At 38.6% G+C, this 123,517-nt stretch overlaps 6 protein-coding genes and 1 long non-coding RNA gene across 26 annotated transcripts; 5 read left to right on the top strand and 2 right to left on the bottom strand.

Annotated features, from left to right (window-relative positions):
- The first annotated feature begins 1,797 nt into the window (after positions 1-1,797).
- On the top strand, positions 1,798-20,129 carry SLC25A16 (solute carrier family 25 member 16). 3 transcript variants are annotated; one of them, XM_064464686.1, is made up of 9 exons: positions 1,798-1,995; positions 2,922-3,014; positions 5,280-5,413; positions 7,108-7,171; positions 14,093-14,214; positions 14,741-14,807; positions 15,575-15,737; positions 16,643-16,711; positions 18,537-20,129. In XM_064464686.1, exons 1-9 carry the CDS (start codon positions 1,902-1,904, stop codon positions 18,691-18,693), a joined length of 963 nt encoding a protein of 320 aa, XP_064320756.1. In that variant the 5' UTR covers positions 1,798-1,901; the 3' UTR covers positions 18,694-20,129. The 3 variants fall into 3 exon arrangements, with proteins under 3 accessions (XP_064320756.1, XP_064320757.1, XP_064320758.1); XM_064464687.1 differs by lacking the exon at positions 1,798-1,995 and adding an exon at positions 2,217-2,464; XM_064464688.1 differs by lacking the exons at positions 1,798-1,995; positions 2,922-3,014 and adding an exon at positions 6,113-6,228 and having other exon boundaries at positions 5,308-5,413.
- LOC135315597 (uncharacterized) lies at positions 19,143-23,374 on the bottom strand. Its single transcript, XR_010375076.1, has 3 exons — positions 23,276-23,374; positions 23,073-23,175; positions 19,143-19,212 (listed from the first exon to the last, which is right to left on the bottom strand). It is a non-coding gene; the product is annotated as an uncharacterized LOC135315597 (long non-coding RNA).
- Positions 23,375-23,865: 491 nt separating this feature from the next.
- Positions 23,866-46,318, top strand: DNA2 (DNA replication helicase/nuclease 2). Of its 2 annotated transcripts, XM_064464691.1 has the most exons (21): positions 23,866-24,003; positions 24,783-24,962; positions 25,992-26,175; positions 27,577-27,722; positions 29,279-29,404; positions 30,272-30,491; positions 31,044-31,161; positions 31,467-31,632; positions 32,876-33,070; positions 33,989-34,219; positions 34,690-34,806; positions 34,913-35,022; positions 36,321-36,430; positions 37,429-37,653; positions 38,849-39,042; positions 39,157-39,246; positions 39,338-39,530; positions 43,259-43,348; positions 43,959-44,141; positions 44,269-44,415; positions 45,079-46,318. In XM_064464691.1, the coding sequence occupies exons 1-21, from the start codon at positions 23,993-23,995 to the stop codon at positions 45,133-45,135; spliced, it is 3,093 nt and encodes a 1,030-aa protein (XP_064320761.1). In that variant the 5' UTR covers positions 23,866-23,992; the 3' UTR covers positions 45,136-46,318. The 2 variants fall into 2 exon arrangements, with proteins under 2 accessions (XP_064320761.1, XP_064320760.1); XM_064464690.1 differs by having other exon boundaries at positions 44,269-45,132.
- A 1,575-nt stretch (positions 46,319-47,893) lies between these two features.
- On the top strand, positions 47,894-79,765 carry RUFY2 (RUN and FYVE domain containing 2). 8 transcript variants are annotated; one of them, XR_010375078.1, is made up of 20 exons: positions 47,894-48,065; positions 50,699-50,872; positions 51,369-51,486; positions 52,981-53,082; positions 54,385-54,508; positions 56,737-56,798; positions 57,394-57,459; positions 59,885-59,954; positions 61,164-61,265; positions 62,033-62,149; positions 62,743-62,910; positions 64,410-64,507; positions 68,485-68,604; positions 70,389-70,518; positions 71,094-71,188; positions 72,240-72,288; positions 73,223-73,300; positions 74,142-74,263; positions 76,436-77,110; positions 79,556-79,765. XR_010375078.1 is itself a non-coding variant. In XM_064464692.1 (19 exons), exons 1-19 carry the CDS (start codon positions 47,909-47,911, stop codon positions 75,351-75,353), a joined length of 2,001 nt encoding a protein of 666 aa, XP_064320762.1. In that variant the 5' UTR covers positions 47,894-47,908; the 3' UTR covers positions 75,354-75,846. The 8 variants fall into 8 exon arrangements, 7 of the variants coding, with proteins under 7 accessions (XP_064320762.1, XP_064320766.1, XP_064320764.1 ...); XM_064464692.1 differs by lacking the exons at positions 76,436-77,110; positions 79,556-79,765 and adding an exon at positions 75,305-75,846; XM_064464696.1 differs by lacking the exons at positions 76,436-77,110; positions 79,556-79,765 and adding an exon at positions 75,390-75,846.
- HNRNPH3 (heterogeneous nuclear ribonucleoprotein H3) lies at positions 78,602-85,284 on the bottom strand. Of its 6 annotated transcripts, none has more exons than XM_064464703.1 (10): positions 85,148-85,284; positions 83,649-83,785; positions 82,978-83,116; positions 82,280-82,422; positions 81,739-81,825; positions 81,278-81,396; positions 79,763-79,898; positions 79,434-79,514; positions 79,266-79,352; positions 78,602-78,906 (listed from the first exon to the last, which is right to left on the bottom strand). In XM_064464703.1, the coding sequence occupies exons 2-10, from the start codon at positions 83,764-83,766 to the stop codon at positions 78,830-78,832; spliced, it is 987 nt and encodes a 328-aa protein (XP_064320773.1). In that variant the 5' UTR covers positions 83,767-83,785; positions 85,148-85,284; the 3' UTR covers positions 78,602-78,829. The 6 variants fall into 6 exon arrangements, with proteins under 6 accessions (XP_064320773.1, XP_064320770.1, XP_064320774.1 ...); XM_064464700.1 differs by having other exon boundaries at positions 82,235-82,422; XM_064464704.1 differs by having other exon boundaries at positions 78,602-78,941; positions 82,235-82,422.
- A 27-nt stretch (positions 85,285-85,311) lies between these two features.
- PBLD (phenazine biosynthesis like protein domain containing) lies at positions 85,312-105,944 on the top strand. Of its 5 annotated transcripts, none has more exons than XM_064464707.1 (10): positions 85,444-86,092; positions 87,274-87,405; positions 88,372-88,471; positions 92,600-92,698; positions 93,246-93,355; positions 93,499-93,528; positions 93,865-93,953; positions 95,108-95,286; positions 97,015-97,077; positions 103,352-105,944. In XM_064464707.1, the coding sequence occupies exons 1-10, from the start codon at positions 86,009-86,011 to the stop codon at positions 103,462-103,464; spliced, it is 999 nt and encodes a 332-aa protein (XP_064320777.1). In that variant the 5' UTR covers positions 85,444-86,008; the 3' UTR covers positions 103,465-105,944. The 5 variants fall into 5 exon arrangements, with proteins under 5 accessions (XP_064320780.1, XP_064320779.1, XP_064320777.1 ...); XM_064464708.1 differs by having other exon boundaries at positions 85,445-86,092; positions 87,274-87,375; XM_064464710.1 differs by lacking the exons at positions 85,444-86,092; positions 87,274-87,405 and adding an exon at positions 85,312-85,387.
- Positions 105,945-120,994: 15,050 nt separating this feature from the next.
- On the top strand, positions 120,995-122,381 carry ATOH7 (atonal bHLH transcription factor 7). The gene has a single exon (XM_009513511.2). The coding sequence runs from the start codon at positions 121,792-121,794 to the stop codon at positions 122,245-122,247; it is 456 nt and encodes a 151-aa protein (XP_009511806.2). The 5' UTR covers positions 120,995-121,791; the 3' UTR covers positions 122,248-122,381.
- The last annotated feature ends 1,136 nt before the right edge of the window (positions 122,382-123,517 follow it).

Here is a 123,517-nt window from a genome sequence, read left to right on the forward strand (position 1 = left end):
AGCTCATTGCTGAATTCCTTTGTGTGATTAGTATATCTCTATGAGATGTTCTGTTTAATTTTGCAATGCAAGTCTCTTATTGCTTTCCTAAACAGTATGCGCTCATGGTGCACACTTCCCTAAATTACAAGAGCTAACAAAGAACCTTCCTGAAATGTCTTGCCTGTATCCAAAAGAAGTAACAGCCCATTTATGCAGTTATCAGATTTTTCTAGTTGCAGGTGAAACTCTAGAAATTAGATGACTTTGAGCTGTTAGTGTAGTTGCAACACTTTTCTGTGTGAAATCAGTAAACAAAGTTTCTACAGTAGGAGATTTAAAGCTGTGTGATTGCTGTGGTGGTGGTTGGGAGGCTTTTCCTGAGCAGAATCCCAAAAGAATACAAAGTGGCTGGGGAAAACCACATCAACAGTGACTATGAAGCTTGCTTCAGTAACTCATGGAACAGTTGCTTTTCCATTACAGATGTAAACATCAGAGTGACTTTAACAAAAATTATGAATTTCCCAGGTATATTAAAAGACTGTAAAAAGGCTTGAGAGTTATGTGCTATAAGGGACTTACTCCATATTTTCTGGAAGAAAACTGTCCACATTTGCTATGTATTTTTTTTTATTATTGGAAAAAATGTGTATTGTAACAGCCATTTCCCAAATATATAAATGACATAATGATCAAACAGAGCAAAATAAAAGTTTTCCTAGTGCTGAAGCAAACTGAATTTTAAGGAGTGTAACCTATTAAAGGAAAAAATTAGTAATTTCTGTTGAATGCAGTTTGACACATGCAGGAAGAAACAATGTTCAAGCAAATTTGTTTGGAAATAGGATCATTTTACTTGTGCAAGCACTGAGATCTGTTTGGGTGTTTTCTTCATAGTAGAAGACTGACGTTCATGAAAAAAATAAAAGGGGGGGAGGAATTTTGGTATATGAAATACCTGAAATTCAGGTCAAGATGTATGGGGCAAAAAGGTATATGAGAAATCTATCAGTAATGCCGAAAACTGAGAGAAAAGCTGACAGCATTAACATTCCCACCAGGCATCATGTTTGTTCTCCTTCCTTATACCATGCACCAGCATCCAGAGTGTGGGTTGTGGTTTTTTGTTTTCAAGTTTGAGGGTAAGTGTTTAACTAAGTGCCTCCTGGAAAGCCCTATTCACTATATTCAACAAAGACGTTGCATAAAACCCTAAAAATCTGGGGGAAGAAAAAAAAAAGTGTTGATGGCTGCAGAGATGGTGCTGGGTTTGACCTTCCTCATTCTAAAAAACTGTTTTTTTTGTAGTATCTTCTTCCCTTTCTGATGCATTTTGAAACTCGAATATGAATAAAAATACTTTTTTTTTTTTGCAGATACAAAACTATACTTGTAGACGAAAGAATTATGTTCTAGCGCGAACTTCAAGCAGCTATTTAAACGCTTTAAAAATTCCATGCACTTTACTGTATGGTCTAATGAAAGCTCTTTAGGTTGTGGTTGCGTGCAGCTACAGGTCTGAAAATACCTATGTGCTGGGACGGGGCACCGAAGACCGTTTCGGAGGGCAGCAGGCGGGCCGGGGCGGCGCTCACAGCTCTCGCCGCCAGCGGGGAGGCTCCGCTCAGCCGCCCGCTCCGCTGCGCCCCGCGGGCCGGCCGGCTCGGGACCGAGCAAGGGGTGAGACGCGGCGGCTGCGGGCGGGTTAAGCCGGGCCTTACCCGCGTTCCCGCAGCCTCCGGGGCCGGGCCCGGCTCTGACGCGATCCGCAGGCGCCGCGGCCCGGCCCCTGTCCCGGCGGGGCCGCCCCCAGCTCCGCCCCTGCGCCGCGGCGGGGCCGCCGGCCGGCACCAGGCGCTGCCCGCCCGTTCGCCGGAGGGAGCCGCCGCCGCCTGCCTCGTCCCGCCCTGCCCTGCCCCATGGCTTCCCCGGCGGCGGCGGGGCCCGGCGCCGCGCTGCCCGCGGGCGCGGCGCGACACGACTTCTACTGGCTGCGCTCTTTCATCGCCGGAGGTGGGTGTCCGGGGCGGCCCCCCCCGGCCTGCCGTGCCCGCGCTGGGCGGGCTGAGGCCGGGCTTTGCCGGGGGAGCCGGGCCGGGCCGCGGGGACGGCGCGGCAGAGGAGGTGGTTTCCGTGTAGGTATCCCCGGCCAGACTGCTGCCGCGGGTATCCTCCCCAGGGGCTCGCCGTCCCTTTTTTCTCCCTTTATTTCCCCGCAGTGCTAACGCAGGTGCCCCGCACGTGTGTCAGGGCTGGCGGAGAGCCCCGCGGGGTCGCCAGTTAAACGCTCAAAGAGCCCGAACCCCGTTGGGGTGCTGGGGGAAGGCGGGTTACCCGTGTCCCGAAACTGTTGGGAAGATGAAGGGGGTGCGAAGGCGGGGGGCAGCCTAGCAAACGCAACCCCACGTTATGAACCTCCTAGAGAAAAAGCCTGTTTATTCTTCCTGGAAGGTGTTGCCCCAGCTGGCTGGTTCGCCAGGGGGTAGACGGTGTTCTGCTTAATGGAAGCTCTGGGGTCCGGCCGCGCCGGCTGCGGGGTCTGGCTCCCGAGCAGCGCGGGGCACACGGCGGACACGCAGCCCGCTCCCCTGGGAGAGCGGCTAGGGCAGTTCGCCGCCGTAGGGAAGGGAGAAGCGGGACGGAAAGCTCCAGAGTAACTTTCTGGGAAAGCTGCTGCTGTGACTTCAGGAGCTGAGGGAGACGGCGGCCTGGGTGTTTGTAATCAGGGAAAAGCGGCTTATCCATTTCACTAAGGCTTTGAGGGTTTTGGAACATACTTGCGATAGAGGCTGTTTCCTCATCATCGGGCCTTTTTCCAGTCCCTAACCGAGCTTCTCCCCTATTCCATTTAAAAATACGCTAGAAAAAATCTCTTATGTATCTGCTGACCTAAAGAACTTTTGCATCCCATCACTTTTCCTTTTTCCTCTCTTGGAAAGGTGTTGCAGGATGTTGTGCCAAAACAACTACTGCACCACTGGATCGAGTAAAGATTTTGCTGCAAGCTCATAACCACCATTACAAACATCTAGGTAAGATGGCTGCTGCGTGTCTCATTTTTGGATTTAAATGCAATGTGTATGGTTTGGGTATGTTGATTTTATTCAGTGATGTGCCTGATAAAAAAAGGTGCTAATCGTGCAGAAGGTCGTATCCGTCTGGTCAGTCTCTGTGCCGTGTTTCATGTGTGTTTGAAAAGAAAAACAACACTCCATACGAGTAAGTTGCGGCATGGGTCGATGCGTTAGAGATTGAGACATCAGAATAATCCTCAATAAGGTATGGAAGAGCTCGGCTTGGTCTTCCCCTTACTGAAGCCAGCAGGAGACAGGTAGTCAGAAGTTCAAAGCTTGGATCATTTACGTAAAAACCCTCACCGCTGGTAAGGGCTGCAGCCTGCTGCAGGGATTGCCAGTTTCCAGGGACGGTGGGAATCGGTGCTTTTCAGAGCTTGGTAGCCCCCACAGGGGCTGGTGATTACAAGACAGTGACTGCCAAATCCTGTAAGACTCGCGTACGCTCATGCTCGTAGACAGCAGCGCGGTTGATAGGAACTGAAGCTAGGACTGGATTTGTGCTTGGCCTAAGGTGCGGATGATCTGTTTTGGGCATCTGTGTTGTATCACAGTGAGAGAACAAACTCAGTTGTCAGCATCTTCAGAACCATTCTCTGTGGGGCTGTAACAGTGCCCTCTTGTGCGCAGTACTTGAGGTATTTTATGTCATACGTTCTTGAAATATGTCATAACTTATGTTCTGAAATTTAAGTGTGTTGCAGTTGTCAAGAAAAAGAATAATTTTGAGTTGGTTAAGTTTATGTGTAATGAAACTTTTGAATTTTTAACTAGAGACTAAAGGTAATTATTTTTTTTGTAGGCTGGGAAAATAAATCTTGAAACAAACTTTGAGGGCTATATATTCACTTCGCTGTACCAAAAAGGGAAGCAGAAGTAACATGGCGTTTGGTAATACAGTCACATAAGCATGCACACAAATCTGCAGTCTAAGGATTGAAGGCTTGATTTGACTGATAGTTTAAATCCTGTTTGCTCTGCACAGTGCCATAATTGGCACATAAAAGCTTCTATTCCTCCCTATTTAGGATGTTAGATATGATTCTCATTATTAGAAATGTGTCTGACTTGAACGTGTGGCCTTGTTACACGTAGGCAAAAAAGAAAATGATGCGGATGGGATACCTGTAAGTGCAGAGACCTGATGGATTGGTTCATCAGAGTCCTCACTGAATGCTTTTACTGCCCTTGCTCTGTGGAGTTCATGCCACATGGATCTCAGAGCACGTGTTTTAAGAAATAAGAAGAGTAACTCATCGTTGCAGGGTAGAGAGAAATTCTAATCATGGCATAAGTGTTTTCAGAGGTGTGTAAAAAGTATGACATCTTAAAAATACATTTAATATTGTATTCTTAGAACCTCAGAAACTAATTAATACTTGTTTTATTTAAACTTCAAGTGAAAGTTTGTCAACTACTCTTTTTTTTCTGCCTGAAAGTAAAATAAATGTGTAAGCCCTTTTTAATGTTCAGCTCTTACATTAAGTAGTTGCATATGAATGAAAACTGTTTAACTGTTAGTTTTTTCCTTTAGAAAAAAAATAATAAAAAGGCAATTTGATAGTAATTGTGCGTAACTAATAACATGTTTATAATAGAACTGTAGGTTTTGCCCAAACTTTATGTGATCTTGCATTATTCCCACCTATTAAAAGGGAATAGGATTGCTTCTTGTTGCAAGACCTCTGGGACAGGAAGTGTGAGATGTTTAAGTTGTAAGTAATGAGAGTCTTGACCTTGTTTACTTCATTTCCTCAGTGATGACGTTTAATCTGGAATTTAGCATATACCAATATTATATTGTTTTCCCGTGGTTTTAGATTTTTATGTATTTATTTATTTATTTTGAATTGACCGAATTGCAAGTCAACCAGTTTCCTTCCTTCTGTTGCTAATATTAGCTTCGGTGGCTGGATGGTATTGTCTGCAAGGGTATTACTTGCAGTCCCAGCAAGTCATGGGGTCTAAAATGCATGAATTCAGAAAGAAGGTCGCTGAGTCTGGGAGGTGGGAAAGCTGATAAAACTTAACCCTAAACCTCCTCCTTCTGGTAGTGTTTGGGCATTGAAAGTGGATTTCCCACGCTCCGTAGTTACATGAGCAACATGATCCGGCCTCAGTTCTATGTGTACTTTCTTATTGTCAGTAATATTTGCTTGATTTATTTTTTTTCCTCCCTCCCCCAGTGTAATTGTTCAATACTTCTTTTTGTATTGCTGGCAGGAGTGTTTTCTACATTGTGTGCTGTCCCCAAAAAGGAAGGTTACCTTGGGCTGTATAAAGGAAACGGGGCAATGATGATTAGAATCTTTCCATATGGCGCAATTCAGTTTATGGCATTTGACCAATATAAAAAGGTAGTTGAATTTATTTTGTTTTCCTTTTCTTTTCTGCCTACAATGAATACAGATTCTTTAGGCGATGGAAACTAACACTGAAACTTTTGTGTCGTATTAATTAGCTGCATGTCTTTTCTAAGGTTGCTTGATTTTATCCAAATCTACCCATTAAAAATGTCAGGGCAACAGTGAAACTGTTTGCAGTGTTGCTCAAGGAAAAAAATTCCCACTGATTTTTTAATACCTTTGTATTGCTGAGAATAATACTTTTTTTTTTTTTTAATGAAAGAAAAAGGTCATCTAATGTGTGCTGCTGCTTGAATTGCTGTAAGGTAGCCCTTTGAGAATAATGTAGGAACAAAATGTGAACTGGAACCTCTTTATTTTATTGTGTTGGGATTCTTAGTACTTGAATGGATGGAATAATTTAAACTTGAAAGTCTGTCTGGATTGACTGTTATATTTGAGCTGACAAATGACTACATCAGGCTCTAGATAAAAATTACCTGAAAGATAAAATGCTTATTTCAGGGTCCCGCAGGATTTGTGGATTCCTTTCTGCTCCTACGTGTTTACTCTTTCACAATAAATACATAACAAATCCCTGCAACGTCTTTTGGAGGTCAGGTGTTAGTGTGAACGTGTTTTTAAACATTGCTTGTATGTGGTGAAAAATACAATTTTACTCTTAATGATGAGGAATTCTGTGTTTGAAAGGTCACATTTAGTACCCAGTGAAGTAAATTGAAGAAAGTGAGATTGAAATTGTGATTCCCTTCCCAAAAGAGCAAATTTCCGAAGATTGATACAAAGAAGTAACTGTAATGAATTTTGTATGTTCTGTTTTTGCGATATAATTGTAAATGCTGTCGATCGATGCTTGGTTTATGTTGTGTTGAATAAAAGACTGCATGCCATGCTTTATAATGAAATGATCTATGAATCTGCAAATTTCAAGAAACAATTTAGCATCGTAGCATGTTTTTTAATCTGTTAATTGACAACAAATATTCAAGATGTTTTGCAGGAATGTGTAAAAGGAAAAAACCCCAATTCTTAAAGAAGGGGGATAATGAAATGATCTTCTTTATAGCAGAAGCTGCTTCTTAAATAGTCTCAGTTATTTGATAAAAACCTGGCAACTAATTTCTAACTTCCTTCCAGGATATAATGTAACTTAGGAAGTTCTTGCTCTCAAATGCTTGTCTGAGTTCTCACTAGTCTCCTTTTTTTCTTTTTTTTTTTTAAATCCAGTTAAAGTCTTAAAAATACCTTTATAGCGGTACGTTTCACATGCTGTGCATGGGAGAAAAATTTACTCTTCTCAGATATGTCACTTTTCAACTTTGCTCAGTGTCCTTTGCTCTCTATCATGCAACAAGGATAGCATTCAGTTTGCCTTGGTTGACACACATTAAAGATAACTAAATAAACAATTAATCTAGTTTCTGAAGTAAACAGTACGAATACTGTCAACTAATCGTTCTGCCTTGTTAGCAGAATTTTGGCATTCCTGTTTTTAATAAGAAATTGTTAACAGCAATGTTCAGAAAATTCTTTTCACAGTAATTAAGCGCTCTGGTTTGAATTTGTAGTGTTGTAAACTTCTTGGAAACAGCTACAGAGTTTGCATTAATGTGCTAATAAACTGTGTGATGTAATTCCTTGTATTTTCTGATATACAACTATTGTAAATGTTCCGTATTTTGTAGGTAATAAAGAAGCAACTTGGGATTTCAGGGCATGTGCATCGATTAATGGCTGGATCCATGGCAGGTATAGTTTTGTACTTGGATTTCAGACATCCCTTTTGCTGAAAAGCTAATATTTGTTCAGAGGATGATTTGATGTGTTTTCAGGTCAAAGTGTTGCAAATTTGTGTTCAGCAAAAATACTAGTAAATGGTTAATGTAACAAATAGTTACCGAATGGAAAATGGTTTGTCTAAGAGTATTCTTTAAAACATATTTGTTCAAGCACTGAATTCTGTGCTGTGTTGTAAAGCACAGTTTTTATAGTGTTTATTAGGGCTTCTAAAAAACGAAAAATCCAGCGTCATCAAGATGAAGTAGAAGGATGCAGGTTTTAGTAGAATTGGTTCATGAGCCTGTCTGCCATTGCTGCTGGGTTGAATATGAGTCCTCAGAGAGAGAGAGAACTGCAGCTCCTTAAATGGGTGGATTCTTTGGATTTGCCAGAAACATCTATACTTTTCAACATCCAATGAAGGAATGTCAGGATACTCTTTAGAGCGTACATGTGAATGTTAAAAAACATCATTTAACAATTAGTGCAATAGCAGTAGAAAACCTAGCTTGTAAACTGCCAGTATATAGTATGATTATACATTTCTATTTTCCTCTTGCTAGTCATTCAGCCAAAAGTAGCTAAGAAAAAAAACAGGGTAAGGTAAGTAATAGTGGACTGATTTTTAATCAAGGTGGTTCTTCATGTGCTTGTACTTTGTAAAACAGGCTTAATACTGTTCAGTGACAGTCCTGAAATATTTGTGACATGAATATTTAGCTTCTTTTGGAATAAAAATACTGGTGTTAATACTACCTTTAGTTAAACTAGGAAGACCTTGTGAAAGTATTTTGGCTTTGCATGCCATCAGATGAAAAGGAAAGACAATGAAATTAAACAATTCAAAGATCCTAAAAACTAGCAAAACCCATTTGGCAAGATATGTTCCAGAACTTGACTGGCTTTCTGTCTGAAAGAAGTGGAAAAAACCCCCATAGATTTCCCCCCTTCCCTTTTCCCCCAGCTTTAACTATTCTATAGAACACTTAAATTAATTTTTAGTTTGTTTTTTTTTTCCCTCCAAAAGCTTATTATTAACTTTTTCACGAGCCTTGTCAGAGACCTGGAACCTGACTTGCGAGGCACTGTGAAAACACTGAATAATCAGCTTAACTCTGTCAGTATTGCACATGCTGGAATTCTTTGCGTAGATAGATTAATAGCACCTGCCATAGTTTTAAGCACCTTACTGGTTAAATCTGTTTTGTGTGGTTAGAGCAAGAGAAATAAAATTAATATACAGTACCATCTGGAAACCACAATCAAATTAAATGCTTTGTGTGGTGCATTTAAATACAATATACTCCCTAGTCTGGTATTGATAACCGCAAAACTGAGTAGATGAGTTAGGCTTCGGTGTGCAGTGAAATGAATATAGCAGTCAGTTATAGTAATAGTATCGCATGTGAGTGTCTTACTAGTTGTTTAGTAGGTGGTATTAACTGCTTTTTGGGATATTCATTAGATAAATAAGAGGGGAGGGTTTATAGGGTATGCCAAGAAGATATAGGGGTGGAGGGAGGCGCTAAGAGTGTAGAGTTTGAAATCTGATACATGGATTTAATGGATGGACCACTTGGTGGATAAGGAATTGGCTGGATGGTCACACTCGAGAGTTGCGGTCAATGGCTCAAATGTCCAAGTGGAGACCAGTGACAAGTGGCATTCCTCAGGGGCCGGTATTGGGACCAGCGCCATTTAACAACATCGTCGGCAACATGAACAGTGGGATTGAGTGCACCCTCAGCAAGTTTGCTGATGACACCAAGCTGTGTAGTGTGGTTGAGGGAAGGGATGCCATCCAGAGGGACCTGGAAAAGCTTGAGAGATAGGCCCATGTGAACCTGATGAGGTTCAACAAGGCCAAATGCAAGGTCCTGCACCTGAGTCAGGGCAATCCCAAGCACAAGTACAGGCTAGGAGAAGGGATTGAAAGCAGCCCTGAGGAGAAGGAGTTGGGGGTATTGGTTGATGAGAAGCTCAACATGACCCAGCGATGTGCGCTTGCAGCCCAGAAGGCCAACTGTGTCCTGGGCTGCATCAAAAGAAGCGTGGCCAGCAGGTCGAGGGAGGTGATTCTGCCCGTCTGCTCCGCTCTGGTGAGTCCCCATCTGCAGTACTGCGTTCAGCTCTGGGGCCCCCAACAGAAGGAGGACATGGACCTGTTGGAGCTGGACCTGGAGCATGGACCTGGAGGAGGGCCACGAAGATGACCAGAGGGCTAGAGCATCTCTCCTATGAAGACAGGCTGAGAGAGTTGGGGTTGTTAAGCCTGGAGAAGAGAAAGCTGTGGGGAGACCTTTTTTGCATCCTTCCAGTACCTGAAGGGGGCCTACAAGAAAGCTGGAGAGGGACTTTTTACCAGGGTTTGTAGCGACAGCACAAGGGGTGATGGCTTTAAGCTGAAACAGTAAATTTAGATTAGATATAAGGAAGAAATTCTTCATTCTGAGGGCGGTGAGGGACTGGCACAGCTAGAGAAGCTGTGGATGCCCCATCCCTGGCACTGTTCAAGGCCAGGTTGGTTGAGGCTTTCAGCAACCCCGTCTAGTGGACGGTGTCCCTGCCCATGGCAGGGGGTTGGACTAGATGATCTTTAAGGTCCCTTCCAACAGAAACCATTCTATGATTCTAAGTTCTCCAGACTTGCAAACAAAGTAAGAAAAGACTTTTGAAAGTAATTGGGAATATTTCTTGCTTTAACTCCTGTGGCCTAGGCTGTTGCTGCTCCAATAAGGGATATTATTTTATTTCTTCCAAGTTTAAATGACTAAAGGAGATGGTGTGCTGCATGCACCCCAGTGTTGGTGGAGAGGGGTCTTAACAGTTTCCTGGAATCAGTGTTATGCAGTTTAAAATGGATAGCCCTTGTTTCCCTTTTCTTTTAGTCCCCTCTACACCACCTAGCCACACAGCTAACCGTCGGCTTTCACTTCCCTGTATGCTGCTGATACTTAAATCTTGCTTATGGCAGTGTTTCCAACATTACTAGCAGTCAACAGACCTGAATCAGCTTCAAAGAGGTGGGAAACATTTGAGTATCTTCTGTAACTGAAGAAGAGGATCAAAAGCATATCCACAGAGAAAAACAAGGCAATGAGGATGGGGGTAGTGGAGTGAGAGGAAAGAAAAAACCTATTGTAATGCATATATTTAAGGAGGCCAAGTTAGAGTTACTGTGGAAACTTTAACTCTGAATTTCCTGAGTCTTGTGTGATTCAAATCTCAGCTGTAACACCTCATTAACAGATAAATGGTGTATAACTTCTTTTAAGGAAAGACAGGGCTGGGGAGAAGATAGAGAAATCATAGAGATTAGTGGGGTTTACGAAAGAAAATTATCAAATAACACCTGTATCACAGGATAAATCTTTTTTTAGTTTTCTAATTGAAAAATCTGAATTAAAACATAGAAGCTTGTATTTCCCCCATGCACTTGATTAACTTAGAAATAAAATAAGTCAAAGACGACTAGATGTTATCTAGAATACAATCAAGTTACATGAAACTGATACAGAAGGCATGTTTTTGTTTTTTATCTTTTTACTTTTAGTAAAAAAGTGATTGGAAAATAGTACTAATTTAGGAGGGTACTGCTGTCTCAATTTTAAATAGTATGTAATTAAGAGTTACCTATTTGAGTCAACACTTCAAAAGAATCTGTGCTGTTTATTTCTTCAGAAAGAGAGAGAATTATATATTGGAGGTCTAGAAATATTAGGACTTGTAAATCAGGCAGTTCTTTAACCTATCTGATAAATATTCTTTGTCATCAGCTCTTTCTCTGTATGTATAGTTCCTGAAGTTTGTTTTGTTCAGAAGACGCCTCCTTGGTAAATTAATCTACTTTATACTAGTTAAGGAGTATATCTTCTGAAGTTCAAGGGTGACTTGTGCTTATCACTTTTTGAACTGTATAGTGATGAATCACCTGATAGTACTTAATTTGATCTGTGTAGTTATTGATAAAGTACAGAGAGTACGAGCCAGAAATCATAAAAACTTGCGTATCAGGTATGTTTGCAGTACCTGACCTTTGTAAATGTATTTAACTTTTTTCTTTTTTTTCCCTCCACATGTTTTTTTTAATTTTTATTTTAAAAGAAAGGAAATTCCTAAGAATGGAGGAATAGTAGGGGAATTGGGAGACAGATAAATCCCTGTACAGCTAATCTCATAGTTAACTCCCAAAGCCTGGGAAGCAAATCAAGAATAGTCTAAGTCCTGTTGTGCTTCATTGATGCTAAGTCTCAGTAAAGGTCTGTGTAACCCAGTATCTTGTCCCCAAGAGTGGTGCTTCGGGACAATATGGTAGGTGAAGAATGGTCTTTCCCTGACTTCCTTCACCTGTGAGTCAGCATTTGCAATGAAAAAGTCTGCTGTTTTTGAAGACATGGCTCCTTAAAGGAGGGAGGAACTACATTGCCCTATTATGATTATTTCACATCAGACACTGCGAATTGCAGTATGTGTCTCTTGACTGTTGAGATACTTCCAATTCTGTCCTATTTAACCAACCATGGGAGAGGTTTTTGGCTCAACTCTCATTTTTTGGCACAGACACTACTTCCTCAAGACAGGGAATCAGCCATAAGGTACTGTGGTCTGACTGCTGATAATTCATAATATTTAGGGAGTAGACACGAGATTAGTAATTTTGTAGACTTAGCCACAGTGACTTTGTGCCCCCAAGCTGGCTGCCGTTTGTCCCAGAAAGGCTAGCATCTCTTCTGAGCCCCGAGGAAAGTCTTGATAACTTGTATGGACGTTTTGTTTATGTGAACCGAAAGCAGTAACATGCCTCTCCCTGTTGCTTCAAGAAAGCCTATTTTGTGGCTGATGTTAGAAATTCCATTTTTTTCAGAATTCATGGCTAGAGGATCTTAAGTTTTTTTTTAAAAAAAGATCCTATTTAAATCCTTACTACATATGGTTTCTTTCAATTCCATCTGATTTTTTTTTTCCAATTATAGTATTTTTGGACTGTGTTCACTAGTTAGTGCATTCACCAAGCTCTTGGTTGGTCTGTTTGCTAGTCTTTGTTCAGAGAATATTCCTGGATACATATCAGCGCGTGACTGGAAGAGAAGGGGATAAAGTTGTCTGTTTTCTGAAGTGGGATGACTTTCCTGTGAATGCTTCAGCTCTATAAAAGCTTTTTTCTTTTCCCCTTTTTAAATTTTTTAAAAACTGCTTGAATTAATCAATTTCACAATATTTCTGGACTTCTCAGGCAATCCATTAGGAAAAGGCTGTAGTCTGAGGGATTGCATTTAACAATGTAGGTCAGTGAAAACAGTCCTAAGGTTGCTTTGGTGTTTTCCAGCTTCCAACTTTTGAACCCTATGGGTGAGATAACATCAGAAATCAACTGCAGATGTCTGCTCTTTGTTCAGAGGAATTGTCCAAAATCTCTGAAAGAGATGTTTTTTGCTGTCTAAAATAAATTACTGGTAGGATAATTCAGAAGACCACAGACTTTACTCTCAGTTGACGGTTGACCTGTGTCAGATTTTTGGATAGCTCACTTATGGTCGTCTTTATGGTTTTTTCCTCTCCATCTAATCCTGGTATTTTCTGTCAGAACATTCAGCTTACTAATGTTGCTTTCTTTTTCTCTCCAGACATAAAAGTTACGATGAGTTTGTTTGCTGGAGTTGTTGGGTTGTGGTGCGTTTTGTTTTTGCTTCCCCTCCCCTCCTTACGGTTTTGTCTTGACCTTGTGGAAAGGAGGGGAAATGATACACCTACAAAAAGAGTTATCATTAAGAGACTATAAAAACTTAAGATGAAGTGGCAATTTTGTGCCACCATAAAAAGTGTGCTTATCTTGTGTATGATCAATTTTTAAGGGTGATGTTTAATTAAATCAGAGCAGCTGCTAGAAAACAATATCAATCATGAAAATTTTTGCTTTCTTAATCTCCTTTTCACAGCCTTTTTTTTCCCCCCATTGGTATACCACCAGAAAATTACTTTTTTTTTTTTTTAGTAAACAGTTTTAACTATTCCCTCCAAATATTATGTCAGCAATTGAGTTGTTCACTTCAAAAACTAGCAGTAGGAAAGAATTTGCTATTCATGTAACTGTTAGAGAAGTTGTTGTCTGTACTGGAGTTCTGTTTCCAAAATTACAAGTTGGTCAGCATCTAATCAGTTTTGAAGCAGTTTGTAACTGGGTAAATCCTAAGTTTGGGTGGTTTTTTTTGTTTTGTGTCTGGGTTTTTTTTCCATCTTTAGTCTAGAAATAGCTTTTTTGGTCAGAGTTTCAAAACAGAAGTGCTGGTGTAATGTGAACTATTAAAATGCAGTAATGCAACATAGTTAAGTACTCTTCATCAGTACGAACCTGACTTCGTTTTAAATGTCGTTAGAATATATTTAGTATTTTCAGATGCAGTAGATAGATACACATATCCATATCCGGTAACTACATCAAATTCTGACACAACCTCTTTGAAAATAAATATGTAAACTTGGTGGTTTGATTTTTTTTTTTTGTTTGGTTGGTTTATTTTGTTTAAAGATATGGTAGGATTAGGTTTCATGGTTGCAATCCAGTAAAGCTGATGCACTTGACTAGCCTCATGCTTATGAGCCATGGACTTAAAGAAGATTGCTCATGTGAATAGAGTTAGGCCCATAAATCTTCGGAAAATCAAGGCCTAGATGTGCAGCTTCAGTGAACACCAAGTATAAACAAATTCTTCAAGTTAGTGTGCCTATTTCCTCTGGTTATAAGTGACTTTAAGTGTTTCTTTAACAAAATAATTTGTATATGCTATTATATTCACTGCCACAAAAGGAAGTTCTAATTTTCAAAATAATCCTAGAATCAGATAAGGTGTAGGTGAGTTTTGTTTGCTTGTTTTGTTTTTGTTTTTAATAAAGGTATTACAGCAGTGATTTGTACTTACCCTCTTGATATGGTTAGAGTTCGTCTGGCGTTCCAAGTAAAAGGGGAACACAAGTACATGGGAATTATCCATGCATTCAAGATGATTTACACAAAGGTATTTTTTCTTTTAATCTTCAGTCCTGTCAAAGCAAAATATGCTCTTTAAGGAATGTTGCACTGCATTGAAAATAGTGGCTTGGTGGAAAATAACATGACTTCCTTGCGTGCACATTGAATTTTTTTAATGTAAAAAATGATCTGGATGCTTCCTTAGGCTGCTAAGATGTAGCTAAGACTCATGTAAGCGCGAGGTCAAAAACAGCAGAGAGAAGTTGCTTTTCAAGAACAAATTTTAAAGAAAAAATTTGGGGAGGAGGGATATGTATAATGCAGAGACATCTCCTAGATTATGATGTTGGATGTAAATGTAGATTTTTCTCCTTCATTTTCACTACTTTATCTCCTATGGAGCCAGGCTGTTGTCCCCTCAATTCTTCAGGCAGAAGAAATGGAACTTGATGTTAGCTCCTTGGTGCTAGATGATGCTAGTCAGTTTGCTGTGAATCTGTATGAACAGTCATATAACTTGTTAAGACATTTGTGTTTCTTGCCACAAATGTACCTGTGTTTTTCTTTCAAAGGAAGGTGGTCTTAGTGGGTTCTACAGAGGGCTGATGCCAACTGTTGTAGGAATGGCGCCATATGCGGGTAAGTTATGTGCACTACTAAATTTACATAATATAGCCGCACACTTAGTTAATAGGCTTCTATTAAAATCAAGGATTCTGTTTTTTACTGAATGGAGAGGGGAGGCCAGTAGAAGCATTTGCAGCTCTGCAGTCTTAATCTAGAATTGATCATGAGTATTAAAGCATCTTCAATAGGCAAAGCCTAGCTTTTCTGAAACTTGGCGTTGGGAGGGAGAGAGGTAAGGTAGTGGTTCTTCCTCTTCTGCTTCCCAGTTTTCCCACAAGAAAGCATGTAGGATATTTCTTTCAAAATAGGTATATCCATGAGAGAGGAAGCATGCTATAGATGGAGGCTTAGAGCCTCTCTGTTGGCTCCATCTCCTGGTGACTTTTCTGTAAATCCTTACACAGGCTAAAGCAGTGGGTGACGTGGGATAGAGGAACACCAGAACTGCTCAGCTGAACTACACACGTATTTAAAAGATGAGAGATGTTCTTCAGTTAAAAAGATCTTAGGACTTACTCTTGATAGCAAACCAGTAATCTAAAATCCAAAGTCTAACTTACTTAAAGCATTCTTTTAAGTTAGTTATAAACACTAATTCATTTGGACAGAAGTTACTGTAGAAGTTAAATATTTGTCTATTTCTTTCTGCTTAAGGAAAATGTCTAAAGGAATTAGAAAATAGTTTCATTTTGTAATTGCAGCTTTTTGTTTATGATGTTGATGCATCGACAAATAGTTTGCTTTTTGATGAAAGTACATAAAATTAAATTTCCTTTTAGGTTTTTCATTTTTTACCTTTGGTACCTTAAAGAGCATTGGACTTGCTCAAGCACCGAACTTGCTTGGACGGCCTTCATTAGATAATCCCGATGTCTTAGTTTTGAAAACACATGTAAATCTGCTGTGTGGTGGCATAGCTGGAGCAATAGCTCAGACGATATCGTAAGTTTGGGTATTGTTTGTTTTGGTTTTCTTCTATAAAGCTGTTCATTCTAAAGAAACTTTTATCTGAGAATATGATTTTATGTGAGTCTAGTCATTACTAAGTGTTCTACATCAGGTTAATCAGACCCTGGAATTCAGTTATTTCCTGTTGTTTCATTTATTAACTATCTATTTAATCTTCAGGGTCTTTAAAGGTATATGCATTGAGTCAATTAAAGAAATTCAGACAAATCTCCTAAAATCAGTTGGAATCTTGTATGGTAAGCTATGAAATTTTGACTATGAGCATAATTTGCAGAGTTTTATTATTCCAATGTATTTTCAAAACAATATAACCTGTGAAGCCACAGAATTAAAAAAAAAAACCAACCAAAAAAACCCACAAAAAACCAAGCAAAAACCCCCAAGTCTCAGATATTGTATTTGGCATTAATTTTTTATTATTTTGCCTGCTTTCTCCATTCTCATGCTGTCCTTACTTTATTTTATCCATAACATAATTTAATTTTGTGGATTTATGGCATAAATTTTACACTAAATTGCTGCATTACAACTGTCATTTACTATTAATCCTTAAACTGTTAATTGTATTTTTGATTCAGGTGTCTTTTCCCTCCAGTGTTTTACAGACTGTTTTATACTGTCATCTGATCTTCATGTGTCTTCCTTACTTGTGCCAAATGGAATATACTAAGAGATCTGATTTGCTGGGTTTGGTTGTATAGAGGAGCTCTCCCTTTTTGGAGAACTTTCAGCTGTGTTGAGAATCTGAGTCAGATTCCTGACTCACTGAAAAGGGAGCTGGAGGTTGCACATGGACTTCTTTGTATTCTTTTTTAAAACAATCTTCATATAGTCATCACACTCTGGTTGAACTACTTGTTCAAATATCTCCTCTGTAGATATCCCCTCGATGTAACTCGTAGGCGAATGCAGTTAGGTGCAGTTCTCCCAGACTCTGAAAAGTGCCTGTAAGTATTTTCTTTTCACTTGTAGTAACTGAATTCTTAGATGTTTGAGCCAAGTTAAATTCTTAGTTTTCAAGTTAAGAAAAAAAAAAAGCTACTACGTTGTTGATTTCTTAATTCTTATAATGAAAAAGCTTCCACATAGACAAAAGCTGCCATTATTGTTCTGGGGTTAAAAAAAAATAACTGAAATCACAGTGGTGCTTTTGTTACTAATACTCTGTATTAGTAACATAGTTTTTCTGTATTTTAACTGAACTTGCAATGTCTTTCTTTTAATATTGGCAGGATGCCTAAGAGAGACACCACTTGCTTCTACTGAAATTAAATGTTTCAAAGTGTGCTTTAATGGTGCAGAATCTGTCCCATAAGATTATTTTACTTTATACTGTTTTATTTGACCTTACTTGCATTTACAGTAGTGTCCCATACCCCACATGTAGTTGGGGTTCCTCCAGGTTTTTTAGTCATATGCTTCAGTCCAGCAGAAGTGGAAGTACCATAATATTCTTAAAATCATAGTATTAAATCAGCTCTCATCTTGAAAAACTTTCTGAATTTCAAATTGCCTCAACCACATCCAATTCCAGGACAGTTTTATCTTTGTTACTTTCAATCCTGTAGAACTGTGTATTTCTAAATCCAGCGTGATGCAGTGTGAACCTCCTGCATGGCGAATTGGATCTTACTAACAGTAGGCTTAGTGACTTTTCATAAACAACATAGATGTTGCTTACTGTGAAAGTTGCTGTTCTGTTTTCATTAGCTGCCTATGGGTGTTGTTTTTTTTTTCTTGCTTGGCTATTTTTCACTGCAGATACTTTTGAAATAAAAATGTGTTAATTGCTCTTGGGGTTTTACTTTCTGCATGTGTAAGAGCTACCTTTACAGACACTAGGCTTCCCGATTTAACAATATTATTGTGACCGTGTTTGGAGAGAGCTGTGCCTCGAAGGAGAGTAGACTTATTTGTCTTCAGAGGATGAGAGGATAAAAAAAGTAGGAAGTCTTGAAGCTTTGAGGCATATGGAGGGTGTTCTAAAAGAGCAATGTCTTTAATAGCTTGGAAAGATTGAACACCTTATAGATTTTTACTCAAGGGCTTTCCATTTAATGTCCACTTGCTCAGTTTCAATAGAAGTATTTGAGGAAAATTGTCTCCTTGCATAATACTGTAAATTTTGCTTTTAATAAGGTCAAATATTATATATTTACACAAGCCTTAGCATTTCTCTTTTGAGAGAAAACATGAGGCTTCTGTGATGGTGGAGGAAGCTACACCCATGCAAGATGTAGAATAGAGCTAGACATAAATTTTATATGCAGAGCTTTGGAAGGACAGGTATGATGATCTGCTCTAAGAAAGATAATGGCCTACAAGCCCTAAATACTGGTCTTTCATGCAAGAAGTGTGTGCTGCGTTGGGCAAATTACGTTTCTGTTACTCTGTATTACATTTATAAGAATTGATGCTTCTCAACTCCTTCCTGCCAGAAGGCAACAGAATATACATAGCTATTCTGGTGCAAAATGTCTTATTGTGCCTTTTCGGGCAGGTATTTTCAGATTGAAACTTCTTTAGATGGGATTGCACTGTCCTCTTTCCAGTTCCCAGCCCTTGTGCCCAGATTTCTTGCAGAAGTTCAGACTGTTGGGAGTCCTAAAAAGACTATAATGCTTTGCTATATGGAGTCGCATGGAGTTTTCTATATAGAACTCTTAAGAATCAAGTAAAACAAGTGTCTTATATTTGAAGAAAGGTATTTTGACTATTGAATATGTGTATCCAGTAATGATTATTATTTTCTAATGGTTCTTATTTTTTCAGTACAATGGTGCAGACACTGAAATATGTGTATCAGCAACATGGAATACGAAGAGGATTATACCGTGGTTTATCTCTAAATTATATTCGTTGTATTCCTTCCCAGGCTGTGGCTTTTACCACATATGAACTTATGAAACAATTCTTGCACCTCAACTAATTATCTTTTTAAGACTTTCTTGTAAAACTACACTATCAGTCCTCAAATTATATTGGTGAGTAAATGACTTGAAGTTCAAAAAAAAAGCTATCTGTTACTGTGGAACTGCTGTTGTCTGACATTTTTATTTGCCAAAATGTGGTTAATTTCCTGGAGTCAAACCAGGAGACAGATCAAAATAAACATTAGTTAGCTATAAACATTTTTTTGCACTTGATCTTCTAGGCTTCCTTAGATTAATGTTAAGAATTACACAGTTTTGAAATTACACCCACATTTCATGTGGGTTTCAAGCTGTTAGTTATTTAGCTTTATCACCATTCCAGGATTTACACACATGGTAATACTGCTTTTTAAGCTAGTAGTTAGACATCTGTTCTTCTTCAAAAATTAAATTGAATAAACTGATTTGAACAAAATGCAATGATTTTCATATTCAAATACTTGCTGGCTCTGTAGAAGCTGAACTCAGCAGGCCACAACTTAAGCATCTTCTCGTTCTCTTATTGCACAAGTTTTCTGTATGCAAGAACAATGCATGTATCTTCAGATTGGTATATATGAAAGTCTCTTCAACCATTTCAGTAAATAATGACAAGATGTATTGAACGTTATTAGGAATCTTGCAAGTTGGAAACCAGTTTCTTGGCATATGTTCTATTCTAAAAAATGCTGTATCTACACAAATAAAACCAGGGGGAACAATGGCAAGTGCTAGAAAGTATCTGCTTCAGGCAGTTAGCATCGGCCTAATCTTACAAGGCATTTCTCTGCCTTTTCTGTGGAGCTGAATGTTCTTGGTTCAGTTTATAGAAGGCTGAGTATTTTACGTACTTTTCAGTACTAGCTTGTGTAAACAGGTTTGTCCCTACCTTAAAACCGGGTGACAGACAAGACTGCATGCTGCTGCATTTACTTGTTTAGGCATATGGACCATATTCAACCTCTCGCTCAAGAAAAGAAAATGAAGATCGTATTGGAGTCTGTAGATGTGTACGTGTACTGTTTCTCAAGTATGGTATGCAATAGACTATTACATGTTTTTTTCCTTCCTACAATTCCTTTTGTAGAGGGAATGATTTTCCAGATTTGTTTATACATGGTTTGCATTGGTACTCTTGATTTTACTTACTTGATTCAGGAAACTGTAAAGCATTTACTTTAAGTGATGTAAGTTATTTATTTATTGTAAATATTTTAGCAGTGTCTTTTACGAATTATAATGGTTATGTTATGTGGTGAATGGTAAGATCGATTTGCTTAATTTTGATAAATTTGACAAACTTGACTTTGAGTTATATATTCAATACTAAATTTTGTGGCTCCATTTTTTTTCCAGTTTCTTTAAAGGATGTATTTCTTTGATATTTGACAATGTAGCTATGGACAGAGAATGAGATGTATTTGAATTTATTTTATTAAAAATTTTGAACTAATGTCTTTGTGTGATTTGTATGTGTTGCAGCCAGAAAGAATGCATGTTTCTGGAATTATCTGTATGTTTGCCCTTGTAGGTAAATCTGTGTAACACTGTCACTTTTAATTAAGAGACAACAAATAAGATTTTTCTTCTGATGTTTAGTTCCACTTAAAAGAAAACTAACCAATATCCCAGTGAATCTTCATTTTTAAAAGTCCTTTTGGGAAAGCTAAATCCACTGTATTAAAAAAAAGAGAGATGTGCCATTTTTCTTTCCTCTGTTGTTTTACTGTGTGAGCAAATAAGCATCTCTTCAGGTGCCAGTTCTTTGCCACGTGAATACTGTTAAGCATGTTTAAATTTAGAGTTTTACATCTTAATTGTACTAAAAGTGATATATTTGAGGAACTCAAATAGGTTTGAACCATGTCATGAAAAGTTAAGCAGTTCTTAGGCAGAATAAGGCAGAATCCAGCATATTCACTCTTGAGAGGAAAAGAGCAGCAAAAAGTGTCCCCTAAATAATTGAGTAGGATATTGAATGTGAAAAATAGACCTACTGGATGAAACCGTGCTGTGTTTTCAGGATTAGTTTTTCAAAATAAAATAAAAGTATATGAAAAATTTAAAATATGGAAGTATTTTAATACTTTTGAGCAAGGTCTATGAAAGAAAAATACTTTTGTCCAGGGGCTAGATGGGAGGAGATTGGAGTGCCTAGGTTTTTCTTTTTTTTAGTAGCCATTTCTAACTTTTTTTTTCTGGAAAGCTTGTTCAGGTATTTCTTAGTCAGTTAAAACATAGAATTTGTTTAGAGTATCTGGCTACCACAATGGAAACATGGGACTTAATGGTAAATCCTCTCTCCAGTGACAGCCCTATGAATACTGGGTTTGGTTTCATTTTGAGCTACCGAGGTCTTTATTCCCTTGTTTTTTCTTGTCTCTCTCTTCAGTATTTTCAGTGTACTGAACAAGCAACATCTAATTTTAGCCAGTAAAAAGTACAAAATTAGGCTCCAGCCAAGCTCATTTCTATGCCTTAATCATATGCTTTCTAACTATTTTTTAATGTTTACTGTTTCAGCAATTGGAAGGCACCTGAATATCTGTTCTTGTCCTTACGTCCTAAAAATTCATATCATAATAATCTCATAACCAATAGTTCTATGCAGTGAAGTAATTATTTTTGTGCAGAACTAGTTATGTAGCCTTGGATAATATTTGTAAACTCTGTTAAACCCACCTACTTCCAATACTCTTTGACATAAAAGTAGGAAAGAAAGCCTCACCATTTTAGGACTCCTTCAGTGTCTTTAAACTCCGTACTTCATCTCCACATTCTTACAACTAAAAATTTTGCCTGCTGTAACTAAGGCATTTATGTATGAGCAATATTGCAGTTTGCAATCATTACACAGGAAAGTTTCGTGTATTTGAACCATTTTTTTGCTAATTAATTCCAGTGTCTCTATTTCCGTGCTAATATTCTCCAGATGTTTTTTGTTGCTCATTTAAATGCGCTGAGACCTCAGGGCAGAAAGTTCTGTTGGGACTCTTCAAATTCCTCCCCTCCTTCCCTGAAAAAGGAGCGTGCAAGGCACTTGTTGTAAGCCTTCTTTTATGTTTGCAACTCAGAACAACTATATCTGTTCAATTCAAACAGGAATAAAAGAAAAGAGCTCTGTGCTTGGTCCTTAACTGTGTTTTTATTCTATGTAATGGATGTGAGTGTTCAGCTCAGAGATCTCTGCTTCAGTGACACGAGTGACAGACTGTCCTCTGAGCATTCCCAGAGTGGATCCCAGGATGCTTCAGGCTGGTCTGCATTAGGTTTCCTCTAGTCTCCCTCTCCTTTCCGTTCCTGTTGGCAGGATCTGACCTGTTCTCTTACCACCGTGCTAGCACGGTTGCATAGTAAATCAGTTCAGGAAGCTGATGGCTTTCCTTGCAACTAATTTCTACTGTTTTAGTATTCTGCTATTTAACTGCACCACTGGGATGCTGTTTGACATTTTGCCTCATCCAGGGCAGATGGACTAGATACCATAGTGCTTCCACCGATCCAATGAAAGGTTAACCCACCAAAAGAAATGAATGGGTTTTACTGGTGTCACCTTACTAAACCAGCTCATACCGTGGCTGCACACTTGCTAGATCGGATGCAAGGTAAATTTAATCTCAGATTTAGCTTTAGGAATAAACTTGCTGCCTGGAGTAGCAGCAGACAAGTATGTATTACTGAATCAGTTGTTGGGGAAGACACAGCTGTAGATTCCCCTCATAGATTTCCCTGATTAAATCTGTGGCCTGAAAAATGACTGCATAGAAAGCATGTTAACTGTTCATAAGTATAGACAGCTAACTTCCTGTTTGCCACAGGACTGGAAGGAACAAATTTCATTCTCTCATGATAACAAATTATTTGACAATGAATTCCCGGAACTGACACAGTTCAAACTTGCTGGAGACCACTGATGTATCTTAAAATTTTAAGAACATTTTTCTCAACTGCTGATGCCAGAAAGAATTAATAGAGCCATAATCTGAACACTTCAGTGCAACTTTTGGTACTAAAGCAAGGCTTGGTATTTTTCTGGATTTCACAGATTCTCCATAGATTACCCAGACTACTTGGATTTTAGCTAACTTCAAAAACATATATTTAAAGCATATTTTGTACTTTTATAACCATATTCTGTTATTTCTTTTTTAGTGTATGAGATGTGTAGGCAACAAGAGACTACAGAACACAAGGTTATCAAGTGTACAAAAGTATTTATGTAATCTCTTAATACCATACCAAATTATGTGACTGAGCATTTAATAGTATTGACATATAACTATGAAATTACAAGTAAGCTTATGTTAAAGGGTCTGCAATGAAAAGCAACATAAGTGTAGTTTACTGCATGTATTTCAAGATTATCCCGAAGAAAAGAGGTTAAGTATGTTCTCACCTTTTAAAATTCAAGGTTTGATCCTTCTGTTGGGTTGTCTAACCATTGGCCGAAACTCTCATCATTGCAGGACTAGAGCCTTGTACTGTTTCACAATGTTTGGCTACATTAAAGAGATACAAGACCAAACTCTTAATACATCATTTTCCTGACATTTAAACTACTGAACAGTCATACTGATGTATTAAGAACAGATATAATACCTGTGTCCTTCAATCTTTGCTAGAAGTGATGGTCTCAGATCCAGAATGCTTTGATGGAGTAGTGGTTTTGTGGCCAAAAAAAATCGAAGAAAGGAAATGCGTGTACCTGAAACTTCTGGATCGCCTCAGAAAGCCTCTGTCTGGTGAACGGTGCCGAATGTAACAAGTTGTTATCAGAGAAAAAGCTCGACTCCCAGGCTGAGATTCACCCATAAGCAGTTGGGAGTAAAAAGCATATATAATTTTACTTCATACTACTGCACTGGTTGTAACAGCGCTTGATGCTGTGTAAATAAACGACAGGTAGGGCTGCGACCTGTCCTCCCCGCCCGCGGGAGCCCGTTAGGCTCCCTCACGCCGCGGGACCCGCCCCCAAGCAGGGCGGGAGGAGCCGCGCACCACTTCGTGCCTTCAACCCCTATTCCCGCGCGCGGGAAGCGCGCGCCCCACCCCGCCCCCCTGGCGGAGAACCGTTCTTCCATTGGCTGCACTGGTTCTCTCCCGCCAGTGTTCGAGCTGGGAGGGGCGAGGGGGCGGGGTTTCTCCGGAGGCGGGCGGGGCATGGGGCTGTAGTGCGCCTGCGCCCCGGCGCGGTGCAGGGTGTAGGGGGCTTCTGTTACTTGTCTGTCTGCGTCCGGGCTGGGTTGTGGTTGAGTCGAGCCTAGCTAGGTCGAGTCTAGCCTAGCTGAGGTGGGGCCAGCCTTGCAGGACCCGCTCATGGCGGAAAGGTAGCGGCCGGAGCGGGGAGAGAACAAGTGGGCATGGACGGCCGCGAGCGCGGGGGTTTTGAAGTTTCAAGCGCGTCCCGGGAAGGCGGGAAGGAGCCCTGAGGGCCGCCGGAGCGGCGACCGGGCGGCGCAGGCCTTCCTCGGGGATGGGGGAGAGGCGGGAAGCGCTCGGGACTGCCGGCAATCACCGGCGAGAGGAGTCCGCCGCTGCTTAGCGAGGGACTGGTGTTGGGGCCGCGCAGGGCGGCCCCGCGGCGGGCTGCAGGCGCCTGGTGTGAGCTCTGGCGGGTGGCCTTCGCTGTCAGGAGAATGTCCCTGTGCTTGGGTGATTATGTGCTTTACAGCGCTCGAAGAGAAGCTTTCTCACAAACGCAGGGTGGGGTACAGGTATAATTAACTTCTAAATGAATGCGAATATATGGACACCAAAAGGAAGCACTGGCTGCAATAAATAGCAACTTAACTTAGTATTTATGTCTCCTTCCTTATCTTTTATGTGTCCAAATGCTTGTTTTTCATCATTCAAGCAGGGGGGTTGGACAAGATGATCTGCAGAGGTCCCTTCCAACCCCTGCCATTCTGTAATGCAAAGAGACTGCAGAAACATAACCAGAGAGTCTTTCAATACTCTACCTGTCTAGACTTAAAAAACACACTAAATATATATAAAAATTGAAAGAGGTTAAAGTTGGGTTTACACTTGAAGCTTTCCTTATTCTTGTATATGGGTTAGTTGTTTTCAAATGGCATTATGTCTTTGTAATGAATTGTTACTTCAGTTTTCAGAAGAAAGTGACTGACTCTGCTGACACAATACTTAAGAATGGGCTTAACAACAGATACCGGGTGTTGGAAGTCAGCGTAATACAGAGAAATGGAAGGGACTCTGAGAAACACTTGACAATTGCAGCATCTCAGTCACTGGAGGATACAGAACTGTGCATTCTTAGGAATGGCTGGTAATCCATACAAAAATGTAGATGTCTGGAAAGAGGATGAAATATCAGATTATTAAGTCACTTTTCTTTGTTGCCTTTGAAATGAGTTTTACTTTCTTAAAAGTGATAAGAAATCCTGAAACAGCTCTTATCTAATGTTATATTGTCAGTATATTAGTGTAATGGGTATTCATCTTGAGAGAACTCATGTCATGTAACTTGTGTTGAATGGGTATAGCTACCTTTAAGTTTTAATTTGTCTTTGTACTAAGAAACAGCAAGACAATAAGCTCTAAGTAGCATATTTTGTTTAAGTGTGGTGTTGCAAAAATTAGAAGTGTTCTTCTAAATGATGTACCCTTACTGTACACATAAACATATAAAGCTATGTCTAAAACATGAGGTTTTATAAAGTCTGTTAAAATTGCTTTAGCTTGAGCTCTACTAAGAGGTCTTTTTTTCAAGTGTGAATCAGTGAGGATCTAATACTGCACATTGTGCAGTATGTTACGGAAGACGAGCTTAGTCTTTTGAATCATATGGGCATGTGTGTGATATTTGGCACTATTAATTTTCTGAGCAAGCCTGAAAGATAGGAGAAAAGGAGTCTAAGACTCCGTTTCTTAGAGGGGCAAGTACAAAATATCTTGAATCCTGAAACTTCTAAAAATATTTTTAGTTTTTTCTGAGTTTCTGAAACAAGTGGAATTGTTAAGTAAAAAGGTACCTCTCAGGTAATGAAAAAGTGTAGTATGCCAGTATAAAACATAATGATACTAAAATGGATTAATACATGGATCTGGAATTACTTGAAGTCAACAGGATTTCCCTATGTGCAGGCTGTCCTGATGCATGATCCAATACTCAAAATTATTGATGTGCCAGTAAAAATCCCATTATCAATTTTAAACATTTATTTAGATCAACTTAAAAAAGAATCAAAATAACCTCCTGGTTTTGAAGTATGTTGAATCTGATATGTTAATGTATAATTTCTAATCTGTGGTGTCCTTAGCTTGCAAATGGTTGTTCGAATATATTGTATTACAGGGAGTCTGTTCCAGTTGTTCCAGGAGACATCATTCATTTAGAAGGGGAGTGTAGCTCCGGTACCTGGATAATAAATGAACAGTCCGGATACCTAGTTCTTTACCCAGATCTGCTGCTTTCTGGCACTACAATATCAAATAGCATTCGATGTATGAGACGAGCAGTGCTGGGTGAAAGGTTTAGGGTAAGTGTTAATTCTGGAGCATCAAACATATCAGCGAGTTGCTGTTTCCCTGAGACTAGTGGTTTAGCTCTGTTAAAACTGGCTGAGATGCTGTGTTGCAAAATGTCATTATTAGCTATTCCTAATGTTTACAACACAGAATAATTTAGAATGGAAACTGTCTTTGGGTAAGCTTCCTGTGTTTTTTGAGAGTTTTGGCTAAAATAATCCTGTGTTCTTAATATAATCAATGGGACAAAGAAATGGTCTTCACACTTAAAATTCTGGCAACTTCTTTAATAATCTCTTGCCACATTTTGTGCGGATATGAATCCTCTGTGAGGGATGTCAGCCCTATGAAAACATAGCGACTCTTGGCCAAGTTAAAAGCCTCTGAAAAAGCAGCTCATTCAGTTAAGACTCTTGCTTGATACCCTATGGGAAGCAGGCTTGAGCTCAAGGTCAAGCTGCAATGTACATGTACTCTACTCAGAGTTTGTGTGTGCTAACTCTGGAATGTGAATTGAGCTGTTGGAACTTGGAGAGAGGAAAAGTTTCTTGTGGTAGTGTCTTTGCTGATATGTGGATTCAGCTGAGGAAAACTTCCAGACATGATGGGAGTATAAATCCAAATGGGCAAGGGGACTGGTATGGAGTGGTAAACAGCCACTGGGAGCCTGTGACTGAAACAAGAAGTGTAAGTACAGCATGGGATGGTCTCAGGCCTTCACTAAAGGAGTAATAGGAATGAACTAATAATTTGGGAGTCCTGAGTCCAGGATAACACCACCTTCCAGTGTGAGTGGAACCAGCAAGTGCCAGGTCTGTAAAATATACCAGTAAGTACTTAAAAACCATACCAATTAGATTTCCAGTTGTTTGGTGGTGGCTCATGCCAAGGTCATAACTTGCTACCACTTTTAATTCTTATGAGTCTGCAGAGCCCAGCCCTGGTGATGGTTAGATGGGTTTCTGAGCCATTCTAGTCATACTTGGAATAATGTTGTATGAGTTGGTAAAGCAAAGGAAACTGCTTAATGCAAAAAATAATATCTATAAGACTGTAAAGGGGTAAGTATTTGCATTAGGAAATACTGCTATTAATACTGCCCATGGGCAAAACTTGCTCAAAATTCATTTTAACCTGTGCCTTTTTCTCACCTGTCAATCAAATAGGGATTGTATCCTAATGTTATCAGGGTTGGGATAAAAATGAGAGATCAATAGGAGACACGTTTCAATTTGGCTGTTTTCACAGTCAGGTTTGAAGAGGTATTAGTGAGGTGAAAACTACTGATCTTGCAGTTAAATAAGTGCGGTCGATCATATGCAGCAAATAAAACCCAGTAATTTTATAGAAAAGTTTGCATGAAGTGGGCATAAGTCTTCATGTATATATATTTTATATGACATCTGTTGCAGGGCTCTGAGTCTGGTTCGCACCAAACACTCATTGGTACAATTCTTCATGAAATTTTCCAACAAGCGGTAACAAATAATTTGGACCAAGAGAAAATTGAAGAACTAGCAAATAAAACTGTATATGGACAGAAGTACATCAAAGAAATGTAAGTAGCATTGCATGTATCTTTTTATGTTTGGAAGACAGGGTAGGAACATTTGAACTTGCAGATAAATTTATACTTTAAAAAATGTAGCACCGATATTGGGAGAATATTCTGCCAAACGACCTTGCTTAATGAAACTTGTATAACTTCTTACATATATCTTACTAGATATTGCCCTGTTTCATAATCTAATTTAAATTGCCTGCCCTGTTGAGCTACTTCTATAGGTGCGAATTATGATTCTTGAGTAACTGTAGCTGTGTTTTTTCCTTTCAGGCCAAGCAGGTTGGAGTGTTTGCACCTGTAACATTAGATTTCCAGGCATCTCCCAAAGCTGAGTTAAACGTGACAAACATTTTGACCCTTGGGAGATGAACTAGAAACTTGTGACTGACCAAGCATTGAGATGTCTGATATTTTCATATTCTTTATCGGGTTACTTAGTAGCTCAGTTGTTAGAGGACCTTTGACTTATTTTCTCTGCAAAGCTGATAGAAATGCTAGCATAATAAATAGTCTTCATATTTCCATCAGAAAATAGCAAGGTGAATGGCTGTCAGTTTTAAGCTTTTACTGCAGACTTGATTAAAATGAAATTCAAGTCACATAAAAAAACCTGTTATATCTAGAATATTACAAGTTGTGTGTTGGGCGATGTCAGTATCTGTTAGCTCCAGAGAAATTGGAAGTTAAAATTGTAACAAGATTTGTTACTTTACTTCTGTTATGAGGGTGGATATTTTAAATTGTGACTGCTAAGATTACTTAAAGGCTTTTGTGTCACTCTGGGCATCTGTGTTTGAAACCATTGATTTGTGATACCTCTTTGCATATGTAGGCTACGATTTGTTGGAATTGAAAAGTAAGTTACATAAAAGTCTGCTGGCTGTGGTTGTTTGCACTTGTAGGAACCTTTTTGTGTAAAACTCACTTGTATTTCTCTACCTGTAGAATAATGACATTATTTCCAGTGAATGCCAGCACCAAATTATATAATGCCACATGATTAGGTGCTGTTTAATGAGACTTGTGCTTTCTTGTGTATTTGTAACTGTAGCCGATCATGATTCCTTTCCAATTAAAATGGTCTGAAGCCTGTCAAAATGGATATGAAGAACAAGTAGCAGACCAGTGTATTCAGACAAAAAGCAAATGGTCTTTTTAAAAGTTTCCTCTAATGTTTTCAATTTTGCATAAAGCACAGGAATAGGCATTTTCAAATGCATGACTCTGGTACTCCTTTCTTGCAGTGGTTAGTTTTGTTTAATCACATCTACCGTGCTGATGCTTTCCTTGTGCTACACCCGTTGTTTCAAACGGTACATCAGAAGTGAACATCCTGTGTTCTGTCTTTCGTAATGGATGTTCAGTTAAAGCTTTATGAAATAGTTGAGTTGAACCTTAATGAATCCGTCGCTACCTACAATTTATAGATGTTTATTCCAACCTGACAGTTATTTCCATTAATCTTGTTATTACTTGAGGCAGAATCTTGTTAGTACCAGCAGCAAATCTAATATTTCTGTCTCCTTAATGTGCATGGCTTTATTTTTTAGGTATCACTTAAATCTGAAACAAACAGAAATAATGCAGGAAGTGGAAGGATATTTGCCGTCACTTTTTAAATGGATGGAAGACTTCATGCACAATCCAGCTAGCCAAAATAAAATGCAACTAAAACTGTAAGAAGCCACAATTAAAAGTTAAAACCGTTCTACGTTGTATATCTTGTTTGGCTCACTTAATTTTTAGGGCAGCACTTCTTATGTAGAACTGTCCAGTGATACGGAGCTAATTCACGGCCTCACTGCCAAAATAGCTAATCTTGAGAGCTGCATGTTTAGCTGCCATTGTGAGTACTGGGGGAGATGTTAAGACTGAGGGTGAACTGATAAAAAAATCTTATTGGTCTTAAAATCCTTATAAAGTAGAAATTTTAGTAATTGGAAACGCAAGCATGTTTGCTTTACTGACTAAGCTAGAAGTTACTGTAAATATGTGCAAGACTATGAATCAGAAACTATTAATCAAATGTAATTCTTCACCAAGATAACTGTTTATCAGTGAAATGGTGATTTTACTCAACTGCTGCTAAGCTCTTCTTGTCTATGGCTTCTTGCTGTTAGTGGTAATAACCGTAAGGCGTTAACGGGGTGTTAAACTTTCAGTGACATGGCAGGTCTGAGTAAAATCTGTATGCTACTTTCCAGTGTATATCATTAAACTTTTTGAAGAAACAAAATGTTAGAGTGTGGTTATTCAGAAAAGATCAAAACTTATTAAGAACAGTTTAAGATTTTTTTTTTAACTTTGAAATTTAGGTGAATAGCAAAGCTTTATGCCAGTGTGCAATTCAAAGAAACTTTCTGATATGTTTTGTCTGTAAATGCCAAGAAAGTTTGAGTGAGACTTAATGTACTTTATTTCTAAAGTTAGTGCCTAAAGAGTGCCTACAATGCAAAAATATTAAATATATAATTACAACTCAGTAATATTTTAATATTAAGAATTAAGGGAAATTGGAACATCTGACTTAATTTTCTTCCTAGGTCAAGTGGTGCAAATACAGAAGATGCATCTTCCAGGATAGAGATAGTAGATATCTTAGACATTGAAGAGAATATCTGGTCTCCCAGGTTTGGGTTGAAGGGAAAGATTGATGTTACAGCCAGTGTGAAAATCCATCGCCAGTCTGGAGTACAGTTTAGGATAATGCCGTTAGAGCTCAAGTCTGGCAAGGAATCTAACTCCATAGAGCACAGAAGTCAGGTACAAAACCCAAATGTCTAATGTCGCTATTGGTGGCTATGTATACTTTTTTAAAAATTGTATGAGATGACCTGTTTTGTCTCATGAATGTGAAATGCTGTTTGTATGTGGTATAATCTAGATCTATGGACGGCAGATCCTGGCATACCCAAAGCTGCTGATATAAAACAAAAGCGAACTGAGGAGTGTGAAGTATATGCATTTAGTACTTTCAAACACATTTACAGTTTTTTTTATCCTGAAATAGCTGTTCTTTCATCTGTTCTTACTACATTTAAAAATTAGGTTGAGGCAAACTGCTTCAGGTAATAGTGTTGTACATCTTTCCAGATAACTGGTCTGATCTAGAGGTAGTAGCCTTGTATAAGCTTTTGTTAAGGAAGATGCCTTTTAATTTAAATCCTTGGTTAGGTGCTTATTACTTTATGGCTTCTAGCTTACTTATCATAAGTAAGGACTGCTTAACCATATAAATTATGGAAAAGCTAAATACAACTTATAATGTATTTTGGTTTTCATGCATTGTAATAAGTTTATATATAATGTTTGCAGGTTATTCTGTATACATTGTTGAATTTAGAACGGAGAGCGGATCCTGAAGCTGGATTTCTTCTTTATCTGAAAACTGGTACTATGTACCCTGTTTCTGGAGCTCGCATGGACCGAAGAGGTAAAGTCATTCCCCTTCCCCAGAGACCATAATTTTCTTTACTAAAATGTTTCATTTTAATTATAGTTATAAGGTTTACTCTCATGAATGTATCTGTACTTAGAGATGCATAACTTGTTATAATGTTACTGATTCCAATAAGCTTATGGTAAAAACTTGATTGTTTTATTAATACTCCACTAGGACTTTGCTATATGAATACTCACTCCTGAGTGACTAAAAATTTGATGGCTAGTTACTTCTGAGTTAGAAATTATTACAGACCAACCTGAAAACATCAGTCTGGTTTGTTCTTTTCTTGACAGAATTAATGAAGTTAAGAAACCACGTGGCCTTCTACTTAACACACAGTACGCATAAGTCTGCTGTGGGAGGACAGCAGTCACAGCTTGCTGCTTTGCCTCCTGTAACTGATGACAGTCAAGCCTGTAAATATTGCTCCCAAATACACAATTGCTTTCTATACAGCAGGTAAAAAAAAAAAGTTTGACTTGTGTTTTTGAAATAAGCTTGAACAATTGTAGCTTTTGATACTGTGATTTAATTTTTGTGGTTGCCGGTTTCTTATGTCTTTCTTGAGGACTCTTGCACCCCAAAAGAAGGTTCCATAGACCCCACTGCAACTTTAATAGTGCAAGTCCCTGATCTCGCAGGGACTTAATGTGTTTGCTCAGGTACGCTTTCTGCCAGGCAAAATCTGAGGCAAGTCTCAACAAAATACTTGATGACAAGAACAGATTTCTGTTATATCTGAGTTAATAATTATGACTTTAAAAAGCTATATCCTTGCAACTCTTTGAAACAGGCAGTCTTCTGAGGCTGAATTATGGCTTGACAACAACTCTTTCACTTGGGCTCTGTATAAGATTGTTTCACTGTAGGGTATCACACAAGTAATGATACATTGATATTACTCTGACAAAGTGTTATTGCATCTTCCGTTAAAGAGAAGTCATGAGAAAATATCTGATAAATTTTCACATAAAGTTATTGAATTGTTTTAAAAACTGCTATAAGTTTTAGTCTTGTCTTTTATGCTGCATAAAACCCAAGCAAAATCATATACTGAATAAATGAGATATGCTAGAACAGGAGAGCTTTTGGGTTGGTCTTGTGTACCTATAATGCCTGACTGTTTTTAAAATTATAGGGGTAAAAGTATTTGAGAGAACTAGCTTTACAGGCATACATGATATGTTTTTGTGAAATGCTATTCTAATATTCAGTTGTTACAGCAACAGGTCTATTACCAACTGGGTAACTACTCACTTCTCAACTAACTCTTTTCTTTTTGGTTGCATTTTGTATGTGTGATTAGGTGTAATGTCTATTGATGTTTAGTTTTGAGGTAAATTGACCTGAAGTCTGCTTGTGTTTTAACTATTAAATCCCCTTTGCTTAGCTAAATCTTAATATAGTATTCATCTGTTAGGAAAAAAGGAATGAAAGATAACTATCTGAATGTACACAGTATTATCCTTGAAACGCCTTTAATTGGTCTTTAACTTGTCCTTAATTCAAAAACATAGAGATGATGTAAAGTTACTAATATGAGATTGTTCATATGAAAAAAGGATACAGATTTAACTTTATTTCAGTGATGGTAGATTATCTGCTATGTTACAGTACATATTTAGGTGGGCATTATGTACTTATAGACTTGCAAGAAAAATGATACAGGTTGACTCTTTACTGTGTTTGGATCTTTTCCTAGAGCTGTAGAACAAAAGATGTCCGGTGTGTGTGTCCCTCCTGCTATGGTACCCATTATTGAAAGAGAGACCCAGCACCTGAGGCCCTCCCACTTAGAGTATTTCAGTCTGTGGTATCTAATGTTAACCTTGGAGCTGCAAAGTGGAGAGGGTAGAAAGGGATATAAAAATATATGGATGATACCTTCTTCGGAAAGGTAAGACGCAGTTTTTAGCTGGGTAGAAATGATGCTCCCTTTAGTAACTGGAAATGAGGCATTGTCAACTCGTGTTTTCAATACAAGGAAAAGTACGTGTTTTCAAGTGCTTGTAGAATTAGTCAAATATGCCACTTGCATAGGTAGGTTTTTTTTGTGAGATGTGACCTAATGGAGACATTGGCCTACTAGATTTATTGGTTTTGTATTTGCAATATTATATTTGTTTTTTTTGTTGTTGTTGTAAGGTCATACACAGGAAGCAGCGAACTGCAGTTCCAGTCTTCAGAAGGAAAATTCTGTTTCGTTTGTGTCTCTGGGGGCTGAGGCTGGGTGCTGACTGTGAGCCCAGCTCATTGCACTGGTTTCCTGGGGGTTTGCTTGACAAAGATAGATATGTTTTGGACCATACTTTTAGGTGTGGCTATGAATGTGGATAAAAGCAGCTGGCTGAAGTAGCATTGTGTTATACATCACCTAGTCCAGCCACTGTGGAGAAAAAAACAATTGGTGGTTTGTAAGCCTGTTGCAAGGCATCTGTTTCAGTGATGTGTAGCTGAGTTAAGTGAAGCAAGCAACTCCATAAGCAAATGTGGAACATCCTAGTGAAGTGGATCCATACGTTTCAGTATTTGTTTTTTTAACAGGAAAATATAGATAATTTTAGCTTAAATATCAGAGTCTGTTCTTGGAACAAGTACAAGAGTTATTTTTACAGTCCCTTTCTGGTCAAAGGGGCTATTGTAAAGTGAATGTTAAATCTTCCTGGTTCTTGTTGTGAGTGTTCAGGTTGTTATTTTTTTGTTGTTTTGGGGACTGTTTTGGTTTTGGTGGTTGGTTGTGGGTGGTGCAGTTTTTTACTTTTTTCTTTTAAATTACTGAGAGTGTTTTAAATTTTTTTTTCTAATATATTCACAGAGAGAAGGCTGGAGATTGTGTTGGAAACATGATCAGAATTGATCGAGTGCAGGAAATTTCTGAGGGACAGTATCTACATTTTTTCCAACGTAAAAATGGTGCCATACCTGGAGTAAACCTATTGGTTGGTGATAGAGTGGTTGTGAGCGGAGAGGAAAATGGTTTACTTGGTTTGGCTACTGGCTATGTTAGAGAAGTCAGCGTGACAAAAGTCTCCTGTTTGTTGGGCAGGTAATAGAACAAAAGGAAAAATACCTGTTTGAAGACACTATGACACTGGAAGGGTACTTCCAGGTGCCCAAATAGCTGTAATATAGTCTGACTTTTCTTGCTGGGCTTGGGGAAGCACCCTTTGGAAATTCTTGTATCTAGACTGAAAATGTCAATACTTGGTCAGCGTATATGCTTGTCTATTTAACTAGGTTGTCTGAATAAAAGTATGCTTGCAAACTCCATTTATTTGTCTCCAACATGAGGCTACCTGGATACTGTGATTACTGCGTTAATAGCAACTTCCATTATTCAGACTATGTTGCCTTTAAATTGGGCATTTAAATCTGATCACGTTTTATTTGGATTATTTGGTGTATTTCCTCTAGCTATTGCTAGAGGTACCACTTAACAATTATTACTAAGTCTTTAATTGTCAACATACTGCTGGTAAACAGAATTATTTTGTCCATGTTGCTGTCGTCCTTCAGGGATTTGTCAAAGCTCCCCAGGAACACCACATTTAGGTTGGATCACGAAGAAGGAGATTTTGGTATAGCAGTCCCCTTTGAAAACCTTTCTAAGTTGATGAAAGATTCCCCAGTCAGGTATGAAGAATCAAATTAATTTGACACTTTCAATATTTTTTCAGATAAGGCTTCTCTAGTAACTCTTGAGTTTTTGTTTTTTGTTTGTTTGTTTTTTAATCCACAGTGAGAGGCTCCGGAACTTGATAATTGACTTCCACAAACCACGTTTTATTCCACATTTGAGCTCTGTCCTTCCTCCAGAAGCAAAGGAAACCGTTGCAAATATTTTAAAGGGTACAAAGTGGCTTCCCCAAAATCCTCTGTTCAGTAGTACATCTCTGTAGCCAAAGTATTTATCACATTAAATACAACGGTATTTTCCTACTTTGGGGTCTAGTGATAGTTTTCAGCTTAAAAATTAAAAACAAGTTCTTATCTTGCGCATCTTTCTGTGATTAAATTAGTCATAAACTAGTTGGAAGACATGACCAGATATTTGATTAGAAGTTTTGTTTTAGTTTTACTAGTTGCTGCAGCTTGCAGTTTCAAACAAAATGCCATATGACTGCCTTGCTACCTTTACAAAAGGAAGGAACAGGGAGCAGGGAAGCCTTTCTTGGCATAGAGGAAGCAGACTTTGAGGGAGTGGAAGATGGGCTTTTGTGTAAGCATTCATTTGTATAATCACTCTTGCTGACTGTTGGCTACTCTGTAGTGTGCTTTGTGGCACATTTTTCTTCTTTTTTTACAAAATTTGTTTAGGTATTTGGCAGTGTCTAATTCGGTGGAAGTACTTTGTTCTCTGACAGAGTTGTCTGTGAAAACAGAAATTTAATGGAATTCTCTTAAAGCAAAGAGAACTTTCCACAAAAAGTCAGTCTGAAGACTGACAGATTTGCCTTGTTGCTTTGAGGACTACTTCAGACAAGAATTTTGCCCAGATTCCTAGAAAACTACTGAAAAGATAGAAAACGAGGGCAAGGCATTTATTCTGAAACTCAAGAATGACTGATTAAGTAGTACCTGAAGACTGGGAGGACAGTGTCTTCCTGTACTTGCAAACCATGTATTTTGTTTACAGAAAGGCACTGATGAACCTAGACACTGCTTATTTTTTTTGCTTGAGCTTTGTCTAGTCCAAATAGCTGGAACATGCTGCCAGTTTGCATCATACTGGGGAAAAATGGCTCTGATGTAATGTTTCTTCTAATCAAGATGATACTGTATGTGCAGTTTGTTTCCCTTTGCTATGAGGCATGTGTCTGAGCATGAAAGTGGATACGATAAAATAGAAATGCCCGTACAAGATATCATATGGAGGTGGTCAACTAGGATATTAGGAAAAAAGTCACAAAAAGTCTAAGAATAAAGGTAGCTTCAGTGATTTATTTCTAGGACTGTAGTGCAGACCCTGTGCTACTTGGCTGTTATGTTTAATATCATTACTTCATTAGAGCTTAGACTTACTCTGCGCAGTTCTCTTTAAGGGCTTTAGTGAAAGAGGAAGCTATAGTTTTTGTTTTATTAACTTTAGGAATTATTATAATGATTATGAAGTATTGACATTCAATTTTTATTTTCTTCCTTTACAGGTCTGAATAAACCACAGAAACAGGCAATGAAACAAGTATTACTTTCAAAAGACTACACACTTATTGTGGGTATGCCTGGAACAGGAAAAACTACAACAATATGTGCTCTAGTAAGATTGTGTACCTTGATGTTTACATTTTTTGGTGAGATTTGGAAGAGATCATTAAACAAACTGTATAAAGCATACTGTCCAAAATTAATTGTTATGATGTAGTCTACTGGTATCTATAGAGTTTCAAAGAAGAAAAATATATTTCTTAAGAACATGTATTTGGTAGAACTAAAAATGTATTTTGAGGGGTAGGACTGTCTCTTGCTTGTGTAGGAATATATATGTGGGAGGGAGGAGACTGAAGTGTGATATTTAATCACTTTTGTGACACTTCAATGTTAAAATTCTATGGGCCCAAATGTCAGCAAATCCTCAAATCCTAAGTTACAGCTCAGAAAAAGGACTCCTTGGGGAAGCCAGTGACTTGTCCATTGTAAGCTATAGAAACTCACGGTGCGGAAGCTATGTGCAGCCTGGTACCCATCTCCTGTAGCTGGTGGGTCTCCTTCCCCAGGAGTGGACTGTAGGAACATACTGGATTCAGGCTGTGAGCTGAGCGAGTTATTTTTAAGTAAGTGTCATCTCACTTCCAGTTGTCATCAACTTGTGGGGAAAAGGGAGGCTGGAGAGCAAGCAGGTGCTGCTGCTATCAGATCAGCTCATTCTGCTGAATCTGTTGTGGCTACATTGTCATGGAGAACAGTGTTTGTTGGCACGAGCTGTATGACTTGTTCTTAGAGTGGGAATCTTCAGAGTGCAGTTCCTTCTTTTTGTGCAGTTTGCGAGTGTGCATGGATGTTCTTAGCTCTCACTGCTTGTAGCGTGCATAGTAACCCTGCTGTTTACAAGAACCTTCAGGTCTGTTGCCCATATTGCTTTGACAGTAGCTAACTGGCAGATCTGGTCAGAAAGAGTGATATAGATGAAGTCATACTTGTTTATTGGCTTCCTCTGAAACGTCTTTTTTTTTTTACCCAGTCAAACATGGGATTGCTGATTCTTGTATGTAAACTAATTTTTTTTTTTTTCTTTTCTTTCCCTTTGCCACTCATTAGGTGAGAATTCTTTCTGCTTGTGGCTTCAGTGTTCTTCTGACTAGTTTTACACACACTGCCGTAGACAATATCCTGCTAAAGCTAGCTAAATTCAAAGTTGGTTTCTTGCGTTTGGGGCGAGCTCAGAAGGTTCATCCAGACATACGGAAATTTACAGAAGAAGAAATTTGCAGGTCCAAATCAATTAAATCTGTAACAGATTTGGAAGATATCTATAACAGTCAGGTGAGAAAAGCGTTTTTGCTAGCCCTGCAAAATATTAAGGATAATTATAATTAGTAATCTGGTTGTTCAGATGCTGCAGAGAAGGAATGCATCCCAGGGGTGTGTTACTGGTGTGAGAAATCTGAGCTTAAGAAGATACTCCGTTTCTGCATCACTTCAATTTCGTTATAGCCAATAATAACCAATATTAAGAGTGTGAAAATTGAAAATCCTTTTTTACATCTACATAAAATAACTGATCACTGTAAGTAATAATACCCAAAGACTCCAGTGCTTTTCTCTGAGATCTTGTGTTGGATTGTTTACACAGATATCCCCTCCTAAAGTGGTCTCTCCTGAAGTGTGGTAGCTTCACAAATTTATCCATTAAGGGGGTGGTGATTAACTGCTGCAACCTCCTCTTTGTTCACATATCGTTCCTGTTTTTCAATTTTTTCCCTCCCACTTGTGCTAGTTGTGCCATTTGTATGATCAGAGGATGGGGAAGAGGAAGAGTGGTGTGTTCTGGAGCTGATCTGGTCAGACACTAAGTTTTGATTGGAAGATTAGTGCTGCCTGTGTGAGTGTTAATGCAAAAGACTGTAATGGGAGCTGGGTGAACTGAGTTAGTGGCAGCTTTAAATTAAATTTGTTGAAAGAACAAAGCTTCACGGTAGTTGCAGTAAATGCCAACATTGCAAGAGCCACCACTTATTTTTGTTGATGGCCATTGCAGGGAAATGTTTGAAGTCATGAGGGAAGTGACTTAACGTTTTGTGTTTTAGTAATTTTGGAGTGCGGTGGAAGCACAGAGGTGGGAAGAACTGTGCTCCTGTTGTTTTGTCTCTTTGGAATTAAAAAAAAAAAAACAAACAACAAAACAAATCACATAATTTTCTAAGGTAGTCATTTCAGCATGCTCCATGAACTGTATATGCACAGAACCCGATATCAGTCTGAACAAATGGCAGGAGTGAGTTATTTACTGCGGTCAGTTCTAAAGTTGTTTTTTGTTGTTTGCAGTTGATGAAAGAACACATGAGGCCAATATGTATGCAAGATGTGCTGGTCTGATATCAAGGATTAATAATTTGATTTATTATAGCGTATATTTTAGTTTAGTTTAATGGGAAAGATTTTTCCTCTTAACCTGGAAAATGTAGTGCTAAAATGATATAAGATGCATCTTATCCTTAAAGTGTGTCTCAATTTTCAGCCAGTGGTAGCGACGTCTTGCATGGGAGTAAATCACCCCATCTTTGTTCAGAAGCAGTTTGATTTCTGTATAGTTGATGAAGCTTCCCAAATAAGCCAGCTCATCTGTCTGGGCCCCTTATTCAGCTCCAAAAGGTTTGTGCTGGTAGGGGATCATCAGCAGCTGCCTCCACTTGTACTGAATGCAGAAGCAAGGTAAGATAAAATGCTGCTGGACAATTATTAATAACATGAATTCTGGGAAGGCTCTTGCAGTGTTTTGCCTGACACACTTTTGGGGTTTTTTTGTTTGCTTTCTTTTTGTAACAGAGATCTTGGCATGAGTGAAAGCTTATTTAAAAGGCTGGAACAAAATGAAAATGCTGTTGTCCAATTAACCATGCAATACCGAATGAATAGGTATTTTAAACTTTTATTTATTACATTGAGGTTTGTTATGTGGGATCAAAACTGCAAATTTGACGCCTTTTCTTGTTTTTTAAATCTTTAGTAAAATTATGTCGCTGAGTAACATGTTAGTGTACGAAGGCAAACTGGAATGTGGATCAGAGAAGGTGTCAAATGCCACTGTTAACTTGCCCAACCTAAAAAAATTGAAACTGGAGCTTGCAGGTGCTTCAAAAACATGGTTGAAAGAAGTACTTGATCCAGACACACCTGTGTGTTTTCTGAACACAGAGAAGGTAAAGTTCGTTATGGTCTCCCTTCAAAACTATTTTTGATGCAAGTTCTCAATGCAGTCAACATGTAAAACTTCATGCAGCTTAGGTAGGGTAGGACACATAACTTTAAAAAAAAATGGTTTTCTAGTTACATGTAAAATGTGCAATGCACAAAAAAGTTATTAGTATAGTTGGTCAATTGGGTGGCACAGCCACTGCCGGAAACATTGCACCTAGGAGCAGCCGAGAAGTTTAATTCAAATAATATTTCAGAAAATATTAAATGTATTATAAACTTTGTTTTCATGTACAGAATGTTGCTCAAGGTGCGTAGCTGTATTGCATGCCCTTGCAACCATAGAATGACCTCATTTCCAGCAGCTGAGGGTCTGGTGTCTGAGCTGTGTGCCAGTGTCAGGAATAATTGTAATTCTCCATTGAATTTTGCAGACATTCTATACACTGAAGTGTGAGGGAGGAATAAGTTGATTTAGATGTGTCCTTTCACAAAGACTCAATTTCTTGCCAGAAAAAACTCTAGAATGGATAAGAATTATGCAAAGAAACTGACTTCTGTGTAAAATGAGGAAGTTTAGATGCATGTGGAAAAGATAAGTAAATTAGTACATATTTGTGGTTTGTAGTGCTTGCTCTCAGTGTAGTTAGTGACTGGATTATGAAGATTTGAGTCTGTCTTCCTCTCTAACAGGTTTTATGTTGATTCCTATTAATCCTGTGTTTTGCCAATAATTCTATCAAGTGCTGATCTCTTCTGCTGACCCTGGAAAGAGCTCCCCACTCTTTCTGTGCTCTCCAGGGCATTCTACAGGGTTTACTTGTTAATAACAATTCTGATGGAATCTTTTCAATGATCTAAAAAGAAACACAGGGTTTATGTTAGAGACTTAGAGAAACTCCTAAAAATGCCTAAACTAAACGGGGGAGCTTTTCCAGGAATGCCTCAACAGCTGCTGTCACTCACAGAAAAGCAGACAGCTGGTCCCAGGGAAGAGGTTTGTTCCAATAGGAAACTGGCTGATACACTGATCTATTAATCAGACTAAAATAGAGTTTCTGTTCCACTTAAATTTTTTTCCACCCTAGAAAGTGCATCTTGAGCATCACACAGCTGTGTGCTTGTAGAACCAGCAGGAAAGTTTCACTTTCCAAAATGCTCTTGGTTTTGTTGAGACACTAGGCTATAATGTTAAATCTCTTTTTGGATTTCCTGTCAAAACTCCATGTATTGTCAGTCATAGAAGAAAAAAAAAAAGAGGGGGAATCCTCCAATGTCAAAACCCTCACCAAAACCAGCATTTATTTTGTTTTCTTTGACTTTATAGTGGTTTTTTTTCCCTGTATACTGTTGTTTGTAGTGTAACCAAGAAAAGCTTCTGAAGAAATGTACTTGGGGGGATACAAAAGGGGAGAACTAAGAGGAAAAAATCATGACACCTCTAGGAAGCTTGCATTTATTATGCTAACATTTAAAAAAAAAAACTCTATTGTTTTCTGTTTAGTAACGTGACATGTTTGTGACATTAATCGGAAATTTATTTGTTCCTTTTCTGCCAAACACTGCGTCAGTCTGCGCTTCCTCTGACAGCTTGGGTCTGAATGTTGAAAATTTATATCCTTGATTTAATGCCAGTCTTCTGAGTAATTCCAGGCTGAAGTTGTTTTTGTTGTTTGTTTTTTTTTGTGGTGTACTATGTGCACATAACAAATATAAATGCAAGCAGGTGTTACTGTAAGCATGACCTAGCTTTTAGAACTTTTTCCCCCTAAAATAGTTTTGGTATAGGTTTTGGCTACATTAATGCTGGTGTGGATAGAAACAACTGTTCATTAAAACGATGCTTTTCTGCTTGAAGAAAACTTGAGCTCATGCAAATTTAGAGGTGGATTAGGTGTGATGTTTTCAGCATAGTGAATTTAAGAAACCAAACAGCACAGCTCTTAATTCAGTTGTGATATGACAGGTCATAACAACAATTAGACTGCGCGCAACGGCAGTGTAAAAACAGGTTAGCTTGCGGTAACTATTAAGCTGTGTAGCTGTTGACACACAAGCTATGGAGAAACTGCTGTTTTGGAAAACGCGATGGAATCTTCTAATATCAAGGGAAGTATTTTCTGCTCTGTAATCTGCACAACATACTGAAAACCCACTATGGCATGTAAAAGCAGCTTGAGGACATGTTGCAGGAAAATAGGATTCTTACAAAGTATGTGGCACCCTACTTAAACAGTACAACGCAGACTACTTTTTTGCTTATGGCTGAAATCCTAAAATAAACTTGTGGATGCAGTAGCCTACTATTAATTTATAAATGTGCTGCCTCGAAGATTGCTATATAGAGTTGCAGCAGTGTCACATATGGGTTTGACAATCTCTGTTAGATTGTCTTTCTTAATTCAAAGTGCTATAGTGTGCTAGGCATTGAACATAAATTACACTTAACAAGCTACACATTCCGTTGAATTCCTGGATTTGTGCAGCTTTTGGTGTACACTTTGTGCACTGTCAGATTCCATACGTGTGCAGTGGTAAGCAGACACCACTCACCTGGAACACTCTTACAAATATGAGCTATGTATTGCTTTACCCACCTGTTAAATGTTATAGCGATCTCCAAATTCAGCCATTTAGATGATAGTGTGGTGGGAGATTGGAGAAGTAAAACTAGTTGTAATAGGGTTCTGAGTGTTGCTTTAAGGCGGACTATACCACCTCCCATTTAAAGTGCTGTCATAAAAATTTAGAAGGAAAACTCAACAAAGTGGCATCCAAGAAAACAAAGTTGATGTATGTCGCTAGTATTGGAGGCAGATACTGGAATGGGTGAGGTAGTAAATGGCAGTAAATAAGTAGGTAGTAAATGGAATTCAGAGCTGGGAAGCAGTTTAGTGTATGCTCAGTTTTAGACTGTTTTTAAATATAGAGGTCTGTTACTTGACCTCAGGTGTTCAGCTGCATGCCAGTTTACTAGAAGTATGGCAACAGCAGGGATGTGTTCATTGCTAACAATACTGCTTATGCTTCAGAGAAGGCAAGAGCTAAGCAAAGGGAATATATTACAAAACTGTGATACTGAAGTGACAAAAGTTTATGTTCTAAGCTTGTCCCTGGCTTTCTGGTCTCATTCATACGTGATGCAGGGAAAGGGAGTTAATAGTTAGGAAACGGTAAATTCAGTGAATACTTCTTTTAAATTTTGAAGTTAGATTTAATACTACCATTTTGGATAGCTCTTCCTGTCGTTCTAAACGTAGGCTTTCGAACACTTAAAAAATATCCTTTCCGCCATGGAAATGGGGAAAATTCACTGTAAACACTGTTGTATGGAAAGCCTTAAAACAAAAGTCCCATGTAAAATACAGTTCGCTCTCTTACGTTGTCAGGCAGTGAAATGTCCTTTTTATATATTTTATATATATATATATATAAAAATCTATATGGTATATTGTGTGAGCTGTAAAGTCAGATGGTCAAGCTTTGGAAGTTTAAGATGATTTACTAGTACTAGAAACTCATTTCAGCAGATTGTTTCAATTTGTTTTGCAAATGCAGTATTCACCAGATACTTTACAGTGTAGGCTCTTATTCTGTAAAATTTAGCTCTTAGCCTTATTTTTTTATTCAAATTGTTACTAAAAAACATGTATGATATGGTGAGTTAGGCAACTGGATATAGTTTGTCATTGTAGACAGCAGAAGTCAATATTTTCCTTTTACATTTTTAAAGGTCCCGGCACCAGAACATGCAGAAAAAGGTGGTGTAAGTAACATGACAGAAGCTAAGCTAGTACTGTTCCTCACATCCTTATTTATTAAGGTATCTTTTACATTATTACATTGTTCAGGGGGACAGCTTTATAATTAATCATTCTTACACTGCTGTAGTAATGGTGACTGTATGTATTGGGTTATTCTTTGAGGGATGATCTTAAGCACATGTCAGTATAGTGGGGAGACTGAGGTCTGCATTCAGTTCCCTGTCCCTTGCCTGGTTGGATTTGGGATGCAAAAAAAGCTGGATACCAAATTCTTTTAAGATATGAGGACTTTCTTGTGAGGGATGGGAGAGGATTTTCCTTTCTTATTTCATCCAGTCAACTTCAGGAGTAGTACAGACTAGGAGTTCTGAATGTTAACCTCACAGTTTGAGGAAGAAAGAAAAATGAGAATTTCAAGGCTATCTGTCTTTGTGCTAGGTTAAAACAAGGCTTGGGAGCTTGCAGTAACTAATATATTCTACTTTCTGTAGTTAATATCAGACTTTTTTAGTTAATATCAGTTATACCTAGAGTTCCATTGATGACTTAATGTAGATAGAATATTTTGCAGTGCTGTTTTTTTTTAAATATCCTTGAGGGTCTTCTGACAGAAGAAGTATCCCAGCTAACTGCAGTGACAATTTTTTCTTCTGTTTCTTCATCATTCAGGCTGGCTGTAGGCCTTCAGACATTGGCATTATATCACCATACAGACACCAATTAAAAACAATCACCGATTTGATGGCAAAATTGAAGGAGAACAGAGTGGAAGTTAACACAGTAGACAAATACCAAGGAAGAGACAAAAGTATCATAATTGTGTCTTTTGTTAGGAACAGTAATGATGAAAATGTAAGTTGGTTTTATTTGTTGCAGTCAATTTTAATGGTTAAAATGCTCATTTTCAAAATGCATCTATTTACATTGAATTGTGAAATTTAAACATAACCTGCTTTTACATTTCCTACTTACTTAACAGCTTGGCACCCTCCTGAAGGACTGGCGACGCCTTAACGTTGCTATCACAAGAGCCAAGCACAAACTAATCATGGTGGGCTGCGTTCCATCCCTGTGCCGCTATCCTCCTTTAGAGAAGCTACTCTGCCATTTGCAGTCTGAGGGAATGATATCCTTTTTCTGCGCCATTCTGTGAATGAGGAAAGGCAAGACTGACGTAGTGAGATTTGAGAATAAGGATGGGAAGATCTTGGATTATTTAGGTTAAACTTTTAACTCTGGCAGCACAGTACAAAATGTGCTAATTAAATATGCCAAAAAGATACTTGAAATCAAGATAATAAATGGACTTAGAAGCTTCACAGTCTTCAAAAGTAGAAAGAGTCCATGCTGATTTGCAAGTCAATTTTGACATAATTTCTTAATTTTGAGGCCTGAATTTTTAATTTTTAATGCTTTTGCATTTTTTTCTGTGATTGTCCTAGTTTCTTGGCAGCTTAATGTTGGTGTGATTGTTTTCCTCAGGAAGTGGTTGATTCTCTCCTCAGAAGCACCATGCATTTAAACACACCTGGTGAGAGAACAGTTCGTGAATATTGTTGCTAGAATGGAAGTGGTGCAATTTCCAGATGACTTGTTAATTTTTTTCTTTCTCTTTTGGCATTGTACAGAGTTTCATCTAGTTATGGCTGTTTCCATCTCCTATTTAAATACGAAAGGCCTCATTAGCTGCTTTCTTTGCAAACACCAATACATACTCAAACAGGTCTTGTGTTTTTATGAAAGCGGTATGTTATCAAAATGCTTGAGAACTACTTCCTTAACTTGCTACATCTTCAGTCTTCCAGCAGGGGCTCATGAAGATATCCACAAGTGTAACATTTTATGATTGTGAAGACGGAGAGTTTTATAGGCATTTATGTACTTATTTATGGTGCTGCTGAATGTAAATAGCTGGTTAGTGGGGCATGAGTGCTGATGTGCACTGGTTAATCTGAATGAAGCCAAAACAGAAACCACATTCAGTTTATTTTAAAGCTTCCCTTTCAGTAAAATGACAATACACATTTCTTTAAGCTGATTGTTAAGATGGTCACTTCAGTACTGGTGTACTTGCAAAGAACCAGAAATACGAAGTGTTATTTTCCTTCAGATACTGCATAGCTACTTAATATTCACTTTTACCTTGATAAGCAGTTATCTGCATAAGTGAATGGGGAAACACCTGAGGCGGAGGGGGGTACTAAACCAATGCTTCATTGAGTCATAGTTTTTTGGGCTCAGTTTGGTTTTAGAGACTTTAAAATGTAATTTACATACTGTAATTCCATTTATTAGAATTCCTAATTAAGATGCTGTGTTGTGCTCTTTGGAAAAAAATTAGGAAAATTCTTTATCTTCTTCAAAGGCTGACATTCTGCTTTGAAGTGTACTTCTACTTTTTAAAATACTTGTCTTTTATATTTATATACATAATGTAATTAATTTCTTATATGAAGATCTCTTGATGACTTTTCTAATACCTAGATTTTGCATACATCTGGGAAGAAATGTGATGTTGATTCATTTAATTCCCTTTTATGGATTTAGCAGGTAAATTTGTTGAAGTGAAATGCTGCCCAGTTGAAGATCGCAGTAAAATTCTGGGGTTTTTTTCTGATTAGTCCTTTCTGCAAAAGAAAGAAAACAAAACTAGAGATGCAGCTCGATGACCAAGAAGTTTACACGCTCAGGTTCCATTTTTTGTTGTGAAGATGATGGCATATGTAGAATACAAAATATCCTTTACTTGACAGATCTGTTTTAGTTTCTTTTTACTACCTCATACTCTAGACCATTACTGAGAAGCTTCTTTCAAAGATTGCTGGTGGAAACCTCAATTTTTTTTTTTTTTGATTCTTCAGAATCATTAGTACTTGTTTTCTCTTGGATAAATGTTAGGTAGTTGTGTGCACATAGTTGCAGACACACTTCTGGATGTTACATGTGGGCCTTTTCACTCTTTTTGTTTTTTTAAACCGCTCTCTCACTTTTGTAATGTTGGAAATAATAAAAATTTTATGTTGGTTTTATTATAGTTGTTTTACTTTGTTAATACTTTGCTCTATAATACAAATTTTGATCAGTACAGAAATAATTTGAATAGTTGACAATGTATAATTTTTTAGGTGAGCCCTGTATGTGCTCTGGGTCTTTCAAAAGATAAAATTACGGTAAAATATATTCTTACTACAGCAATGATTTCAGAATAACATAGGAAGAAAAACTTTCCTGTACAAGGCTATGTTTAGGACCTGTGTGTACAGAAGTCTTAAGATTTAGCTTATCTGTGTTCTTATACCAAATTGTGCTTGTCCAGGAAATGATCTGCATAATAATAAAAAGTTAATAAATAAAATAAGGGAATTGCCATCCCTCCACAAAGTTGCATGAGAAACAGGCACAAGAACAATACTGTATTTCCTTACCTGTTTCTAAATTATGCCCTTTCTTCTTTTTGACTGGTAAAAACTGGACTGAGCAGAGATCTACAGCTTAAACAAGGTTTTGATCTGTTAGTCTCAAACCAAAGTGAGATGTGATTCTCTAAAACACTCTTGCACCCTAATGAGTATGTATATATCAAAGAAATATCTTGTAAAAGTAAAAAGAATCACTTTTTCTGTTTGCTGCCTTTAAAACGTCTTTCTAATCCAGAAAGTCACTGATACTGCTGGAAAACATAGACAGAGGTTGAGCACTGTGTGTTATGTGGTGTTGGGATTCTTGGAAAACCAAAACAAAATGGAAGTTGTTTTATGCCAGGCGGCTAGGGCTGTTCAGTGTTTAAATGTATAGGTTCTTCTTTTAGGAGCTGGGAATCATGGATATAAAAAGTGTCCCTGACACCGCGGGCTGTGTTCTGTCTCTGCTGCTCTAGCCCTTTGGTCCTCCTTCCTTGCAGGCCACAGCACCACTACCCTTTGCCTCCATGTTGTTTTGCGTGTAGTCTCTGAAACGGGGTGAGGTGAAGCACAGGTTTTGGTTTAGCAGCTTGCTGGTTAGTCTTCCTTAAGGAGGGGAGAGGAAAGAGGATGATTTAGAAAAATTGCTAAAGCAAAGGGTAGTGCTTAGGGTGTGTAAGCATAACCTGAAATCCCCTTTCTGTAAGACATATGCTTGGTGTTTAACACCTCAGACTTCTGGTGCTACAGTGGGTTTTGGGTTTCTCATGAGGTTCAGGTTTCTTTTTAATTAAAGAAAAAAAACTTCTACCTTATGGTATTTTCAAAAAACACATATACAACTTTTAGTCCTAGCATACTGTTTAAAGTACTGAATTCAGTTTTATCTAGGCGATCGAATATAAGATGACTAGTACTTGTTCTGGCACACATTATCCAGCTTCAGAGAATTATGATTTGGAACAAAACTCAGCTGTTGAAGCTTTCAGTCACACAAGAGAGGGTGAGTAGTCTCAAGGTAATGCTGCTTGTTTGTGCTACTCTCCTACTGAGCCAGGAGAACCACGACAGCTGCCCTGAGGCCCTTGGCCAGCTCTCTGAGGCAATGCAGCTGCCATCTTTGCTACCGCCCTGCCCAGGCGCGCCGCTTGACGCCTTCTGCGCTCAGGGCAAGAGATATATTATGAACAGGGCAGCAGCAGCCGCTGAGCTGTCGCGATGCGGGGTATCGCGATAGGAAGGAGAGGGTGGGTCCTCCCACCGGCGGGGGCGCCCTCGGAGGGGCCGAGCCCACGCAGGGGCGGGCCGGGAGGAGCCGCAGGGCCCGCAGGGAGCGGCCGAGGCGGTGGCGGCTCCTCCTCCTCTCCAGCCATGGGTGAGCGGCGGCGGCGGGGAGCGGGGCCGTGCTGGGCGGGGGCCGCCGTGGCTGGCGGAGGGGAAGAAGGGGTCCTGCAAGGACGGCAGCTGCCCCCTCAGCCGCCGCCGGGAACGGCCGGGGGCCGCGTTGCGGCGGTGTCCGCCCGGGCAGAAAATGTCCGCTGCGGCGGGAGCGGGGCTGGGGGCGGCGGGACTGCGCTGCGGGAGGGCTGCGGGCTTCGTGCCGGGCGGCACGCTTCAGTGGAGGAAAAGACCCGGTTTTTGCTACCTGCCGGGTGACTCAGGGAGACCTTGTTCAGCCTCTAACTGTAGCGACTACACGCTTGATTTCCCCCCCCACCCCACCCCACCCCGTTTGCAGTAGGGGTTTGGCTGCTCACCCAAACTGGGAGAGGAATGTTGTATATAATACGTATGTAATGGGCCAAGCCTCGCTAGTCAGACTCTGGGGATGCTGGAGGCATCAGTGCCACCTGCAAATAGTCACTTTGGGGGTGCTGCTTTGGGGCGAGGAGAGCCCTTGAGGGCCCTTCATAGCTCATTTTGCTCCATGTATGTACAGTCTCCCCCATACAATCCCTGACCAGCCAGTTACTAGAGAACGTGCCATGTGAAATTCTAAGTCTTGATCTGTTTTTTAAGAAGCAGGTAAAGGAAAATAACTATATTCAGGTAGACCCTGCTTTAAAACAGACCTAAAATGCGGTTCTGCCTCAGAGAGACCAGGCAAGAGGGCTGACAATTGAAAGGACAGTAGACGTGGAAGTCTGTGGGGAGTGTCAGCTCCAAAAGTCAAAATGAGGTCACCTAAAAAAGGAATTTGTAAGATGCCTTTGGGGAGGTAGACTTGAATGCGAACCAAGGGAGAGCTATCCACCTGAAGTCTGAATCGAACAAGGCTTTTTCTACAATAATGTTTGTATTTAGTACTGTCAATAGCAAACCTAATAAAAAAGCAGGAAGTCCGACATGACCTATATCAACAGAGACGCTCCTGTTACAAGCTTCCATCTGTTCCAGACAGGGGTACTGATCTTGCTCTTGGTAGGGTTGATTCAGTCCCCGGAGGTTGAACACGCAGGAAGTCAAGAGGCAAACTAGGGAGCTGTGGCTGCTAACTGGGTAATTTCTTGCCAGAGCACTGTTGCTAATTGTCTGCTATGTTTTCTACCATCTTTTAGTGTTTTCTGTTGAAGTACTGGTAAGTTGAGAGACTATAAAAGTAGTTTTTAAGATTACCTCGGGTGCATCATGTCAGTCTTTTTTTTTTTTTTTTTGTAGAGAACTGAGATAGTTTAGGTTGTTTGGTAATATGGTAATTTGATATTTGGCAGGCAGGAATACGGAAAACTAGAAAGTAATTTTCTAAGTTTCTAATAACTAAAGCTGTGGTATGCAAGAAACGAGACAAGTAACTTCATTGCTGTTTGAGGAACTGAGAAAGTATCCATCTGTTATAATGATTTGGGGGTTTTTGCTTTTAATGTGTACAGTTCTTCATGCTTTCTGATGTGCAAAGAGAGAAGATCATATACCAATACCCAGATTTGCAGAGGAGAAGAGGCTTGTATTTTTTTCTCAGACAAAAATCTCTATGGATATTTTGCCATCTGTGTCTCAATGTCTTAAAAAAGATGATCCGTGTTCCTTGTTTGTTTGGGTTTTTTTGTTTAATTTGTTAGATTTAATTGCAGAAAACAGTAAATAATCAACTTTTTTTGCTTCTTTCCAAGTTACTTCGATCGTGGTGAATGAACTTAAGGTTGTTTTGTCGCTGTTTCAGTTTGGCAAAATAGAGGATGGCCTGAATGTTTGAATTGCTTCATTACAGATGAAAATAAATTAAGAATCTCCCGAACACTGTAGTTTCAGTAGCAGGTGCTCTAGGAAGAGGAACCGCCTTCATTCTGTCAGATTAAGATGATTATAAAGACTTACAGATTTTTTACTGACTAGATTTAATCCCAAATGTATTTTTGTAGTGTACATTTTGTAAAGCTTACCAAAAACATTTTAAAGGTAAAGCAAAACCTTTAGATCTTAAGACAATATTTTGTAGCTATATGAGAAATTTTGGTATGTAGTATCTTCCTGAAACTTCTCCTGGTTTACCGGCTGAGGCTATGTGCAGCCTAAGAAGGAAAGCATGTGTTTATTTCACTGTGAAATGAAGACTACAGTGGAAAGTGATTATGAGATGATGATGTATGTTTCTGTAGGTAAACTATAAACCACAAAATAGATACTTATATTAATAGGAATGCTGCTGTGCTATCATGGTAAGGGCACTCATTGACGTTATGCAGCAGAGCTTTTGAGTGTAGCATTGATGCCTGTGTTAATTTGCAGTTACTGACTGCTTCCAAGATGTACTGAGACAACCCAAAAACTGACAATTCTGGCCTTTTTTTTCCCTTCGCTTATTAAAACAACATAAGAACTGTAAGGGTGTTTGTTAGATTGGATACTTTTCTGTATCATGGTGGTTTGTAGCACTTAACTAAATTATTCTTTTGAGTTTATCTAGTTTAAGATAAGTTTTTCTTAGAACAAGGTGTCCAGGGAGCATTTTATTATTTTGCATCTCTTCTAAAATTTGAACAATAACTTTTTTTTTCTTTATTGTCTTAGCTGTAAAGGACCCTACAGCTGTAGAAAGAGCAAATTTACTGAACATGGCTAAATTGAGTATCAAAGGACTCATTGAATCAGCTTTGAGCTTTGGCCGCACACTGGATTCTGACTACCCACCTTTGCAGCAGTTCTTTGTTGTCATGGAGCACTGCCTGAAGCATGGCCTTAAAGGTGTGGTAATTGCTCTAGCTGTGTATTTCTCCTCCAAATATGTTGTTTTTCTTCCTTTCTTTCTTGAATGAGAGAAAATTGAGGTATGTTATGCTGCTTTAAGAAGTGAAGAAAATACGTAAATTATCATCTTTTATAATTAATAGCATCATTATTGATACTTCACAACAATCACTTCCACATTTGCCAACTTTTTCTTTTGTATACCATTTGTTGTGAGTGGTCTAGGGCTTACCATAACTCCATGCATGTACGTAGCTTATATTTTTAGCTAGTCATCCTTTTTATATTGTTTTGTTCTAGCACAGCAACTTTATGTTCGCAGAAAAGTAATTCAGAAAATAGCTTCGGATACTGGTGAACTGATCAGTGTTGCAGTTACCTGTTAACTGGAAGTTTAGGCTCAGCAGTTAACCCTTTCATCTCACCAGCTATTTTGAAGGAAGGTACTCCAGCAATTTAAATTAATTCAGTAACTTATTTTTTCTTTTCCTAGTAAGAAAATCCTTTCTAAGTTATAATAAAACCATCTGGGGTCCTCTGGAACTTGTGGAGAAATTATATCCAGAAGCTGAGGAAATAGCAGCAAGTGTCAGAGATTTGCCTGGCCTTAAGTAAGTAGTATTGGTAAAATACAGCAAGAAAATAAAGGACCTGATAGAGAATCTACAGCTGTCTCATGATTTCCTTTGAAACAGCTAGCACATGATATTGGGGGAGAGCACAGGTGAATCTTGCTAGCTTTTCATGTTCTGTACGAAACAGCTAAAAAAGTAGGATTTTTATGCTCTTTTCTGATGTTTTGGGGAGAAAGTTATCTGAATGGTGGACAAAAACGGTGCAAAAAGGAGCAGGTTGTGTGTCAGTCTGCAGTCTAGAACTGCAGCAAACACGTGTGTCTAGTTAGCAAAGGCTGTATAAAAACAAAAGGTAACATGCTGAAGAGGAAAGTATTAGCTTTTCATATTCTTCTGTGTAGGGTCATTTTAAAATGTAAATATAGTTGTTGTAGTGTGAACTACAATCTCCTCCCATTCCTCTCCACTCTGCTTTTGTATTTAGCTTTATCACTGGCCGAACATTAAATTCCAAAATGTTTTGGTTACATTGTGATTGATATATGGTAGCGTGAGGGTTATAATTTATAGCTTTAGACCTTATTTACAGCACATAGGTATATAAATTATTATTATTTATTGTTACATAAATTATTATTTACTCTTGTATCAGACCAGTTGAAATAATACCCTTTGCCAAGCGTGTTGCACTCTTCCTATCTTGATGCAGCATGTGGGGTTTTGGGTTGTTTTTTTTTTTGGAATTAATGTGCTCACCACTTCCAAAGTGCTCAAGCACTCGAAAAGGAGGATCTAAAGGTCCAGGTTTAATTTGTTGGATATTAATGTTTGCCAGTTACATGCCAGTTTCATCGTTTTTGAATTGTCTTTCTAAGATGCCACTGAATTTGTAAACAAGAATGAGTTTAAGCTAGAATTCAGTACATGTTGTGTAGACCCAGAGAATATGATTGGGAAGCCAAGCTTGAATGACGAATTGTAATGGACGTTCTGTTATTTTTCTCGCAACTCCTCTGAAGGCTTTGTAAGCAAGTTGCAGAAAGGAGTCTGAATTGTCGCAGATGTTTTACTTCAGCTAGAAACAGGGCTTTGAAGATCATTGTTACAGGCGCTGTCAGGTTAGGAAGAAGGTGCTTACGCGAAAACAGCACCACTCTTAAAAATTCTGTGCATGCTGGTAGCCATGTACTTGTGAGAACAAAGCATATTCAGTTATAAATTTGCGTGTTTTCACTTTCTGAGCAAACCAGTTAATTTTGCTGTTGGGCTGCTGTGGTTCCTCTATTCCTGTTCTTTCCAGGGCCTGCTCCCAAGCCCAGCTGATTTGATGAAAATTTTTCTGATATTATCCCAAAGCTTGGAGTCAAAGCCTAGACATTATGGCTTCCCAGACTGCATTGCTCAACTAGTAGTTTAAAATACTTTTTCAAAAATACCAATTTCTCTACCAATAGACTGGTGTTTAAGACAGTGAATTAATTTATATATTGTTGATTTGGGACTGTTTGTCTTCATGCCCTTTTTTTTCAGAACACCACTGGGCCGTGCCCGGGCCTGGTTACGGTTAGCACTAATGCAGAAGAAAATGGCTGACTACCTTCGCTGTTTAATCATTCAGAGAGATCTTCTCAGGTGAACAATTGAGTAGATTTTGGTTGTATTTTATTTTTGGAAATTTAATCTGAGAAAAAAAAAAAATCATTATTTTCTGTTAGCTACTTTTGACTCTTAGTGTAGCAAAGTGTAGCTTCTGGCCTGTGGGCTGATTTCTTCCAGTCCTCAGGGTAGAGGGGCGAAACACCTCATCAAGATTGAGGGCCAGCTGATGGGTAAAGAAATGTTTCCTCCCTGTTATGTAGGTGGGCCTTCTGCAATGTGCCTGACTGTTCTTTAATAGATGAGATTGATGTGGAAGGGCTCCTAATGCTTTCCTCTGCCATGCAGAATAAGGCCTAGTAACCTCTGGAGAGGAGATGAATTCACCCCTACCATATGCATGGTTCCCTACTGAGCTACCGTTGCATGGAGGACAATTGCCTTAGAACTGCGAAAGGAAAGGAAAGCTCAAAACTGGCCTTGCTCTCTTCTAGTATAACTTCTTTCTGATGGGGTAGTTGAAGCACAAGGGGCAAAAAAACCTTGTCGTCTTAATCTCAGTTCTATAACCTATACATATTTTTAAGACTTTTCTTGTATGTCTAGATAATGTTGGTATGTCAGGATGACATTGGTGTTCAACAGCTGTGGCTTTTCCATTGAAAGCACAGTTTGTTTCGTAGAGATGAAAGCTTTATTTAAAAGCTTTATTTAAAAAAATACAAGGAGGAGGCAGTAAATGTTGGTATTCTGTTGCTCAGTGGAGATTTTTCTTTTAAAAACTTTTTTAGTATTTCAGCCCTTTCTGTTTCTTTTTTACCCATTTCATCTCTTACTTGGCTGCTTTAATTTCAAGTCTGTTTTCATTGAAGTCCAGACCTTTTTTCACATGAGGTAAAATTTTTACCATTCTTCTCTTCTTTTGCATTCTCTAGTGTTTCTTAACAACGTAAGAATTGTCTAACTCAATGTGGCCAAGCATTCATCTGTTGCAGTATTTTATTCAAAAGTGGCTAGTAGCAAGTGAAGAGCCTTTTTTTTTTTTTAATTATTTTAAAAGGCAAAATAAGCCTTGCACAAGCTCAAGCAGCTTGTGGCTCAGATTTCTGGAGCCAAAGGTAGTATCTTTGTTTGTAATAGCCTCTGAGACAAACCATGTACTTCGAATCTTTAAATATTTAGGAGGTGAAAGTACGGACAGACCCAGTTCATCTTTAAGGATGTTGGAGTACGGCTAAAATAAGAGAAACAATTCAGATTGAGATGTCACTTATTATTAATTTATTGCATGTAAAGATACTGAGTATACCCATAAGATGCAATTTTCTTCTTTAACAGTGAATTTTATGAGTATCATGCACTAATGATGGAGGAAGAAGGAGCGGTTATTGTTGGGCTGTTAGTTGGGTTAAATGTGATAGATGCTAACCTGTGTGTGAAGGGAGAAGACCTAGATTCACAAGTAAGTCAATACAGGTAAAGTAATGTACATACAATCCGTAAGATTTCTACGTACAGTGAATTTTGTTACTGTGGAGTTATGACTTGTTAGAAATCTTACTAGAGACTGTTTAGGGCATGATCCAGCTCCTGGGTCAGTGGAGGCTGTTGCATTAACCACAGTATCAGTTGGGTCAGACCTTTAGATGGTGGTAATTGTCTGAGTGCAAGGGTAAAGTTTTATGCTTTGTCATCAAATGCATGCAATAGTAGCAATGCAGAGTTCCTTCCATCTTAATTGCATAACTTGTCCTTTTCCTTTGCGGGAGAAGTACAGTTCCTTGATCAGTTTATCCCATTTGGTTCATTTATTGTTGTTCTGGAACATAATTGGAACGTTTCAAGGACCCAAAACAAAAGCCTGCTTTGCGTAGTGTAATAAAGGACCTTCTAAGAGGGCTGCTGCTTTCAGTCTGCAAAGCAAGACTTAGAATTATTCTTCCTTTGCAAACTGCTTTGACTTTGAACTCTGATCTTTTCCAAAAAAATCTTGATGGATTCTTTTTAAAGGCAGACGCACAAATGTTCATAAGTAAATATAGGCTGTGTTCAGTCCTGATTGGTTTTGTCCAGCTTCTTTGTGGAAAAAATCGTAATAGTTTAAGTTGGCAGTGTCAGGTTTATGGTTGAATTTGATGACCTTAAAGGTCTTTTCCAACCTAAATGATTCTGTGATTCTAAGTGATGATTACTGCATTTCAGCATATATTTGATGAAAAAGCAATTTTTATGGCAAAAGTTATAGCTAATTGGGTATGTGTGCTGTTGAATCATAGGGTTAATTTGTCTTCAATTGTTCATTCTAGTTACTATCTCATGTTTTAGGCACTGATCTTGTGTACCAGAAGACTTAATATTAGAAGGCCTGTAATTATAGAAAACTTAAGATTGTGCTTCTCTTAGTACTGAGAATTACAAGTGTGTATTATAAATGAGAAAGTCTATTGCTAGCTGTGCCTTTGTTATCTACGTCACTTGTGGCTTTGCTGTATGAGGGGAGATAAAATTTGATTTGAGGAGGGTAGTAGTGGCTGTCCAGATGAGATTGAAGAATAATTCTGTTTGTGACGAGTTCTGTAAATAAGGCACTTTCTCAGAGAAGCCAGAGGCAGCAAGTTGTATTGAGCAGAGAGAGAAACTTCTGAAGGAGGATGGAAGTTGCATCCAGGAGCATATTTTCCTGTGTTAGAAGAATGCTGTTCAGTGGTGAAATGTGTGTATGCACACATGGAGAATTAAAACAAAGTAACTTTGTAGAGATATAATTTTACTTCTTTATGGAACTAGTGTTTTGCTTTAATAAGCAAAATATGTTTTTAAAAAAGCTTTTAGAGGAGAGACTTTTTAGAAAAGATATGGAAAGAACAGGTAGAAGACCACCGTAGGAAACTGACAGGAGAGCATTGTACAAAGCAAGAAAGTGTTAGACTTAGCAAGTTACTTGTATTCAAAAGCTAAAGGGAGTGCAAGAAGGAAGCAGTAGATCAGAGAAACTGAAATACTTTTGTGAAGAGGCAACAGCTAGAGACAGCTAGAGTTAAATACTTTTGCTAGAGGTCCAGGAAAAGTTGGAAGCAGAACTCATGGTAATGTTATTTATAGTATATATGATTAAATTACAATTGAGTAGAAAATAAATTAATTAGATTCAGACTTAGAAGGTTTAAAAAATGAATGCAATTGAGTTGGCACATCTGGGAATCAGCAAGTGTGGAGAAGTAGCGTTATTTGGCAAGGAATATCGAAAAGCTAAACGTGGTGGAAACATCAGTCTGGGAGATGTGCTATGACAGGAAACCGTGTGAAACACTACAAATTATCACAAGTCAGCTCAATCCGTGATAGGGTTGAGTAGTATCTGATAATTCCCCAAATGAAAGTCGTCCTGTAGTTTCTTGGCTAAGCTCAGTCAGAGGTAAGAAGTCATCTTTTTTGGGGGGATTTGGTACCTGCCGTGTTGTTAATTTTGTTCAAAGGTAACATAATTCTTAATAAATACGTGAGACTACACTTAAAAAAAATCTTGTTTAAAATGTTACGGTTCAGGTTTTTGAGTTTCTGGCTGAAACTGGACCAATCTTTAAAAAGCTGCTGTAATTGAGGTTTTAGGAATTATGTATATACAAGACTGTGAATATCAACAGCAGTTACTTGTATTATACGAAACTGTGTACGTTTGCTTTCCCCTAGGTTGGGGTGATCGATTTCTCTATGTATTTAAAGAGTGATGATGACATTGGGGGTAAGGAAAGGTATGTCCTCACCAAATACCTCAGATTTTGCATGTTAATAAATGATTTATTGACTGCTGCCCTGTTCTTTGTAGAAATAAGTCAGGTTCCCTAAAGATGAAGTTCTCTGATCTCGCAATGTTGAGAAAAACTGTTCGCTACATTGTTCTGTTATTACTAGTTAGCTGGATGAATATTTATGCTCTGAAGCAAGCCTCAGCAACATCACCTACTTCCTTTTCCTGATAGACAGTACTGGAGGATCGCAAGGCAGCAGTGAAAATGAACCTGCTAACCTTTAAGCCCTCAGCTTGGGATTTAGTCAGTATTTTAAAGAACCAGAGTTATGGCAGAGTAAATAAACATCCTTTTTCTTTTGAGGCTGTATATGTTCTTATGTTTCATGTAGAGAAATCGTTTGCAGTTAAAGCATGGGGGTTTTTTGTCTCTCGCTGATAAGTGTAAGTTACTGACTTCGTGATCATGAGATGAAGTTGCTTCCTTTCTTATTAAAAAGCGCAGTTAGGATGGATATTTGCATACCATAGGTATATTTTCAGTACATAGTTTACTATGTAATTTTGTTAAAGCTAATGTTATTATGTGCTTGCTTTAGGAATGTACAGATTGCAGCAATTTTGGACCAAAAGAATTATGTTGAAGAGCTAAACAGACAACTGAAGTAAGTATTACTTTGAAGTATGCAGGCTTACAGGTAAAACACCTCTAATTCCTTCGGAGAAAGGGGTGCAAATTCTTCATGTTTGGACTGAGGATGTAGTGAAGTTGGAAGGGGTGCACTCTTCTGGAGAGACTTAGGAGGTCTCAGTTTTCATGCTTTTATTTTTGACAGTCAGAACCTTTATTCTTCAAAGACAGGAAAAACATCAGGCCAACACTGATCAAGGTCCTTATGATTCATAACTTCAGAGGAACGAAAAGCTTGATCTGGATTTTAACTGCGTTCAATTTAACTGGTTTCAGAAAGTATTATTGAGTGTTCTGGGTGAATCCACATGTTTTTGTTCTGTTGCCTTTCATAGTATTTTAGTTTGCAGCTTTAATGTGTAGGTCCAAAACTGAATAGGTTCACTGCTTGCTGGAATCTACCTACACATTATAGGTTGTGGTTCCTGTAAGAACAGTTTTCAAGAAAGCAGCCTTTCCCTCTTACTTTGCTGGATGGTGCAAACCTCGTCTACCACTATGTATGTTAGTCTACAAATAGGGGAACAATGATTGTAATTCTCTGAGTAATATTGTACAAAATTAAACAGTGTGAGGAGCTTAAAAAAACAAAACAAAAACCCCCAAAGAACTTCTGTAGAATCTGTAGTATAGCTGATTTTCTTGATCCCTTCTTGAAATGTAATTGTATTTTTTCGATTTCTAATGCTGGTAATTGTGATTATTAGTTACTATATGGCTACTGTTGGGGTAAAGATACACTGGGTTGAAACTGTCAGTCACTGAGCAGAAACCTTCAACAGGGTAAAATGACTGTGTGCATCAAGTACGAGCAAAATGAAAGTAAGTTAAGGAAGAGAAAGGAACTATTGCAATTAAGAACAGTGGTGTTTGTGTGATGATAGCTGTCATTATTCAGCTGAGCCCCTGTGTATTGAGTATGTTCTTGTACACTGGTTTATCACAGAATGGCAGGGGTTGGAAGGGACCTCTGGAGATCATCTTGTCCAACCCCCTGCTTGAGCAGGCACCCCCAGAGCAGGGGGCACAGGACGGCATCCAGGTGGGGTTTGAACATCCCCAGAGAAGGAGACTCCACAGCCTCCCTGGGCAGCCTGTGCCACTGCTCTGGCACCTGCACAGGAAAGGAGTTTTTTCTCATATTTAAGTGGAACTTCCTGTGTTCCAACTTGTGCCCATTGCCCCTTGTCCTGTTGTTGGGCACCACTGAAAAGAGTCCAGCCCCATCCTCTTGACACCCGCCCTTCAGATACTTAGAAGTATTGGTAAAATCCCCCCTCAGTCTTCTCCAGGCTAAACAAACCCAAGTCTTTCAGCCTTTCCTCATAAGGGAGATGCTCCAGTCCCGTGATCATATTGGTAGCTCTCCGCTGGACTTGCTTGAGCAGTTCCCTGTCCTTCTTGAACTGAGTGGCCCAAACTGGACACAGTACTCCAAATGCGGCCTCACTAGGGCAGAGCAGAGGGGCAGGATAACCTCCCTCCTTTCAATGCACCCCTTTTTGGCCACAGGGGCACATTGTGGCTCATGATCAATCTGCTGTCCACCAGCACTCCCAGGTCCTTCTCAACAGAGCTGCTTTCCAGCAGGTGGAAAGCATGTGTTGGAATTGCTTGCAAACCAGTGGTTCAGCAGCTCTCCTATTTTCTTTCAGGTCAGCTCTTCCTTTCCACACATCCTAAAATACATTAATCTCCTCTGCCTTTCCATTCTTAATGAGCTGGTAACTTCTGAGGACGCCACAGTAGAAATACGTGGGAAAGTAAATAATGTTACAGCATAGGTTTGCATTTTTTTCCTGTGTGTGAAGTGCAGCCTAAAAAATTGTGCTTACCGCAGAAATAGGAAATCAGGTAATGGAGGAGGCTTGGATGTAGTTTGATATGATAAACCACAGAGTAATAAAAGGGAATAAAATTCTGATGAGACTTATAAATGAAGTCAGGAAGCATCAAGAAGGAAGTAGCCTGAGGATAAATCTCAAAAAAATGTGGAGAAGCAAATAATTTTAGAAAAGAAGAGGGTTTTGGAGGAAAGAACCTGGAGAAGGGTTTCATTATACGGGGGGAGAAAATCCAAGAAAATTGTAAACTATCTGTCAAGGGAACTTATTAAATGTTTGAATACAATATGGTTGTGAGCATAAAGGAAAGGGAGAATGCATGTTAGGTGACACCCAGCCAGGAGTTTAAGTGACAGGGATGACACTGGGAGTTGGAAAGTATTACATAAATGTTCAACAAAGGAAACTAATTTTCTTATATTTAGGAAAGCCTCAAATAATGGAAGCAGACCTTTTAGCACTTAACCATTAGTCAATATATCTCACATTAAAGCTTTTGAGCTTGGTTAAGTGAGTTTTGATGTAATTTTAAATAACTTTTTTTTTCTTTTCCAGTAGCACAGTTAGCAGTCTACACGCAAGAGTTGATTCACTAGAAAAATCAAACACTAAACTGATTGAAGAGGTATTATTCTATTTAGTAATGTATAATGCATATTATTTCCTCTCATACTATTTTTTTAGATATACTTAATTATTTTAATCTACATAAGTTCTGCATAATATGTTTGGGTACCTTTATTTTGGCTTGAAGAAAAGGTGCAGTAGCTGCAGGGCTTTGAAGTGAGCTTGCCTAGATAGCCTGCAGCATCAGTAAAAAGAACATGGCAATTTCCCAGTTTGGACAAAAGCTGAAGAGAAGCCTTTCTTAGTGCCAGCTGTCAGTCTGATTTGTGCAGGTGACTAGTCCATATTGGATGACACGAGTAGCTACAAAGAGACGGAAAGTAGTTCACCAAGCAATTTCTGTTACTGTTCTCAGCTTTAGCAAAGGATTTTTTCTTGCTTATTTACCATATGCTCATATAAAGTTTTTACACTTGTCTAGCTCTGCTTTTGTATTTATATCCTGTACTTCTGGTTATCTTTGATGCTTGACTAGATTCCAATATTTTTAGCTTTATGAGAGAGAGCACAATTTTTTTTTAAATTTGAGCTGCTTGAGAAATAGTTAATGAAGTGGAGAATTGAAATGTCTAAATTCAGCTGTGAAGGGATAGCTAGCTCACTCTGGGTCTTAATGTATCCAGATAGAGGGAAAATATTTTTTCTGAGTGTTAATTCTCAGAGTATTCTGGTTCCTTTACCTGCCTTCAGCCCAACTGTCCACCTATTTTGATCAGCTGGCTTATAATTCTGACATTAAGGTATCTACTGTAGGGCCCAGTTACAATGTTTCCTCTTTTGTAAATATGTTTTCTTTTAATCTGGGAGAGGTTTTCTTATGTAAATTGCTCCGTATGTTATATTAAGGCATGCAAAAAAGAACAAAACCAGATATATTTGAATGAAAATTGAAATAAAAATTTAGGATGCGGAAAGGGAATTGAGGGACTTTAAGTCAAAATGAAGCAGTGAAAAGTAAGCATTTCCTTTACCAGACATGAATTAATGAAGTATCTTGAACACCCGTGCTATTATGTAATGAAAGTGACTCATTACTAAAACCAGGAGCTTTATGTTTTCTTTAAAAACAATTAAACCTCTGTTTGGTAGACTGAGAATAGAGCAGAGAATGTCTTGGCCTTGCATCATCTTTTTCTTTATTTCCACTCACAAAAGTGGTCACACTGATTTTCCTTTTCTTTTCCTTTTTTTTTTTCCTAATTTTCAGTTAGCGATAGCCAAAAACAATATAATTAAACTCCAGGAGGAAAACCATCAATTAAGGAGTGAAAATACCCTTATTTTAATGAAAACACAGCATCATCTAGAGGTATGTTAGTTTTACTACATTTAACGTAGTAATGTTGTGTAGTTCATTGTCATTCAAATGATCTTGCACTGCAACTTGAAGTAAGCAGTAGCTGGGCCAAATCTAAAACAACTTTTATTAGGGAAAGGATCTATTAAATCTGGGAAGCTTTATAATGGCATAAGGATATCAAAATTGTAGGACACTAGGTAGTTTTTTAACCATATGTAAATTTTGTATCATTTTTCCTTGTATTTCCATTTTTCTTCCCTTCTTCCTTTTTTCTTTAGACTGTAAGCTATATCTAAGGACATTTAAGGCAATATTATCTGCAAAATCTTGTCAAAATAGCGTGTGTTTTAATTGGCAAACTGTCCATTCTGACCTGTCTCATTATATGGAATGTCATTTGGAGTAATTGTGTATGCAGTTGCTGGACTTTTTTTTAAAGCTGTGATTTGTAGCTCCCTGTGTAACTTCTTGTATGTGTTTTACAGGTTAATTGGTAAAAGCACAGGTTAAGCAGATGTTTGGATGGCTCAGTACTGAAACAGTTGTGTATTAGTGGCTTACTGAAGGAGGAAAGTACTGCAGCAGAGATGTGTATTTTGCTAGATTTACTCAATTATCATTATAAAACTGATGACTCTAGCAGAAACAGCTCTTTCCATGTTTGTACTGTGGAGAATATATTTTTGAGCTTCCCCCCCCCGCCCCACAAATGTTAAGTTTATGCTATTAATTGCTAACTTGTAATGAAGAAAGATGGATTCCCTGCGTCTTTGTAGGCAACTAAAGTGGATGTTGAAGCAGAACTTCAGACATACAAACACTCCAGGCAGGGTTTGGATGAAATGTACAATGAAGCACGTAGACAGCTTCGAGAAGAATCACAACTTCGACAAGTAAGTGTTCTTTTCTAGGATTACACAATGCTTCTAGAAAAGATTATGCTTGAGAAGAGTCAGTATGTAAGTATTTCTAGTTTTGCTTTTGCTGAGCTTAGATGTTGCCTTTAATCGACTTTTCTCTAACTGCCTGTAATAAAAAGGGGTTTTCAATGGAGCAATCAATACATCAGTATTTCTGTGACAATGTTGCTAAAGCATAGTAAAGAAAATACATTTTCTTTGAGAAATTTTTAGGTAAGTTGTTAGCAATACTGTACGCTCTGCATGTATGCTAAATCTTTCTCGTAGAACGGATTTCTATTTTTATTTTTGTAATTAATACTTATGCAACTCTGTGCAACACTAGCAGGGTAAGTGTTAGTTGTCTCCTCCCAAAGTTTAAAAAAAAAAATCGGTCACTAAGTACACGAGAATGTAGTGTTTATGTAGTGGATAATTTGCAAAGGTAACGAGGGGCAGAATTTCTGAAGTGGTGAAGTGGGCGGTTCTGTGGCTCTGTTAGTGCTAGCGTTTGTCTTTTTCAAAAGAGAGAAGCTGTTGCATAATTGTTTAAATATTCTGTGTGGCATTGTGTTTGTGTTTTATAGGATATGGAGAATGAGCTAGTGGTTCAAGTTAGTATGAAACATGAGATAGAACTTGCCATGAAGTTGCTGGAGAAGGACATCCATGAGAAGCAGGACACCCTCATAGGCCTTCGACAGCAGCTTGATGAAGTTAAAGCAATCAACATGGAAATGTACCAAAAGCTGCAGGTAAAGGAACAATCTGCTGTTAAACTGATGAAATGACTTTAACAGGAGTGAGAGAGATGCGTTACCATTTCCTTTTGTGAAATACTGCTGTTTGCTTAATTTTTGGTTTCTTTCCTCTTCTTAGGTCAGCTTGTCATTTTGGAACATTACCGATGCAAGCATGATTTCAGATGAAGTAGTTCTTAAGGCAGTCACTTAATGTTAGTGGGTTTATAGAAGAAAAGAGCATGAGAATAAGATCATGGCCTAATAACATGCTGTGTGGAGTAGAGTGTGTAGTAGTATATCTAATGATAATGACCCTTTTTCACCTGCATTGTATAAAAACCCAAGAGAATGTAGGCATGTAGTGAGGAGTTAAAAGAGGAGATCTGAACTTTCAAAGTAAGGAAAGGCATTTAGAAAACAAGGTTGTATTAAATGCAAGAAGCTAATTACAGGTTTGTGATTTGTGTTTGATTTTTTTTATAAAAATGTGTTAACAAATTGAGAAGATCTGTAACAATGCAGTGCTGCTTTGGGAGAATATGGATCTCAGAGACCCAACATGCAGTTAACAAATGACCAAACACCAGGGACGTTTAGCAGTGAATTATTTATGCAGAACATTAATTTGATTTATGGAATAAAATATCAAAGACAGCACAAAAAAACCAGTCAAATCTGTAGCAGAATGTGGGGAAAAAAATTAGGATGCTGCAGAGAGATAATCGAGATGCAGACAAAGGATGCTGCTTCTCCACCTACAACTGTGAGGAAACTGGGCCAGAAAAAGAGAAACATAACTAGCGCTGGAAAGGAAAATAAGAGAATGTTCTTCAGTTAGTTAGGATCATGTAGGTTTTTATTTTTCTTTTAAAGCTGTACTTCTGGGGACTGTGGGTAACACTGATTTTGCTTAATGGCATTCAGACCCACTTCCTGGGCAGAGTAAGCCAATTTAGTCATGCCCAGTCTCTGCTGTTTAGGGACCAGTTGAAAGTGTTGATCTCTATAGCAAGGATAATACTCTACCTTTTATTTTTATCTTTGAGCTTTGGTTATAATAGCTCTGCAAGTGATCAAAATGTGAAATGCGTTAGTAAAATCCTTAAAAGATTTTTAGGTGCATGTGGTAGTTTGATAAGAGTTGGAGAACCTCAGGGATTTCCAGGACTAAGCATGTTAGTTCTTATTGGTAAGGTTCTGATGGGCTCCTTTAAAAAGATGATCAGTGCATTTAAGTTGACTTGCAAAATGATTAACTAAGAAAGGAAACCGAATTAAAAAATGTATACTTACTGAATAGCACCTACACTTCCAAAGTACAAAACTACAAATGTGCTAGGTGTAAAATTTTAAGTACTGTCAACTACATTTTTTTAGATGGGAATGTTTAAAAAGAATCAAAACCTGAAGCCATTTAAACATTTTTCCCTTCAGATATTAAAGAAAAAATACCGCTGAGGTAACTGCGTAATGTGTACCTACTTCAGTTTTAACCTTTTTTTGGAACACAGGTTTCTGAAGATGCTATGAAAGAAAAGAATGAAATAATTGGACGATTAGAGGATAAGACCAATCAAATTAATGCAACTATGAAACAACTAGAACAAAGGTACAGGCCCATCTTTGGTTTTCTTCATTCATTTCTCCACCCCCTTACATTTTACAGCTTTCCTACACAGTTGCCACTGAAATGTAACTTTCAACTAGAAAACTTAAAAAGAACCTTTCTGAGACTTTAACTAGTGCTTTACTGTTTGATTTTTTTTCTTTTTAACAAATACACTTATTTTAAATACAAACTTAATCTTTCATTTTTCTTCCTCTACCATCTTTCTTCCAGTCCTAGGTTTTTATGCTGATACCAGAAGTTATTCTTAAATCCATTTTAAAATTCTGATTCATTATTACCTCTCTTTTTTTCCCCCACATGAATGATATGCAATAGAAACCAAAGCATTAATCCTGCTTATACTTCAGTGTGTGCTTAATATAAACATTTAATGCCTTTGTGGATCACTGCTGTATTTGCTGAAGCTCTTAAAATTGTTGTCCGGTGCTCTAGAAGTACTGTTATTTTCAAAGATGTAATGAGTTTTTACACTGAAAGGTTGAAAAGTGAAAGACTAAAATTCCAGTACGTGAATTTACATTGTTAGACTGCATGTATTACATAATATTGAACTGTGACTCATATGTTTTAATTCAGTGGCCTATATATGCCATTGATCTTTTTAACTGTGAAATATAACATATCCATAAGCCCTGTCACGTTGGTGTTTGACACGTCTTTTTTTTTTTTTTTCATTTAAATCTGATTATAAAAAACATGGTTATGTATTAAAAAAATAGTGACATGAATATTCTTTTATTGACATCCTTTTTCCCTCTTTTTTCTTTTTCTTTTTATCCTTTATCCCAATTTCTGTTTTTACTATTTTGCTGCCTTCATCTGTCTTTGATTTTTGTCCACTGCATTCATGAAGTGACAAAGATCTGTTAACTCAAACTAGGACTATTGCAATGTCATTCATCAAATGTGCCAGCAATGAAGCTCAGCACCAGTATAAACTTGTCAAAGATATATCATTCTGAAAGCTCCTCCAGATCTGTTGTATTTAAATAATTACTGATAAAATACACCTTAAGAATTTTAAAATTACAATTTTAAACATAAAGTGGTATTAGAAATCCTGCACTGTAACTGATCGTAGCTGGGTTCTGTTTTGTTTTCTGAAAGAACATCGTCTCCGATATCACTTTACCCCACTAACAAAAAAAACCAACCCACAACTAAATTATTGCACTATTCCTAAACAAATGCAAGCTAGTTTTCTAATGGTATTTAATCACTTCTTAATTGTCAAACAAAGTTTATTTTAGAAGGTTAGCTATCTTTACTTCAACTGTACATTTTTGACATCTGTTTCTAATCTAGTGATTTTTCCTATTCTTTATGGTACTAATAGATTTAAAAAGTAGCCCTTCTGACCAGTTTTCCCTTCTCCCCTGCATACTTCTTTCACTTCTAGGCTATATTTATCCCAAAAGCAGGCTCTCCATTGGGTTTTTTGGTTGTAACTAGCACTGCTTTCTTTAACAGTTTGACAGGAGCTTGGGGGAAGGAGGGTTGAGTGCTATATCAGAACAATATATTTAAAAAAAGAGGGTGGTGTCGACATATATGTTCAGTATGTACAATGGAAGAATTACAGGGTTTGGGGATAAAACAGCTAAAGCACAATTCCATTTTGCTGATATGATGGGAAGTAAAATATTTTCACGGAGTTAAAATGTGTGTGGAGCCTGAACCTGGATGGGGCTCCAGACAGGGAGGGCTGCACGCTCTAGCAAGTCTTGTAGCTGTGACTCCTGCCTAGAACAGCTGCCCCATGATAGCTACAGCGGAAGTTGTAGTAATAAATAGGATTTACATTCAGGGCCCAGATGCTGAACTTGTCTAACTTGTTTGTCAGCTAAGGATCTCGCCTGTCAGTGGCTTTGTCTACACTATAATCATAAGCTGTGGTTTTGCCCAGCCCCTTTTCCATCCCTCCACCCATCATTAGGCAGTCTTTACAACTCGTATTTCTGCTTTGAGCTGCTGCTTGGCTGCACTGCAGAAATAAGAGGGTTTAAGCTGCTGACTGCCCTTGATGCGCTTACTACTGTTTGCTCTGAAGTGTGGAGGGGAAGTTGACTGGGAAAAGAATCTTAGGGTCTTTCAGCAGAAGGGGATTTGTTTGCACAAGTGGGGGCAGAACACAGTAATACAGAAAGGGTTTCTACTCCATGATCATATATTACCTTATTCCTTGGTTTGGAATCAGAAAAAGCCTTTGACATGGGTTGGCTACTAAAAAAGAAAAATAAATATCTCCCATCCTCAAAGAAAACCCAAACCAGAAACACTGAATAAAACAAGTAGACTGTAGCAGGAATGGGAGCGTTAACCATCTCACAGTCATCTATGCAAACAATTATCTGCCTCAGTGTTGTCTGAATCACAAATCCTGCTGCGACCTTGGTCCAGCTCAGCATTTGTCTGAATTACAGTGGTGCAGTTAGACTTGGCGCTAGTCTAGAGGATGCTGCTGTAGCCTGGGTTGGCTAGCATGCTTTTTGGGTAGCAAGCTCCCTTTCTACCTTGTCTGTGGAAACTACATCACAGTTTGATTTGTGATTTAGGGAGGGTTTTAGCTTGCTTTTGGTGCTACTGTCTTGCATAACTTCGTTCAGCTGCTTCTGCCCAGCGAATTTCCCAGTATTCTCCTTTCCAACTGTGCTTTGGCCCTCTGTGCACTACCTTTGCAAACGTGACTGGGAACATCCTGAAAACAACTCATGTACTTGAATGAGATAGTACACACTTTATGAAGTAGTTTAATTGCAGTGTTTTTTCACTTGTTTACTGGCAGCTTTTGGAAACTCCTGCTGGTGCAACGTCATCAGTAGAAGCACAAATGTAGGCATATTGCTGACTTCATTTCTTTTTAGCTGACATTGGGAGTTGTGAGTTACTCTGCATTCAGCTAGCTGCTGGGAAGTGAGAAATCAAGCACAGAGTATCACAGATTTCTCCCACCACTTACCTGAGAGGCCCTTCAAACAGTTTTGTTAAACAAGACGCAGCAGGTGGGGACATTCAGTGGTATTTTATGGGCTCTTTTATTCTCCTGCCTTTTCATCAAGACAGGTGTAGCCATGATACAGCACAAGTTACATTTTAGTACTTTTACTTTTGTTACGTTACATCCATCTTTTTTTGGACTGAAGAGGTGACCAAGCAGAGAGGAACCACAGTGAAATAATGGATTCCAAGGGGAAACCTAGCTGAAGCAGAAACAAACCCCTGGAATTCAGAAAGGAAAGATTAAATTAAAAAACCCAATCCCTCATTTTTTGATTAATCAGTTTAATTTATTTCATCTATAGTATGGAGCTATTTTAATCAGTGTAAGAATGCATTATTTTTAATACAGATTATTTAAATTAATGTTATAATATGATGTAGTTGAGGTAGTTCTGTAAATGTTGTGGGACCTGTCAGGGTGTGTCTCGTTGTATTAGGCTAGTTAAGTTTGTTGGTTTTATTTTTTTTTTCTGTCTGATTGCAGTGCTCTGTATTCAGCCTTGTGCCTGAATTGCTTTGAGCTACTTTTGCACAACACATGCTCTGCCTATCTTAATGGGTGATTAGCACAAGCCAAGTACTTTACAGGATTTACTTAAAAAAAAGCTTCCAAAAATAACATGAACATATGCTAAAGGCAAAAAAAACCCAACCAGCATTAAGGTATATGCTTCAATGCTAAAATATGTATCATCGTGCTTTGGCATCTGTTACTCATGAGCATAAAATAAAACAGTGATTACTTACAGTGATTACTCTCTTACTCAATGAAAAAACAGGAGCTAGTTCTTTTAGGCATTGTATGGATTTCTCGTTTGAGTTTGTGAGTTTCCCCCAAACTTTGTTTTTATTTAGAAATGTTTCTATTTCCCCATTTTTCTTTTATTTGTCTTCTTCACCCTCTACACCCTAGTTCTAGCTTCAGTTTTACCCAAAGTTGATTTGAATTACACCAGATTGCAGCAAGCAGAGAAGGCTCAAATGGAGGCTGAGGCTGAGGATGAGAAACTTAAACAGGAGTATGTGAATAAATCTGAAAGCCTGCAGAAAGAATTTTCCCAGAAGGAGAAACAGCTGTAAGTATATCTTTCCTGTTTGGAAAAATACACAGCAGTAAACATTCTGCATTGCAGTGTGTCCTGTGTCTTAATACAGGCTGGTTGTTGATAAATGGCTCTGAACAGAATGTAAGTACGAAAGATCTTTGTGTTAGGTACTGGTGAGGTGGAAGAAAATAAGTGCCATTCCAAGAAAGTCAAGCTACCTTTGGGTGCCTCTAAAGTGGTGTGCAGCTTGAAAGGAGGGGGAGGAACAGCTCTTTGTTTTTTTTGTCTAAAAGTGCCAGCTTAATTCATGAGTAAATTATCCTAAATGGGGGAAAATACATAGCATAGTAGTCGTGATACACACTTTTAACAAAACCCACAAGTATTTAGTAGTATAAGCTTAAACAGAAGTGGCATAGGAATAGTTTAATTTATCAGGCTTATGGATAAGGTAGAAGTGGTTTAACTTACCACTGTGCAGGAAATAAAAAATAAAAGGTCACTGGAATCATAAATATTAAAAAGTAATAGAAAAGCCAACCCTCTAACCTTTCTCCTGTTAAATCCTTCAGTAATGATATAAATATGAATGTAAAGAGCTCCTTGTAAGGCCAGGTGTTTTCCCTGTTTGGAAAGGTAACAAGTAAATTATTTAAGGCAGTGCAAATCTGTGGCACAACAAGAATGAGGGCTTAAAAATTAGTGATTTTTGATCCAGTTATTAGTCCACCCTGCCTCTCTTACAACTCTGAATGTTAATAGACTTGTTTAACTGTCATGACAAATGTTCATTTTACTACCACAGTCATCTTTGCAGATTGTGGCAAAACAACAGTTCAGACCCCAGCCTTAGAATTCTGCAACCTCAAGGTCATGTTCACTTCTGCTCTTTTCCAGCCAGATGCTGAGGTAGTGTCCCAAAATGTAAGTCTTGCCTTCAAAAATGGTTTTGGTTTCCAAACAGGAAAATTAATGTGGACACAGGTGTTCCAACAAAATCCTTGCATGACTACTCTCAGATTTTTTCCTCTTTTATCATGTTGGCACAATTTAGATCTAGAATGCTGCCCAGTGTGCTTCCATCCTTTGGTTTCTCTGTAATATTCTAAACACCAACTCTTCCATGACATTCCAGCTAGAGTGGCTCTTCCATCAGAGTAGCCCTAATTCCTTTAACTGGACTACAGTTAAACTAATAAAATTTAGATCCTTCTTTATGTTGAACCTCAGCTATGTAGGAAGCTCAATAAAAATAGTAGTTTAAAGTCCTTCCTCCTTTATTTTCAATTCTGTTCAAAATACCATAAGCTTTAGTCTAAAAGAGAAGATTCACAGCTAAGGCTGTAATATTAAATCACTTTCATGAGCACCAGAGGTACCTTGCAATAACTGTCTGCATCACCAGTGGCAGTGTGGGTGGGTGGTTGGTTGGTTTGTTTTATTTTAGAAACAAGCTAGGTAAGGTTAAGGGGGATTTCCCTTAGTCATGTTTTAAAAATACTTGAGAATTTCGTGGTTAGTCTTTTCTTGCTCATTTATCACAAAGGTCAGCTCTTCAAAATGATGCCGTATTCTTGGTCCTTCACATGATTCTTTTTAAAAGCTTTTTCTAAGTGACAGTGTTTTGTTTTGTTTATTACACGAATGTCTAAAATATTATATTGATACATTATTTCTGTTTTAGAAAACATGTAAATTGATCATTCATTTATTTTGATAATGGTATATTGGATCCAGAAATAAACTTTTATTTTTTAAAAATGATACTGTCATGTACAGTGATTGGGGTTTTTTGTTTGTTTTGCTTATTCTAGACTTCAGCTGGAAACAGATTTGAAGATAGAAAAAGAGTGGCGCCAAACCTTGGAGGATGATCTTCAAAAGGAAAAGGAAACTGTATCTCACCTGAGAATAGAGACTGAAGAAATAATTAACCTTAAAAAAGTAAATTCAGCAGTAAAACTTGACTAGTCATTTAGAAATTGTCTGCAAAGTTAATTACGGGCTTAGACATGCTATTTTTTAGAATTTCTGTAAGTAGATAAGAAAGATTAGGTTAATGTATTCTTATAAATAGATTAAGAAAAGTTTTTAACTCCCCATTTAGTCCTCATATCAGAACTCAGTGCTTTAAATAAGGAAAAATGAAGTCCTTGTTTTCCTTTCTTAGTTGTATTGAAGACTGTGTCTTCTCATCGTAGGCCGGAAAGTGCCTCAGCTCTCTCCGGCTTGGTATACATGGCTGTGTAGCGTTGTTGATCTCTGCAATCAGTTGTTTTTATTTCCTTCCTGGAGAGGACTGGAGAAGCAAAAATGCTTCATCTCTTGGGGTCTAAGAGTGTTTAATCCTGAGTTGTTGCTGTTCAAGTTGGATTTGGGAATCTTAATAGAGAGTGTGATGGATCATTCATTCACTTGGCTTTCTCAGTAGAATCAGCTTTGCATAGCAGCATAGCAGTGGGCAAATAAAATTTTGAGGCTGATGGGGGCTTTTGTTTTGTTTTGTTTTTTGTTTTAAGGAGTTCCTTAAACTTCAGGAAAAGAACAAGCAACTGAAAAGGGTATGTCAAGACCAGGAAGCTGCTCTCCAAGAACTGGCATCCAAGCTGAGCGAGTAATTTTGTTATTCATGATAATGATTATTTTTGTCATATAAACTTGAATTAAGAAAAATAAGATGATGGTGGTAATGAGAATTAGACTATATATGACAATATTACCTAGCCAGTTATGAAAAAGAAGTATGTCTAGTTAGGTCAGGTCTTATTATTGGCTGGTGGGCAAGCTGTGAAATCTTGGGTAACTACAGCGCTCTGAATAGAAGATCCCAGTTTAAAAGGGCTGGGGGCATTAGGAGGCATTTTGCACTGAAAACAGTTGGCTAGTTTGCATGTTGTGGCATTCTCAGAGAAGAACCCAAGTAGAAGAAAACAGCTCTGGCTCCAGCAGGACAGTGCTTATCTTTCTGTGAGGGTGCATGCTCCTGGATTCTGTTTGCCAAAGAGATGAAGATTCTCTGTATGATAAGTGTAGGCCATTGTTGCTAAGGCTGGAGAGGATGTAAGGCATTATCTTATCAAAATCCCTTCAGACTACAGTGAGCAATAAGCTCTGAGCACAGCTCTCATTACTGTTACGTGTTGTTGAAGTTTCATTTAAGGATCTCTGTCTCCTGAGTAGTTTTGCCATGGCTAATGTGGGCTTTAATGCCCTGTAGAATAACTTAGTACATATACTGTGACTCAGTCAATTCTCAGTGGGTTGGCACTGGATGGCTGTGGGGAGGCTGGTTTCTCCATAATGACATAATGTGATCTTGGTCAAGCCCAGAAGTTTTAATTCTGTTTTTGTACCAGTGCTGTATGCTAGCTGTAGGTATTTGCACAGAGTTCTGCTGGTACAAATTTCTCTATCCGCATAACCCCAAGCAAATTTACAGCCATTTAAAAGATACTGAGCTCTTTGGAGAGAGCTTGTCTTTATGTAGTGCTTAGTACAGCAGGGCGTGATACTGATTGCATCTCCTGGATGCTGCTGTAATATAAGATACTAATGAAAAGTTCAGAGTACTTTGCATATCATTTTTTTAGTACCTTCAATTTTTAAAGTTGTTAGAGCATAACTTGTAATATAGAAGTTTGAAATAGTGTTATCTTATTCTTTAGATCAAAGCTGAAAATAGAAGATATAAAAGAAGCGAACAAAGCATTGCAGGTTAGTAGTATTTGGAGGAAAGAGAAGCCTTTTTTTTTGACCGTTCCCTTTGAAATATTTTGTAAGCGTGAGAAGACTTCTCTCCATCAGCAACTATTCAGAAGAGACTCACTGTATGATTTCCTCCAGTGGGAGAGAACCACAGGCTCCCTGTAACCTCACGGGAAAAAGATACTCAGTCACTTTTGATTTTTCTTGTTTGATGTACAGCTACGCGTTTTGACACTTCTCTTGCAGTGGTACGCCCTTCTGTATTTTACAAAGTGTATTGGGACAGGATATGTAGCCAACTGAGCTTAAATTATGTACTACTACTCAGTGATCAATAAATATTTGATCATCTTAGGAATTAAGTAAACTTGTAGGACCAAAGCTGATAAAATATGATCTGTAATGTCAAGAGGTTTGGGACTTTCTTAAAGATACGCAAGGAGCACTTGAGAGCAGAGATTTTGTGGGCATGTGTTTGATCATGCAGTCTATCACCTTGCGTATTATTTCAGTCCAAGTAAAGGTGTCTGAAATGTTTTTTTAAAGCAGATTCCTGTTTTAATTGGTTTAAACAGAAAGAAATTAACAGTTCTTGATAATGTTCTGGTTTTTCTTGCTTCCCTGCATTTGGGAACTGTTCTTATGTGATGGGCAGGGAGATAGGCTTCAGCTCTGAGACCTGGATACATTTCTGCTTTTCCCAGCTGAGCCGTTGACCAGCTTTACTACCTCGAGCACGTTCTCTTTGCACCTATTCCTGCTCATAAGGTTTTGCAGTGTTTTGGAGCAGTCTTGTGCTTTAGGGTGTCTTTGTGATATTATACTGGTCTCAGGGCATTAAGCAATTCAGGCAGTAAATGTACTGCTGTTGATTTGTCATGTCCCCTGGAACCCAAAGTTTAACTTCATCAGATAAATATAGTGATGATGATTTTTTCTCCAGGGCCAGGTTTGGTTGAAGGACAAAGAGGCCACACATTGCAAGTTATGTGAAAAGGAATTTTCTCTTTCCAAAAGGAAGGTAACGAAATTTCTTCCAACTTGTTTACATGTATTATGAGAAAAACATTCATTATCTTAGAGGTGCGGTGTGAAATCTCAACGCTCAGACGAATGCATGATTATTTTTGAGATGTCTTTCTAGTTCTTTGATATGTACAGTGCATCTGGGCCCTAATTTCAAAAGAAACACTGCCTTTTGGTGAAGGTGCCATAAAGGAACATATTTAATTATTCAACCTACTTTGTGGAATCATCGTCTCAAACACTTGTCAGCTCTGGCACTGTTAAAATTTGACACGTGTGGAAGTCTTTTTTATGGCATTTTTTTTATACAACAGAGTAAGAAATTATGAGTTTATTGTTGTTTTAAAGTAAAATGTGATGTTAATTTTCATGCTTTATTAATGTGTGCAGGAATTATCATTTTACCTTTTTATGTTAAATTTAAATCTCAACTAGCTACCTGACAGAATCATCCACTGTCTTGAATATCATTGCTTATATTATATTTTTATATAGCAGAGTATGTTCTTAATCCAGGGATTGAATGAAATCTGCAAAGCATATATAATATAATGTAAAAAGAAATACATAATATATAAAAATAGAACTACATACGGTCCTAGACAGACCATCTGTCTGTCTCTCTATGGTGCAGTCCTAGGCAGACCATGGTTTGTCCAGGATTGCACCATAAATTAGTCTTTAGATTAATTATCCTTTGAAAACTGATTCCGTGCTCAGACCAAAGAAGTGGAAGGAATCACATTTTGGGTTGCTCTGTGTGTATTGGTTTTGGTATCCCATCACCGAGTATATTTCCATCGTAAATTTTAATTTTTTATCTTCCCATTATTCAGCATCATTGTAGAAACTGTGGCGAGATCTTCTGTAATGCCTGTTCTGACAATGAACTGCCTCTGCCTTCTTCACCAAAGCCTGTCCGGGTCTGTGATTCCTGCCACGCAATACTTATACAGAGGTGCTCTTCTAACGTGCCATAAGATTATTTTACAAGATATTTATTACCTTTCGGTATTTAGCTAATCCTGTAAAAAAAAAAAAAAAAAAAGAAAACAAGAAGCCAGCTAAAGAATGTAGAGCAGTATTTCCAGGATTTCCGGTAAGCAGTTCAGAGTTGCATTTTCAAGGTACCATGGAGGAGTTACTTGTCTGCTTCCTCTTGAAACAAGGAGAGGAAATGGGACCCAAACGTAAAAAACATGCACGTTAAAAATACAGACAACGATATTAGTCTAACAAATGGATCAGAAGCTCTTTCGGAGGAAGCAGGGCAGTTTATAGAGGAGGCTCAGCGTTAACATGTGTTTGATGAGTACCTCAGTCATTATGGTGATCTTGAAAAAGGTGATAAATTTACCTGCTTGTACAGGCTAGTCTGCAACAAGTCCAGCCTAATTCTGCTGCAGAAGGTGCCTGTGATACGCTGTTGTGAAGCAAAACCATGTGGTAGTTTTAAGTTGTATTTTAAAAAAAGTAATACAATTAAATGCAGTGGTCAGATAAGTTATTGCTGAACACCCTATTGGTTTACTTCCCCTCAGTTATCAAGATTTGATAGGTCCAGGAGTATTGCACTGACAACTCTCTTCTTTGTAGTCACAGGCATAAGGGGAGATTCTGTCAGACCGGTAACTAATGGTGCCTCTAGGCACTGGATGAAGGAAGGTGCATTCTGCCGAATTATTTTTAAAAATTAACTATTATTTTGACATATCCATGTTTCCATTGAGAGAGATGTCCCTTGCAAAATTTTTGCCTGATATTGTCTGTAACCTTGAATAAATATCTTTGCGTTATTTTCATGTAAGTCACGCTTTCAGGCTTGTACCCGTGGTCACCACATAACTCTAGAGGTGGAGTGATTCTGCCACCAAGACAGACTAGGATTAAATACTGGGGACCGCGTCTTTTCTGTGTGAAACGGGAAGGTTCTCCCTTACTTTGTCATCGTATTTCTCAAACTTCCAGAGTTTGTTCCTGAAGTTCATATTTTTTCCAGAGCACTTTGGAAGACGTCTAGGTCTGACCACCCCTCACACAGATGGTAACTTCTGCTGGAATGTAAATCCTTATTCTTCCCGTAGGCAAATACAAATACACCTTTGATAAGCTGCCACTGCACTAGAACCGATCTACCCTCTTCCCTTTAGCCGCTCGCGCGATGGGGTCCAGCCGTGGCATCCCCACGCTCTGGTCAGCACTGCCCAGCCGTCAGCAGGATTATCGGCCCGGCAGTGCCTTCAGCCATGAACTTGGAATATTCTTTCTAACGAGAACAGGAGGCTGTGAAACAGGTCTTCTGGTTGTTCTTGCACTTTGTTTAGCTTAGCTTTGTCTTTTGAGGATAGGTGTTTAGTTAATACTCTAAAAGCTAATAGAGCTGTTCTTTTTAACACCTCAACGTCGTTGCTTATGTAGCTTTTGTAAAGAAAAATGTTTTTTAAATTACCTGGTGTAACTTTTTGTAAAATACAAAAGAAATACTTGTAAATCTGTAAATAGCTTTTGAAAAAAAATAAATTTAATTGATCTGCAACTTAACTACGGGGATAATGTCACATTATTTAAATTTGTAATTCAGAGTTTGTGTATTTCATTATGACTTGTTCAAGTTGCTTAGAAAGCCTTTGTGTACGCGGCGGAGTGGGGAGCTGTCCTGCTAAAGCCGTAACAAAGCGCTGCTGCTCACCTGCCTCCTGAAAGTATTCCGAGAGCGTTTTCCAGGGGGAGTTTATGCGGGCCAGGTGTGGAGGCAGCAGGGTTTGATCTAGGATATGGACGGTGCTAATCCATACTGCGTTAATATGTAAGTTTCTCAAAAAGTATGCAGTTAAACAAGATCAGTTTTAAAATAGGCCATCTTTGAAAATAGGAACATGCAGTTAATTAAATTTATATTACTTAACTGCAATCTTCTCCTCTGCGCTGCCCTGTTTGCATGGCAAGTGTCACTGAAGCGGTGTATAATTATTCAGATTGCTTTTACTGAACAAAATGGTGACTATGTTCCATGTGGTTTTATTTCCCTTAGCATCAAACTAGGTACCTGGCCTGCTTTGAGCAGCTTTTTGGCCCACTCCACTATTAATCCTGTATCCTTGTCTTTCTGTAAAACCCTGTTCTTCGATAGGTTGTGGTTCTAACTCATCATCGCGCTGAGCACAGGAAGATCCGAGAGGTACCAGCTCCATTCATCAGGAGACTGTAGCTGTTCATGCAGTATCGGAGCACCCTCGTTTGTATTCTTGGGCAACGACTCCTGACTTAACGAACTGGGGGCATTAGCAAGTAAGCAGAGAACGATGGGCGCTTCCTCCTCCTCCTCCTCAGCCGGGGATCACACGAGCTGCGCCCAGACATGGTTCACTTACCACACGTGCACCTGCTCCTCTGAAAGCAAAGGCAAATGCCAGCCGACTCCGTGTTCATCACACAACCGCTTCTGCCAGCGGATCGCAGCAGGCAAACTCGTGCTTCAGCTCCTTGGCCTCTTTGCATCAAAGGCTAAAATACAACTTTCTGTACAGGGATTACATCTAAAACTTCCTCACTGACTGAGCAATCTTTTCCTGTAGGTTTTCTTCTCAAACACAATTCCTCTGCAACTTATTAAACAGTGCTTAAATGGCTTGAAGGGCTCAATGCTGAACGTGCTGCTCTTGTTACCGGATGAAGTGTCGCTGTGGAAGGGATTCCCTGCCTGGTAGTGGAATTTCATTCATCAAAGACTGAAGTTCAGCGTGCTTTTTGCAGGTTGCCTGGTTACGCAAAACTTGAAGCCCAACTCCCACCCTGCTCTGAAATGGTAAGTCTTAAGCAGGCGTTAGTGCTCCTTCTCATCAAACGGAAGGCAAACTAATACCCGAGGGAGGGAGTGGTAGAGCTGACAGTAGCTTCAGACACCAGCTATGCCGATAGAAAAAAACCACACTTCCATGCAGCACAGATGTCCTCTACCTTAATCTAAGGTGTTTTTTCTTACAACCAGATAAACTCATGCCCTGATCTTTGCTGCTTAACTTTCATGCAACACACAAGTTTTTTCAGCAACGGGCCAAGAGCCCACTAGTTTTTAAAAGCAGCGCATTACAACAAAGCCCCGTGAGATCAGTGGCATTAAGAGCTCGTCTTCCCTCCCCTTCCTAGCCAGAACTGTTCCAGACTTGGAGAGCTGCCTAAGCCAATTACCCTTTCAGCTGTTATTTCCAGTTGCTTTGACACAAGAACACGTTCTCTATTGAAATAAACTCCATTCTCCTCTCTCCCACAAGAAGACATTTATTACATATATAACACAGCACTAGCAGAACAGGTGACAGACTTTCAATACCCAAGATCACATTTGACATTTGAAGGGAGGCACTGAGGACAAAGCAGTTAATTTGGGAGATCACACTGGCTCAGAAGAATAAATACCTTTTTCATTACACATCAGGTATGTTAAGTGTCTTCAAACAATAGTTTCTTACATATCTTACATGTCACAAATGCACAAAAAGTTTTATCAGCCCGGTAGGGTTGTGTGTTACTTAACAAATATTGGGCTTATACTCATTTTAGAGATACTTGGCTTCTAATGAGCTCATCCATAAAATGGCTTGGCAAGTTTTGAACAAATACAGACAAATCAGCTCTGTGCAGCACAAAAAAAAATAAAGCTGGATCATGTTTAAATACAGTTTCGTGGAAGAAAAGAAATCTAACTTGCTTCCAAATCCCCCGCTCTTCCCAGAAGCGGTGTTTGTGAAAAATATACTGTGCAGATAGCTTCAAATTGGCCAACATGAAGTAGGTCAAATGCGAGTTAAAAAGCTGCGCTAGTGTTTTAGTTTGCTTTGCAAGTTGCAGGTGTGAAACGCGGTACCCAGGGCGCTGCAGCACCGCGTGGAACCAGACGCTGGCGCTTGCTCCGGTGGAAGCACAAGCCTCAGGCACCGCTCCGTTATGCACTTGTGCATCTGAAGGTGATGCGGTAGTACAAGGAAGAAAGCCACAACGCTGACTTTTAGCCTCCACAGCTTCACGCTGTGTTGAAATCACTACATACAATTTATCAAAAGGGTTTAGGAAAGATTGTTGCCAAATAAACTAAATCTATTCATCTACCTCTTTCCCCTCAAAACAAGTGACTTTTCCAAACTCATTCACTACACCAAGATTACATAGAACCGAATCAGTGTTCATAGGAGTTACAGTACAACCACCTTTATTGAACCATAGTACATCTTAAACCAACTGTAGTCTTGAATATGTAATACATCCTTAGGAGTAACTAGTATAAAAAGTATCAACATCAGTGGTTTGAATATAAAAATTTATTTAAAGTCAGAGTATGCAACAAATAAAACCTACAGAAAACAGATTTTCCCATCACAATCTGTTGCTTACCAAATAATATTGTGAAAACACATTCCTTCAGTCATTATAAAGTTCTTAAAATACAAAAGAAATTAGATTTTGTAAGAAAGTCTAGTAGACCAGAGACTGTTTCTTCCAGGATGTTTTGTAGAGGCAAGGCTATCCTTCAATACATTCCACGCCATCCTCCTCCACCCATGCTGCCTTGCCCATAGTATCCTCCACTATTTCCACTGCCACGACCTGCAAACAATTGACACAAGGTCACGCATACATACCTTAAAAAGAGAAAAAACGTGATGGGTAATACAGAACAGTCGGTTGAAGACAACTTACACTAAAACAACAATACGTCAGCACTGCTTTTTGAAACTAGCTTTTGCTGCAGTGGCAAAATGCATAACCTCCCCCTCCCCGAGCGACTGAATTGAAATCGCTGTAAATCACTGTAAATTTAAACTGTAAACCACCCTCCTCCTTCGCCTTCTCCCAGCGCAAATACCGCATGGCACACAGCGCACAGCACCCTTCCCTGTTGCCCACTGGAAGACGGACATAGCGACACTTCCACAAAACATGTTTAAAACAGAACTTTTACTTACTATATCCGCCCAAGCCATCAGGAGTTCCATATCCACCACTGTAATTGCTACCCATTCCCATTCTACCAACGGAGCCGTAACCCTGATCTGAAAAGTAGAGTGCATCGTTACAAGCCTGGAACTCATCAGACCTGGCAAAATCGCAGCAACATCTGGAATAGTGCGTACCCATTCCGTCTCTGCCGTAGCCTCCCATTCCAGAGCCACCTCCAGCAGTTGAATTCAGGAATAGTTCAATATATCGATGCTCTGTAGGAAACAAAAAAGCCTCCCTCTGTATTCTGTTTCAGAAACCAGAAGCATTGAGATGCAAAGGAAAACCCCTACAAGCAGCAGATGGAAGCCCACAAAAAGTGAGTTTCAAAATGGGATACATGGCAAAAAGTCTTATGATTTATAGTTTTACTGCACAGCAACTCAAGTTAAATGCAGCTTAAACCCTCACAGCCCCTGCTAAAGCCTGGTCAACAAAAGCTTCAGGTGAACACAACACTCACGCATGTGATTTTTATCCTTAGACATGGCAGCTACTGCATCCTCATGTGTTACGAACTCCACATCTGCCTCTCCCGTGGCTCTTCCATCTGCCCCAATATCAATGTGAACTCTTATAGGATTCAATGGTGAGAAAAACTACGGGGCGGGGGGAAGAAAAAAAAATAAAATCACATTAATGCAGAATCCAAGCCAGGCACCTTTTTTTTTTTTACCCTGGTGGTTAGTGGAGCACTGTGTTCATTTCACCTCATCCTACCACATCAATTTACTAATTTCCGAAGTATTACTTAGTGATAGTGGACCTTCAACACTACATCAATCTACGCTTACAATCTTTCATTACTACACAGCTTGAAGAGCTCCAGCTACAGAGCTTAAGGAGCTTTCTTTAAAAGCAAAGATACCAACAAAAATTCCTGCCCACACACATTGCTTTAAGCAACAGGTTCTAACATGAGGCTATCCTGGAAAAGGAAAATAATTGCTTTTGTTTTTGAAGAAGTAGAGCCAAAAAAAAGTCTCAACAAGGACATATTTATGGTATTCAAAAAAAGTTGTGTCAGACAGCCCTTCCTTGCCCCAGAACTCGAAGAAATCCAGCAGCATTTCAGACCAGACTAAACAGCCTTTTTACTAAACAGTATGTGCAAACAAATCTTTGGCGTAGTACTGAAGTACTACTCATCAACTTGCAATAACATGCTCTGAATCAAAGCCTGAAGCTTGGCTCTTGTTCTCAGACAGTCTTTATAATAAAGAAAACTGATAGGAGACAATAGAGCTCAGTTTGAAAAACAAACGAAAAAAAGACTGGGAAAAAACCATCACAAGCTTAAGAATGGAGTACTGCATATATAATATATAGGTGCAACTAATAAAGATGGAGCCTCTTGTAGAGAGGCTATGTTTAAGCCAGGCCTTGTATCCCAAGAGAACTTTTTCCCCTACAAACACCACTTCTGTACTGACACAACAATGTATTCTCAAAATCTTGCAGATGTGGTTTTATCTGCCACCTTGATCTCTGACAAGTAACGGGACACCATTCCCTCCAACTGAACACGCTCCCTACAGTCTTCCCATCCTGTCCCTCCTCAAGTAAGCCTCAGGTCAACAAACATACAAATACAATCTAAGTTTCACCTCTGCTATCGCTCTTTTACAAAACTACACATCTTCAGTTAAACTTCTGAAAGCCTTAAAATGAGGATACTGATTGCAACAACTTCTCTCTCTCCCTGATACACCTTTTATGGAAGTGAAAGAGCACAGAGTACAGAGATTAATGTTAAATATAGCTTGGCTGACTTCTTCGGCAATCTCACCTCAGACGTCACCTTCATAAAAACTCATTTACTACTGAGCTTTGTAAAACTCACGTAAGGGGCCATGACTTTAGTTAGCAGATGTATTAGAGCTATCAACCACTTGAGAGCTTCAGCTGAGTTTGGAAGAGGAAAGCAAGAACATGCAAACTCTTGGCATTAGAAAGGCCTTCTCCCCACTGTACTTACATTAGCAATATCATTTTCTGTTGCTCGAAAAGGCAGGCCTCTCATGTGAACAAAATGACCACCACCATGGAAACCCGACCCCGCATCTCCAGCTCCGCCATAGCCATGTCCTCCCATGCCTGTTGAGAAGACAAAGGAAACCACACACCTCTAAGTTCATCACGAAAAGCCAGAAAAGCCATTACTACTGTTCTTCTGAAAGCACTCCCTTTACGGCACTGCATGGAAGATATTTACACTTCCCATCTGTCAACCCAAACACTTCACCAGAAGATATCCTAAGCAATATTATTTACATTTTCCCTGAGATTCCCCGATTCTCCCCTTTTTAAACAACCTTCTTTCTTTATGAAATAGTCTCACTCAGAAAGTGATAATTTCTGCCTTGGAAATACCATGTCTTACAACTCAAATAATATAAAAATTTTTCCAAACAAACCGCTAACGAAAGTTTTGTTTACCTCTCCCATCTCTCATTCTGTCATCATAGCCATCATTTCCATAGCCATAGTTATTATAGCCACCATAATCATCAAAGCCACCATATCCTGTGCAATGGAACAAAAGAAAGGAACGATTACATTATTACTGAAAATTCACCACACAACGCACAATAGTCAATTTTTCAGTCTTTGGGTACGCAGAAGTTTGCAAACAACCTCTACAGACTGTTAAACCTGGATTTTTGAACAGAGTACAAATGTAAAATGCCTTTTATATAGTAAAAAGACTGAAACATGCAAGTGAGAGATCAAATTCTGTTGAAAATACAGTTTCCTTATGACTTCCACTTAAATATTACACCATGTTTTTCAATACATTGCAAGCAAAAAATTTTTTGAGAGAAGTGTGTCAAACCTAAGGGGTACTGCAGCTACTGCCATTTCTTTATTTCTTGACAAAGATGTCAGAAACATGACACTGACAACAGAACCTCCATTCATTAGATAAACATACCACCGTCATATCCACCACCTCCTCGACGCATTCTGTCATACATACTTCCACGCCCAGCTCCATAATAACCCCCTCTTCCTCCTAATGGTCTATCATATGGTCCAGGTCGTTGTTGTCCCATCATTCTTCTTGGCATATCACAGAATCCTCTGATTTCGCTCTTACTACTTTTGAAGATTTCAATATATCTAATAAAAGAGGATTTTCAAGGCACCAGTAAGAATACATGCATGAGCTGCCTGAAAATTACAAAAAGGCCATACTATGTTTTCTATAACTAAGCGTACAATCCAACAGAAGTGACTAGCAGCACCATACAACTTAAGTTTCTCCTCAAAACCGTAAGAATCTTAAGTGTATTAAAAAAAACCCCGAAACACTTTACAGTGGCAAAAATTACTATGTGAAAATTCTAGCTGTACAAATTAAGCATAAAACATGTCTTTCGAGTATGAGAAACATACTGTTGAAAAACAATGTCCAGCTATAGCAGCATTTATCACAAATATACCCTACACGAGAACAATTGATACAATTTTCTGAGTTTAACAAACTACCCAGAGCAATACTGTCTCCCCCACCCCCCAAATCTACTGTATTTCCCACGTTAACTTAGGATCAGTTATAAAAATTCTTAAAAACAGCCAGTTCCATATAATGGTCCCCAACCCCCCCAAAAGCATTACTGACCCACAACCCCCAAAAATAAAGATTTAACACCATCCCAAACTCTCCATCCCCACCTGTGCCCTATTCTTTCCTTGTGTTTCCCCAGAGCATTTTCTGCTATCTCCTTTGAAGCAAACTGCACGAAGGCCTCCCCTGTGCTTCTCCCCTGGTAGTCCAGCGTCAATGTTATCCCATTTGGCACGATTTCCAACCCTTTAACCCAAGGACAAATAACCCCATCAAGGGGAACAGTGTTAAAGGCTGAAACATTCCCATCTGTAGCAAATACTTAAAGCATATCTAAACAACAACAACGAAAAAGAAAACCACCTTGTTTCCCCCATCACCCAACAATACAAGCCAATGATCTTTCATTAAACATTTATGGATTTAGCCATACTTCTTTTTCTGTTTAAACTATGCAAAAATACAACCACCTAAGTTACATGAAAAAAATATAGCTACCAGTCAAGCAATTTAACTGATCCAAATGCTAACATTCAGGTTATCCTAATATGCATAAAATCTTTACCACCTCGACAAAATTAGAGACATACTGTGTTTTACTACATCTACGGTTATTTGTACTTCACTTACAGGGCACAATTCTTATTTAAGATAAACTAATTTAACACAATCCCTCCCATCCACCCCGTTAACAGCTATTACAAATTAAAATGTGCAAAATATTGCGTAAAAGACAGAAGAAGACTCAGTCATTAGACTTTGACTATACTAGAGGTACCTTGGAAAAACTGAACAATCTCTTCTTTGCTGCAACCAAATGGCAGGCCTCGAAGTCGTACCACTGTTCCATCATTAGTTGTGTCATTGGGCCCATTGTGCTTTCCACTCCAGTCCATCTTTTCTTTAAATCAAACCCTAAAAAAAAAAATAACCACACAGAAAATTTTGAGATTCCATATGTGCCTAAGTCCCTCCCCTCAAAGAAAAAAACCTGATAGTTCTTCTTCAGGTAACTAGTATGATGGATATTAAGCTTTATTTTTGTTACTTATTTAAAATCGTACTTTTTCACATCTACAACACACAAACATTTAAAAGCACCCCAAACTCTGACAGGGAAGGCAGCGCGCAGGGCGGGCAGCACATGGGCAGGCACACCACATAAAGCTCATTATTTACTCAGAGCACACCGAACATCCTCCCAGTAAGGTTTTATCAAGCGTTTCGGGTTTGGATTTTTTCCTTTTTAAGCATGACTGTCGAAGAAGGGGTAGGAACCACGCAACGGTTCCTACTTGGAAACACAAGGCCTTCCTTTGTCTGCAAACAAAGCGCCACGGGCCGCGCTCCCAGTTGGTTTTTGTTTGGGGTTGGGTTTTTTTTTCCTCCCCCCTTCCGGCGGCCCCGGCGATGCGTTCCCTGTAATCAGGTGGGCCCGGGACAGGCCGGGATCGCCCCGGCGGACAGGGGCGGGGGGCCGGCACCGGCCGTGCAGCAAAGCGGAGGCCGCGCACCCAGAGCCCGACGCGGGGAGCGGGGGCGGGGGGGAGGTGCAGGCGGAAACGCGCGGGGGCGGCTCGCGCCAGCGGCAGGTGCGAGCGCGCCGTCCTCAGCCGGTGTCCGGAGGGGGGAGGGATTGAGGTACCCTCTTGAGGTACCCTCTTGAGGTACCTTGAGCGCCCCACGAAGGACCGCGGAGCCCCAACGGCGACAGACCCGCGGCCCTCGGCAGGCCTGGAGCGACCCTCCCCACCTCTCCTTCCTCCCTGCCGTCTCCCCGCCCCACGGCGCCGACTACCGCTGACACCGCGGCCCTGACCCACCGCCCGCTCCCCGGCGCCATTAACCGCGCCTCCCCGGGGCCGCCCCCCTCCCGCCGCTCCCGCCCGGCTCCGCGCCCCGCCGCCACCTCTCCGCCTCAGAGCTGCCCGTCCTCCGTCCCCGCAACCTTAGCCCCCTGCCCTCCGCCGCGGGAGCGCCCCGCCGACGCACGCCGCTCTCCCGGGGCCGCCGTGGCCGCCCTCAGCTCCGCCACTCAAAATGGCGGCCGCGCTCGGGAACGAGGCTCCGCTGAGAAGCGCCGCGCCGCCCCCTCCCCAACGCCCTCCTCCGGGAGGGCCGCTGCCCCGCGGCGCCCGCCGCCGGGCGCCGGCCCCGACACCGCGCCGAGGAAGGGCGGAATGGCCTGCCCGCCACCGGGCCCGCGTTCCCGCCATCCCGGCCCGCAGGCACGCCGCGGCCGAGGCTCACTCAGTCCCGTTCTCCCTCCCCACTCACCAGAAGACCCTCGCACACCTCTCCACGCGCCCCGGCAGGAGCTTCTGCCGGGATGGAAGCTCCTCCTCGCTCCCAACGGGCCGGCGGGCTCGAAACCTACGCAACGAAGATGGGCAGGATGGCGTCCCGACGGCGCGAGTATCGCGATAGCCACGCCGCGCTCCTCACCGCCGGCTGGGCAGCAGCCGCGCATGCGCGCCTGAGGGGAGAAGCCGGAAGGGCGCACGCGCGGCGGGGCGGGTGAGCAGTTCCCGCCTAGTCCTCTCGCAGCGACCGGTGAGGGGCGGCGGGGCGCATGTGTGGAACTGCGCGGGGCTTGGCGCCAAGCGGGCCCCGAGCGCCTCAGGGCGGACTGGACTCGCCTCACAGGGGTGTCGCCGCACGGTTGTTGCCCCCGGGTCGTGCCCCTGGTCGTGTGTCGCTCAGGGTCACTTGGCTCCTTTATTCTTGCGAGGCAGGATAGGGAGGGTTGTCCGCTATGGGCGCACACGACGGCTGCTCGCCCTCTCCTCGGCTGTAGTAAACCCACCCAAGGGGAGCCTCGTATATCTGCCGTCCTAAATACCTCACCTCGGGCCGGGCGCTGCGGTTGAAGGGGCTGTTAGGGCGTTTCTGGAGCTGGTAGTGAGCGATGCGAGAAGGACATTAAAATATCTTTCAAAGAGTTGAAAACAATCGGCGTCGGGGGTGCGGAAGGAGGCTTGAGTCCACGTTCTTGCTCTGAAGTGACGGGATGGAGGCCGCTGGCTCCTCCTGCCGTTAGGAGAACATTAACCTACGGTTCCGCTGTCACTTGAGGGTAAAAAGGGTTAGAAAGTACCTTGCGGAAAACGGCTTAAGGCTAAATAGGCGCAAACGACAATGCAAATACCCGTCTTCACAGTTGATGCATTTACAAACCGACCATTTTCTGGAAATCCTGCGGCAGTTTGTCTGCTTGAAAATGTAAGTTTGAAAAAATAACTATTTTATCAGGGACTGCAGTGGCATTTGCCATTCTGTGCTTGACCTGAGCGCTCAGCACTGCATTAGATTTTGCTTACTTTACTCAGGAGTCCTGATTGCAAGCGTAGTTTGCTGTTGCTCCGGAATACAGAGAACTTAGCACAGGGCTATTATTTTTCTATCAGAATGATCTCATACAAGATGTACGTTGTATATTTTGTGGGTTTTTAAATTTTTTAAAAAGAACATACTGGTTTTATTCTGAGTTAAGTAAAAAAGAAATGGCTTAATTTCTTAAGCCAATGGATTCAGAATGAAATCTCTGAAAGGAAATGCAATAACATGCAATCAGTACAAAATAGTTTTCAAATGAAGTGTTAAGGTGTGGGGTTTGTGTTTTGTGTGGATTTCCCCTCCCCCCACTTTTTTTTTTCTCTTTTATGGAAGGAAAGGGGGACTATAGACCTGGATCCGAGCCTTGCACTGTTAGTGTGTCAGGTTCAGCTTTAGCCAAGTTTAAAGAACCAGTCTTTATTGCTTCAAAGTTACATGGTAGTTTTACTGCAACTGACAGTAGTCATCCTCGTGGAGGTGTTCTGAACAGTTGCTACTAATTGGTATGCTGTTGACAATTTCTACCAAAAACTAATTATTAAGCTGAATTAGAAATTCGTAGGCCTTACATTATTTGTATAGTAACACGTGATGAAGACTTTAAGTATGAAAATATATGTGGAGCAGTCAATGGCAATAGCTTGTACTGACAATATGAATCCTTTTTACATGTTCCTAGGCTATATTGAGATCTAGATAGGCTTACTTAGCAGATCAGCTAAAGTTATGGCTGAGAACATCTCACTTCAGAGGTATTTTTGGCCCCCTGAAATCTAAAAACTCCCTCTCAGAATGAACTTACTTTAAAACTATGAGCTTCTAATTGCAATTTTATATTAATTTTACTTTATTACATCAATATATTGTGAGGGCAACTTATTTGCATGTTGCCTTTGGAGCGCTGAGATTTTAAAGTTTTTCCTACAGTACCTGAGGCTAGAGGCTTTAGTGTCAAAGTTAAAACTGAGGTGCAGTTAAAGCTGAGATTCTAATGCATAATTTTATTCTATTCTCCAAGAAAGTCTGGTACAGCTACCAGCAATATTTCTGTTTTCTGTTCCCTTCAGAGTCCCAGCAGATGCTTTATAAAAACAGTTGGGAATAACGCAAGAATGGCAAAACCAGCCCTTTCTGTGTTCCAGAAGTGCCACAGGATGGCAGTGTTTCAAGAAAGTTCTGTTATATTTAATAACATTTTGGTTGGTCTTTGTTCTGGTTTAGTATCTTTTTAGTATCTAAGTGACAGTCAGAACTCTTTTCCTGAGCAGATACTGTAAAAAGTTAGAATGTTGTTTCACTGTATAGAATTCACTCTGCTGATACTGGTCTATGATACAAATCAGTAATTGTGTCCTATCTGTAGTACGGGATCATTGGCTGTAAAAGATTAGTTATTAAGGGAAATGAGTAAACTTAGCAGGAGAAATTTTTATCTCTCAGAGGCTGAGCCTGACCAGGTCCACTCAGTACTTTGTTTATGTTTCAGTATTTTCAAGACCAGATTTTCAAACCTGCATAATTGTGGGGAAAGAACAGTGGAACAAGGGTGAAGTAGAATTTTATCCAGTTGCTACAACTCATGTATATGGGGCCACTGGTTCAATCTGCAGGCAGTTAGAGTAGAATCTAGTGCGCTCCAGCTTCTTTGTTTTTGATCTCCCCATAGCTTCTCCTGACTTAGCACATGGTTGCTGTTGTTCTAGAGTAGTATCGAGGGTACAGCCGTAAGTGCTCATCAGCCACCTTGGCCATTGCCCTAGGCATTACTACGTACCTCTTAGTGGCATGGATTTTTCAGAGTTATAAAAAGAGAATTGCAGTTATTTTTAGATTACGTTAATAGTGACTTCTCAGTGTGACTTTAAAAAAAATAGTTGTGTTCATGGAAAGACTGAGTTTAGATTTTTTCGTGATTTTATTTTCCATGTATTTCAAGAATTTGTAAACTAATAGGATAGATATTAGAAATGCCCATGTATCACAGTGATTGAACTATTTACCCAATTTTATGCTTAAAATTTTTTTCCTCTCAGAAAATATTTTGAACTAAAAATGAATCTATGTTTTATTATAATAGAAAATGAAACTACTGTATTTATTTGACAGAAAGTTTGATTCTCCATTTTTTGGCCTGCTTTTGATCAGATTTGTTGTTTCATCATTAGGACTTGGATGAAGATTTGCACCAAAAAATCGCAACAGAAATGAATCTTTCAGAAACTGCTTTCATCAGAAGACTGCACCCTGGAGATGACTTTACCAAAAGTGAGTGGTTCTGTTACCTTCCAAATCTCTTACAAGGGAATAGGAAGACACAGGGTGTGCATTTTTAAGGAGTGGTCCTAATTTGTAAGACAGCCAAAGCAGAATCTTGGAGTTGTCATGTATGTTTCTTATAATAATAATAAGGCTTTTGCATATGGATTCCTTAAGAATTTGTGCTGCATATCAAATTCATTTTACAATACACAAACATTTTTGTTTTGTCCTGGTGGACAGGAAGCTCAACATGAGTAAATGATGTGTTGCTGCGGCCAAGAAGGCCAACAGGATGCTGGGCTGCATCAAAAAGGGCATCACCAGCAGTCATTATCCCACTCTACTCAGCACTTGTCAGGCCACACCTGGAGCACTGTGTACAGTTCTGGTCCCCTCTATACAAAAAGGATGCGGACAGGCTGGAAGGGGTCCAGAGAAGGGCCACCAAGATGATCAGAGGACTGGGAAGCTGCCATATGAGGGTAGGCTGGGAGAGCTGGGTTTGTTCAGCCTTGAGAAAAGGAGGCTCAGAGGGGATCTCATCCCCAGGTACCAGTACTTAAGGGGCAGCTACATAGAAGATGGAGGTTCCCGTTTTACAAAGAGACCCATGGAGAGGACAAGGGGGGATGGACACAAGTTGCTCTTGGGGAGATTCCGATTGGACACCAGAGGGAAATTTTTCACAGTGAGGACAGTCACCATTGGAATAATCTCCCCAGGGAAGGGGTTGGCTCGGCCACATTGGACACCTTCAGGAGTCATCTGGACAGGGTGCTGGGCCATCCTGTCTAGGCTGGGCTCTTCCCAGAAAGGTTGGACTAGATGATCCCTGAGGTCCCTTCCCACCTGGGATTCTGGGATTTATTATTCATAAATTAGACCATTTGGTTTAGTGCCTTTCACTAAATAAGCAAGCAGTATATAGAAAATCCCCTAAAAATGCTATGCAAAGGTCCTTCACTTAATAATTCCATTACTACTAATAATCTTCTGAGATGATTTCTTATTATGCAAGAAGAATAGAGACAGAACATGCCTATTCCAAATGCAAAAGACTGCAAAGTGAGTAGAACCTGGCTTGGCTGTTCAAGAAATCATTACTGGGGTAACTGTAAGCTGTTACTTGAGTTTGTCACAAAATCTCATAAGCCATCTGTGGAGCCAGTACTGGAAAATACATGTTTCCAACAAAACTGGGAAATATGAGGTTGCCCAAATCACACACATCTGGCTGCTCATTCGATTGGTTTGTGTGGAGGAACTTCGCTGGTGTTCTTTGGTAGGGCACGTCTATATGAGGGGAGAGGAAATGGGCAGACAGTAAACAAGATAAGAAAATATCAGAGTCTGGTCAAAATTTCTTCTTGGATTAGTTTTCAGCTGAATCAGTTTGCTGAATCTGCTCACTTTGCAGTTGTGTGGTGGCTTCAGCCAAGGGGCTGGAACCCCACTAGCCTGGAGTTAGATTTCAGGTTAAGGTATCATGTTGGCATGCCCTCGCTTTGTTATGACATAGCGGCAGAGAGAGATAAACAGCTTTGGGGTTATTGGCTGTCTGAAAGAGGCCCTAGAATGATATGCAAAGAAACTGTTATTTATCATTTGATTGTTTGTTCAGGGAGTAGGATTTTGTACAGTCTCTGTAATTAAAGAGGATTTTCCTAAAGTAGTAACTATAATCACTCACTGCTATTGTTAATAAATTGGAATTTGTTTTAGGGTTAGACTAATTGCTTGAACAAGACGTGCTAATACTTTTTATTTTTCATGTTAACATTTTACATGTTAACACCTTGGCAATATGTTTAATACATTTATTTGTTTTCAAGTCAACCATATCCAACAGCATATAAAATGCCAGCTTCTTTCTCATTGAAGTGCTTTTTGATATTAATTGGAGTAGAGTGTGTGACATCAGACCCAAACAGCTGCTGAAGAGGTGCACGATTTTTTCCAAAGGAATTTAGTCACTGAGCTACACTTGAGAATATGTGTATCGAGGGGTGGTGAGAGAGAGTAGACCAGGAACAACAGCATGTCATTTATGAGGCTATCATCTGCTTCTCGAACATTAATTGGTGTAGTAAATGCTCCTGGACAAAGAATAAGTTTTTGCAGGAGTATGAATTTGTGATCAGTGCATTTTCTTTGATTTTAATTTTTAACAATCTACATTGTTTTAGGGATACATTGATTTGTGAGAGTACAAAATGTCTTCTCAGTCTGAGTACAGCTGTGTGTCTCAAGCATCCAGGCAGGTGTTCTGAGTCATGGAGCTTGCCTGCCTCTGGTCTGTCATGGCTGACTTCATTTTTTTTCCTGCTTTCAGCCACAGTTTCCACTTGGGGGAGTGCATTAACACCAAAGGCAGGCTCACAGCTGCGTTCTGTGTCTGCCCAGTCTCAGAGCACTTCTCTGCTATGTCCATTAGTTTAACCCACTAGGTTTTGTTGGCATTATATTTGTTTTCATCAGATAGGGGCTGACTCTAATGCACTAGTTTTTCACAGAGGCAATGACAAGACTTTTTTTTTTTTTAAAATATAGTTTGTTTCTCTTGCACCTTTTGTGTTTTTACAGTGATTATTAACTTGATATATTTTCATAAGCATTATCTTAAATGCAAGAACTCTTGCAAAAGCTACAGGAAACCAAGTATAGTGCACTTGGGTTCCAGTTTTTTTAAACAACAAATAGAAAAATGATTTCTAGTGAAATGGAGGGTTAGTGTACATTAGAGGCTTTTACCAGACTTGACTTGTGGTTTAAGCAAAATAATTCATGACTGACCTAGCTCTGATATAGGCTCTGTTATACCAATAAAATGACCTTTAACCCCTAAAGGGTAACTCAGCCTGCAGGTGTATAGAGATCATGACTGTGGCTTCATAGGATTCCATAATACACAAGGACATGGAGGCTTTATCTTCTAAATTCTCTACTTTATTACACAATATCACAAAAATCACCACTAGCAAGTATACCTGCGATTAATTAAGTGAATATATATATATCTATCTCTCTCAAGCTATTACAAATTATTATCACTGATGAATAGTATAGCAGGGATCAATAATAGCAGCGAGAAATATATATATAAAATTACAGGTTGCTACAAACTTATCAAGAATATAACAGTAGATACACATATAAGTAATCTATCATAAGTATATATATATGCTATGAAGCACATTGAAGATATTCCAGAGGGGAGGACAGACAGATCCTAGAAGGGGATGTAGCCATCCCAGAAGTGGGAGAACAAACCAAACCGAGCCCACAGTGCATCCAGCAGGGGACCAGTACCATAACTTAGAAGTCTCACTTCAAAGATGATCTGTGTTGGGGAGTTTGGAGTCAGCCATGTGTCTCCCCGGCAAGAGTCCATGATCTCATAGAAGGTTCGTGCAGACCTGTTTAGGAAAGGGAAAAGTATATGCAGCACTGAAAGTTCTTGGAGAGAGGAGCTCCATTTTCGATAAAAATTAAGTAATTGTTATATCATAGAGACATAAGAGAATGCAGGACACCATCTCTTCAAGAAGCCAGTAGATAGTGGTAATTTCTATTTTTCACCTGGAAGAGCCAATAGATGATGATTTCTATTCTCCCAGACCAGTTTTTATTTTTCAAGACTGTTTTCCTGTTCTTTCAGTTAGACCAGCCACTGGCAGTTACTGATTCTTACTTTCTCAGGATGTTTTCCTCTTCTTCCAGACTATTTTTTCAACTTTTCAGGCGATAAGTTGCTGTTACAGTTTGTTGGTTTTGTGCTTATCAATGGTATCTCCTGTTTCTAGCTACACAGCAGTACTACTTAGGTGCCAGCTGTGCTTCTCTGGGATGCTTCTGGTTCCCAGGCCGGCAGGCATTTCTACTCTGCAGCCCTTTTGCTCTCGTAACAAAGTAGCTTTCCTCCATTAGCAGTAGACTCCTGTTGTTGATCTGACTCAAAAGCAATATTCCAAAACTCAGTACAAAATAGGTTCCTAAAAGTGGGTTTGAGACCAAGACCTATTATAACATGCATTTTGATTAACTGAAATGTCATCACTCTGTTTAAAGTTTTGAGATAAACTGAACAAATAGACTTCTTCCACTTAATAATGCTAAATAAACTTTATTTTTTAGGTTCCTGCTTTGGACTCCGGTGGTTCACCCCAGCCAATGAAGTTCCTCTCTGTGGTCATGCTACACTTGCAGCAGCTGCCGTGTTGTTTCACATACGAGGTATGTTTCCAAGCTTTTTATGACTAACTTTTTAGAAAATTCATTTCTCATTAAGATGATCTCTGTTTTCTACAACAAAAGCTTTTAAATATTCAGAACATTTAGAGAACATATATGGAGATACCTTAGATATTGTCTTTTTTAACTGCTCTGTAATTATAAGGTTGTAGTCTGATGCCTACACTTGAATTCCTATGCCCTACTATTACTCTTGTTAAAGAAAAGTGGGAAATGTGCCAACGTCATGTGGGAGAGGTACAGTAGAATTTGACAAAGAGTGAACATTGCTCTTTCTGTTAAAAGGAAATTCCCATTCATTCTAGAAATGTGCAGGGGAGAGTCACTGGCATTTGCTGTGTTTATTAGCCTCAGCAGGTTATTTGTTGAGCTAGTTGGGAATTTTGTCTCAGAATACAGGTTTTCTGTAGTTGTTATATTTTAGCTGCACAACTTTCTTTTTTCTGGATACACTGAACTACTCTAAGAGCTATAATAATTTACATTCGAATTCCTATGTTTGATAATGTTGCAATGTTTTTTTCTCTAGAAAACAAAAATGCAGTTCTCACATTTGTGACGCTGAGTGGGGAGTTAAAAGCCAGACAAGTGGAAGATCATATTGTCCTGGATTTACCGCTTTACTTAACCTACCCACAGGTCAGTCAAAATTTTATTCATTAAAGGCTTTCAAGGAAAGTATGTGTTTATGTTTGTGTATGTATCTTGCAATAGTTGGATGGATGCATACATATATATGTTCTATTTTTTACAGTGTGGGTTGTTTTTTTTTTTTGCTTCAGGTACTTCAGGAAGTAGAAGAGTTAATAAAGGTAAAATAATCTATATGTGGTCTTAGAAGCACATTTATAGTAGCTGTACTTAGTTTTATGTATTAAAATGGCTGAAAAGTGGCAACATGGCATTGCTTGATTCACTCTTGAACTTGAAACGCTAAACTTTAAAGGTCTGAGTCATGCGGCTCAGGAAATGGAATTCTCCAGAAGGCTGCAGTTGAACTTTTTGCTTGCATGTGCTTGAGGGCTGCATGAAATACCTTGTATAATCCCTGTTCTAGCAGGGAATTTGTTCGATTAAAATGTTAAGGAAATAATATTTCGTATTCCAATGATGATATTTTTCTTTGTCTCCTTTAACTTTTCCACCAGGCAGCTGTTGGTGACATGGTTGTTCAAGATCTCCGTTATTCTCCTGACACAAAGAAACTCTTAGTCCGCCTCAGTGATGCTTATGAAAGGTGTCGTATACTTTTTTAAAATAATCAAGTTGCAGAAGTTGAGTCTGCTTGTTTAACCTCTATTCCTTACACACTAGGCTCTTTTATCTAGTTTTAAAACAGGTGGATATTAAAAACTCTAACAGAAACTCCTGTGCTAAATAGTTATTTTACCTTCTCATCTGAGTTTATTGGACCTGCAAAACTGAATAAGCTCAATCTGAAATCTGTCTCCAAGAAAAGGAGGTGTAGGAAACAGTTTTAATGATGGTGTGTTTTCTACATTCATCTGAGTAAAAAAAAATGATCCCATAACCTAGCAGGAAATCAGGAGCTTTGCTTCTCAAATGAAGAAGTAATAGTTGCATAGCTATAGAGGCCTGCTTAGTGAGGCGGGGCACATTGCCAGAATGCCATGATTCTTATTCCCATTTGACTGTAATCTGTTTACACATACTTAACAGCATCATAAGTAGCTTTATAGAGGAAATTCCAATTCAAATTATTTCAAAGCCTTTGTTAATCTGAGAGCTGAATTTCATTAAGTCAAGTATGATTTGGATATATATTGCTGAAATGCAAATTCTTTAATCAGGCCAAATTACTATTATTTTCACTTGAAGTTTGGCCTAACTAATGTTTAAAGATTGGGCTAGTGGGGTGATAGAAATATTCTCAGCTGAATACTTATTATTTTTACTTTCAGACTTTATTTTGTAGGGAGGTATCTGCAACTTCAGACTTGAGGCTGTTGCAAAGTGCTTTCAAATCCCCTGAAGATCTGAATGGTGTTAGTTGTTTACTTGCTCTGAAAGGAGGTGTAGTGCTTACTCTTCGCATTCTGTAGTGATGAAGTATTTCTTTCAATGATTAAAACGTTGAAACAAAAGTGTGCATTTTTGTAGCTAATATTCCAGGATGCTCTGTTTTCAGAAATAAACAGGAAATGCCTGGCTTGAACTTTTTTCTCTGCTCACTCTGTGTGTATGATATTCAGCATTGTCTTCTGTCACATGGCATTGGGAGGACAGTGCTAGGAATCTTATCTCCTCTAACATTTTACTATGGCTATTTTGGGATTGTAGAGAAGATGATTTTGTAGTTTTCTGTTTCTTTTCAATACTTTATGTAAAATGAAGAATACGGGCTATTAAAATTCTGTAATTATATTCAAGGTCTGATTTGGAAGAACTGCAAGTGAGCACACAGTGCTTTTTGTCAGCTGAAAAAACGGGAAAGGTGAAAGGACTCATAGTCACTCTTAAGGGAAATTCCAGTGGAAAGCATGAAGGCCATGATTTTTACTCCAGATATTTTGCACCTTGGTATGGAATTGTGGAAGACCCTGTTACAGGTATGTGTTTGTGTGATAAGTGACTCATGTTTCAGTTTAGTTAAAAGGTTCTTATTAAACTTCATGCATCTGGTTTTGTACTTTGGAGTCTCTCTTCTAATTACTGATTTATGTGGACAGCAGGAGGGCATTCATTAAACTGAAAACTTTCATGACTGATGCCAGGTCATTCAGAACAAAATCAGCTTCTTGCTGTCATGAGACTGGATATTCCTGTGTCTTTTTCAGATCTTTTCCCTGAAGTATTCAGAAAAGTGAGAGACTAGTGTGATTGCAGTAGTGGTTCATATGCATTTTTGTTGGTGTTCTGTTGTTTTTGGTTTTATTTTGTGTGGTTCCCCACCTCCCCACCCCCACCCGCCGCTGAGATCTCCTCTAGTTTTGTGACACTTATTGTGGATATTCTCAGGCCTATGAATAATATGAACTCAGCTAGTTGTATATTTAGGGGCAGGAAGGCTAGTTCTCTGCCTGTTCCACTGATGTTCCACTCAGTAGGTGTGATGATGATTGCTGCAGAATGATGTTATTTGCTTAGGTATCGGGTAATCACAGGTTAATTTTTACAAGTGTGAGCTTGGTCAAAAAAGCTCATTAAATATTTTCCTAAATAAAGAGAAAACTTTCTTTGTTGGAATAACGCTAGACATTCAGCACTCCTAGCAGGAAGAAAGGTTTACAAAAAAAAAGCCATGTATTTCAGTTATTTTTTAGAGCTTTCAGTGCTCCTTTCCTGATAAAGCTGGGGACAGAGTCTGGTAGACATATCTAATCCCAGAGCTCATTCCTTAGGATTTCTGGGAAGACTAGTATTGATATTTTGGAAAAGCTAGAAGTTTCCTGGATCTCTGAGATTTTTCTAAGCTTGTTACAGCTCACTTTGCTTGTCTTCCATCTTTAAGTGTCCTTTCTTTTATAGAAATAAATCTTTTATTGTATTGCTGAAGTATACTTTTAACAGTGTTATGGCTTTATATTGTATTTCTTTTGTAATGATTCCTTAATAATGCTACATGTCCTGGTGTCCTTGAGCCCTGATAATTATAGTTACTTCACAGTAGGGTTTCCAGCAGAGCGTCTTTGCCGCTAGCTGCTACTGTAGACTGAAGCAGCATTTCTAGCTATGAAACTGAGAAGTCATCCTAAGTTTTTAAGCCATCTGTTGGTCAGGAAACATGAAATTGGTCTTTTAGTTTCCAGAAGCTGTGGTGCAACCTTAAAGATGTCCTGAGTTACACCCTGGGACTTACCAGCGTTCAACACTGAAAAAAACCTGAGGTTTTATTGTGAAAACTGTTAGGAGGGGAAATGCTTGTTTTACACAGTGACTTCTATCCACCTGTTCCTATTCTTAAAAAATATCCAAAATCCTGTTCAGATTTCATTGAATAATTAATTAATTTTGAGATTCTGTTATTAGGAAACTTCACTTACAGTGAGCAAATGAGTATTTTGGCTCGTATTTTAAGTGGTACTATTTGTTATTCCTACCAGTCATAGCTAATCACAAAGCCCTCACCAGAGGATGAGGAAGTCATACTGCTTTATCGTAAATAAATGGAATGTTAAAGCCTTAAATTCTGTCTGCTGTGGAAACTCTTGAGTTTTTTTTGCCCTAGATACACACGTGGCACTTGATTCATATATGGATTTACATTTTGAACACGCTAGCTCTGTAAAGTAGTGATTCTAATTTAATTCTCTATGTTGTTTTCCAATTTCTTTCAGGATCTGCCCATGCTGTTTTAAGCAGCTACTGGTCAGAACAGCTGGGGAAGAAAGAAATGCTTGGTAAGAGAAACTGTTTTCTTGCAAAGCTGCCTGTTTATGTGAAAGCTGCTCACTAAAAAAGAAAAAGATACACTATTACTGTAATCCCAATTGTAGCAATAACTCCCTATCCATTTTCTCAATAGGAATAGAATAGTATGTAGTATTTTGTGTGTGAGGTAATCTTTAAGAAACTGCTTTCTTTCCTACCCACCAACACGATTCATCATGCCTACCGGGAGTTTGAAGTCTTGGTTTCTGGATTGTAACTCTGCAGTTAGTTTTTGACCTCAGCTTTTGGATTTTAGTTCTCATGACCTTTCATCAAAACTGAAGCTTGGTGAACCTCAGATGATGTTGTTTTTATGTTTTGATTGAATTTTACTTTACTACTTGATCTTCATGGCTTGCACTTTGGGTATTTGGAACAGGTATTGGTATTTTCATTCATGATGTGTACTTTTCAGTAGAATTTGGGCAGTGTTTTCCTTTCTCCTCATGTATATTAAGATGAGAAATGAAAAAAATCATATGGTTTCTGCCTGATTTTTGAATTTTCTTGAGAATTACTCCAGATTAATCCCTTGAGTGACTTCTTTAGGAAGCTTAGGCTTTAGAATAGCTAGAGTTTTTATAGCTAGAGAAGAAGAGATGATGTATTTTTAACATTCAGATTCTACTTACAGAATGTGCTTTATGGTAGAGGTTTTTTCTGGTTTCTGATACGTCTGTGTATTTAGGTATGAAGATCAGTTTTTCTCAGGATGATGGTCTTTTACATGGTAGCAAGGAAGAATATAAGTAAGAACAGTCACTTATGTTATAAGAACAGAAAGAATGTGGCTGATGTTAAATATGTAAGAATGGGGGAAAGATACATGGGCATTGGCAAATTTTATTTGTTTGATTTTTGTTTGCAGTGTTACTTTTAAATGATTAAGCCTTAAAGGAATTTGAAATTACTGGACCTCTGAAGTCCAAGAGATCTGTTGGTATTCTTTCAATCAGTAAGATACGCTTATTAGATCACATATTTGTTGTTAAGCAAGAAGCAGAAGAGCTTAGTGGAAAAAAAATGAAAGAAACTGTTAATACCTGACAACACCAGATAAAGAGGTGTTGGGTATCTGTTTGCTTCTCATGTTTCTAGTGCTTTGCCAGAGGATGGAAGAACAACAGAAGCAATGCAAAATAGCCTTGCCCCTATCTGGTTCCCTAAAAGGGGGCAGGGGGTTACAATTCTTTCATGTACCTGACAACAGTTAATTCTTTGGTAACATTTAGTTTAGAGCAGAGAATGCATCCTTGATCTAATAGGGTTCCTTGTACATAAAAGTAAACACTTTTCCAAACAAACAGCTTCCCTGAATATAAGCCTTTTTTTATTTGGTCAAATGAATCTCAAAATGGATTTTCTTTAGACTGAGAAGCTCTTTAAAGAATCTCTTTGCCCTCCATAGCTCAGTATGGTAATCCACAATGACTGAGACCTTCGCCATTGTGAATTGAAGGAAAGGTGGAACATTCTGTTCCGAAGATCTCATATTTGCATTTCCACCATACAAATCTGTGATAGTTTCCGTAATGTTGGGGGGAAGACTCCAACATATTTTCTGAAAAGAGGAAACTGTCTTTGGTAATGCATCCTTGTGGCTGGCTGTTTCTCAGAAGGTTTTGACATTTTCAGATGTTAATGCTGAATTTAAAACACTTCCATGCCACCTATAGGCACTACTTCTTTAAGTAATCAAACAGACAGGAATTCTGTCTCTATTTTTAGATTATAACTTTCTACCTGTTTTGTGTTTTCATGTGTTTTGTAAGTACTGTGCCATTTCCTCTTTTAGAGAAACTATCTCAAGCAGCAAAGGCAATTCATACTGTAATCAGCTTCTCTAACGTGTTCAGCGCAAAAAGAAGTCCTATCTTCCCACAAGATAAATTTTTTTGTGTGTGTGGTAGAAATCACACAAAACAGATTCAAATGAACTTGTTCTCTTTAATATCTGATCAACGTGTGGTCTCTACATGTGTTTACGAGAAATAACTTCCTTATATGCATGTGACTGGTATCAGTTATTAGGGGGGCAATTTCTATTACTAATGAGATTATTTGGAAAAGATGGCAAATCAAAAAGATTTCATATCACCAAAGATGAATAAATAAGAGCATCTTTTGACTTTTTAGAAGCCTTTGCAGTAGCGTTGTGGTTTAACCCCAGGCAGCAACCAAGAACCATGCAGCCACTCACTTGCTCTCCACCAGTGGGATGGGGGAAAGAATCAGAAAGATAAAGTGAGAAATCTCATAGGTTGAGATAAAGACAGTTTAATAGGCAAAGCAAAAGCTGCACACAAAAGCAAAGCAAGGAATTTCTTCAGTCCTTCCCATGAGGAGGCAGGTGTTCAGCCACCTCCAGGAAAGCAGGGCTCCATCACATGTAACTACTTGGGAAGACAAAATGCCGTAACTCCAAACATCCCCTCCTTTCTCCTTCTTCCCCCAGCTCTATGTGCTGAGCATGATGCCATGTGGTGTGGGACATCCCTGGGGTCAGTTGGGGTCAGCTGTCCCGGCTGTGCCCCCTCCCAGCTTCTTGTGCAACCCCAGCCCACTCACTGGTGGGGTGGGGTGAGGGGCAGAAAAGGCCTTGACTCTGTGTAAGCCCTTCTCAGCAGGAATGAAAACATCCCTGTGTTATCAACACTGTTTCCAGCACAAACCCAAAACTTAGCCTTGTACTAGATACTACGAAGAAAATTAACACTATCCCAGCCAAAATCAGCACAGGGAGCTTCTGTAATATCTGATACCTTTTACTGCAAGAATAAAGGAAGATTTTCTTCCATAAAATGAAAGATCTGTTAGTTCCAAAATAGATCAGATATGAAATAATATAAGAACGAAGAAGGTTAAATCTATTGTCAGATCTCTCTGGGTATTGTGACCTCCAGGAGGAGGTCAGCTGCATCTCTGCTGAAGTATCAGACATAATTTCCTGTGTTTGGGTTCTCTTCCTACTTTTATTAGACCAAATTGTCAAACAGCCACCACCCCCATCAACTACAAAGAGAATTTTCCAGTCTTTTTACAAGGTGAAATACTTTATGATCTTTCTTGAAACTCTGTACATATCCTTGAATTTAAGCTGTGTTAAATCAGAGTTCAGTATCAGTCCTTGCCTTTTTTTCATTTGAAGAGTCTCTGCAATATTAAAAAAATTCTAGTCTCTCATATCAGATGGATAGACTTTCACAGTTGCTAATGAATGCCATATTTAGCAACTGTCTCTGTATCCGGCCCTTCACATAGTTTTCACATTTCTAAGATAACATTTATAAACACACGCAAGGAATTTGATATAACCAAATAGATTATAGAAGACTTTCCAAATTATTGTGATGAGAAGGGGCTTTATCCAGGACAATTGTTAATCTCAGGTGTAGCTAGAAGAATCTTTCTGCACCTGCTTACTTCAGACAAGTGTATTAATTTGTGGGGAAAATTTTGGTCCTTTGGTTCTTGTTACTGCCTTTCCCTTCTGTGATTCCTTCCCAGTAAAGAACAGGTTTATAGCATTTGAGGTTGTTTCTTGATTTTTTGGGGGGTGTTTTTTTGTTTGGTTGGTTTTTGTTTGGTTTGGGTTTTTTGGGGGGGTGGGAGGGAGTGATGACACCCAACCAAAACCCAAACTTGACTTTGATAACTGTAAGATCATACTTTCATGAATTTTGCCAGGATTTCTTTCAACACAAAGGCTGTCTCATCTTCTAACTTTTCAGTCTCCTCACTTTTTTTTTTGTGAAGAAATTGCGTTATTCAGAGAGAACAAATGTGCTTGTATTTAAGTTTTTGCTAATTTGAATTCTCATGAAGTTAAGAGTTTTGCAGAGTTGTAACTGTAGATTTCATCTGTCCTGGGTAATCTCAACATATAGATTGATCACATCAGGTTTATACACAGGTGTAACTTTTCTGCCAAAGGAGAGGTGTTTCCTTCCATCAGTCACCAGATTTATCTAACTTCTTTCTTAGAATAAAAAAAGGTCATGGAAATCTTAACTTCACTTAAGGAACAAGTGCTTCTTTCATTGGTCCTTTTTTAGGGTTTGGAAATTCAACCAAAATAACGGTGATTTCTAAAAATAGGTATTTTTACAAGAGTGGCACTTGTTCCTGAGCTGATGTCGTTATGATAATGTCATGAAGAAAATCCATTACTCCTGAAATTCTGTAAGCAACGGTCATTTAGATACATCTAGGCTGATAAGAACCTCCTCAAAACAACAGGATAATATTAGTACAAGGCCACTGGCTGCCTTGTGAATGCAGTGGTGCATGATTCTATGATTCTGTGATATCAGCATGCTCAATTTCACAGTCCTTGTACCTGCTTTTAAACTTTTCTCTGTCTTGGGTTAATCACAGAGGAATTCAGGGCACTGTGAATTCAGCTGTTTTGTATGTTTCTACAAATCAGAATGTACATATGTGGTTTTATGTATATGTAGTATGAGATATTCCTAGTAAATACAGGCATGGAATGGATGTGCAACAACTTTGGGATCCAAAAAGCAAGTGCACATCAGAGATACTTGAATGTTTCTGGAGACATTGCTGTTAAATGAAATTCTCTAGTTATTGAAATGTTCCATGCAGGTCTATTTACTTTTGGACACAGTGTGAAATATCAATGCTTCTGTGTGAGAGAAAGAAAAGGTCAAGTATTATTTTCTTACAAGCTTGGGTAAAATATTCTTTTGTTGTTTTTCTTTTTTTTTCCTTTTTTTTTTTCTTCTTTCCTTCTACTTTGAAGGTTTCTTTACAAATAAAATAAAATGGACCAGTATCAAACCAGTCTCAGTAATCCTTCCATGAAACAGACAGCACTGATTCCATGTTTAAAGAAAGAAAAAAAAAACAACCCAACCAACCTCTGAAGATTTGAAATAATTAATGTCTTTTATTTACATCTACTATCATGAGGGAGTGGGAGAGTTTAGCTGTGTATCACCACTTAGCAATATTAATTGATCAAATTTAGCATGGTCTGGATCTTTAGGTGTCCAAAATATTCCAATGGAAGGCATTACTCCATACATAGATGTTGTTCTGACAAGTTAAAACCAATAACTGGTAGTTCTATAAATGGAAAAGAACAGAGAGCATTGTTATCAATCTCTCTATAGCTCCTGTTTCCACTGTTCTGGAGCATTTGCTTTGTCTGAGAATCTAATATCCTGTTATAAGGAAGATGTTTCTTGTCAGTTGTGGCTGAGAAATTGTTTTAAAGCATACAGGATATATGCCATCTGTTAGAGATCCTATGCTCTGTCAGGGTCTGAATACAATCTCTACCCACTTTACAGGTAGTGGGTTTGTGAGGAAATACATGCCCTTCGGCCTTAACAACTTTTGTAGTAGTTGGAAATTCATTGAGTAAGTAGACTGTGAACATTAATGCCTCTTCATCCATTTACAGCTTTTTACAAAACCAACACTATATGAAACGCAAACCTCTGCTAAATGCCATCTGAACCAGACCATTTTCTGATCAAGTAGTTGTGCAGCTAAAATTGGACTACTGAACAAGCTGCAGACTAACATGCTAAGTGAGCATTATCGTCCCACCTGTACATGACTAAACAGTCTAGGCAAAAGTTCAGTTTTGCAATTATTTACAGGTGGAAGGCTCTTTCTACCTGAACTTTATCCAGCTGTATATAATCCTGAATATAAAATTTAATATCTGTTCCTGTCTATGTAAGAATTTGGTCTCAGTTTGTGACAGCTGAAGCAGCATCTATGTTTCTTTGTAGACTTCTTCCACTGGCTCCTTGAGTTTTATTTACCCATCAGCAACACACTCTTTGAATCTAGTATCTACTTCAGATGTTCAATGCCAGTAAAGTGGTTCTTCATTCTTCTGCAGATAATACTCGCTGTTCTTCCTTCTTACCTGCTGGACCTGTCTATCCCATGAATGGGAGAATTCAAGACTTCTATAGATATAGAAAGGAAACTTGGTTGGCTACATCACTGCAAACTATCCTTCACTACTTGTATTAACTAGCATCTTTGTCAGACTCAGTAGGCAAGTTCTCGTCTGAGGTACACCCTCAGCGAATCTTCATCCGTACAGAGAATTCATCCAGGGTATCCCTGGTACAGTGCTTGCCCTGGTGCTGCTTGCTTCCTGGAGACAGAGGCCTCATTTCCCTGAATTTTCATGAATTTTTAAATAATTTGTGATAGATACTAGTTTTTTAACTGTGGGTTTTTGTTTCCATTTAGCTTTTCAATGTTCCCGCCGTGGAGGAGAGTTGAAGATTTCACTGCATAATGATGGAAGAGTTGACATTGCGGGCAAAATTGCTATTGTATTAAAAGGAAACCTGATTTTCTGAAGAAATTGACACTAACAATTTCATCTCCCACACCTTCAAATTATTCCTATTATGCTGATTATATTTAGCTCTAGGCAGTGAAACACCACTGTCCTCAAAAGTCTTTGATAATTTATTGTCCATTTTTAAAAACTGCTTGAAAATGCTCACTTCTAATCTTCAAGATCCTTGGCATTGTTTTCTTCACTTTCATCTCGCCACTTCATATGTACACTGACCTCAGAAAATGTCCAAGGATGGCTATCTTGTCTTCTTGCTTTTAAATTGTTCTTTTCTTTGTTTCCAGATTCCATGTTAAAAGCCGTTACTGCTTCCTGGATTGAATTGTAAACTTTTCTGATTGATAAAACAATCAAACTTTTCCCATATCCAGTTGTTCTCCATGAAATCTGACTACAGCCCTTTTTTTTAAAAAAAATAATCTTTTCTCTGCCATATATTGAAATTATGCTCATATGTTCATTAATTTACTTGAATTAATATTTGAAAAAATATAAATGGTTTAGAAGTGTGCTTTATGGTTCCCTTTTATGAACAGTATTTTTCAAAGATTAATGGTATTGCAGTGGCTCATAGTACTGCTGCTTAGTCAATATTTTTAATTAAAGCTTTAGCAGAAAGATTTAAGAGATTGACGTAGTGTTGCACATGAAACTGGTTAAAGGCTGAAAGGAAACTTCGTTGGTTACAACAATATCATTTACTTTTCAAAGACCAAAGATTTGCTCCTAAATTAAGTTTCTTCTGTAATTTTCTTCATGAAATGGAGTGCTTCAGATTTTGTCAATTTTCCTTTAGTGTTCTCGTCTTTCACAGAATGGCAGGGGTTGGAAGGGACCTCTGGAGAGCATCTTGTCCAACCCCCTGCTTGAGCAGGCACCCCCAGAGCAGGGGCACAGGGCCGCGTCCAGGCGGGGGGTGAATGTCTCCAGGGAAGGGACCCCACAGCCTCCCTGGGCAGCCTGTGCCACTGCTCTGGCACCTGCACAGGGAAGGGTTTTTTTTCTCATGTCTAACCAGTCTTTCTCTGGATTTCTTAGGAATATTGAACTGTTTCAGTTACTCTAGCTAAAATTCTGTTTTCCCTGTCACAGAATCACAGAATCACTTTTGTGCTAAGCTTTGCTTGAGTTCTTTTTCTTTGGAATAGTTCAGGATTAAGTATTTTGAACTCAAAGGAATTTTCATTCTGTGGGAACAGCTGGATGTCAGCCCTTTATAAATGATGAGGAACTTAGTTGTGCCACGTTCCCCTATTTCCAGTTATTCTGAATTTTATCATCACTCATAACTTAGATCTTACTTAAGCCCATGTAGCTGAAGGCAAGTAAGAGTGTGAGAATCCTAGGATTGATTTGAAATAGAAGTTTCTTGCTTCTGCTGCTACGCAGACTATGCCTAAAATATGATTTAAATGCACTACAAAGTTCAAGAGCTAGGTGGCATGCAGAAGGAATCACCGAATGGAAATGCATGTTCTTCCTCTGTATTCTATCTTGCTGAAGTTCATGGACCTGAAACGTGGTTTATAAACATGGATCATCAGGTGCAAGATGCAAGACACAGCTATGGGAGCAGCTTAACGGCAATGTTGCAATGGCATTTTTAGCAGCCACCTTGACCTTGCCTTCTCACAAAGCAAATTGATCATGTTCTGGTGAATGACCTGCATCTTCTTGAGCCGCAGTACTGCAAGCTTGTTTTGCTGCATTTGCTACTTCCTACTGGCTCATGCAAAGAGTGAATCCAGCCCATAATCTGAGATGCTTTGGAAAAAAACAGCCCTCCTTAAGAACATAAATGAACTAAAGAAACAATTATTGTTCACCTGTCTACACTTAACAAATAGACAGTACAATTAATTTTTTTACTCTAGGGAAATAATAATGAACAAAGCCTGGTAAATTTTAAATATACTTGCTATCTAAATTTCCTGACCAAACCAATATCTTTGCTGCTTAATGCATTATTTTTTTTTATCGTTTACTACGACTTTGTCTCCATTTCTGTTCAGGATAGAAAAATGCCCAGAGCTCAGGTGGGAGGCTATGCAGTAATGTGTTTGTAATCAACAGATTAGTTAATCAGCCATGATTTATTAATGATGAATTAATTATACCTGATTGTGCAGTTCTGCTGCCTAAATGGAGCTTTACAGAAGTTATTTTATTAATCATCATTGTGCTAATTGCAGACACTTACAGAAGGATTGCTAATTAAACATGCAACCATATGCAAAACAAGCAAGGCTGCTGAGAGCGGCAAGAAAAAGAGCACTCATTTTCTGAGTAGCAAATTTGTTCTCATGAAATACTGTGTAGTTGACCTGGAGATCCTAATTACTCACTAAGACTTATTTTAATACCTTGCACATTTTCAGTCAACAGTAAAGGAAATTAATTGTTGTAACAAATTCTGTCCATCTTTCCTAGTGCAACAAATAGGTTGTGCGAACTTGAAATAAAATGATTTAGAATTTGTGTGGCCTTGTTTCACATTTTCATGTGAAGGATTTACTTGTTGGTTTTATTAGCTGTACATAGTTAATCTAATCTAACTTAACTATCTTAACTTTGAGCAACATCCTGAATACTAAGTTACCTTAGGACCAAATGAAATGCCTGATTACACTTGAAGTGAGAATTCAGACTTAAAATTGCTGAGTTTCACATCAAGAAAAAAGAGGAACGCAGTGATGTTTGACCAAGTTAATTTCCAAAACCCAAAGTCAGCACAGAAAATGCAGAAAGGAAACAGTACTTAAAGGTAGATTTCTGTGAAGAGACTACTATAATTTAAATAAACATTAGTGCCATATGATCTTCAACCTATGCAGAACAATTTTTAGGTCCTTATAATGCTAAATACAATCATTGAGATTAGATAGATTAGATGTAGAATTTCGTGCAGACTTCATCATCATGGACTTTGAATGGACTCTTTTTTGATGCAAGTTGCTAGGCCTTCCTCATTAATTAAATCAAATATTATTTAAGAGAGAATTTTCTGGAGCTGCCTGTATAATATTACAATTAGAAACATAGAAGTTTGGATTTTAATGTTTCTCTATGAAAATAGTTAACTTGCGTTGTTTTCATTAAATTAAAATGTTGAATCCAAAGTTAAGTGAAGATACTAAGTGGAAGTTTAGAAAAATGCAGTGTCTGTTTAGTGTTTCTGGTGCAGAGGATTTGCAGAGCTGTTTTGTGCTGCTCTCTTAATGAAGTCTGCAGCATAGGGATGTATTGGACCAAGGGCAAATTATGTGAAGGGAAAATACAGTTCCAAAAATTCCTGTGTGCTTGAGAGTTATTTGTCATGAGAGTGTCCAACCAAAGGTCATTAAGTTACAGGCCACTGTAAGTTTTTAGTAAATTCCTGGCTAGATCCAACAGCCAAAACATGAAAATTTAAATGCACGTTTGCTCATTTTGCTTCTCTGGTGTGTGCCTCTGCAGAGGCATAGCTCACGTCGGGGCCAGGAAGAGAGCACACAACCATGAGGAAGGAAGCAAAATAAGAAAAAAGAAACTGAGCAACAGAAATCATATCAGTTTGTTGCTATGGAAATTAACGTATAGCTAGAAGGGATGAAAAGAAAATGGGAAGCCATTTTTTAATTCAATAAGCCATTTAACAGATTTACTTAAAGGATTAACGAAAATACTTCGCATCTCTCTTGTTATCATGATGAGGATAGGCAGAAAGCATATATTGAAAGGTTGCTAGCCAAATTGGAAAATTTTGCAAAAGGTGGGAATAAAAGATCTCACAAATGTGTGCGCAGCAAGAGGAGCCATGTGTTCCGTAAAGGACAGGAAGGGAAGTCAGCAACAGCTGAGGCAGTTATTTCTGGGAAAGAAAAGATTTCTTTGTCTTGGTATTCACCAGAGTGACAGGGAAACATGCTAGGAACAGAGGGAACCTTCTCAGAAGTGAAAAAAGAAACTAAATGAAAATGAATGGTGATTCCATGTCGCGTAAAAATTAAATAAGTTTCATTAAAAACTGAAAAATCTGCCAGTTAAGCAGTTTGATTCTGAGTTCTAATTTTTTTTCCTGGAGGAGTAGATCTGTCTTTAAAGTCATTATCAGACTTAAACAAAAAGACAGAGCAAGGGGTTTTTCTCAATTGCTGAGTCATTGCCCTTCTTTTATTTCCTAAAATTTACTATAAACCATAATTAAAAATTTTCAAAAGAATGGGAAGGTGAAGTAACAAAACCTAATATATTACCAGATAGTTGAAAAGTGTGAAATTTTTTTTTACTACAGATCAGTTTTAGACTAAGACCTTTAGGCTTAATATCTAAAGCAGAATGTGAAAAAATAAACATTTCTAAGTCTGTTGGTTTCTTTAGTGAGAGGTTCAGTTTGACTTGTGTTTTTGCCTTACCGATTGGCAAAGGAGAACGTTCCCTGGTTTTTAAAGTCATAGATCATATAAACCTAAGCGTTGAGCCACTTCCCAGCATTCTGTGGCTGTTTTTGATGATACACCCAAACCAAGAAACCACTTTCCCAAATGTAATTTTTGTCCTGTTAAGAATTATTGGGTAGATAAAATACATTAAGCAGACCCAAGAAAAATTCTCAAGAGTGTTTCTAGGATTGTGAAGAGGAAGGAGTTTGAAGGAGAGGAAGTAGGTTTGTGAGGAGCAGGAAGAAAAGAAGGAGGTGTAATGCCTTTGTAGAGACTCTGGTACGTGAGCATAGTTAAAACACTGAAGGGGGTGCCCTCAGTTTTGCCACTAGTTGAAGTTAGTGATGCAAAGACAGTTTGTATGATCTGGGAGTTGGGTTGAGAGGAGTTAGGCTAGAGAAGAGATTATGTAGATTATAGAAAGCTGGAGCAGTGTATGAGGTGCAGCAAAGACAGGAACCAACCTGAATTTGTATGCAGATGCATTCTGTGCTGACCTTCTGCTATGCTTTGGATCCAGACCAAAGGGGACTTGCCCATCCCACCAAGCTGAATTCAGGTAGGAAATTCCAGCTGGAATTCCTGAATTTTTCCTTTGCTTCAGAAAGCCTCCTGTCTCTATAAATATGGTTGTAAACAGAAGTAAATTATAGTCTTAATGACTATGATAATTTCAGTCACCCATAATCAGAAAGAAATGGCTCCTTTCTGAACAGAGTAATTGTTTTAAAAACAGCCTTTTAGACTTTCCTGTGTTTATGCATAGCAGCTTTCTGAAGATGTGTCTGATTGTCTTACATAGTTAAGATTACAGCCTCAGTTCTTATGTGTGTTTTTAATGAGTATGGTTACTACAACTTCCAGAAACCTTTCAGCAGTTAATAAGAACAATAAATAAAAGTACCCTCTTAATACAAACTGCAGACACTTTCTCAATAAAGTTACAATTTCAGCAGAAAAAAAATGTATATTAAAAGGAAACACCTGCTCCTGTAAATTACTATGCTGCAGGTAGCAGCCCAGGAGACTCTGCAGATGGTTCTGTATTTGCAAAGCTGACCTCACCACCCCTTCATCAATCTCTGACTGATTGATTCTCTCCAAAGCAGAACACACCATATCCCAAGGTACTAGAAGACACCTTTGAATTAGTCCCAGTCAGAATACCAATTAAGTGGTACTTTTGTTTCATTTTGGAAATTCTCAACAAAGGATTCTATCATCTCATCAAGCTCTAGCACTGACTAAAAGGTGGTACAGTCAGTTCCAGGAAGAGCTCCAAAGGGAATTGTACTTCAGGAGGTGTAATCTTTGCTAGCTAGATTTCTCTGCCGACTGGGAGCGTGGATCAAGTTGTGCTATACCCTAGGATTTTGTGATGGACAAAACAGAGGTGGAATCGGGATCCTTAAAATGGTACAATATAAATCAATCACTTCAGTTAACCTTCCCTGCCAGCCAAGAAAAAGTAGAAGAAAGGTCATAAGTTCCGTATGTTCATTTTTCCTCCTCAGCTGTTTGCAGGCACCTTATTTCTCTTATTGGACCTGAGACTGATAATGCTGGTCTTTTCTTAACTACGACAAATTTTCTCACATGCTGCTTTCGATGTGTACCTATACAAAGGCCATATCATACAATGTATCGAGACCAGCCTAATCAATACATCCTTTTTTTTTTTGTGGAAGAGTACATTAACAGCCTTTCTAGAAAACAATCCTTCTGAAAAAAATAGGTACAAGCTTGTGTTCCCGGTTCAGCCGTAGAAGTTCCTATTTTGTCACCCATACTCCTCACAATTCAGAGGAAGACAGAGTACAGTGACACATTTTGGCCTTCAGTGGTACCAGTAAAATATTTGGGTTTTTTTCCCCTTCATTGAGCACTTTGAATTTTACAGCTTTGTTTTTCTCCGAATGCCTGATTCACTGAATGGCTTCCACTCACCTAAAAGAAGATACCTGCTTTCCCTAAAGAAAAAGATTTAGAGAGTAAGGGAAATTAATCTGCATGCAGTTTGCCAGAATTCTTTGTAGTTTCAGACTCTTATTGGATCACTGTCTTGGATTATTAGGTAGCTTTCATAGTGTTTTCTGCATTTTATAGATGCATATATATAAAGTCATCATCTCATCCGACGACCTGAATACATATCGCAGACAGTAATAGTCCACAAAGCAATCTGTGCACTGAAGCCAATACTTTGTGATTTGCCTGTAGTAAAAAGACATCCAAATTTAATATAAAAATGCAAGCTTATGAAGAATCTATCATATTCCTTGGTAAAATATCTGGGAATTTTCTGTGGAAAATATATTCTGTGTTTCCAGTTCATGGTTTTCAAACTTCATCCTCCAGCTATTGGATCTTTTTATAGGTTTGTCTGTTAGAATAAATAGCCCTTGCTGTAAAGCTTGCATTCTTGACATTTTGGTGCTGCAGAACTTGGGCGGGACATTTTCCTCCTGTTTGACTCTAAAAACATCCCTAATTCTTTAAACTGGGATCCTGTCTATGGCAAGATGCAAACCAATATAGCTTTTATTCAATGAGCATTTTTCTGAATTACAAAAATATAGTTATTACTATGCTCAGGTGTTTTTTTTAAGCTGTAAGGAAAAACAAAGTAATACATACCTTTTTGCTTCTCAATCATATACGAAGAAGACCAGCTGCAACAGAAATATAGCTGCCTTACTGCATTTTTTGCATTAGGAATTAAGATCCATGGGTAGTTGATGTAAACCACAAAATATGCAATTAAATAAGCAAGATTGTGTTATTTATTTTGTATATCTAAAAGGAAACCTATTTAGCAGAAGTGGCTGAATATATTGCTGTAAAAAGCTTTTAATTTGAAATTGGCACTGTGATGTTAATTAAGTCCGAGAAAACATCCCCACCCTCAAGTTGGGATGATTCAAGAGAAAACTCCACTAAAATCTGATAGAATGCTGTCATTTGAGATCCTTGAAATCTCTGAAATAATAAGGAATAAAAAGAAACAACTAGTTTAATGGGAGAAAAAACAAACAACAAACTTTTTGATACCAAATATTCAGTCCTTTTTTGTATATACATTGGATGAAGTGAGGTTTTGCTCTTCTAGCCATGGTTTATCACTTTTTATTCTCATGGACCTAATGGGAAGCATTGTCCTTTGTGCATTCTAAATCCAGCATTATGTATTAGTGATCACTACATTAAGTGTTTCTTTATTGACAACCAGCTTTACTAGTGGCTTTTAGTACATACCCATCACATCTAATTCACTGTAGTTTGGAAATGTGACGCTTGGGAGATTTGAAAATCTGAAGCACCGAATGCTACCTTGTGCCTAACTAGAACATCTTAATCTTTTAGAATTGCATTTCTTTTGATGGAAAAACCTCTGTGGCGTCCTGCTGTCCATTTGGACAAAAGAGCAGATGTGTTACGTGCATGTGCGCTCATCTGTCTATGGCAGGATGCAAACCAATATAGCTACAAAATTTCCTAGTTAATTTGGAAAGCATTAATTACAACATCAGCCCTTACAGTTAATCGTGTAAGCTCTTACTTAAACTGAAGGTGGGTTACTTAATTTGCATAAGAGTTTAATTATAAAGTAAAAATCTAATGGTAAAGTACTATAAAAAATGAAGTGAGGCATATATATAAATTTTTTTCGGTATGTGTGTATGTGTGTAACTATCAATTTGTTTTAAGGTTTCCTTTTCTTTTACCCATATATTTGATCCTTCTGGTTTTTTAGTAAGTTTCAAATTTCAGCAAGTAAAGATAACCTTATTGTAAAGGGTTTTTTTAATAGTATGTAAAAATGTGCTTGTGGAAAACAAAGATTTAACACATGCCGCCCCAGAAAAGGTGAATGCTGTGCTTTCATTAAACAAGCCACTTTCTAGTTCACACTAACAGCGTTATGAACTGAGGTCCTGGAGGACCAAAACTTACAGCTATTTTTAACTTTGGACACTTGATTAGTCCCATTAGCTGCGGTAGGATTACATAAATATGGGAAGTTAAGCATGTATGTAAAATTAGTATATAGAACATCTGATCAGAATTCTCATTTTCTCTACTAATGGGATTTTTGTAGGACATTTCTTCACTTAGCATTCTAAAACATATTAATGGAATATTTATGTGACAACTATTATATATTACTAAACGAAAAGAGGTTAAGTCTGCAGTAGTATGTTTTAAAACACAGTATACCCTTATGGACACAGAATATTTAAAATGCCATGAGAGAGGATTTTTAATTTACAAAACTGAATACATTAAATCTGAATTATATATATCAAAAGCATTTGATCCATTATTAAAATTATTCAGCTAATTTCTTTAAGTATGTATTATTTTGTATTTAAATAATTTAACTGATTTCTTTATCTATATTCTTCTATATGTATTCTATATATATTTCTTTAAATAGAAGTACCTTGAAAAAGCACTTACCTAACAATTTTTAGAAAAAGTTACTAAATATTGAATAAGAGAATTCTTCTATCTCATTTTCATGAGGCACCATTTGACAGTTCAGATCCTTGAAAAGGTTACGGAAAATATTGTCACTTCTTATTTGTACTTTTTTTTTGGTGGTTATATTTATTTTCTGTGTTTCTTTTCCAGTGCAAAAGTGAAAGTTAAGAATGCTTCCGAATAAATATCTGGACTGCATGGCTCTTAACCCAGAAATGCTGTTGTGAAATACTCTGAAAACTGATAGTAAGTACATTTATGTAACAGTTTTGCAAGTATATAAAGTGAAGGATAATCGACAAAAGTCTCATTTGTGTAACAGCTTTGACCCATTAGGGGCTTTTAAATCATGCATCACTGACTTCAGGGTTGCCGTTGTCAAGCTACTTACAGATCCTAGTTAAATCAGGCATTTCATATTTTTGCCCTCATTCGCTTTTGTTTACCAGCAGGAGACAAAATATTTAATTAGTTTTGGGGCATTTATAATCTCCTCTGGGCCAGCTCCAGCCACAATGCTGGACGCCACTTCTGAGTTAATTCCAGTCAGGCTGGCCCCTCCAGTACAACATATGGGTAACCTATAAGCCCTTAGCAAAAGTTGCAACTGAACTATTAGAGGGGTGGGACCTCCCTGCTGGGAAAATACTGTGCAACAAAGCAAAAAGGGGCCAGCGTCACCAGTGGAGGTCAAGGCAACACTTAGACCAAACAGCATCTGGCAAACTGTGCAAAGTAGAAATCAATGAGAAGCAGGGCAGTGGGTAGTCATTTAATGCCTGTTTGCACAAGAAAATAACTCCTTCTGAACTGAAAAACTATTTTATAAAAAACTTACAGCATCCTTTGGCATCACCCTCTCTGTTGTAGCTTCATATATTTTTATTTCAGTCAATAAACTATATGGCATCACCTATACACAATTTTGTTTTGGGCAAACAACTTAATTGTAGGGTTAATTACGTTTTGGGAGATGAGTTTTGAGGGTCTTCCTCCTAATTGGTTAGGAACCAGATGTATAACTATAATTCATTTCCAAGGTGCATTACATTCTCTTCTACATGTTACAACGAGTCAAGGGTTTGAGAAGGAAAAAAACCAGTTCCTGATACTAGAGACTCTAGATTCCAGCCACTGTAAACTGTTGCAGCTCACCCCACTTGAAACTTTCCCTTGTTTTTCATCTTCCTTTTATAATCTCACTTTCTGTTCCTGCCTGTATCTCTACTTATATCTCATCTCGTGGCCCTTGTTTTTCCCCATCTTTCTTTGCTTTTCCCCATCTTTCTTTGCTTTTCCCCATCTTTCTTTGCTTTTTCTCTTTTCCCTGAAATTCTAAGTGCTGGTGTTTATCTTAAATGTTGTAAGCAGGCTGCCATTGAATTCAGTGGGATTACTCAGGGCTTAATATTAAACACACTTAAGTCATTACAGATTCATGGCATTAGACATCATATTTTATCCCAGTGTGACTTTTCACCGTAGGAAAAAATGGAGAAAATGCACATTCTAGCACTTCAGTGGAAGGAAATGAAACCTTATGTTCATGGAGTCCTTTATTGGTCCCGTCCTGTGGAAGGTTGCCATATGAGGAAAAGGGACTCCCTAGAAGTGAAGTGGACTGGCTGTTGATGTCTGGGGAGAGAAACGGTGCTTCTACTCAGAGAGTGCAATTTTTTGGACAGTTATAAATTATACAGAAAAGTTTTTATACAATAGGTAAAATGTCTTTTTTTTTTATTCCGCTTTAGAAGTATGTCAAGCTATTTGCCTGACCAAAATCTGCATGTGCAAGCAGATTGTTTGTTTGTTTGTTCATTTTTAAATAAGATTTTTTTTTCTGCTGATGTATCTGGGAAACTCAGTGGGAGCACATTCTTACATTCCTCTCCTTTGATATCATGAAGCACCTTTTATATCTCCTTTTCTTTACTCCTCTTTTTCCCCTCAATAGTAAACAGAAAATTCCACTAGTATAACAGCTATCTCTTCCCTAGCCGGTGATAAAATAAGTTAACTGCCAATGCAAAGAGACTCTACTACTGTATGAACAGCTTTAGCTTTCTCCTGTGTATCAGCAAGACAATCCCCACATATTAACAGAAAAGGTTTATAAGAAAATAAAAAGGAGTAGTCTTTTCACACATTGTTAATTAATGCTCTTCAACAGCTAGCTGGGGAGACAGACCCCTAACACCCCACAACTCTAAGAACCTGCTGTGATGTCTGTAACATATAGGTACCATTGTGGCCTGTGGTCTTGGGAAAGCTGGAAACCACTGCTCTCAACAAAGCCCAAGTAAAATACAGAGTTCCTGATTAGCAAGTAGGTTGGGTACAGGCATGATTGAATTGGAAATTATAGTATTTGCTGTTTTAGGTATAGGATTAGGCATATATTAGGAGGAATTTTGATAAATGTAATACTTGCGCTGAAAAAAAAAGGGGTAGATACTTCTAGGGAAGTAATTTCATTCCAGGATGAAATTCCAAAATGTCTCTCAGCATAGTTCCCTGTTCAGTTTCTGTGTTTAGGAGTTTTTTATGGTTTTCCTTCTGAATTCCAAAGAAAAAGTCAATTTTAGAGGCTAACTTGTGAATGATCTTGGTATTTTTTGTCTAATTAAAAAAAAAATGTTTTTTAAATGTAGGACAACTAAACTTAAGAGTTTTTTAAAACAGTCATTATTTGCAATAATATTAATGTGTTTCTTATGTCTTACTTATTCTTAAGTAAGAAAGACTGTTTTTTAGCAAAGATAACTTGAGGAACTGACTCACCCTGTGGCTGCATTATTGCCTACCTCGCCAGTGTTTGGGAGGAAGCAAGCGCCTAGGGATGGGAAAGGCGTAAGACCACCTGTTTCAGCAAAAACTGAAGTTTCAGCAGATAAGATTAATAACCCTCTGCTGAGATGAGATGACTTCCTAAACTGCATTACCTTTGTTGTTTGAGATTGACCGTATCTTTTGATTAAGGAAGAACACTGAGCTGATTTTCCTATTAAAAACTTGTAGTTCATCCATTCTTTGTAGCAAGCTCAGGATTTTTCGGTTTTGTTTTGTTTGTAGCACTGGTGTTTCTTCAGTGTCAGGTTTTTCGTCAAAATCAGTTACATTTATAAATTTTTGAAAATAAGTGCCTGAGTCCTAGTTCACATATGCTAGTTCATAAATTGTTGGGTTTTGGCTGTTACCATCTCTGCGGAATCCATTTGGAACAAACATCTCAGGTTTGAGGTTAAAAGGACCGTCTCACTGTATCTGGAGGACAGTGGGCACAGGAGGTGAAACATGGGAGTTTATCTCCATGTTACCTCAAAGATGCCCTTATATTTACAGAGGTGATTGCGATGCACAGGAGTGAGGAATGGGCAGGATGGCGATTGGATTAGAGATGTCTGAAAAAGTTAGAGTGTAGGGGCCACAACAGAGGGAAGTCAGGATCAAGAGATAAATAACCTCTGGAGTACTGCTCCCTCCAGAATCGGGAGCTGAACCCAAGAGTCCTGAGTTCATACTTCCTTCTGCTGTGAGGAGATACGGTCAAATCAGCTGATGAAATATGTCCCAACCACCTACTTCATCTTTCTAATCCTGAGGTAACTGGTATATTAGAAGACAATAATTTATCACTTGTGCTGCTAGTTACCCTGGTAGACGTTTTTTGGTACAGGTTAGAAAAACATCTATGAGATCATAAAAACAGTAATTCCTGTCTGGAGTTGGGAGGGTAAACTAGACCCTCATCTGTTTCTCAGTGCATAGGATAGATAGTGCTTTTAATAAGTCTCAAGCTATATAGTAAAGGAAGGTCTCCTCTGGAAGACTCTTGCCTCATTGAAATTGATACAGTATACAGGAAAAGAAAAGGCAGTTAAAGAAACTGAATTACAAATTAGATAGATGGATTCTGCTCTTGCCTCTGCCAGAATGCCTATGTAATGCCTAACAAGTAATTTTAATTTTTTTAAGTGGTTGCTGTGGGCATATTTCTACCACCCAGCGCTACTGAAGCTGGTGCCAAACAAGTTAATTCAAGGTTGAAAGATGAACAGAGGATCAGTGTTTTGCCCAGGCTGGTTGGTTCCGCTGTAGAGCAAAACTTTCACAGCTGTACTACTTCATCATCCAAGCTTCCTTGCACAGTGCTAGTTGAATGGTGAACATTGTGCCAGGTAATTGTGTGTCCCCTAAAGGTCCCCTTGTGAAAAACTTCAGGCCAGCTTTTGCAGATTGCTGAGCATGCACAGGTAGAATCATCATTGATAGATAACTATATTTTTAAGCGCATGAGAACCTATATGGTGACAAGTACTCAGAAAATTTGCTAGCTTTTTAATATGTCAAACCTTTTTTTCTGCTTTAGTGGTGCAGTGGGTTGCAATATCATTCTAAGTGGAAACTTCTTTTCATGAGCTGTCTTGTGTGTATGTTTATGTGTATATGTATGGATGTAGTAGTAATCATATTCAATACATGATATAGGTGAGAAACGTTTCAGACAGTTAAAAGTTCTAAATAGCTCCCTCTAGTACCATGATAAAATGGACCCTTTCTCTCTTTTTTTTTTTGGAGGTTTTAGACCTCCTGTTGTAAAAGCATGCTTTAAAACAAAGTTATATTGAAAGGATGTTCTCTGCAAGATCACTGGGGAAAGCTATGCTTTTTGAGCCTCACCTGAGGGAAAACTACTTAACAAAGATAACATGGAACAGAAAAGGGTTACTGGCAAGGAGAATTGGGTAAACTGAGGAAAAGCAACAGTTGGAGTCTAGTATGGCAAGTAGAACCTTAAGTGTGGCTGGGAGACTTACTGAACTATTGGAAAGAAGTGCTCCCCGCAGAGAGACTTATGAGGAAAACTAAATGTTCTAAGCACTCTGTAGAAAAGGGTGTCCAGTATGAGGTTGGGAAGCACCACGTGAAATGATTATAAACTCATCTTACTGCTATAGATTGCTATTCAGCTTCCCAGTATGAGTTAGTGTATAAATTTCCTTTCACTTCAGGAAACGACATTCACTTGTGAATTGTTCTGTTTTCTGATTGTCCTATATCTGTGGTAGGGAAAACAATGTAAATACCAAGGAAGGAAAATACATTATTCTGCACATCATGGATTTCTAGCCTGTCTTGTGAGCTGAGTCAAATACTACTAGAAATTGGGCCCTTAAGGATGGTCATATTTTGGTAGTTGCCCACCTGCTCTTAATTAAGCAGCATACAGCATGCCAGTCTTTCAGCTTTGCTCAGATAAACTACAGTGGTAAGAAGTCTTGATGAGGCTTTTAGAAAGGATCTACCTGAGACTGAATAGTGAGTTCTGGCTAGAAGGACAAGGTAAAATTTTTGCTTTGATATATTGCTTGCATATGTTATTTTTAGTACAACTAGAGAAGAGGAAGTATTGATGTATTAGACTTTAATCAGAAATGTTGCTTTCACTTCCTTTTAAAATCAATATTTAGCCCCAGTCATTCCACAACAAAAGGATACAGAAGTAGATTTTTTCCATGGTAGTACAGGTGGAAGATACCCAGCTCTTCTTAGTGAATGCTACGATAGTCACATCTGAGCTATTGACTCAGATGTTGAGCAGACAATTTTTTATGTATTTCTGTATGTAGGCATAAATCCTGAAACGAGTTAATTTCTTTAATTGGAACTATCCCTTACTTTCCTAATATCAGTGGTGACTTAAAGATGATAAAATAATTTGGTTTATGACTGAAATAGCATTTTTACCTGTCTCTCATGTTTTTCTCTGAGAAAAACATAATATTTTAATTAAAGATACTGTTTTAGAATTAAAATATGAATCAAGAGTAATGCAGATAGGGTCACGGAGTAGCACTAAATTTGTACCTGCATAGTTAGAGATTCAGAGATTGAAATCTGAGTAATTGAGTAGAAGCAGAACTTCTTTCTGGTGATTCTAATTTTCTTCTGGCTTGAGATTATGTTACGACAGTAAAGAGTAAAATGGAAATTATTGTGAAATGATTGATGTACAATAAAAGTGAGATAATGCAAGTTGGGATCTAGAAAAGTTTTTGGTGCCACAGCAGTATATCACATCAGAATATATCAATAGCTTTTTGAAAACTTACAAAAATCTTGAGAATAATTTGAAAAAATATTTCAGAGAATAAGATCTCTAAGAAATGATGAAAAATAAATGGAGGAGGAAATAGAACTATATGATCAATAACTGAGATAAGCTGAAGTATAGAGGAAATCAAACCAGGCAAAGGAAACCTGGGAAAATTTCCCTGAAGCCCTTTCTGTTATTGACTGAGCAACAAAGCAGTTTATTTTCTAGCTCAAATTAATATACTTTGCTATGGCTGGTGGGCTATGCAAATGAACTAAATTAATTGGTGTGGACAAGATCTTAATACTTACTTTTCTTATTTCTCTTTCATAATGCAGAAACTTAAAAAAAATTAAGTGATGAAAAGCAGGCTTTTTGATCTGCTAAGGAACAATTTTTAACCTTGCCTATAAGTTATAAAATCCTGTTAGGGGTTCGTTATTGATCCAGATGGATTTGAGCACTTGTCCTGTGGTTTGATAGTAAATCATTTAAGGTAAAGTTACATTTTGTTCAGAGTCTCTCTTGAGATTGTATCAATGTATGAGTCAAAGCATGATAATGGTGGTGAATCAATTAGGAAGGGGAAAACTAACAGCACTGTTGTGTACTATGTTGCTATGCATGAGTGGAGTAAAATACGAAGTTTTTAAGAACTGTGATTTTCAGTGTATTTGAAGTCTTCATTGTAATTCATACTGGCAGGACATATTAAGTTAAAAATAGGAAAACTACCGACAAATGAAAGAATACAGTATTATACCATATCATATTTTGAAGGGGTGCTTTTCATATTTCTGGTATGAAGTTAACAGCACTCTTAACACTAAGAGTGATTAATTATCTGAATTGAGTAATAGCTATCTCATGAGAATGCACAATATTTATTAACTTACAAACCACCTTAGTTTTATTGTGTTCTTTTACATTAAAAATCCTTTGATATTCATTTTAAGAGAGGAAGGATTTGGCTAACAAACTTATTTGGGCATAGAAGTCTGTAGCACTAAAATATGCAGAAATAGCATGAAGATCAGAGGTGTATTTTTTTTTCTACTGCACATGCAATAATTCCTGTGCAGCATCTTCAGCAAAAGAAGTATCTCGCAAGTTCTAATTGCTGATCCTTCTGTGAAAGACATATGGTTATGTGTTTTTTCTGAAAGGTGCTGTTCTCAACTCTCTCACACACACAAATAATCAGCAATTGTCATTCGGAAAGTAGCATTTTAGTGTGTGGTAGTAGTTCTTTATGTTTGGGAGAATAGGTCAGTGCACACAGATAGGAATGTTGAACATTTATAATGAAACGTGATGCAGTCGTAAGTCTTTAAAAATTGAAGATGTGGCAGACATTCTGATAATGGAATAATGGAGACTCACTACCCCAACTATCATCTCTGTTCAAGACCATTAGGATTCAGAATATTAAGAGCAGAGCAACTGGGCGTAACAGCCTACGTCCAACATCTGTCATGCTGGAGTCCATTAGTGTTCAATTGCATCCTATTGTTTTTGGATTATTCAACCTCATTTCATTGTCATTGCTTCTGCTAGGGATTAATCAGCTGTTTACAACTGCTCCAAGTTTTGGAGTCATAATGAAAACAATTGAGCTATAGTTCTAAATAAATATACAGTAGTCAGTCTTTAATGAAAAAAGTTACTAATTTATGAATGCTGGTAACAATTTAATTAAGTGTGAAATCAATACAGATAATAAATCATTATGTGGCAGGGGATTTTTTACCTTTTCTGTATATGATAAAATGATTGTATGATATTTTCTCGTATGTTTATGTAGATAATGGTTTTAATAATACAGGTACAGTAAAACAAAGATGTTTTGATTGTGGGGTGTGGGGGGGTGTATGGTGGCTTCTCTATCATTACAATTGGTTGCAGAAATGATCCCTCACTGCCAGCAAGCAGATTTCTTTTTTTCACATCCTTTTTTATTCTCTTTACCTATTTAGGGATATTACTAAAAAGACACTTTTAAAAAAAATTCACATAAAATACACATGTATACTTTAAAACGGTGTATTTAAAAGGGCAGTTTTCAAACTATTTGTATACTTACATGTCTTTATGTATGTCTATGTCCCAACCTATCCAAATATCTTTGCAATCTTTATTAGATTAATCCATAGCTGTATTTTAACTGTTTAAATATATTTCAAATTATTTTAATGACATTGGATTTGCTGACAGACAAATAGATAATGCCCATTTTTCTTATGGTACTACTCTCTCTGCAATGTTGTGTACTTTATACAATATTAAAATTGTGAATCCTGAAGGCTTTCTAATAATTTTAGTCTACTTTTTTTGGTACCATATAGTGCAAACCATATCAGCCATATACCATTAAGGTAATTCTCCTCTGTTTCATTAGAACAGTTATTTCTTCTACCCTTAATGCTGTCGAAGCAGATTTTTCAGAAGTTTTAATGTATAAATACTACAGTGCACAGACATTTTTTTCCTCCGGAGTTGCAACAGATTATCCATTGAAAGGATCTTTTGCTTAACTGCCCAGAGTCTTGTGGGGCCAGCCAGACACTACTCCAGATGGCAAGTTGTTAGGGCTGGACAGAATGGCTTTGGAAGACTTCTCAACAGATGAAGGCTGTAATGTCCAGATTTTACTGTTTTGTTTTTTTTTTTCTCCCCGTAGTTCCCAGGGTGGGAAGGTACTGGGATGGAAGCAGAGTTCCGCCCGCCCGCCCACCTGCTACCACCTGTTTAGCTTTTGCAGTTTCTATAAAGCCTCATCTTGTCTGTAAGACACAATCATTGCTTGCCGGCAGGAGTCAAGAAAGGAGAGATTTCTGTTACGAAACTATGCCTTCATATTGCAACAGCTCATCATTTCAAAATACTCTCCTAATCTGAATCAGAACTTCTTTCATTTGAAATGGTCTTTTGGAGTTGACGTGTTTTTAATCCATAAAGATCCTTTTTGGATGAAATGGACCATTTTCTTCAGTAACATACATTTTGAGAATGGAGATTTCATTGTTTTTGATCTCTTTGAGTTTCAAGAAATTAAAATAATGAAAGCATAAGACATTAAAAAACTCTGGCTTCTTATTTTTTAAAGAAAGAATAAATTTCCAGACATTTCCAGAAGGACCAGAAGACCTTTTATTTTATTATTATTTTTCTAGATGCTAAGAAAAATATCACATCACTGATACCTGGAAACAGATTCAAGAGGTGTGCAGGCCACTCACATGAGTGCTTTTCCTACCACTTTTTAGATACCTAATTTTTAAAGAGTCGTCTTTGTGTGTGTGAAACTGAAGCTGCATCAAATATGAAAACCTGTAAATCTAGTCGTTTGGATTCAGGCGTAGAATCAGACATCCAGTGCAGGAGTGGACCAGGCTGTGTTGTGAAATGCAGTTCAGAAAGGATGGAGAATGCTGCTAAGCGAAGACTGGCTGCCAATGCCAGGGAGAGAAGACGGATGCAAGGACTGAACACAGCCTTTGATCGTTTGAGAAAGGTGGTTCCACAGTGGGGTCAAGATAAGAAGCTGTCCAAGTACGAGACCCTTCAGATGGCTTTGAGTTATATCATGGCTCTCACCAGAATACTTGCCGAAGCAGAAAGATACAGTACTGAACGAGAATGGATTAGCCTTCACTGTGAACACTTTCATCCGGAGACCTACCATCATTACGCAGGACAAAAAATGGCAACGGAGGGTGATCCTTACGCACAGCGAATATTCAGCTATCACCCCGAACACTTTCAAATAGCCAATTAGAACTTTTTACGAACTAAGAATATGCAGCAGGCCAGATGTGTAATTTAAAAATTAGCAAGAATAAATCTGCTCGAATAAGGTAATATTGGCATTATAATAGCTCATTCTTGTTTGCATCTTATACTAATTTGACAAAATAAATTTTCTTTGAGAACTTCAATATGCATTTGAGAAGATTGCATTTATTTAATGCTGGTGGAAAGTATAGTTCTAATTTGAAATATTTCTGACAATTGCTTCCTATTTCATTTAGTGCATTGGATCCTTTTATTAAATAAGTTTTCAGCTGTTTTTTTTACTGTGATGAATCATGACAGTATTTTCTACAGAACATGGACTGAATTGACCTGTGGTGTAACTGAATGGAATAACACTAGATATTAACTTCATTCCATATTTCTATTTTTATGTCAGCTTTAAAGTTATTCTTTAAATAATGGTTTGTTTTCACATAAATGGCTCCCATGGAAAAAGTTTTATAATGTATTGGAGTTCTAGTCTTCAGAGAACTAACTTTTTTAAACTTTGTAAGTTTGATGTATGGGTTCCAAGGTTGTGTAGGTTTGCTTTAATCCAATTTATGGTGTCTCTTGTATGCTCGAAAAAGAGCTAGTTTCAAGTTATGGAAGGTATGTTTTTATTTTCAATGGCTGTAAAAGCAGATGTGATTATATACCATGAATGAGAAGGCTCACATGAAAATAATCTAAACTAGATTTTTGTAGACTTTAAATGTTTGGATTTTATTTTTAAATTTTATGTGATCTGGAAACAATAACAGATTTTGTAAGTGATAAATAAAGTGTTTTCTATGCTATGTTCTCACCAACTACCTGAAATTCCTACTCCAGGAATTACTTACTGGTGGCTTTCCCACCCGAAATGTTACTTTACTTTCATCGCAGTCCTCGCAGTTTAATGTGCAGAAGAATCAATTAGCAAATGATGCTGGCTTCCCAGTTAGGGTAAGAAGCGTGTTTTATGTACCCTCTAAAAACAGCCTTTAATTTTAAGAGTTTGGTAAAAAGTTACGGAGCATTCTTGCAAGGCGGTTGAATTCATTCCAGCCCTGGCGATGCCCTGAATTGCCTTTTGTTTATTTGCTTCTTCCACTTGTGGAGGATGGAGGGATCTGGGCAGAAAAGGCAGAAGAGGAAAGGAGGTTGGGAAGGTCAAAAAATGAGTAGGAGCAGGACAGCTGGAGAAGTAGATGTGTTTCTAGCAGGATGTGGAGTCTGCAGAAGTTCTACTCCTGATGTCTGTTGTGATG

Source organism: Phalacrocorax carbo, chromosome 13 (genome assembly GCF_963921805.1).
Source record: "Phalacrocorax carbo chromosome 13, bPhaCar2.1, whole genome shotgun sequence".
Taxonomy (NCBI): Eukaryota; Metazoa; Chordata; class Aves; order Suliformes; family Phalacrocoracidae; genus Phalacrocorax; species Phalacrocorax carbo.

Bases quoted from the DNA above. Each gene is read 5' to 3' on its own strand.
- ATOH7 (XM_009513511.2), top strand. From the start codon at position 121,792: ATGAAAACCTGTAAATCTAGTCGTTTGGATTCAGGCGTAGAATCAGAC.
- SLC25A16 (XM_064464686.1), top strand. From the start codon at position 1,902: ATGGCTTCCCCGGCGGCGGCGGGGCCCGGCGCCGCGCTGCCCGCGGGC. The intron at 1,996-2,921 runs GTGGGTGTCCGG...TCTCTTGGAAAG, and splicing joins GCGCTCTTTCATCGCCGGAG to GTGTTGCAGGATGTTGTGCC. The intron at 7,172-14,092 runs GTATAGTTTTGT...TTTTTAATAAAG, and splicing joins AATGGCTGGATCCATGGCAG to GTATTACAGCAGTGATTTGT.
- HNRNPH3 (XM_064464700.1), bottom strand. From the start codon at position 83,766: ATGGACTGGAGTGGAAAGCACAATGGGCCCAATGACACAACTAATGAT. The intron at 83,117-83,648 runs GTACCTCTAGTA...CTTGGGTTAAAG, and splicing joins GATTGTTCAGTTTTTCCAAG to GGTTGGAAATCGTGCCAAAT. The intron at 81,826-82,234 runs GTATGTTTATCT...TCCATTGCACAG, and splicing joins AGGTGGTGGATATGACGGTG to GATATGGTGGCTTTGATGAT.
- RUFY2 (XM_064464692.1), top strand. From the start codon at position 47,909: ATGCGGGGTATCGCGATAGGAAGGAGAGGGTGGGTCCTCCCACCGGCG. The intron at 51,487-52,980 runs GTAAGTAGTATT...CTTTTTTTTCAG, and splicing joins AGAGATTTGCCTGGCCTTAA to AACACCACTGGGCCGTGCCC. The intron at 56,799-57,393 runs GTATGTCCTCAC...TGCTTGCTTTAG, and splicing joins GACATTGGGGGTAAGGAAAG to GAATGTACAGATTGCAGCAA.
- PBLD (XM_064464707.1), top strand. From the start codon at position 86,009: ATGCAAATACCCGTCTTCACAGTTGATGCATTTACAAACCGACCATTT. The intron at 88,472-92,599 runs GTGAGTGGTTCT...TTTATTTTTTAG, and splicing joins TGGAGATGACTTTACCAAAA to GTTCCTGCTTTGGACTCCGG. The intron at 93,954-95,107 runs GTGTCGTATACT...ATTATATTCAAG, and splicing joins CTCAGTGATGCTTATGAAAG to GTCTGATTTGGAAGAACTGC.
- DNA2 (XM_064464691.1), top strand. The intron at 31,162-31,466 runs GTAAAGTCATTC...TTTTCTTGACAG, and splicing joins AGCTCGCATGGACCGAAGAG to AATTAATGAAGTTAAGAAAC. The intron at 39,531-43,258 runs GTAAAGTTCGTT...ACATTTTTAAAG, and splicing joins GTTTTCTGAACACAGAGAAG to GTCCCGGCACCAGAACATGC.